Below are 144179 nucleotides of genomic sequence, written 5' to 3' on the forward strand. Positions count from 1 at the left end.
AGGTAATAGGTACTACCTCAACTACTTCCCAATACCCACAATTTAATTAGATCCTAATCATGCAATGTTTGAGGAAAACAGATCTAATGCAGTAAAACTGGGTATGAACGGGATATGATCAAAGTGTTACTTGCCTTGCTGATGATCCGCAAAACCTAACGAGTCGAAGTAACAAGCGGCACACTCCGGGTACTCTATCGCAAACAAACAAGCATACAATCAGTACTCATCTAATGCACAGGTAAAACTCGAATGAAAGATCCAACCAGAAAGTTCAACTTAAGAACTCCGGTTTGCAAAAAGAATCAACTCGAAAGAAGCAACGAAAGTCAAACGGCGAAAGAAAGAAACTTCGTTTGCTAATCTGGATCTAGGTCAAATTTTACTGTAGCAAAAACTTGTTTGAGTAGGTTAAACGGAAAGAGAATTTCGAGACGAAACTCTAGGCGCTTGAATCGCCTGATTCCGATAAACGAGCGAGAAGTTAAACAGAATCGAAGATTCGATCAGAAATCGAATCTGAGAAAATAACGAGAAAAATCCGACGAAAAAGAAAAACGGACGAACGGTTAAATAACGGACGTTCGTTAACAGAGAAAAACCGACGAACGCGTTCGTTAAAACGAACGGTTCGGTGAACGCTCGCAAAATAATAAAACCGAAAAAAACCGATCTAGGGTTTTTTTTTAAACGAAAGGTTTTTTTAACAAAAAATCGGCAACGACGAAACGGGGCAGCGGCAGTACCTCGTCGGGGCTACTCCGGCGAGGGCTCCGGCGGGGCTCCGGGCTCGGGCGCGGGGTGCGGGGCTCGGGGGTGCGGCGAGGCGAGGGCGGCGGCTCCCGGCGGCGGCGGCGCTTGGCGGTGAGGGCGGCGGCGGCGGCTGTGAGAGGAAAGAGAGAGGGGGGGTATATATAGGAGGGGGGGTCCCGGGGTGGCTTGGGGGAGGGGCGGCGAGGGGAGGCGTGCGGCGGCCGGACTCGGTCATGGCGGCGGCGGCGTCCCGTGCGGAGGAAGGAGAGGCGCGGGCGGGCCGGCGCTCGGCTGGGCTTCGGCCCAGCGGGCGTCGCTCGTCTTTTTTTTAAAAATAAGTTCCGCGGAAAATAATTCGTAGAAAAATGAATAAAAATCAGAAAAATATGAAATAAATTTTCCCCGTCTAGTTAGAAAATCTAGAATAGGGTGAACATTTTTTAAATCAAAATAAATATTTTGAAAACATGCAATATTTTTAATGCAATAAAAATTGCAAATAAATCCAAATAAATTCCAAATAATGATTTTAACATTTTTCCTCCAGTATTTCAATTGTTTTGGAGAAGTCATATTTTCTCCTCTCGTTTATTTTAAAATGAAATATTTTTCCGGAGAGAAAATACTTAAAACCAAAATCCTCGTCTTATTATTTGATAAAAATCAAATATGAAAATTTAAGAAAAATCCCCAACTCTCTCCGAGGGTCCTTGAGTTGCTTAGGATTTATCGAGGATTTGTCAAAATGCAATAAAACATGATATGCAATGATGATCTATGTATAACATACCAAATTGAAAATTTGGGATGTTACAAACCTACCCCCCTTAAGATGAATCTCGCCCTCGAGATTCGGGTTGGCTAGAAAACAGGTGGGAGTGGTCTTTCCGTAGATCTTCCTCTCGCTCCCAGGTGGCTTCATCCTCCGTGTGGTGACTCCACTGGACTTTGCAAAACTTGATAACCTTGCTGCGGGTAACTCGGCTGGCATACTCGAGAATCTTAACTGGCTTCTCCTCATAAGTCAAATCACTGTCCAACTGTATCGCTTCCAGTGGCACAGTATCTCTCAGTGGTATCTCAGCCATCTCTGCGTGGCACTTCTTCAACTGCGAAACGTGAAATACATCATGTACTCCAGACAATCCTTCGGGCAATTCCAACTTGTAGGCAACTTCTCCCATACGTTCCAACACTCTGTATGGTCCGATAAAACGGGGCGCTAACTTTCCCTTAACTCCAAAGCGCTTCACTCCTCGAAGTGGTGATACTCGAAGATACACTCTGTCTCCGACTTCGTGAACGGTCTCCTTTCGTTTAGAATCGGCATAACTCTTCTGCCTGGACTGGGCTACCTTGAGCCTATCGCGAATCAACCTCACTTTCTGTTCAGACTCCTTAATCAAATCTGGTCCAAACAACTGACGGTCTCCAACTTCGTCCCATAACAACGGTGTTCTACACCTCCTTCCGTACAAGGCTTCGAAAGGGGCCATCTTCAAACTGGTTTGATAACTGTTGTTATACGAAAACTCCGCATATGGCAAATTGTCGTCCCAACTAGATCCATAATCTAGTGCACATGCTCTCAACATGTCCTCCAAAATCTGGTTGACTCTTTCGGTCTGTCCATCTGTCTGTGGGTGGAAAGCTGTACTAAATTCCAGCCTGGTTCCCAATGTTTCATGTAACTGCTTCCAAAACTTCGAGGTAAATTGGGTTCCTCTGTCTGATACAATGGTCCTCGGAACTCCATGCAAACATACGATCCTGGTCATGTATATCTTTGCCAACTTAGCACTGGTGTAAGTGGTCTTCACTGGAATGAAATGAGCCACTTTCGTCAAACGGTCGACTACAACCCATATCGAGTCATAGCCTGAACGAGTCCTGGGTAATCCTGTGATAAAATCCATGCCTATTTTATCCCACTTCCATTCGGGTATCGGCAATGGTTGCAGCAATCCTGCTGGCTTCTGATGCTCTGCCTTCACTCTCTGACATACATCACAAACTGCTACATACTCCGCAATATCCTTCTTCATTCCGGTCCACCAGAAAGTATTCTTCAAATCCAAATACATCTTGGTATTCCCTGGGTGAATCGAGTATGGTGAATCATGGGCTTCTTGCAAAATCAACTTCCTGATCTCCGGATCATTTGGCACATATACGCGGTCCTCGAACCATAAGGTATCGTGCTCATCCTCACGAAATCCCTTGGCTTTTCCTTTGCTCATCTTCTCCTTTATCTCTTCAATCTCCTTGTCTGTCTTCTGAGCTTCTCTGATCCTTTCCATCAAGGTAGACTGAATCTCCAATGTCGCTAAATAGCCTCTAGGGACTATCTCCAAACATAGCTCGCGAAGGTCCTCGGTTAACTCCTGAGGTAACTCTCCTGTCATGAGGGTGTTGACATGACTCTTGCGGCTCAACGCGTCTGCTACTACGTTAGCCTTTCCAGGGTGATAATGCAATCTCATATCATAATCTTTAATGAGCTCCAACCATCTCCTCTGTCTGAGATTTAACTCCTTCTGCGTGAAAATATACTTCAAACTCTTGTGATCCGTGTACACCTCACAATGGTTTCCGATGAGAAAATGTCTCCATGTTTTCAATGCATGCACCACGGCTGCTAATTCCAAATCATGTGTAGCATAATTCTTCTCATGGGGTTTAAGTTGTCGTGAAGCATACGACACAACTCTTCCTTCCTGCATAAGCACTGCTCCAAGTCCTCGACGAGAAGCGTCGCAATAAACTTCATAATCCTTGCGTTGATCGGGCAGAATCAACACTGGTGAGGTAACCAATCGTTTCTTCAACTCTTGGAAACTAGCTTCACATTCCTCAGTCCAATTGAATTTGGTGTCCTTCTTCAATAGCTCAGTCATGGGCTTAGCAATCTTTGAGAAATTCTCGATAAATCTCCGATAGTATCCTGCAAGTCCAAGGAAACTCCGGATTTCTCCAACTGTCGTGGGTGATTCCCAACTTGTCACTGTGTCAACCTTGGCAGGGTCTACTGCTATTCCTTCTCCAGAAATAACATGTCCAAGGAATCCAACTTCCTTCAACCAAAACTCACATTTGCTGAACTTGGCATATAATTGATGTTCTCTGAGCTTCTCAAGTACCAATCGTAAATGCTCCTCATGCTCTTCTTCATCCTTGGAAAAGATTAAAATATCATCAATGAACACCACGACGAACTTATCCAAAAACTCCATAAACACTTTGTTCATCAGGTTCATGAAATAGGCAGGTGCGTTAGTCAGACCAAATGACATAACGGTATACTCATACAATCCATATCTGGTGGTAAATGCCGTCTTGGGTATATCCTGCTCTCGAATCTTTAACTGATGGTACCCTGATCGTAGATCGATCTTGGAAAATACTTTAGCTCCTTGTAAGCGGTCAAACAAATCATTGATCATCGGCAGTGGGTACTTGTTTTTGATGGTCACTTCATTCAATCCTCGGTAATCAACAACCATCCTCAGTGATCCATCTTTCTTCTCCACTAGAAGTACTGGGGATCCCCAAGGTGACGAACTTGGGCGAATATAGCCTTTATCCAGTAACTCCTTGATCTGCTTCTTAATTTCCTCCAAATCCTTTGCGGGCATCCTGTACGGTCTCTTAGATATTGGCCCTGTGCCTGGCAAAAGTTCAATCAAGAACTCAATGTCTCTATCTGGGGGCATGCCTGGCAACTCTTCTGGAAATACATCCGGATAATCCTTCACCACTGGTACTTCCTCCTGTACAACTCCTGATAAGGAATTTACTTGAGTCCTCTTCGGCATATGCCGGGATACATACTTGATCCTTTTTCCTTCCGGGGTGGTAAGCAAAATCGTCTTGCTGGCACAATCGATGTTTCCTCCATACAACGATAGCCAATCCATTCCCAGAATCACATCCAAACCTTGCGATTCCAAAACAATGAGGTCTGAGGGGAAAACATGCCTACCAATGGCCAATGGTATCTGAAAACATCCTTGGGTGGCCATATACTCTGCTCCTGGCGAGGTTACTAACATAGGGGTTTTGAGAACTTGGGTGGACATCTTAAACTTATTCACGAATCCCCTTGATATGTATGAATGCGATGCACCAGTATCGAAAAGAACGGTTGCAGTAAATGACTTAACCAAAAACTTACCTATTACTGCATCAGGCTGAGCTTCAACCTCCTCCACGCTCACGTGGTTCACATGTCCTTTGTTGAACGGGTTCGGCTTCTTCCCAGAGCTTCCATTGCCATTTCCATTTTGGGCTTCGGGACAATCAGTAGCATAATGTCCCGTCTTCTGGCACTTGAAACAAGTAATGTGACTTAGATCTCTCTTGGTTGGGGTAGATGGGTTGGTGCGGTTCTGTCCGTTTCCTCCTCCATTCCCATTACCATTCTTGGAGCCATTATGGTTGTGCGAACTACCTCCTCCATGGGTATGCTGAAACTGTCCTCCCGGCTTCGGGGTAAATCGTGGCTTCTGCTGGGCTCCAGAATTGTACTTCCCTTGTCCATACTTCCTCTTACGGTTTTCAATCTGCTGTTGCTTCCCTTCAATCATGAGAGCTCTATCTACCAGCTCCTGGTAGTTGTTGAAGGTTGCTACCATCAACTGCATACTCAGTTCATCATTCAGCCCTTCCAAAAATTTCTCCTGCTTGGCAGCATCTGTAGCAACGTCATCTGGTGCATAACGTGCTAACTTACTGAAATCCTCCACATACTGGCCTACGGTGCGTCCTCCTTGGCGTAGGTTACGAAACTCACGCTTCTTCATAGCCATAGCTCCTGCTGAAACATGAGCTGTACGGAAAGCTTGCTGAAACTGGTCCCATGTGACAGTGTCAATAGGGTGCGTGGCTGTATAATTCTCCCACCATGATGCTGCGGGTCCATCAAGCTGATGTGCGGCAAAACGCACTCTTTCCGCATCTGTGCATCCTGCAGTGGTCAACTCCCTTCCAACTTTGCGGAGCCAATCATCTGCTACAATCGGCTCGGTGCTACTGGAAAACACCGGCGGGTTTAGCCTTAAGAAACGGGCTAAGTGATCAACAGGTGGTGGTGGCGGTGGGTTGTTGTTGTTGTTGTTGCCTTGGTTCTGCACTAACACTTGCATCAGGGCATTCTGTTGCTGAATCAACTGGGTGATCTCTGGCGGGAAAACAAATCCGGTGTCGCGTCTCGGAGGCATCTGATAGGTTTAGAAAAGATGAGAGTTAAGAATAGAATGAGGTCTAGAGAGAAAACACTACCCATATGCTCATGAGACAAATTCAATCAATATCACTCAATCAATTCAAACAAGGCAAAACAATCGATCTAACTAGCGTTACAAAGTGCTTGAACTATACTATTAAATGGGGGAAAACTACTACTGATATGGTGGTCTACTAGAAATTCTGATCCGTTGAAGACTCCATGATGTCTGCTCCAGCTTCATCAACCCAGTCGTCTTCACTTGGTTCCGAGTCGGTGTCGTCGATGATGATGTAGTTATCCGGACAAGTGCATTCGTCGACTTCTGCTTTTGGCACTGGATTTCCCACGAATGCTCCAATCTTCTTCTCCAGGTCGTCAATCTTCCCTACTAGTGCGTTGATTTCCTCCAAATAATCTTCGCGTGTAGCCTTGAGTTCTTCTTGGAGCTCCTTGATCTTCGTTAATGCCTTCTTCAGTTCTTCCTTGTCCGTGCACATCTGGTTCTCCTGGCGACGAATATGTTGGTTCTGCTCCTGGATGAAAGCTGCAATTGATCCATCCTTCTTGGTCTTGATCATCTCCCATTGCGCGTCTCGACGTCCACAAATCTGATAAATTGTATCCTTAAGCTCCTGGTGGTAGACTTCTCCAATGCGTCCCATGGCGATGTGTGCGGCCATGCTCTTCCCTAAACTCCAAGTTGGTGCTTCGAAAACCAATCTTATGGCACTAAACATCCTTCCTGGAATGATAACTTGAATCTTCCAGCTCTCCTCTTCAGGTAATGTGGCGTTGTAGGTTCCGGTGATGCTTGGTATTCCTATGTTCAAGTACTTGGTGACTTCCTTCAAGTGTCGACCAAACGGCGTGTCTTCATCTGGTTGCATGAACTTGCTCCTTGCATTCGCCATTCCTAAAAGAGTAGAAAGTGGAGAGGGGTCAGAAATGAGAAGAGAGAAGCTTTCTAGGGCTTAAGCTTAGTGGTCGTGTCCTACAGTCAGCGTGTGCTCTGATACCAACTTTGTAGCGACCAGACCTCAAATGGCCTGTGCTGCTGTGCACCAGTGTCATCCCTGGATCAGTAATGCTGACACGCACAGTACAAATGGAGGATTTATAACAGAGTAGCAATCACACACTTATTACATCGAATATCTCCGAAGAGATTAAGTATGATAAACATGGCTTAAGGCCATCTAATAACGATAACAGCGGAAGACTTGGAAGATAAGTGAGTCCATCACTCCAGCGGCATCACTGAGTATAAGACCACGACCTAAGGCACCTTACTCGTCGTCTGAAAAGTCTGCAACATGAAACGTTGCAGCCCGAAAACGGGTCAGCACATAGAATATGCTGGCAAAGTAACACATAGAGAGCAATGAACAATAATAATGCTATACTATATGCATATATGGCTGGTGGAAAGCTCTATGGTTACAGTTTTGCGAAAAGCCAATTTTATCCTACTTCAAAGGAATAAATTTTATTTAACTATCATGGTGGTTGTGAAACATTGAGAAGGTACCTCCAACTCAATCCCAATTAAGTGTCATCATTAACCCAACAAAATTAATTATAAGTAACATGGTGATGAGATTCAAATGATAATCCAGGTACTAGATACTCAAGTTGTCCATAACCGGGGACACGGCTAACCATGATTAGTTTGTACACTCTGCAGAGGTTTGCGCACTTTTCCCCACAAGACTCGATCGCCTCCGCTTGATTCTCGCACTGCATGATGTTTGAGAAACGGATGACCGAGACACAGTCTTTCAGAAACAATCACTCTTTACTCTGGATGGACCGGTACACCTACTTTCCCCTACATCTGCTAGCCCACCTCTTCAAGAGATCTTGTAACCTACTCAACTATGCTAGAGCCCATAATAGCTTGTGGCTGCACACGGAAGTTTCTAGCATGAATAATCTTATGATCCCTTTGAGCCTGGGTGGCGGACCTTATACAAACAGACAACACTGGGTTCTCCAGGTGCCTCAATCCACCCAGATGTGAGTTTTAGTTGCCACCTTAAGTTGAACCATTATTAACAATCTCACATCTGTCGTGAATATCACTCAAACCCAAATCCACGTCTACGAGCATAGCATGGCAATATAATAAAAGCAACGTAGAAGTAACTCCCAAGGGTTTGTTAAGAAAAACAGGTAATAGGTACTACCTCAACTACTTCCCAATACCCTCAATTTAATTAGATCCTAATCATGCAATGTTTGAGGAAAACAGATCTAATGCAGTAAAACTGGGTATGAACGGGATATGATCAAAGTGTTACTTGCCTTGCTGATGATCCGCAAAACCTAACGAGTCGAAGTAACAAGCGGCACACTCCGGGTACTCTATCGCAAACAAACAAGCATACAATCAGTACTCATCTAATGCACAGGTAAAACTCGAATGAAAGATCCAACCAGAAAGTTCAACTTAAGAACTCCGGTTTGCAAAAAGAATCAACTCGAAAGAAGCAACGAAAGTCAAACGGTGAAAGAAAGAAGCTTCGTTTACTAATCGGATCTAGGTCAAATTTTACTGTAGCAAAAACTTGTTTGAGTAGGTTAAACGGAAAGAGAATTTCGAGACGAAACTCTAGGCGCTTGAATCGCCTGATTCCGATAAACGAACGAGAAGTTAAACAGAATCGAAGGTTCGATCAGAAATCGAATCTGAGATAATCGCAGAAAAAATCCGACGAAAAAGAAAAACGGACGAACGGTTAAAGAACGGACGTTCGTTAACAGAGAAAAATCGACGAACGCGTTCGTTAAAACGAACGGTTCGGTGAACGCTCGCAAAATAATAAAACCGAAAAAAACCGATCTAGGGTTTTTTTTAAACGAAAGGTTTTTTTAACAAAAAACCGGCAACGACGAAACGGGCAGTGGCAGTACCTCGTCGGGGCTACTCCGGCGGGGCTCCGGGCTCGGGCGCGGGGTGCGGGGCTCGGGGGGGGGTGCGGCGAGGCGAGGGCGGTGGCTCCCGGCGGCGGCGGCGCGGCGAGATGCGGGCGGCGGCGGCGCTCGGCGGTGAGGGCGGCGGCGGCGGCTGTGAGAGGAAAGAGAGAGGGGGGTATATATAGGAGGGGGGTCCCGGGGTGGCTTGGGGGAGGGGGCGGCGAGGGGAGGCGTGCGGCGGCCGGACTCGGTCATGGCGGCGGCGGCGTCCCGTGCGGAGGAAGGAGAGGCGCGGGCGGGCCGGCGCTCGGCTGGGCTTCGGCCCAGCGGGCGTCGCTCGTCTTTTTTTTAAATAAGTTCCGCGGAAAATAATTCATAGAAAAATGAATAAAAATCAAAAAAATATGAAATAAATTTTCCCCGTCTAGTTAGAAAATCTAGAATAGGGTGAACATTTTTTTAAATCAAATATATTTTGAAAACATGCAATATTTTTAATGCAATAAAAATTGCAAATAAAATCCAAATAAATTCCAAATAATGATTTTAACATTTTTCCTCCAGTATTTCAATTGTTTTGGAGAAGTCATATTTTCTCCTCTCGTTTATTTTAAAATGAAATATTTTTCCGGAGGGAAAATAATTAAAACCAAAATCCTCGTCTTATTATGTCATAAAAAAATCAAATATGAAAATTTAAGAAAAATCCCCAACTCTCTCCGAGGGTCCTTGGGTTGCTTAGGATTTATCGAGGATTTGTAAAAATGCAATAAAACATGATATGCAATGATGATCTATGTATAACATACCAAATTGAAAATTTGGGATGTTACAGCCTGACCACGAAGGTCTATTACTACACGCAATCAAAGAACAAGCAAGCATATGATAATGCAATCTGAATATTGCGAATATAGATGAAGTATTGATAAAGGTGGGGATCCAAAAGCGGTCTTGGTCTAGTCGTTGGACACAAACGAAGTACACAAAGTTGCAATGGCTAACTTTTAACTAAACAAATCCCAAGGAGAAAGCTACTAAATGGATCTACTTATATAGGAGCAAGGGCTGGCGGCCAAAGAGGTGGGAGGACGTCCCAAGGCAGCCTAAAACAAACCCTAGGTCGTACAAGGCTCATGGGCCCAAGTGGAGGTCATGCAACACCTTTGGACTTGTTGTTTGACTCGGATTCTGCTGCAGCGTCAGATTGTTTCGTCCATATCTCAACGCTCCGGACGTATTTAAAGGTGAATCCAATTGGGTTGGAAAGATGACAAATCTACTTTCCAACAAAAAAAGAATTACCCAATTCGGAGTCCGTATGAAAAAGTTGTTGGCGTTTTGAGTCAGGAATGTCTGTGCAGTCCGAATCTGAATCCAGAACGTGAGAGACTTGGACTCTATCTTCTCTTGGCTCAAAAGTGACGTGAGAGGACTTTTTGAACAGAACCTAAACTTCTCCTTTTCTCCTATCTTCATATGTGGATTGTACAAATTTCCCATACACCTGCAATTAGACAAAACACAAAAGTATGTGAAGTATTTTTGTTCTCGATAACATAAATAGATTATTGAATAGTTTGCACTTGAAATCACCTGACAAATATGCATGTATGCAATATTTTTGGTCGTTTCCAAGGTAGTCATGTCCTCATCAAAGATTGTGTAAAGCGATTGACAGGGGAACGTACGTATACACGGTGTAGAAATATGTGGAGCTGGGTTGGCTATATATGGTAGCAAAAGATTAGCAATAATCAATTCAGAGATGCAATGTTGAATAAACGCTCAACGACGGTACTGTGCTGGTCCTAGGCTAGACCGGACTAGAGACGCGAGCCTAGAACACTAATAAGATCACGGCGTAGCACAACTAGCATCAATAAAGGATATGAAGTAGCTCTGGACAGCAAGATATAAGTGAAGATCATAATAGCAGTAAATATAATGATGTGAAACAACTGCCAAGCAGGATATACAACAACTCTCTCTCCAACTTTCCTCTGGAAATGTTTATGCTAATGTTCTAATATTTTTTTCTCAAAATGGCACTGACTCAAGCTTTCAAACGCAAAAAGAATCACTCAATTCCGAGTTGATCTGGGGAGTAAAAAAATTCTAAAACTGGCTTGAAAAACTGGAATAAGTTGTGTCCGCGAACTTCGGAGAGCAAAAAGACCTATTTAGAAGACGATTTTGAGGTGTCAAATATTGAACTAGCCTTTGCAACTATTTAGATGCGGCTCGTCGCTAGCTTTCATTTGAGTACTCGCGGAGCCAAAACGGACTTCGTATGAGGAAGTTATGCCTGTTTTACTGAACAGTGCACAAAACAGATTCCAATCCGAATTCAACTACGAGATTGAGTCTAGATAGATCCGAATTTTGTTTTTTGTTCTTCTCTCTTTTTTTTCCTCACACTTTTTTCTTTTTCTTTCTTTTTTTTTCTCTGTCTTTTTCTTTTCTCTCTCTTTCCAAGACAAACTAGATAAGATGCAGATTGGATCAAGCGAAGATGTGAACGACATCAACTATGGTTGTGACAATTAACTATGGGTAGCACGTGGTGGAAATTAATGGATTGGTGTGGTGGACAGCGGAAGGGATGACGATGCAGCGGCGACGTGACTAATGTGAACAGAACTCGAAACTCTAAACGAACTAGACACTAAGACCAGCAACTCGACACGACGATGCAACCGATAATTCAATAATGCAAACAATGAAAAGAAAATTGCAAAGGCTCAGACTGGCTTGGACAAAAGGATGAATAGATCTAACTTTTTGTGGCTTTTTCTTGGACAATAGGTAAGAAAATAAATCTAATCTAGGGGAAACTGGAAATTCTTACCGAGCAACCTGAAAACTGATACCACTTGATAGACGCGAGGGTGTCCCGATCTTTCGATGAGATGATTACTATCGATTTGGTGGAGTCGACTTTGACGATCCGACTACAAACGTGCACAACGTTGCGCCTTAGCAATCGCTAAACCAATCTCCTGAGGTTACTGACGATGCTGGAAGCACGATCAGCCTGACCATGAAGGTCTATTCCTGCACGCAATCAAAGAACAAGCAAGAATATGATAATGCAATCTGAATATTGCGAATATAGATGAAGTATTGATAAAGGTGGGGCCCAAAAGCGGTCTTGGTCTTGTCGTTGGACACAAACGAAGTACACGAAGTTGCAATGGCTAACTTTTAACTAAACAAATCCCAAGTAAAAAGCTACTAGATGGATCTACTTATATAGGAGCAAGGGGTGGCGGCCAAGGAGGTGGGAGGATGTCCCAAGGCAGCCTAAAACAAACCCTAGGTCGTACAAGGCTCATGGGCCCAAGTGGAGGTCATGCAACACCTTTGGACTTGTTGTTTGACTCGGATTCTGGTGCAGCGTCAAATTGTTTCGTCCATATCTCAACGCTCCGGACGTATTTAAAGGTGAATCCAATTGGGTTGGAAAGAGGACAAAATCTACTTTTCAACAAAAGACGAATCACCCAATTCGGAGTCCGTATGAAAAAGTTGTTGGCGTTTTGGTTCAGGTATGTCTGTGCAGTCCGAATCTGAATCCAGAACGTGAGAGACTTGGACTCTATCTTCTCTTGGCCCAAAAGTGACGTGAGAGGACTTTTCGAACAGAACCTAAACTTCTCCTTTTCCCCTATCTTCATATGTGGATTGTACAAATGTCCCATACACCTGCAATTAGACAAAACACAAAAGTATGTGAAGTATTTTTGTTCTCAATAACATAAATAGATTATTGAATAGTTTGCACTAGAAATCACCTGACAAATATGCATGTATGCAATATTTTTGGTCGTATCCAAGGTATTCATGTCCTCATCATCATGGCTCTGTGGTAAGTCAAAGTAACCGTGTGTCTGAAACAGCAAGGGGCAAACCTGAGGAATCACCCTCGATGGAGTCCCACTCGATGTAACCATCAAGGTGGACTTGGAGGAATCACCCTCATTGGTCCACACTTGAGGGGTTGCACGACAGAGTCATTATCGGGAGTGGTCAAGGAGGAATCACCCTTGATGACCACGATCGAATAGCTACACTACAGGGTTAACATCAGAAGTGCTTATGAGGTATCACCCTCGACACTCGATAGTAACTCTGCAGAGTCATACAACTAAGGGGGTGATGTGCAGTGTCGGGGTTGGACGTCGATCACATTGATCGAGTCATCGAACATAAAGCGGGGCAACTGGGACAAGGTGGAGGTCACTGATAGATCTCTAACCAGCCTACACTAAGCAGTTTAGAATAAGTAGGTAAGGTATGAAAGCAGGTAGCAAAAACAGGCTATGCATCCGAATAGGAGCAAACAATAACAGTAGCAAAATCTAATGCAAGCATGAGAGAGAAAGGAATGGGCGATATCGGAGTGATCAAGGGGGGGCTTGCCTGGAAGCTCTGCTGAAAAGGAAGTGTAGCGACCAAACCTCAAACAGTCTGTGCTGCTGTGCACCAGTGTCATCCCTGGATCAGTAATGCTGACACGCACAATACAAATGGAGGATTTATAACAGAGTAGCAATCACACACTTATTACAACGAATATCTCAAAAGAGAATAAGTATGATAAATATGGCTTAAGGCCATCTAATACGATAACAGCGGAAGACTTGGAAGAATAGTGAGTCCATCAACTCCAACGGCATCACTGAGTATAAGACCACGGCCTAAGGCACCTTACTCGTCGTCTGAAAAGTCTACAACATGAAACGTTGCAGCCCGGAAACGGGTCAGCATATGGAATATGCTGGCAATGTAACACATAGAGAATAATGAACATAATAATGCTATACTACATGCATATATGGCTGGTAGAAAGCTCTATGGTTACAGTTTTGCGAAAAGCCAGTTTTTCCCTACTGCAAAGGAATAAATTTTATTTAACTATCATGGTGGTTGTTAAACATTGAGATGGTTGACAGCATCTCAATCCCAATTAAGTATCATCATTAACCCAACAAGATTAATTAAAGTAACATGATGAGATTCACATGATAATCCAAGTACTAGATACTCAAGATGTCCATAACCGGGGACACGGCTAACCATGATTAGATTGTACACTCTGCAGAGGTTTGCGCACTTTTCCCCACAAGACTCGATCGCCTCCGCTTGATTCTCGCACTACATGATGTTTGAGAAACGGATGACCGAGACACAGTCTTTCAGAAGCGTTAGCACCTTACGATGGGTAGACCGGTACACCTACATCCCCTACATCTGCTAGTCTACCACTGTAAGAGTTCACACAACTTAATCAACTATGCTAGAGCCCATAATAGCTTGTGGCTGCACACGGAAGTTTCTAGCATGAATAATCTCATGATCCCTTTGAACCTGGGTGGCGGTCCAAAAAGAAAAACAGGCAATCCTGGAATACCCAGGTACCTCAATCCACCCAGATGTGAGTTTTAGTTGCCACCTTAAGTAAACCATTAATTAACAATCTCACATCTGTCGTGAATATCTCTCAAACCCAATCCACGTCTACAAGCATAGCATAGCAATATAAGCAAACGTAGAAGTAACTCCCAAAGGTTTGATAATGAAACAGGTGATAGGTACTACCTCTTCTACTTCCCAATACCCACAATTTAATTAGATCCTAATCATGCAATGTTGAGGATTGATCTAATGCAATAAAACTGGGTAGTAAAAGGGGTATGATCAATGTTACTTGCCTTGCTGATGATCCGCGAAACCTAGCGATTCGAAGTAGCAAGCGGCGCACTCCGGGTACTCTATCGTAAACAAACAAGCAAACAATAAGTACTCATCTAATGCACGGGTAAAACTCAAATAAGAGAACTAACCAGAAAGTTCAACTTAAGAACTCCGGTTTGCAAAAAGAATCAAATCGAACGAAGCAACGAAAATCAAACGGCAAAAGAAACAAACTTCGTTTACTAATCTAGACCTAGGTCAAATTTTACAGAAACAGAAAACTTGTTTGAGTTGGTTAAACGGAAAGAAAATTTCGAGACGAAACTCTAGGCGCTTGAATCGCCTGATTCCGATAAACGAGCGAAAAGTTATACTAGTTGAAAATCTGATCAGAAATCGCGATCAGAAAAATCACGGAATAAATCCGAGAAAAGAAAAACGTTGAACAGATTAACGAACGAACGTTCGTTAACTGGATCTAAACGACAAACGCGTTCAATAAAACGAACGACCGAGCGAACGCTCGCTAATTAACCTAAACCAAAAAACCGATCTAAAAAAAACGGATCTAAATAAAACCGACGAAAAACCGAGGAAAAACCGGACGGTTTTTCGCGAGAAAACCGGCGGCTACCTCCGGCTCCGGCGAGGCGGCGGCTCCGGCAAAGAGGTCGGGCGGCGGCGGCGGGACGGCGAGGGGCGGCGGCGGCGGCGAGGCGGCGCGGCGGCGGCGGCTGGTGCGGCGGCGGCGGGGTCGGGCTGGGGCGGCGCGGGGCTCGAGGCGGCTAGGGTTTGGCCTCGGGCTGGGCCGGCTCGGCGCTATATAAAGCCCCGGTCAGGCGGAGTCCTGACCGGTTACGGCCCATAGTCGGTTTCTTTTTTTTTTAAATAATTACGCGCAGAAAAACGATTAAAAGAAATACCAAACGGACTCCAAAAATCCCGAAATAAATTTTCCCCGGCTTCTAAAATCAAGCCGGACAAGATGAACATTTATTTGGGGCTAAATGCAATATTGAAAAACGCATGTTTTTCCTAAATTCAAATAAAATATCCGAAAACTCCGAAATAAAATCTTATTTGATTTTTTTATTAAATCTTCAATATTCCTATATTTTGGGAAAGAAATTTTATTCCCTCTCTCATATTTTTATAATTGGAATAATTGAGGATAAAATAAATAAAACCAAATGATCCTATTTTCAAAATTTGATAAATCTCAAATACGAAAATAACGAAATCCCAAACTCTCTCCGTGGGTCCTTGAGTTGCGTAGAATTTCTAGGATCAAACCAAAATGCAATAAAATATGATATGCAATGATGATCTAATGTATAACATTCCAAATTGAAAATTTGGGATGTTACAAACCTACCCCCTTAAGATGAATCTCGCCCTCGAGATTCGGGTTGGCTAGAAAATAGGTGAGAGTGGTTCTTCCGTAGATCTTCCTCTCGCTCCCAGGTGGCTTCATCCTCAGTGTGGTGACTCCACTGAACTTTGCAGAACTTGATAACCTTGCTGCGGGTGACTCGGCTGGCATACTCAAGAATCTTAACTGGTTTCTCCTCATAGGTCAAATCACTTTCCAACTGAATCGCTTCCAGTGGCACTGTATCTCTCAGTGGTATCTCAGCCATCTCTGCGTGGCACTTCTTCAACTGGGAAACGTGAAATACATCATGAACTCCTGACAATCCTTCAGGCAATTCCAGCTTGTAAGCAACTTCTCCCATACGCTCCAAAACTCTGTATGGTCCTACAAAACGGGGCGCTAACTTTCCCTTAACTCCAAAGCGCTTCACTCCTCGAAGTGGTGATACTCGAAGATAAACTCTGTCTCCGACTTCGTGAACTGTCTCCTTACGTTTAGAATCCGCATAACTCTTCTGCCTGGACTGGGCTACCTTGAGCCTATCGCGAATCAACCTCACTTTCTGTTCAGACTCTTTAATCAAATCTGGTCCAAACAACTGACGGTCTCCAACTTCGTCCCATAACAATGGTGTTCTACACCTCCTTCCGTACAAAGCTTCGAAAGGGGCCATCTTCAAACTGGTTTGATAACTGTTGTTGTAAGAAAACTCTGCATATGGCAAATTGTCGTCCCAACTAGATCCATAATCTAGCGCACAAGCTCTCAACATGTCTTCCAAAATCTGATTGACTCTCTCGGTCTGTCCATCTGTCTGTGGGTGAAAGGCTGTACTGAATTCTAGCCTGGTTCCCAAAGTTTCATGTAACTGATTCCAAAACTTCGAGGTAAACTGGGTTCCTCTATCTGATACAATGGTCCTCGGAACTCCATGCAAACATACGATTCTGGTCATGTATATCTTTGCCAACTTAGCACTGCTGTAGGTGGTCTTCACTGGGATGAAATGAGCTACTTTCGTCAAACGATCGACTACAACCCATATTGAGTCATAGCCTGAACGAGTCCTGGGCAATCCCGTGATAAAATCCATGCCTAGTTTATCCCACTTCCATTCGGGTATCGGCAATGGTTGTAGCAATCCTGCTGGCTTCTGATGTTCTGCCTTCACTCTCTGACATACATCACAAACTGCTACATACTCCGCAATATCCTTCTTCATACCGGTCCACCAGAAAGTATCCTTCAAATCCAAATACATCTTGGTATTTCCTGGGTGAATCGAGTACGGTGAATCATGGGCCTCTTGCAAGATCAACTTCCTGATCTCCGGATCATTGGGCACATAAACGCGGTCCTCAAACCATAAGGTATCGTGCTCATCCTCACGAAATCCCTTGGCTTTTCCTTTGCTCATCTTTTCCTTTATCTCGTTAATTTCCTTGTCTGTCTTCTGAGCTTCTCTGATCTTTTCCATCAGGGTAGACTGAATCTCCAACGTTGCTAAATAGCCTCTTGGAACTATCTCCAAACATAGCTCGCGAAGATCCTCGGCTAACTCCTGGGGTAACTCTCCTGTCATGAGTGTGTTGACATGGCTCTTGCGGCTCAACGCATCTGCTACTACGTTAGCCTTCCCTGGGTGATAATGCAATCTCATATCATAATCCTTAATGAGCTCCAACCATCTCCTCTGCCTGAGATTCAACTCCTTCTGCGTGAAAATGTACTTCAAACTCTTGTGATCCGTGTACACCTCACAATGGTTTCCGATGAGAAAATGTCTCCATGTCTTCAACGCATGCACTACGGCTGCTAATTCCAAATCATGCGTGGCATAATTCTTCTCATGGGGTTTAAGTTGTCGTGAAGCATATGAAACAACTCTTCCTTCCTGCATAAGCACTGCTCCAAGTCCTCGACGTGAAGCGTCACAATAAACTTCATAATCCTTGCGTTGGTCTGGCAGAATCAACACTGGAGATGTAACCAATCGTTTCTTCAACTCTTGGAAACTAGCTTCACATTCCTCAGTCCAATTGAATTTGGTGTCCTTCTTCAATAGCTCAGTCATGGGTTTTGCAATCTTTGAGAAATTCTCAATGAACCTCCGGTAGTATCCTGCAAGTCCAAGAAAACTCCGGATCTCTCCAACTGACGTGGGTGATTCCCAACTTGTTACTGTGTCAACTTTGGCGGGGTCTACTGCTATTCCTTCTCCGGATATAACATGTCCGAGGAATCCAACTTCCTTCAGCCAAAACTCACACTTGCTGAATTTGGCGTATAACTGATGTTCTCTGAGTTTCTCAAGTACCAAACGCAAATGCTCCTTATGCTCCTCTTCATTCTTTGAGTAGACCAAAATATCATCAATGAACACCACGACGAACTTATCCAAAAACTCCATAAACACTTTGTTCATCAGGTTCATAAAATAGGCAGGTGCGTTAGTCAGACCAAATGACATAACGGTATACTCATACAGCCCATACCTGGTGGTAAAAGCCGTCTTAGGTATATCCTGCTCTCGAATCTTCAACTGGTGGTATCCTGATCGTAGATCGATCTTGGAAAATACCTTAGCTCCTTGTAAGCGGTCAAACAAATCATTGATCATCGGCAGTGGGTACTTGTTCTTGATGGTCACTTCGTTCAATCCTCGATAATCAACAACCATCCTCAACGATCCATCTTTCTTCTCCACTAGAAGTACTGGTGATCCCCAAGGTGACGAACTTGGGCGAATATAGCCTTTATCCAGTAACTCCTTAATCTGCTTCTTAATTTCCTCCAAATCTTTTGCGGGCATCCTGTACGGTCTCTTAGATATTGGTCCTGTGCCTGGCAAAAGTTCAATCAGAAACTCAATGTCTCTATCCGGTGGCATGCCTGGCAACTCTTCTGGAAAAACATCCGGGTAATCCTTCACCACTGGTACTTCCTCCTGTACAACTCCTGATAAGGAATTCACCTGAGTTCTCTTCGGCATATGCCGGGATACATACTTAATCCTTCTTCCTTCTGGGGTGGTAAGCGAAATCGTCTTACTGGCGCAATCGATGTTTCCTCCATACATCGATAGCCAATCCATACCCAAAATTACATCCAAACCTTGCGACTCCAAAACTATTAGGTCTGAGGGGAAAACATGCCTACCTATGGCCAATGGCATCTGAAAACATCCTTGGCTTGCCATATACTCTGCTCCTGGTGAACTTACTAACATAGGTGTTTTAAGAACCTTGGTGGGCAACTTATACTTATCCACAAATCCCCTTGATATGTATGAATGCGATGCACCAGTATCGAAAAGAACGAGTGCAGTAAATGACTTAACCAAAAACTTACCTATTACTGCATCAGGCTGTGCTTCAACCTCCTCCACGTAAACGTGGTTCACATGTCCTTTGTTGAAAGGGTTCGGCTTCTTCCCAGAGCTTCCATTTCCATTACCATTCTGGGCTTCAGGACATTCATTGGCATAATGTCCAGTCTTCTGGCACTTAAAGCAAGTGACTTGGCTCAGGTCTCTCTTAGCTGGGGTTGAAGGGTTGGTACGGTTCTGGCCGTTGCTTCCTCCGTTCCCATTACCATTCTTGGAGCCATTATGGTTGTGCGAACTACCTCCTCCATGGGTATGCTGAAACTGTCCTCCCGATTTCGGGGTAAAACGTGGCTTCTGCTGAGCTCCAGAATTGTACTTCCCTTGTCCATACTTCCTCTTACGGTTTTCAATCTGCTGCTGCTTCCCTTCAATCATGAGTGCTCTATCTACCAACTCCTGGTAGTTATTGAAGGTTGCTACCATTAGCTGCATGCTCAGCTCATCATTCAGTCCTTCCAGAAACTTCTCCTGCTTGGCTGCATCTGTAGCAACGTCATCTGGTGCATAACGTGCTAACTTACTGAAATCCTCCACATACTGGCCTACGGTGCGTCCTCCTTGGCGTAGGTTGCGAAACTCACGCTTCTTCATAGCCATAGCTCCTGCTGAAACATGGGCTGTACGGAAAGCTTGCTGAAACTGGTCCCATGTGACAGTGTCAATAGGGTGTGTGGCTGTGTAATTCTCCCACCATGATGCTGCGGGTCCATCAAGCTGATGTGCGGCAAAACGCACTCTCTCCGCATCTGTGCATCCTGCAGTGGTCAACTCCCTTCCAACTTTGCGGAGCCAATCATCTGCAACAATCGGCTCGGTGCTGCTGGAAAACACCGGCGGATTTAGCCTCAAGAAACGGGCTAAGTGATCAACAGGTGGTGGTGGTGGGTTGTTGTTGTTGTTGTTGCCTTGGTTCTGTACTAACACTTGCATCAGGGCATTCTGCTGCTGAATCAACTGTGTGATCTCCGGTGGGAAAACAAATCCGGTGTCGCGTCTCGGAGGCATCTGATAGGTTTAGAAAAGATGAGAGTTTAGAATAGAATGAGGTCTAGAGAGAAAACACTACCCATATGCTCATGAGACAAACACAATCAATATCACTCAATCAAATCAAACAATGCATACAATCGATCTAACTAGCGTTACAAAAGTGCTCGAACTATACTATATACATGGGGGAATACTACTACTGATATGGTGGTCTACTAGAAATTTTGATCAGTCGAAGACTCCATGATATCTGCTCCAGCTTCATCAACAAAGTCATCTTCACTTGGTTCCGAGTCGGTGTCGTCGATGATGATGTAGTTATCCGGGCAAGCGCATTCATCATCTTCTCCTTTTGATGCTGGATTTCCCATGAATACTCCAATCTTCTTCTCCAGGTCGTCATTCTTCCCTACTAGTGCGACGATTTCCTCCAAATAATCCTCGCGTGTAGCCTTGAGTTCTTCCTCCAACTCCTTGATCTTGGTCAATGCCTTCTTCAGATCTATCATGTCTGAGCACATCTGGTTCTCCTGGCGACGAATGTGTTGGTTTTGCTCCTGGATGAAAGCTGCAATTGATCCATCCTTCTTGGTGCTGATCATCTCCCATTGCTCGTCTCGGCGTCCACAAATCTGATAAATAGTATCCTTAAGCTCCCTGTGGTAGACTTCTCCAATGCGTCCCATAGAGATGTGGGCTGCCATGCTCTTCCCTAAACTCCAGGTTGGTGCTTCAAAAGAAAACTTTATAGGCTCAGTGACTGGTGTAAACGTCCTTCCTGGAATTTGAACTTGAATCTTCCAGCTCTCCTCTTCTGGTAGTGTGGCGTTGTAGGTTCCGGTGATGCTTGGTATTCCAATGTTCAAGTACTTAGTGACTTCCTTCAAGTGTCGTCCAAAAGGTGTATCTTCATCTGGTTGCATGAACTTGTTCCTTGCATTCGCCATTCCTAAAAGAGTAGAAAGTGGAGAGGAGTCAGAAATGAGAAGAGAGTAGTGTTCTAGGGTTTAAGCTTAGTGGTCGTGTCCTACAGTCAGCGTGTGCTCTGATACCACCTTTGTAGCGACCAGACCTCAAACAGTCTGTGCTGCTGTGCACCAGTGTCATCCCTGGATCAGTAATGCTGACACGCACAGTACAAATGGAGGATTTATAACAGAGTAGCAATCACACACTTATTACAACGAATATCTCAAAAGAGAATAAGTATGATAAATATGGCTTAAGGCCATCTAATACGATAACAGCGGAAGACTTGGAAGAATAGTGAGTCCATCAACTCCAACGGCATCACTGAGTATAAGACCACGACCTAAGGCACCTTACTCGTCGTCTGAAAAGTCTGCAACATGAAACGTTGCAGCCCGGAAACGGGTCAGCACATGGAATATGCTGGCAATGTAACACATAGAGAATAATGAACATAATAATGCTATACTACATGCATATATGGCTGGTAGAAAGCTCTATGGTTACAGTTTTGCGAAAAGCCAGTTTTTCCCTACTGCAAAGGAATAAATTTTATTTAACTATCATGGTGGTTGTTAAACATTGAGATGGTTGACAGCATCTCAATCCCAATTAAGTATCATCATTAACCCAACAAGATTAATTAAAGTAACATGATGAGATTCACATGATAATCCAAGTACTAGATACTCAAGATGTCCATAACCGGGGACACGGCTAACCATGATTAGATTGTACACTCTGCAGAGGTTTGCGCACTTTTCCCCACAAGACTCGATCGCCTCCGCTTGATTCTCGCACTACATGATGTTTGAGAAACGGATGACCGAGACACAGTCTTTCAGAAGCGTTAGCACCTTACGATGGGTAGACCGGTACACCTACATCCCCTACATCTGCTAGTCTACCACTGTAAGAGTTCACACAACTTAATCAACTATGCTAGAGCCCATAATAGCTTGTGGCTGCACACGGAAGTTTCTAGCATGAATAATCTCATGATCCCTTTGAACCTGGGTGGCGGTCCAAAAAGAAAAACAGGCAATCCTGGAATACCCAGGTACCTCAATCCACCCAGATGTGAGTTTTAGTTGCCACCTTAAGTAAACCATTAATTAACAATCTCACATCTGTCGTGAATATCTCTCAAACCCAATCCACGTCTACAAGCATAGCATAGCAATATAAGCAAACGTAGAAGTAACTCCCAAAGGTTTGATAATGAAACAGGTGATAGGTACTACCTCTTCTACTTCCCAATACCCACAATTTAATTAGATCCTAATCATGCAATGTTGAGGATTGATCTAATGCAATAAAACTGGGTAGTAAAAGGGGTATGATCAAAGTGTTACTTGCCTTGCTGATGATCCGCGAAACCTAGCGATTCGAAGTAGCAAGCGGCGCACTCCGGGTACTCTATCGTAAACAAACAAGCAAACAATAAGTACTCATCTAATGCACGGGTAAAACTCAAATAAGAGAACTAACCAGAAAGTTCAACTTAAGAACTCCGGTTTGCAAAAAGAACCAAATCGAACGAAGCAACGAAAATCAAACGGCAAAAGAAACAAACTTCGTTTACTAATCTGGACCTAGGTCAAATTTTACAGAAACAGAAAACTTGTTTGAGTTGGTTAAACGGAAAGAGAATTTCGAGACGAAACTCTAGGCGCTTGAATCGCCTGATTCCGATAAACGAGCGAAAAGTTATACTAGTTCGAAAATCTGATCAGAAATCGCGATCAGAAAAATCGCGGAATAAATCCGAGAAAAGAAAAAGTCGAACAGATTAACGAACGAACGTTCGTTAACTGGATCTAAACGACGAACGCGTTCAATAAAACGAACGACCGAGCGAATGCTCGCTAATTAACCTAAACCAAAAAAACCGATCTAAAAAAACGGATCTAAATAAAACCGACGAAAAACCATGGAAAAACCGAACGGTTTTTTGCGAGAAAACCGGCGGCTACCTCCGGCTCCGGCAAGGTAGCGGCTCCGGCAAAGAGGTCGGGCGGCGGCGGCGGCGAGGCGGCACAGCGGCGGCGGCTGGTGGCGGCGACGGCGGCGGGGTCGGGCTGGGGCGGCGTGGGGCTCGAGGCGGCTAGGGTTTGGCCTCGGGCTGGGCCGGCTCGGCGCTATATAAAGCCCCGGTCAGGCGGAGTCCTGACCGGTTACGGCCCATAGTCGGTTTCTTTTTTTTAAATAATTACACGCAGAAAAACGATTAAAAGAAATACCAAACGGACTCCAAAAATCCCGAAATAAAATTTCCCCGGCTTCTAAAATCAGGCCGGACAAGATGAACATTTATTTTGGGCTAAATGCAATATTGAAAAACGCATGTTTTTCCTAAATTCCAATAAAATATCCGAAAACTCCGAAATAAAATCTTATTTGATTTTTTTATTAAATCTTCAATATTCCTATATTTTGGGAAAGTCATTTTATTCCCTCTCTCATATTTTTATAATTGGAATAATTGAGGATAAAATAAATAAAACCAAATGATCCTATTTTCAAAATTTGATAAATCTCAAATACGAAAATAACGAAATCCCCAACTCTCTCCGTGGGTCCTTGAGTTGCGTAGAATTTCTGGGATCAAACCAAAATGCAATAAAATATGATATGCAATGATGATCTAATGTATAACATTCCAAATTGAAAATTTGGGATGTTACAGGAAGATGGGTCGTCGTCGACGTAGTCGATCACAGGGGCGGCATCGGTCTTGGGGTCTACCTGAGAGAAGAGGGGGAAGAAACAGTAAATACAAGCAATCAAGTGCAGTACTAAGCATGACATGATGATATGCAGAACTAGGGTCAACCTAACGTTTGTTCCAAAAATCAAGCGCCCCCCTGCCTCGTGCTCTCCTCGTTGATTGCTTTATGTAGACTCCAAGTCCTCTGGATCACGTTTGTTCCAAAAATCACGTTCCCGAAGGTTTCATTCCGTTCGGACTCCGTTTGATATCCTTTTCCTTCGAAACACTGAAATAGGCAAACAAAACAGCAATTTGGGCTGGGACTCCAGTTAATAGGTTAGTCCCAAAAATAGTATAAAAGTATATAATAAATCCCATTAAACATCCAAAACAAAATATAATATATCATGGAACAATCAAAAATTATAGATACGTTGGAGACGTATCAAGCATCCCCAAGCTTAATTCCTGCTCGTCCTCGAGTTGGTAAATGATAAAAACAGAATTTCTGATGTGGAATGCGACTTAGCATAATTTTCAATGTAATTCTCTTATTTGTGGTATGAATATTCAGATCCGAAAGATTCAAGATAAAAGTTTAATATTGACATAAAAATAATAATACTTCAAGCATACTAACTAAGCAATTATGTCTTCTCAAAATAACATGGCCAAAGAAAGTTATCCCTACAAAATCATATAGTCTGGCTATGCTCTATGTTCATCACACAAAGTATTTAATCATGCACAACCCCGATGACAAGCCAAGCAATTGTTTCATACTTTTGGTGTTCTCAAAATTTTTCAATCTTCACACAATACATGAGCGTGAGCCATGGACATAGCACTATATATGGAATAGAATGGTTGTTGTGGAGAAGACAAAAAAGGAGAAGATAGTCTCACATCAACTAGTCGTATCAACGGGCTATGGAGATGCCGATCAATAGATATCAATGTGAGTGAGTAGGGATTGCCATGCAACGGATGCACTAGAGCTATAAGTATATGAAAGCTCAACAAAAGAAACTAAGTGGGTGTGCATCCAACTCGCTTGCTCACGAAGACCTAGGGCATTTTGGGGAAGCCCATCATTGGAATATACAAGCCAAGTTCTATAATGAAAAATTCCCACTAGTATATGAAAGTGATATCATAGGAGACTCTCTATCATGAAGATCATGGTGCTACTCTGAAGCACAAGTGTGGAAAAAGGATAGTAGGATTGTCCCTTCTCTCTTTTTCTCTCATTTTTTATATTTTTTTATTTGGGCCTTTTGTCTTTTTTTATGGCCTTTTTTTTCTTTTTCGTCCGGAGTCTCATCCCGACTTGTGGGGGAATCATAGTCTCCATCATCCTTTCCTCACTTGGGACAATGCTCTAATAATGATGATCATCACACTTTTATTTACTTTACAACTCAAGAATTACAACTCAAAACTTAGAACAAAATATGACTCTATGTGGATGCCTCCGGCGGTGTACCGGGATATGCAATGAATCAAGAGTGACATGTATGAAAGAATTATGAACGATGGCTTTGCCACAAATACGATGTCAACTACATGATCATGCAAGGCAATATGACAATGATGGAGCGTGTCATAGTAAACGGAACAGTCGTAAGTTGCATGGCAATATATCTCGGAATGGCTATGAAAATGCCATGATAGGTAGGTATGGTGGCTGTTTTGAGGAAGGTATATGGTGGGTGTATGATACCGCCGAAAAGTGCGCGGTATTAGAGAGGCTAGAAATGGTGGAAGGATGAGAAGTGCGTATAATACATGGACTCAACATTAGTCATAAAGAACTCATATACTTATTGCAAAAATCTACAAGTTATCAAAGCAAAGTATTACGCGCATGCTCCTAGGGGTATAGATTGGTAGGAAAAGACCATCGCTCGTCCCCGACCGCCACTCATAAGGAAGACAATCAATAAATAAATCATGCTCCGGCTTCATCACATAACGGTTCACCATACGTGCATGCTACGGGAATCACAAACTTTAACACAAGTATTCCTCAAATTCACAACTACTCAACTACCATGACTCTAATATCACCATCTTCATATCTCAAAACAATTATCAAGCATCAAACTTCTCATAGTATTCAACACACTCATAAGAAGAAGAAAAATACTAATCTTGGATGCCTATCATAATTAAAGAAAATTACCATGCTATTTTGTAGGACTCTCAAAATAATATAAGTGAAGCATGAGAGAACAATAGTTTCCATAAAATAAATCTACCACCATGATCTAAAAGATATAAGTGAAGCCTAGAGCAAAAACTATATAGCTCAAAAGATATAAGTGAAGCACATAGAGTATTCTAATAAATTCCGAATCATGTGTGTCTCTCTCAAAAGGTGTGTAGAGCAAGGATGATTGTGGTAAACTAAAAAGCAAAGACTCAAATCATACAAGACGCTCCAAGAAAAACACATATCATGTGGTGAATAAAAATATAGCTCCAAGTAAAGTTACCGATGGACGAAGACGAAAGAGGGGATGCCTTCCGGGGCATACCCAAGCTTTGGCTTTTTGGTGTCCTTAGATTATCTTGGAGTGCCATGGGCATCCCCAAGCTTGGGCTCTTGCCACTCCTTGTTCCATAATCCATCAAATCTTATACCCAAAACTTGAAAACTTCATAACACAAAACTTAACAGAAAATCTCGTGAGCTCCGTTAGCGAAAGAAAACAAAACACCACCTCAAGGTCCTGTAATGAACTCATTCTTTATTTATATTGGTGTTAAACCTACTGTATTCCAACTTCTCTATGGTTTATAAACTCTTTTATTAGCCATAGATTCATCAAAATAAGCAAACAACACGCGAAAAACAGAATCTATCAAAAACAGAACAGTCTGTAGTAATCTGTAACTAACGCAAACTTCTGGAACTCAGAAAAATCTACCAACATAGGAAGACCTAGACAATTTGTTTATTGATCTAATACAATTGGAATCAGTATTTTATCGCGTTCTGGTGATTTTTAACAATTGTTTTCGTGAACAGAAAGTTTCTGGAATTTTCAGCAAGATCAAATACCTATCAACCAAGAAGATCCTATAGGTTTAACTTGGCACAAACACTAATTAAAACATAAAAACAAATATAACCAGAGGTTAGATCAAATATTTATTCCTAAACATAAGCAAAAATAAAAAACAACTAAAATAAAATTGGGTTGCCTCCCAACAAGCGCTATCGTTTAACGCCCCTAGCTAGGCATAAAAGCAAGGATAGATCTAGGTATTGCCATCTTTGGTAGGCAATCCATCAATAGAACACCTATAACCCTTAGGAACTTCTTTCTTCTTATTTATGATCAAACTTTTGGGCAAGAAATCAAGAAATTCATTTGTATCAAATGGTTCCTTAATGATAGCAAAAAATTGGGTTGAACACTTATTGATTTGAGATCCGCAGTTTCCTTACTAGAGGATTCACCCTTATTTTTAGGAACATACATAAGCTTGGCAATTTTGGTTGAAGGATATGGAGTATTTCTAACGGAAGAAAAAGCGGACCCCAAGTTGGTAATAATACACTCAAGCTTATCAATTCTAGTAGAATCTTGAACTATTCTTTCATTAACTATGGGTTCCTTCTCTTTAAATTTTTTCAAAGTGACTCCTACCTTAGATCCATACTGAGTAATTTGATTATGGATCTTTTTATCCAAATTCTCAATCAATTCCGTAGTGGCTACTTTATTTTCAATAATTTCAAGCCTTTGCATCACATGTTCCAAAGTTAACATAGTTCCATTAACCAAAAGAGGTGGTGAGCCAAACAAATCTATCATAGCATTATGAGAATCAAAAGTATGGCTACCCAAGAAATTTCCTCCGATAATGGTATCAAGAATATATCTATACTAAGGAGTGACGCCTACATAAAAATTGTGAAGAAGAATGGTAGTAGATTGCTTTCGGGTAGATCTATTTTGAGCATTGCAGATTCTATACCAAGCATCTTTTAGATTTTCTCCCGCCCTTTGTTTAAAATTAAGAACTTCATTCTCGGGAGATAAAGGAGTAGATAAAGGACTATCCATAATGACGAAGTAAGCGAGAAACAAGCGAACGGAAAATAGAGGGCGAATAAAACGGCAAGGGTGAAGTGGGGGAGAGGAAAACGAGAGGCAAATGGCGAATAATGTAATGCGAGGGAATAGAGTTTGTGATGGGTACTTGGTATGTCTTGACTTGACTTGACTTGGCGCGAATCTCCCCGGCAACGGCGCCAGAAATCCTTCTTGCTACCTCTGAGCACTACATTGGTTTTCCCTTGAAGAGGAAAGGGTGATGCAGTAAAGTAGCGTACGCATTTCCCTCAGTTTTTGAGAACCAAGGTAACAATCCAGTAGGAGCTCACGCACGAGTCCCTCGCACCTACACAAACAAATAAGAACCTCGCAACCAACGCGATAAAGGGGTTATCAATCCCTCCATGGTCACTTACGAGAGTGAGATCTCATAGATATGATAAGATAATATTTTTGGTATTTTTATGATAAAGATGCAAAGTAAAATAAATGGCAATGAAAATAGCTAAGTGTTGGAAGATTAATATGATGGAAAATAGACCCGAGGGCCATAGGTTTCACCAGTGGCTTCGCTCAAGAGCATAAGTATTACGGTGGGTAAACGAATTACTATCGAGCAATTGATAGAATTGAGCATAGTTATGAGAATATCTAGGTATGGTGATGTATATAGGCATCACGTCCGCGACAAGTAGACCAAAACGATTCTGCATGTACTACTATTACTCCACACATCGACCGCTATCCAACATGCATCTAGAGTATTAAGTTCATAAGAACAGAGTAATGCTTTAAGTAAGATGACATGATGTAGAGGGATAAACTCATGCAATATGATATAAACCCCATCTTTTTATCCTCGATGGCAACAATACAATACGTGCCTTGCTGCCCCTGCTGTCACTGGGAAAGGACACCGCAAGATTGAACCCAAAGCTAAGCACTTCTCCCATTGCAAGAAAGATCAATCTAGTAGGCCAAACTAAACCGAATTCAAAGAGACTTGCAAAGATAGCCAATCATACATAAAAGAATTCAGAGGAGATTCAAATATTGTTCATAGATAATCTTGATCATAAACCCACAATTCACCGGATCTCGACAAACACACCGCAAAAGAAGATTACATCGAATAGATCTCCAAGAAGATCGAGGAGAACTTTCTATTGAGATCCAAAGAGAGAGAAGAAGCCATCTAGCTAATAACTATGGACCAGAAGGTCTGACGTAAACTACTCACACATCATCGGAGAGGCTATGGTGTTGACGTAGAAGCCCTCCGTGATCAATGCCCCCACCAGCGGAGCACCGGAAAAGGCCCCAAGATGGGATCTCATGGGTACAGAAGGTTGCGGCGGTGGAAATAGGGTTTTGTCTCCGTCCCTGATGGTTTGGGGGTACGTAGGTATATATAGGAGGGCTCCGTCCCTGATGGTTTGGTGGTACGTAGGTATATATAGGAGGAAGAAGTACGTCGGTGGAGCAACATGGGCCCCACGAGGGTGGAGGGCGCGCCTGGGGGGGTAGGCGCACCCCCTGCCTCGTGCTCTCCTCGTTGATTGCTTTACGTAGACTCCAAGTCCTCTGGATCACGTTTGTTCCTAAAATCACGTTCCCGAAGGTTTCATTCCGTTTGGACTCCGTTTGGTATCCTTTTCCTTCGAAACACTGAAATAGGCTAAAAAACAACAATTTGGGCTGGGCCTCCGGTTAATAGGTTAGTCCCAAAAATAATATAAAAGTGTATAATAAAGCCCATTAAACATCCAAAATAGAATATAATATAGCATGGAACAATCAAAAATTATAGATACGTTGGAGACGTATCAGGCCACGGCGGCGAAGTGCACAGCGGTGACTAGAACCCGGCACTACGGCGAGCTTGCTACGTCGCGAGCTAGAGGAGCTAGAGGGCAGAGGAGGGAGGCAGCTCACCAGGTGGCACGCACGGTGGCCCTTGGTGGTTTAGTAGCTGCAGAGGGCGGTGCAAGAGACGAAGAAGAACGATGGCAGCCAGAGATGGGGACGAAGGGGATCCGGTGCTACCGCGCCTCCGTGCTCTAGCTGGGACCACCAGTTGATGAAGAAGATGATGGCGCATCTTGTGGGCACGGTGGTTGGGAGCGGGGAGCGCTACGGCTATGCGGTCGACGGCGGCACTGCCATGGCCTCGCTCGGGCGAGTTCGGAGAGCGAGGGAGAGAGCGGCCGAGATGGAGAGGGGAGTGGGTGGAGGTAGGTGGGGGAGGACTCGAGGAGCCGGAGGGGGGTTGTTCTTATCCACCCGCGGTGTTGCCGACGGGGTGGTCGGGCGGCGTCGAGCCTGTGTAGCGGCGCGTGAGGGAGTCCTGGATTAGGGGGTCCTCGGATGGCCGGACTATATACTTTAGCCGGACTGTTGGACTATGAAGATACAAGATTGAAGACTTCGTCCCGTGTCCGTATGGGACTCTCCTTGGCGTGGAAGGCAAGCTTGGCAATACGGATATGTAGATCTCCTCCCTTGTAACCTACTTTGTGTAACCCTAGCCCCCTCCGGTGTCTATATAAACCGGAGGGTTTAGTCCGTAGGACAACAACAATCATACCATAGGCTAGCTTCTAGGGTTTAGCCTCTACGATCTCGTGGTAGATCAACTCTTGTAATACTCATATCATCAAGATCAATCAAGCAGGAAGTAGGGTATTACCTCCATCGAGAGGGCCCGAACCTGGGTAAACATCGTGTCCCCCGCCTCCTGTTACCATCCGCCTTAGACGCACAGTTCGGGACCCCCTACCCGAGATCCGCTGGTTTTGACACCGACATTGGTGCTTTCATTGAGAGTTCCACTGTGCCGTCACCGTAAGGCTTGATGGCTCCTTCGATCATCGGCAACGATGCGATCCAGGGTGAGGTTTTCCTCCCCGGACAGATCTTCGTATTCGGCGGCTTCGTACTGCGGGCCAACTCGCTTGGCCATCTAGAGCAGATCGAGAGCTACGCCCCTGGCCATCAGGTCAGGTTTGGAAACTTGAACTATACTGCCAACATCCGCGGAGACTCGATCTTCGACGGATTCGAGCCCATGTCAGGTGCGCCGCACAATCACGACGAGCATGACTTAGCTTGTCACGACCGGTTTTCAATAAAATAATTATTGAGAGACCAATCCCTTTTACGGACCAGTAAGGAAGAATTCCTTCTTACTGGTAGACAATATCTTGGTCATAGAAGAAAAATACCAGGAGTACTGAATAAAATACAAGGTTGAGCGGAGACTGCCCAACAATTTATTACATGCACGCCGATAAAACAAGACGGCGGATAGGGTGGCATAACTACTAACTCACGATAATAACGGTGGTGGAAATATCACCGCGAAGCGAGTGATATGACTCCTGAAGACTACAGCTCTTCGAGCGTCGGAGTGAGGCTCGAGGAGACTTATTGCGGGTGGCGGAAGCGTATATAATACAAGTGACCAATATCCGGGATCGCGCAGGACTGACTGGGACTCCTCTAGGCGTCGGACGCGCTATCAAACTCTTCATCCAAGAGATCGCCTTCGTCAACATCTGGCCAAATCAACAAGCCAGGTGAGTACTATGAAAGTACTCGCAAGACAGTTCGGACATAAGATATAACAAATGTAAACATGAAGCGTATGAACAAATTAACCAGTGCGTTCAGACATAGAGATAGTAAATACTGGGTGCCAAACGAGGGTCTGAATGACTCCTCGAGAGGAAACTGCAAGAATAGTAATACTGGTGCCAAACGAGTGTCTGAATGACTCCTCGAGAGGAAACTGCAAGAATAATAATACTGGTGCCAAACGAGTGTCTGAATGACTCCTCGAGAGGAAACTGCAAGAATAATAATGCCACAGTCGGGCGTCGGGGCGACACCACATAAAGGGCTTATAACAGAAAATAAAGGCAGTGCGTGCCACAGTCGGACGTCTGAGCGACATCACATAAAGGGCTTATATTTAAAGTAAGAAACAAAAACACGCCACAGTCGGACGTCTGCGCGACGTCACATAAAGGGCTTATATTGTAGCTCAATAATTCAGTAGCTCGAGATTATAAATTATTACAAGTACGAGACAAATATAAGGTTAGTCCATCCACAGTAATAATAATTAAACTGGGTTTACCACTTGAGCTTGTTCACCGGGGACAAGTTTTCCACGCGGATAGATATGGATATACTGATTACACTACTTGATCATGGATACGATGACTTGGAAGAATTTGACTCTGCAGAGTTTGTACTTAACCACAGCCAACGGATTTCAGTAGTCACGGGGACTAGTTCCGTTTACGGTGTTTTGGAAGAAACACGTCTAACCAGTACACACCCATTCAACATTCCGAAGCCAGGGATCACCCTCGGCAACGTTCAAGAAAATCCTTGAGACGGGGAGGCTACAACCTCGCGTAGCATGGGATCAAATTTCTATACGCGCGCTCTAAGGGGGTGCCCCCCTCTCGGTCCCAACCGGAAACACCCATGCCCCCTGACCGGATGACTGGCTTTAATCCTGGGCCAAGGAACCATCATCCCGGCCCCTCTGTTTGGTGTGTACACGGAAAGAGGTTACCAACTTACTAAACCGCATCCTGGCAAATGAAACATGTGGCAGCACGGAGGGAAAAGAACGATAACGTGACTCCGTCCACGTTAACGTCGGAATTCGTCGGATGACGCAAGGCTGGTATGCTACAACAGTACCACCTTGCTGCCCTTCATGTCACCACATGATTAGGCCATCTCTCACCAGAGATCATCGCGACTTTGGAAAAAGCGGGTAGTTGCCTCACAAGCAACGAGGTACTCACTGACACTCATATGCCACGCACAAACTGTCACGCAAACATGCAAAACACCTATCATATCCAAGGTTCAAACATGCTTGCCTGGTTCGGAGAAGTCGGAGTCTAGCTCGGCGAAGTTCGCGGCTCCGTCACCTCTTCCGGAACCTACGGCATAACGAAAACGGGCACTAACGTGAAAACCAACGCGTGCATAAAAATTTCTCCAAAATTTTCCAAGTAAATCCCATAAAAAACTAGACAAAATTTTAAGACTGTCAGAAAAAGAATCACTCAAAAATCCCTTTTTATTAAAAAGTTATAAAGGTTTCTGTCCAGGGACTCATCTGTAATGAAACAGAAAAGTTCCAGGGTTTAAACTGAGAAAACAGAAAACGCTTCGGAAAGAAATGCGCCAGCTAAAAGGGAAAACGTATTTTGCCCGAAGGCGCCAACAGAAAACGGTTCGAGGGAGAATAGAACAGAGGCTGACATGGGGGTCCACATGTCAGGTTCAAAAAGCTCGCCGGCGCCCGAAGACTGCGGTGGACGCCGGCGTCGAACCACGGCGAGTCAGGAAGATCGGAGGGTACCAAGAGCTTCAGTGTGTCCTTCCGCGTCGGTGGGTGGTGGACTCGACCGACGGAGAGCACCACGTCGACGGCGACACTTTCTCCGGCGGACGGCGGTTCGGGTGATGGTGGGGAACTCCGGTGGTGAGCTGCAAACCTCGAATTGAAGCGCGGGTCAGAAGAGTGGATGCATAGGGAAGCTACTGGCAAGAGATGGGAGGCGGAGGTGCACGCACGGGGGCGAATCGAGCTGGATCCCGTGGCGGGTCGCGGCGGCCGGAGTCGAGGAAGGAGACCTCCTCGGGGCTCTTCCAGTGGCTAGGCGTGCTCTAGGTGGAGTGCAGAGGTGGTGTGGGTTCGAGTTGAAGCTCGGGGCCTCTATTTATAGGCGGATCGAGGGGGTGGCCGTGAACGGAGAATCTCCGGCGAGCGATTACGGCGAGGTAGTGGTTGAGCAGGTGGTTTGAGTGGCCAGGCAGCATCAGTGAGGTTTACTGGTGCCGTTCCACTGCTAAACTGAGTTGGTCTTGGCGTAATGGCGTCGGTCCACGGTGGGGTGGCCGCACGGGCACGTCGGCGGCAGAGAGCGCGCTCCGCGCCCAGCGGTTCACGACGAGGGTGGCAGCGCGTTCTGGGGAGTGGAAGGCCACGCGGCGAGCTCCGGTGGCTTGGGCGGCGCTGGGTGGCGCCGTCGGCGCCGCGCCTCTCTCTGGCGGCCGCAAAGCCGCCGCTGGCGTCGGTCACGGGGCGGCGCACCTCCTCCTGCTCGTCGCCGACGTCCGCAAGCGTCCAGGCGCTCGTGCGGTGCAGGAACAAGGGGGAGGGGACGGGGAGCAAGGCGACATCGAGGCACTGTCGAGATCGACAACAAGTTCTGAAGAAAACGACAGTGTACTGAAACTGTTTCTGAACTTTACTGAACTTGACATTGACAATGCACTGCAGGTGTTCGACAGAATGATTTGGCAATGAGAAAAATTTCCTGGGGCTGGGACTTGGTGAGGTGACCACTCAATGTACCCAGAGGCTGCCTGATTTTACTTGGAATATTTGGAGAAGGATTTGAATGAATTTCACCAAATTTGACAAATCTGGTCCAAACTTGCAGCAAGTGTAGTTTGAAAAATTTGAACTGAAGACCAGTGGATCTTCATGGATCTTGGTTGAGGGTTCAAAGGACTAGGAAGGGGAGTTGGTTTGGGGGCAAAAATCAAAGCAGAGATGGTAGCTCCTTTGTAAATCTCCAAGGGCTAGAATAGAAGACAGAAATTTATTTGATAAGATTTAAATGGAAAATAATTATATGGAGAGGTACAACTTGCTGGATTTGATGCAAAACATGATCCAAAGATGAGGGAAGGTTTAGGAGAGTGGATTTGCACTAAGGCCATGGCAAGAGGGAATTGTTGAAAGTGGTAAAGGATCATTCCAAAAGCCATAGTGCAAATTTCAAAGAGATTTTCAAAAGGCATTTTTCTCAAGTGAAAAGTATTTTGTCTTGAGTCAAAATAAAAAGGCAAGGACCTCCAAGACCAAAAGCAAGTCTTGGGTGAATCCAAAATAAAAAAACTCTTGCCATAAAAAAAAATATTGAAAGGGAGGTTTCTTTGGAAGAAAAATTTAAATCACCTCCCTCAAGTCAAATAAAATCTTTTGAAAAATCCAAATAAAATTTTGGGTGTCACAACACCTACCCCCTTAGGAAAAATCTCGTCCTCGAGATTTCTGCTGATCCTCAAATAGATATGGATACTCTGCCTGGAGGAAATCTTCCCTTTCCCATGTAGCTTCATCCTCGGTGTGGTTGCTCCACTGAACCCTGAAATTTTTTGTCGTTTTCTGACGGGTCCTCCGTTCAGATTCTTCCAAAATCTTTACTGGCCTCTCTCTGTAGGTGAGGTCTGGTTGCACATCAATGTTTTCATGGGGTACCTGCTTCTCTGGGTTACTTACACATTTTCTCAGTTGAGAGACGTGGAACACGTCATGGACGTCTGACAGCTCCTTGGGTAAGTCTAGTTGGTAGGCTACCGTGCCTCTTCGTGCCTTTATACAAAATGGTCCAATAAATCTCGGGGCTAGCTTCCCTTTAATTTTGAACCGTTGCAGACCCCTCATAGGAGATACTCGGAGGTATACGGAATCACCGGGTTCAAAGCTGACCTCACGATGTTTTTGATCGTAGTAGCTCTTTTGTCGGCTCTGCGCGGTCTTGAGTCTGTCCCTGATCTGCTTAACTTTCTCCTCGGCCTCTTTAAGCATGTCTGGGCCGAAGATACGACTGTCACCTGTTTCTGACCAATTCAGTGGAGTACGACACCTCCGTCCGTACAATGCTTCAAAGGGTGCCATTTGCAAGCTGGCTTGGTAACTGTTGTTGTAAGCAAATTCGGCATACGGCAAACTCTCTTCCCAACTGGATCCATAGGTGAGCACACAGGCTCTCAGCATATCCTCTAGGATTTGGTTTACACGTTCCGTTTGTCCATCAGTCTGAGGGTGGTATGCTGTGCTGAAAGCTAGTCGCGTGCCCAGAGCTTGTTGTAGGTGATCCCAAAATTTGGAGACGAATTGTGTGCCTCGGTCGGATATTATAGTCTTTGGGACTCCATGCAAACAAACTATACGGGAGAGATAAAGTTTGGCCAGTCTTTGTGTGGAGTAGGTAGTCTTCACGGGAATGAAATGAGCAACCTTGGTTAGTCGGTCTGTGATGACCCATATGGCGTCACTTCCGCGTTGAGATCGGGGTAATCCGACAATGAAGTCCATTCCTATTTCATCCCATTTCCACTCCGGTATCCTGTTTGGCTGGAGTAGCCCTGCTGGCTTTTGATGCTCGGCCTTGATGCGCTGACATGAATCGCAACAAGCAATGAATGTGGCTATATCTCTTTTCATACCGTGCCACCAAAATCTTTCCTGAATGTCCTTGTACATTTTGGTTCCTCCAGGGTGGATCGAGTATGGAGCGGTGTGGCTTTCGGTTAAGATTTGTTGCTTGAGTTCCTCAATGTTAGGTACGCAAAGTCTGTCTCCGTACCATAATGTTCCTTCACTGTCTGTGACGAACTCTGAAGTCTTTCCAAGGTTCATTTTCTTCTTTATACCTTCGATGCTGGGATGTCCCTGTTGAGCCTTCTTAATTTGTTCCACCAGGGTGGGTTGTATCTCCAGTTTTGATACGGTGCCCTCAGAGACTAACATCATGTTGAGCCTAGCGAACTCTTGCTGAAACTCAGGCCTCAAGTTTTGCGGACCGTCATTGTCCGGGCTGGGGTTTCGACTAAGGGCATCGGCCACTACATTTGCTTTCCCTGGATGGTAGTGAATACCGACATCATAGTCCTTGACCAGTTCCAACCAGCGTCGTTGGCGTAAATTTAGCTCTGGCTGTGTGAAAATATATTTGAGGCTCTTATGGTCTGTATATATTTCACAGCGATTCCCCAACAGAAAGTGCCTCCACTCCTTGAGTGCATGTATAACTGCTGCTAGCTCCAAGTCATGTGTTGGGTAATTTTCCTCATGTTTTCGCAGCTGCCTGGAGGCATATGCGACAACTTTGCCATCCTGCATTAGTACACATCCGAGACCTTTTCGGGACGCGTCACAATATACTTCAAAACTCTTGTGTATGTCTGGCACAGTTAAGACCGGTGCGGTTGTCAGTTTCTTCTTGAGTTCTTGGAAGCTTTCTCGCATGCTTCCGTCCATACAAATTTCTTGTCTTCTTGAGCAACTGTGTTATAGGTTTTGCCACAGTGGAGAATCCTTCAATAAATCTTCTGTAATATCCGGCCATTCCTAGGAAACTCCGCACATCTGTAACGTTGGCGGGTGGCTTCCAGTCAAGTATGGCTTTGACTTTTTCTGGGTCTACGGCCACGCCTTCTTGGTTCAATATATGGCCTAAGAAACCAACTTGTCTTAGCCAAAATTCGCACTTGCTAAATTTGGCGTACAACTGATGTTTCCTCAATTCTCCCAAAACAATTCGGAGATGCTCAGCATGCTCTTCTGGTGTCCTTGAGTATACCAGAATATCGTCGATGAACACCACAACAAATTTGTCCATGAATTTCATGAACACCTTGTTCATGAGGTGGACGAAATATGCGGGGGCGTTTGTTAGACCAAAAGGCATCACTGTGAACTCATATAATCCGTATCTGGAAGTGAATGCTGTCTTGGGGATATCTTCTGTCCGTACTTTCAGTTGATGATATCCCGATCTCAAATCAATTTTTGAGAATACCTTGGCTTGTGCGAGCTGGTCAAACAAATCATTTATCCGTGGCATCGGATATTTGTTTTTGATGGTGACCATATTGAGGGCTCGATAGTCTATACACAGTCTCAGTGTCCCATCCTTTTTCTTGGCGAACAACACTGGCGAACCCCAAGGTGAGGAGCTGGCTCGAATAAATCCTTTGTCCAATAATTCCTTTATCTGCTTCTTCAACTCCACCAATTCTGAGGGTGCCATTCTATAAGGCTTCTTATAGATGGGAGCGGTGCCAGGTGCTAGTTCGATGCTGAATTCTATCTCTCGGTCTGGTGGCATGCCTGGCAGTTCTTCAGGGAACACATCAGGAAACTCGCATACCACTGGAACTTTTCTCAGTTCAGAAATGTCCACTTTGTTCAGTTTTGGTTGCCGTGACCGTGGTCTTTCTTGAGCTGTAACCTTTATTGTCTTGCCATGATGGTGGGTGAGAATCACGGTCCGATTGAAACAGTCAATGAATCCTTTGTTGGTGGTCAACCAGTCCATTCCTAAAATGACATCCAGTCCTTTACTCTCCAACACGATGAGATTTGCTTGGAATTGTAGTCCTTCGAACTCAATGACCACTCCTTGGCAGTAACCCTGAGCGATTTGCTTATTTCCGGGGGACTTGATGATCATAGATTTTTCCAAGGGAAGTATCGGAAAATCATGTTGTAAAACAAAACTCTTCGAAACGAACGAATGGGAAGCTCCAGAATCAAACAAAACCGTGGCAGGTACTGTGTTGACAGGGAACGTACCGAGCACGATGTCTGGGGCATTCTGCGCCTCTTCCCTGGTCACATGGTTCAGGTGACCCTTCTTGTGGTTGTTGTTGGGATTGAAATTGTTGCGCTTGGGGGCTGGATTGTTTCCACCATTGTTTGGCTTGGGGGCCGAGTTCCTTGGTTTTGGGCACTGTTTAGCATAGTGCCCTTCTTCACCACAAGCATAGCAGGTGACCCCTGGATGGTATGTGTACTCCTTGTCTCTGGCATGAAATTGTCTGACGGGCCTTGGATCAGCAGTCGTGGATCTCCTTGCTTCTGTCCTTGGAACCCCAGTCTTGCTTCGGTTGTTGCGAGCAAGAGTCGTCTTGTCCCTCTTTCGCTTACGGAGATCTTCCAGACTACGGCGCTCATTCTCCAAGGTAATGGCCTTGTCAACCAGAGTTTTAAAATCCGGGAAAGTGTGTACAACCAGTTGGCATTTTAGTGCTGGTGCCAGGCCGTCCAGGAATTTTTCCATCTTCTTGTTTTCTGTCATATGCTCGTCGTAGGCATAACGGGATAGCTGGGTAAACTGACCATTGTATTCTGTCACTGACATGCCTCTCTGCTTCAGGTCATCAAACTCTCTCTTCTTGATTTTTATGATGCTCCTGGGGATGTGTGCCCCACGGAAGCCTTCCTTGAACTCTTCCCAGGTGATGTTGTGTTCACTGGGATGCATGTGTAGGAAGTTTTCCCACCATGCTGCAGCTGCTCCAGTAAGGTAGTGTGGTGCATAAAGCACCTTCTCATGATCTGAACACTGAGCAATAATCAGTTTCCTTTCAATGTCACGAAGCCAATCATCGGCTTCCAGCGGCCTATCGGTGTGAGCAAAAGTTGAAGGGCGAGTCTTCTGTAACTCAGATAACTTGGAATGTGGTTGATGGGGTTCGCGGTGGTTTCCCATATTGATGACATGATTCATCATCTCTTGGTGCTGTTGTTGGCTTTGTTCGAAGAGACGGCAGACTTGAGACAGGGCTGCTTCGCTGTCCTGTTGACTGGACTGACCCTGAGTGAAATTGTTGCTAGTCTGTGTCCCATAAACCTCTTCTGGCTGATTGGGCATGGAGCGAGTCCACGGACGAGACATTTTTCCAGTCTGGGGTATTATTTTGCAAAACCCATGAGAAAAACTGTGTAGCACAAGGAAAAACTTGCAAGGCAACAATTTAAAAGACCTCAAGGTTTTCAAGGAAACATAAGCGATTTTGCACGGAGAGGAACTGCTTAGCATATATCTTACACGCGAAAAGCAAACACACGATACAGCACTCAGGATGCGCGTACACATTCCTGACATGTTATTTAGGCTAGCGTACTCCTCCGGAAGGCAGCAAACACACCAATACAAACTAGCGCACAGATAAAACAACACATCATACAAGCAGACATAACGCGCGGCTATTCGGCGCTCTCAGTCGGAGATGGTGAAGATTTCCTTCCCCTTGCCGATGGCAAGACTTAGCGGTCCAGGAGAATCAACCTCCACCTCCTCTCTAGCTGGCTCCTGGCGCGTAACGCTGCGCTGCGGTGATGGCGCGGGAGCGACAGGTGGTAGAGCGGGTGCGGCAGGCGGTGCAGCTCTGACTGGAGTAGGAGCGATGACTCGGTCGAACTCCTCAGTGGTAGGCAGACGGCGAGCAGTGGCCAAAACGGCCGGTGCATAAGAGGCTGAAGACGAGACGAAAGTCAGAGGCGGTGCCGTGTGGAGAAGCTCCTTCCTGCTGGCAGGACCGCCCCGGACTAAGTCCATGCGGGCAGCCACAAGATCGTCTACGAGGTTGTCGAAAGACTCCTCCAGAGCCTTGAGATACTCCACAACCATCTCGATGGCTTCATCTCGCTCTCCCCGATGGCAGGCGAATGCATAGTGACTGGTGTATGGCACATGGCATGGGAGGTAGCGGTAGCGACGAGTCTTCATCGTAGGAAGGATGTCCCGAAGACGAGCTATCGCCTCACGGGCAGCCATCTGCATGGCATGCCTCTCCGTAGGCATGGCCCTTCCCACAAAACGGAAGTGGCGAGCTGCAGAACGTCCTCCCTTGAATTGCACCACAGCTTGGTGCATAGACACGTCGTCGCTGAGCTTGTGCTGATAGAGCGTGAACTCCGGGCGAGCTGCTGGCCCGATCGCGAGCTTGGTGATGGAGACGAGGAGCTTGACAAACCCCTCGGGCACGTTCGTGAACACTCGATTCTCACAGCTGCTGCCAGCCATCTACAAAAGTAGGCAAAAATTCTGAGTAGTCATGTCATAAATTTATGATGACCAACAGAAAATAGCTACAATTGCAAAATGCTGAAAAGCACAAAAGACGCTAATAACCGATTAGCGATCGCACCTAGTGGCTTCCTACAGTCAGCCTGGCTCTGATACCAAGCTTGTCACGACCGGTTTTCAATAAAATAATTATTGAGAGACCAATCCCTTTTACGGACCAGTAAGGAAGAATTCCTTCTCACTGGTAGACAATATCTTGGTCACAGAAGAAAAATACCAGGAGTACTGAATATAATACAAGGTTGAGCGGAGACTGCCCAACAATTTATTACATGCACGCCGATAAAACAAGACGGCGGATAGGGTGGCATAACTACTAACTCACGATAATAACGGTGGTGGAAATATCACCGCGAAGCGAGTGATATGACTCCTGAAGACTACAGCTCTTCGAGCGTCGGAGTGAGGCTCGAGGAGACTTATTGCGGGTGGCGGAAGCGTATATAATACAAGTGACCAATATCCGGGATCGCGCAGGACTGACTGGGACTCCTCTAGGCGTCGGACGCGCTATCAAACTCTTCATCCAAGAGATCGCCTTCGTCAACATCTGGCCAAATCAACAAGCCAGGTGAGTACTATGAAAGTACTCGCAAGACAGTTCGGACATAAGATATAACAAATGTAAACATGAAGCGTATGAACAAATTAACCAGTGCGTTCAGACATAGAGATAGTACATACTGGGTGCCAAACGAGGGTCTGAATGACTCCTCGAGAGGAAACTGCAAGAATAGTAATACTGGTGCCAAACGAGTGTCTGAATGACTCCTCGAGAGGAAACTGCAAGAATAATAATACTGGTGCCAAACGAGTGTCTGAATGACTCCTCGAGAGGAAACTGCAAGAATAATAATGCCACAGTCGGGCGTCGGGGCGACACCACATAAAGGGCTTATAACAGAAAATAAAGGCAGTGCGTGCCACAGTCGGACGTCTGAGCGACGTCACATAAAGGGCTTATATTTAAAGTAAGAAACAAAAACACGCCACAGTCGGACGTCTGCGCGACGTCACATAAAGGGCTTATATTGTAGCTCAATAATTCAGTAGCTCGAGATTATAAATTATTACAAGTACGAGACAAATATAAGGTTAGTCCATCCACAGTAATAATAATTAAACTGGGTTTACCACTTGAGCTTGTTCACCGGGGACAAGTTTTCCACGCGGATAGATATGGATATACTGATTACACTACTTGATCATGGATACGATGACTTGGAAGAATTTGACTCTGCAGAGTTTGTACTTAACCACAGCCAACGGATTTCAGTAGTCACGGGGACTAGTTCCGTTTACGGTGTTTTGGAAGAAACACGTCTAACCAGTACACACCCATTCAACATTCCGAAGCCAGGGATCACCCTCGGCAACGTTCAAGAAAATCCTTGAGACGGGGAGGCTACAACCTCGCGTAGCATGGGATCAAATTTCTATACGCGCGCTCTAAGGGGGTGCCCCCCCTCTCGGTCCCAACCGGAAACACCCATGCCCCCTGACCGGATGACTGGCTTTAATCCTGGGCCAAGGAACCATCATCCCGGCCCCTCTGTTTGGTGTGTACACGGAAAGAGGTTACCAACTTACTAAACCGCACCCTGGCAAATGAAACATGTGGCAGCACGGAGGGGAAAAGAACGATAACGTGACTCCGTCCACGTTAACGTCGGAATTCGTCGGATGACGCAAGGCTGGTATGCTACAACAGTACCACCTTGCTGCCCTTCATGTCACCACATGATTAGGCCATCTCTCACCAGAGATCATCGCGACTTTGGAAAAAGCGGGTAGTTGCCTCACAAGCAACGAGGTACTCACTGACACTCATATGCCACGCACAAACTGTCACGCAAACATGCAAAACACCTATCATATCCAAGGTTCAAACATGCTTGCCTGGTTCGGAGAAGTCGGAGTCTAGCTCGGCGAAGTTCGCGGCTCCGTCACCTCTTCCGGAACCTACGGCATAACGAAAACGGGCACTAACGTGAAAACCAACGCGTGCATAAAAATTTCTCCAAAATTTTCCAAGTAAATCCCATAAAAAACTAGACAAAATTTTAAGACTGTCAGAAAAAGAATCACTCAAAAATCCCTTTTTATTAAAAAGTTATAAAGGTTTCTGTCCAGGGACTCATCTGTAATGAAACAGAAAAGTTCCAGGGTTTAAACTGAGAAAACAGAAAATGCTTCGGAAAGAAATGCGCCAGCTAAAAAGGGAAAACGTATTTTGCCCGAAGGCGCCAACAGAAAACGGTTCGAGGGAGAATAGAACAGAGGCTGACATGGGGGTCCACATGTCAGGTTCAAAAAGCTCGCCGGCGCCCGAAGACTGCGGTGGACGCCGGCGTCGAACCACGGCGAGTCAGGAAGATCGGGGGGTACCAAGAGCTTCAGTGTGTCCTTCCGCGTCGGTGGGTGGTGGACTCGACCGACGGAGAGCACCACGTCGACGGTGACACTTTCTCCGGCAAGAGATGGGAGGCGGAGGTGCACGCACGGGGGCGAATCGAGCTGGATCCCGTGGCGGGTCGCGGCGGCCGGAGTCGAGGAAGGAGACCTCCTCGGGGCTCTTCCAGTGGCTAGGCGTGCTCTAGGTGGAGTGCAGAGGTGGTGTCGGTTCGAGTTGAAGCTCGGGGCCTCTATTTATAGGCGGATCGAGGGGGTGGCCGTGAACGGAGAATCTCCGGCGAGCGATTACGGCGAGGTAGTGGTTGAGCAGGTGGTTTGAGTGGCCAGGCAGCATCAGTGAGGTTTACTAGTGTCGTTCCACTGCTAAACTGAGTTGGTCTTGGCGTAATGGCGTCGGTCCACGGTGGGGTGGCCGCACGGGCACGTCGGCGGTAGAGAGCGCGCTCCGCGCCCAGCGGTTCACGACGAGGGTGGCAGCGCGTTCTGGGGAGTGGAAGGCCACGCGGCGAGCTCCGGTGGCTTGGGCGGCGCTGGGTGGCGCCGTCGGCGCCGCGCCTCTCTCTGGCGGCCGCAAAGCCGCCGCTGGCGTCGGTCACGGGGCGGCGCACCTCCTCCTGCTCGTCGCCGACGTCCGCAAGCGTCCAGGCGCTCGTGCGGTGCAGGAACAAGGGGGAGGGGACGGGGAGCAAGGCGACATCGAGGCACTGTCGAGATCGACAACAAGTTCTGAAGAAAACGACAGTGTACTGAAACTGTTTCTGAACTTTACTGAACTTGACATTGACAATGCACTGCAGGTGTTCGACAGAATGATTTGGCAATGAGAAAAAATTTCCTGGGGCTGGGACTTGGTGAGGTGACCACTCAATGTACCCAGAGGCTGCCTGATTTTACTTGGAATATTTGGAGAAGGATTTGAATGAATTTCACCAAATTTGACAAATCTGGTCCAAACTTGCAGCAAGTGTAGTTTGAAAAATTTGAACTGAAGACCAGTGGATCTTCATGGATCTTGGTTGAGGGTTCAAAGGACTAGGAAGGGGAGTTGGTTTGGGGGCAAAAATCAAAGCAGAGATGGTAGCTCCTTTGTAAATCTCCAAGGGCTAGAATAGAAGACAGAAATTTATTTGATAAGATTTAAATGGAAAATAATTATATGGAGAGGTACAACTTGCTGGATTTGATGCAAAACATGATCCAAAGATGAGGGAAGGTTTAGGAGAGTGGATTTGCACTAAGGCCATGGCAAGAGGGAATTTGTTGAAAGTGGTAAAGGATCATTCCAAAAGCCATAGTGCAAATTTCAAAGAGATTTTCAAAGGGCATTTTTCTCAAGTGAAAAGTATTTTGTCTTGAGTCAAAATAAAAAGGCAAGGACCTCCAAGACCAAAAGCAAGTCTTGGGTGAATCCAAAATAAAAAAACTCTTGCCATAAAAATATATATTGAAAGGGAGGTTTCTTTGGAAGAAAAATTTAAATCACCTCCCTCAAGTCAAATAAAATCTTTTGAAAATCCAAATAAAATTTTGGGTGTCACATAACTCTGCTGTCGGACAGTGTTCGGGAGATCACACCTGCAACTACTTCGGCCCTCAATCCAGAACAGATTGCGCCATCTGAGGACGGGTGGATAGACCCCGCCACGGAGGCCACACTCTCAGTGGCGATAGTGCCGAATACTGACTTCACCTCCTACGAGAGCCGTGTTGCCGAACCGTTGGATTCGTCCCCGGCCACGAGCTCCGAGCCGCTTACGTCCGTGCCTATCGAATCTGATTGGGCACCGATCATGGAGTTTACCTCCGCGGATATCTTTCAGCACTCGCCTTTCGGCGATGTGCTAAATTCATTAAGGTCTCTCTCCTTGTCAGGAGAACCTTGGCCAAACTATGTCCGGCTAGAATGGGATGCGGATGACGAAGAAATTCGCTCCCCACCCACCACCCACTTAGTAGCCACTGTCGACGATTTAACCGACATGCTCGACTTCGACTCCGAAGACATCGACGGTATAGACGACGATGCAGGAGAGGAACAAGAACTACCGCCCACAGGGCGCTGGACAGCCGCCTCATCACACGGTATATACATGGTGGATACACTCAAAGAAAACAATGACGAGGAACGGAAGGATGCAGCGAAGGCGCCGCTCCAAATCCCGCCTCGGCAAAAACAGCGATAACAGCACAAGAGAAAATAACACCCCGGTCGACTCCAGAGGAAACGAGACAACATTGACCCAGCGATTGATAGAGGCGAGGGTGTCCCGATCTTTCGATGAGATGATAACTATCAATTTGGTGGAGTCGCCTTTGACGATCCGACTACAAACGTGCACGATGTTGCGCCTTAGCAATCGCTAAACTAACTTCGAGATGTTATTGACCACGCCGGAGCACGATCAACCTAACCACGAAGGTCTATTCCTGCACGCAATCGAAGAACAAGCAAGAATATGATAATGCAATCTGAATATTGCGAATATAGATGAAGTATTGATAAAGGTGGGGATCCGTAAGCGGTCTTGGTCTGGTCGTTGGACACAAACGAAGTACACAAAGTTGCAATGGCTAACTTCTAACTAAACAAATTCCAAGGAAAAAGCTACTAGATGGATCTACTTATATAGGAGCAAGGGGTGGCGGCCAAGGAGGTGGGAGGACGTCCCAAGGCAGCCTAAAACAGCAAGAATATGATAATGCAATCTGAATATTGCGAATATAGATGAAGTATTGATAAAGGTGGGGATCCGTAAGCGGTCTTGGTCTGGTCATTGGACACAAACGAAGTACACGAAGTTGCAATGGCTAACTTTTAACTAAACAAATTCCAAGGAAAAAGCTACTAGATGGATCTACTTATATAGGATCATGGGGTGGCGGCCAAGGAGGTGGGAGGACGTTCCAAGGCAGCCTAAAACCAACCCTAGGTCGTACAAGGCTCATGGGCCCAAGTGGAGGTGATGCAACACCTTTGGACTTGTTGTTTGACTCGGATTCTGCTGCAGCGTCAGATTGTTTCGTCCATATCTCGACGCTCCAGACGAATTTAAAGGTGAATCCAATTGGGTTAGAAAGAGGACGAAATATACTTTCCAACAAAAAAAGAATCACCCAATTCTGGGTCTGTATGAAAAAGTTGTTGGCGTTTTGAGTCAGGTATGTCTGTGAAGTCCGAATCTGAATCCAGAACGTGAGAGACTTGGACTCTATCTTCTCTTGGCCCAAAAGTGACGTGAGAGGACTTTTTGAACAGAACCTAAACTTCTCCTTTTCCCCTATCTTCATATGTGGATTGTACAAATATCCCATACACCTGCAATTAGACAAAACACAAAAGTGTGTGAAGTATTTTTGTTCTGGATAACATAAATAGATTATTGAATAGTTTGCACAAGAAATCACCTGACAATTATGCATGTATACAATATTTTTGGTCGTATCCAAGGTAGTCATGTCCTCATCATCCTCCCCTTCTTGAAAATAAAGCCGTCCTTGGCGTTGCTTAATCTGAAATGTGGCTAACAAAATAGGCAAGGTGTACATGTTGTATATGTATATGTCATCCATTTTTACTTCCCGTGGATTTTGCACATATGACACATGTATAGATGAGTAACTTTCATAGTTAATAAAATATAAACCAAAATATTATTACAAGAAGTAGAAGGCATGAAAGTATTGCAACTCAGTTTGCACATATAAGTGAAGCTCTTATTCATATGAAAAGATTGATAATATTCATCATTAAACCATCCCAACATTGGTGAATAAACCTTACTTGCATCAAATTTACATGCTACAACATGCTTAAATAAGAAAACATGCAATAAGTCATTTGACACAGAATCATCACCAAGATTAGAGGTCATATCAAAATGATTAAACATTGGTTCTTTTGCATCAACAGTTAATTCATTGGGTCCACTCAAAATTGTTGGTATTTCAGATGTTTGATCACATGACAGTAACATGATTCTCTAAAATAGGTGATGCACTCAAATCAATAGGTAACTCAACACATGATGTATTCAAGTTAACTAGGCATGCATCATTCTCATGTGAAGTTATATCATCAATACCTTTACAGTTACCTTGTTGCAAAGATGTAGCTGATGTAGGTACGGATGATGGCAATGTACCATACTCTTGAGATGATGTCGCGCTCACAATCTGAGGTGTGGCTGCTCTAGTAGGTGCAACGGTGGAGGAACCAAGTGGTGGTGGTGAGCATGAACTAGAATAGTAGTTGTTGTAGTCATCCAATGCATCCTCCTGTAACAGTCTCTCAAAGGTACAAGCACGAACATACATACCAGTAATGCAACGAGGAATATACTGAAATCGTGCCTGAATATCATGGTTCAAACCACCAAAAAATCTATTCATTGTATCATCCTCAGATTCTTCTATGTCACAATGATGCATATAAGATTTGAACTCTTGGTAGTAAGCATGAATAGTGTTGTTGCCTTGTTTAAATTGTTCAAATTTGCGAAGCAATTCACGACGATAGTAAGGAGGGAAAAATTGTTGTCTCATTACATCTTTCAAATCTTTCCAAGTTGTGGGTTGGTTATCAATTTTTTTCTTACAATGCACACTCCACCAAACAGAAGCAAAACCAGTAAATTCTCTAGTGGCAGCTCGTACTCGCTCAAGTTCAGATAAGTCATGGTGACTAAAAAGTTGTTCTACTTCAAGCTCCCAAGCTAGATAAATAGCAGGATTAAATCTACCCTCAAATGACGGTAAAGAGATAACCTGACCATGTGCTTGTGTGTGTTGTCCCAACTCTCGTGATGATAATGATGTGTCCGTCGTCCAAGGACTTCTATCTCCGGAACCTGTCATGATTAGTAGAAACAAGAAACAAAATTCGAGAATAATGTTCCGATGAACTACTAGGATGTGGTTGTAAAGTGCTCACAGTAAAGCAAATATCAATATCTTACAAGTTCTTACCAAGCAGCAGGTGGTGACAGGCAACCAGCGGTGTCAAATAACTCCAAAGATTGAGTAAAGCGATTGCCAGGGGAACGTACGTATACACGGTGTAGAAATATGTGGAGCTTGGATGGCTTGAATATATGGTAGCAAAAGATTAGCAATAATCAATTCAGAGATGCAATGTTGAATAAACGTTCAATGACGGTACTGTGCTGGTCCTAGGCTAGACCGGACTAGAGACGCGAGCCTAGAACACTAATAAGGTCACGGCGTAGCACAACTAGTATCAATGAAGGATACTAAGTAGCTCTGGACAGCAAGATATAAGTGAAGATCACAACGCAGTAAAGATAATGATGAAAAACAACGGCCAAGCAGGATATACAACAACTCTCTCTCCAACTTTCCATTTGAAAAGTTTGAGCCAATTTTCTGATAACTTTTCTCAAGAATGGCACTGACTCAAGCTTTCAAACGTAAAAAGAATCACTCAATTCCGAGTTGATATGTCGAGTCAAAAAATTCTAAAACTGGCTTGAAAAACTGGAATAAGCTGTGTCGCGAACTTCGGAGGGCAAAAAGACCTATTTAGAAGCCGATTTTGAGGTGCCAAATGATGAACTAGCCTCTGCAACTATTTAGACGCGGCTCATCGCTAGCTTTCATTTGAGTACTCATGGAGCCAAAACTGACTTCGTATGAGGAAGTTATGCCTGTTTTACTGAACAATGTACAAAACAGATTCCAATCCAAATTCAACTACGAGATTGAGTCTAGATAGATCTGAATTTTGTTTTTTTTCTCTATTTTTTTTCTCACACTTTTTTCTTTTTCTGATTTTTTTTCTTTTTTCTCTTTTTTTTCTCTGTCTCTTTTTTTTTCTCTCTCCCTCTTTCCAAAACAAACTAGATAAGATGCAGATTGGATCAAGCAAAGATGTGAATGATCTGAACTATGATTATGGCAATGAACGATGGGTAGCACGTGGTGGAAATTGATGTATGGGTGGTGGACAGCGGAAGGGATAACGATGTAGCGACGACATGACTTATGTGAACAGAACTCGAAACTCTAAACGAACTAGACGCTAAGACCAGCAACTCGACACGACGATGCAACCGATAATTCAATAATGCAAACAATGAAAAGAAAATTGCAAAGGCTCAGACTCGCTAGGACAAAGGATGAATAGATCTAACTTTTTTGTGGCTTTTTCTTGGACAATAGGTAAGAAAATAAATCTAATCTAGGAATAACTGGAAATTCTCACCGAGCAACATGAAAACGGATACCACTTAATAGAGGCGAGGGTGTCCCGATCTTTCGATGAGATGATAACTATCGATTTGGTGGAGTCAACTTTGACGATCCGACTACAAACGTGCACGACGTTGCGCCTTAGCAATCGCTAAGCCAACTTCGAGAGGTTATTGACCACGCCGGAGCACGATCAACCTGACCACGAAGGTCTATTCCTGCACGCAATCGAAGAACAAGCAAGAATATGATAATGCAATCTGAATATTGCGAATATAGATGAAGTATTGATAAAGGTGGGGATCCGTAAGCGGTCTTGGTCTGGTCGTTGGACACAAACGAAGTACACGAAGTTGCAATGGCTAACTTTTAACTAAACAAATCCAAAGGAAAAAAGCTACTAGATGGATCTACTTATATAGGAGCAAGTGGTGGCGGCCAAGGAGGTGGGAGGACGTCCCAAGGCAGCCTAAAACAAACCCTAGGTCGTACAAGGCTCATGGGCCCAAGTGGAGGTGATGCAACACCTTTGGACTTGTTGTTTGACTCGGATTCTGCTGCAGCGTCAGATTGTTTCGTCCATATCTCAACACTCCGGACGAATTTAAAGGTGAATCCAATTAGGTTGGAAAGAGGACGAAATATACTTTCCAACAAAAAAAGAATCACCCAATTTGGAGTCTGTATGAAAAAGTTATTGGCATTTTGAGTCAGGTATGTCTGTGCAGTCCGAATCTGAATCCAGAACGTGAGAGACTTGGACTCTATTTTCTCTTGGCCCAAAAGTGACGTGAGAGGACTTTTTGAATAGAACCTAAACTTCTCCTTTTCCCCTATCTTCATATGTGGATTGTACAAATATCCCATACACCTGCAATTAGACAAAACACAAAAGTGTTTGAAGTATTTTTGTTTTAGATAACATAAATAGATTATTGAATAGTTTGCACTAGGAATCACATGACAAATATGCATGTATGCAATATTTTTGGTCGTATCCAAGGTAGTCATGTCCTCATCAGCGATAGAGCAGGATGAACCAGCGAACGGCGAACATAGTACGGAGCAGCTGTCCGAACACGTCGACGCCGAGGATAAAGCTCATCAACCTCTCTCTGGAGAGGAAAACAGTCCGGACGACGACGCACACGTCATCTCGGAAAGGCACTTGGAACAAGAGAACCTCTGTAGAAGGCTTATTGCCACCGCGAGGAGTCTGAAGAAGCAGAAGCAAAGGCTTAAGGCCGCGCAGAATACGCTCAACAGTAGATGGAACAAAGTGCTCGACACTGAAGAAAAATATGGTGGTAGTTGCCACACAAAGAGCTATCCAAAGCGCAAGTTGTTGCCTAAGTTCGATGATGAGGCCTTAGAGCCCACACAACCGAATAATAAAACGGCCGATCAGCCGGATCGACCACCTCGTGGCCGCGATAGGGCGGCTAACGAGGCCGCAGATAAGTCAACACACGATTTACGTGAGGACTTGCGCCAAAAATCCGGTATGACCAGGTCCATCTATGGATCTAGGAAGCGCGCTCCGGCAAAAAATCAAAACCGAACACTACAACCGTCTGAACGCCACGATACATCCAAATACAGGGGTGCCGCACACCCCCTATGCTTCACCGATGAGGTACTGGATCATGAATTTCCAGAGGGATTCAAGCCCGTGAACATAGAGGCGTACGACGGAACGACAGACCCTGGGGTCTGGATTGAGGACGTCATCCTCCATATCCATATGGCTCGCGGAGACGACCTCCACGCCATTAAATACTTACCCCTCAAGTTGAAAGGACCAGCTCGGCATTGGCTGAAGAGCCTCCCCAAAAATTCAATTGGAAGTTGGGAGGAGCTTGAGAATGCTTTTAGGGCTAATTTTCAAGGGACTTATGTACGACCTCCGGACGCAGACGATTTAAGTCATATAATTCAACAACTCGGAGAGTCAGCCCGAAAGCTTTGGAACAGATTTCTCACTAAGAAGAACCAAATCATCGACTGCCCGGACGCCGAAGCCTTAGCAGCTTTCAAACACAGCGTCCGCGACGAATGGCTCCCTAGACACCTCGGCCAAGAAAAACCAAGGACAATGGCAGCCCTAACAAGCCTTATGACCTGCTTTTGCACGGGCGAAGATAGCTGGCTGGCCCGTAGTAGCACCAGCGACCCAGGCACATCTGAAGTCAGGGATGGTAATGGAAAACCACGACGCAGTAAAAGCAAGCGTCGAAATAACGAAGACAGCCCAGACAACACGGCGGTAAACGCCGGATTTAGGGGCTCTCGACCCGGTCAGCGGAAGAAGCCTTTCAAAGGCAACTGAGATGGACCGTCCAGCCTCAACAAGATTCTAGACAAATTATGTCAGATTCACGGCACCTCCGATAAACCTGCAAATCACACCCACAGAGAATGCTGGGTCTTCAAGCAGGCCGACAAGCTAAACGCCGAACACAAGGGGAGGGAGACACCAAGTGAAGACGAGGATGAGCCTCGTCAGCAAAGCACTGGGGGACAGAAAAAATTCCCACCAGAGGTCAAAACAGTGAACATGATTCACGTAACAGAAAGAAAGAGCAAACATGCACTCCAAGACACATGCGCTGTAGAGCCCGTCACCCCTAAGTTCAACCCTTGGTCGGCCCGCCCAATCACCTTTGATCGCAGGGATCACCTGACAAGTATCCAGCACGGAGGATTGGCTGCCTTGGTGCTAGACCCAATTATTGACGGATACCATCTCACCCAAGTCCTCATGGACGGCGGCAGTAGTCTTAATCTGATATATCAGGACACAGTCCGCAAAATGGGGATAGACCGGACAAGAATCTGCCAAAGTACTACTACCTTTGAAGGGGTAATACCAGGCCCAGAGGCCCGCTGTACGGGCTCTCTAGTCCTAGAGGTTGTATTCGGTTCTCCCGACAACCTCCGAAGTGAAAAGTTAACCTTCGACATCGCTCCATTCCGAAGCGGCTATCAAGCACTACTCGGAAGAACATCTTTCGCTCGTTTTAATGCAGTACCGCATTACGCTTCTCTTAAGCTTAAGATGCCCGGTCCACGTGGCATCATCACAGTTAGCAGAAATGTTGAGCATTCCTTACGCGCGGAAGTAAGTGTGGCGGCTTTAGCAGCCGAACACTAAACGGCCTCTCCAAGCAGAATAAATGATCAGTCGTCACGACCGCGGACACGGCTAGACGAGTCCGGCGCATCACTAGCTGTAACAGCTTACATAAACCTGAGATTGGCTTGATGGTTATAACCCCATAGGCGGTACCAGGGGCTTCCCGCATGTAAAAAGGACTACAGTTCGGCTCGACCTTACTTATCTTAAATTTTAATGGTTTATTGAGAATAACCAATTTTTCGCACGACAAGTTTCACCTAAATTTTTCTCTTTTACAGATGATAATCGTGCTACACCCTTCTAGGACACGGCACAATGGAGATACAGGCGCAGACGTGCAGCAGGGCCCCGTTCAAAGGTTTATTTTTAGATTAAGACCCTGTGTAAACCTTTTTTTACTGTCTCTTGTTGCTTCACATCCTCCGAGAGGAATGCTGACGTTATTGGCATTTCGCCACGTCAGAATAATGCACGTACCTGGACACTCGGGGTTCATTATCAAGGGTGTTACTCAGCCCGGTATATGTTGTAAAGATCGAATACCTTAGGGAGTGTTCGGCGTCGCGAGTTTGGCCTTATATGCATCAGCTCCGAATCATGTCTTTGGTCAAATGTTGGGTTTGCCCGGCTCCCGCATTTTGCTACCTTACGTTCCGCTCTATCGGCTAAGGTGGCACCAGGAGAACTACTGCGATTGTGCCCTGGTTCATCCGGATGAGCACCTCAGTAGAGAAAGCTGAAAACTGACTGTCATGATAAAGCGCGAGACTGGTCAACCACTCGGTGACTTAGCGGAATCTTCGGGATTCCTCCGCATTAACGAAGGGCCAGTTTTCCCGGTCATGTACGTACGCGCCCCGTACTCGGATGAGCGCGGAAATACCAGGGGCTATATAGTAGCCCCACTGTCAAACTCCTATGGTCAAGTGAAAGTGTTAAAGCAATATAGTCTGATTGCCTCGTTCGCCGCGCTACCACCTCCTTAATGGACCAAGACGTTGGATCAAGTGTGAAGACGCGCTTTTGCGAACACCCCCACATTATATGCGTGGGGGCTGAAGCCGACGACTGCAAACTTTCAGGTTATATATATATATATACATATACATAAACGACCGCACAGGACGCATAATAATACTTTCAGGCAAAAGTATAAACACAGCCTTTGTAATTTAAATAACATTGTTCTTACAAATTAGATACATGTCATTAGAACATGATACTCTTCGAGCACTGAGCCTCTATTAAACGAGCGGCTTCGAGGACTTCTTCAAAATAGTGCTCGGCCGATACTCGGCCTACGGCCGAACTCTGGGTTGCAATAGCGGTGGCCTCCATCTCTGCCTAGTATGTCTTGACACGGGCAAGAGCCATCCACGCACCCTCTGTGCATGCCGACCTCTTGATAGCGTCGATATGCGGCACAACACCAAGGAATCGTTGCACTAAGCCAAAATGATGAGGACATCAATACCATTGTTACACCCACAACCCCTGCTGCTATACATACTGGACCAATTACTAGAGCTCGCGCACGCCAATTAAATTACCAGGTACTTTCGTTTCTTGGTAATGATTCTAATGTTCATGAGAATATGATGTTGCCTAAATTGGATACATTTGTTTTGCTTACAAATGAAGGGCCTAGCTTGGAGAAGGATGAACATTGGAGCAAGAACAAGCATGGAGATGATGGCATGCGCAAGGGGAACAAGAACGGAGTTACAAGTGATGATTTCAGGACGTTGAAGCCACCCTAATGCGTGCATGAAGCCTCAGACGAAATATACAAGATGCTACTTCATAACTTTCGTCCAGAGGCTATTCTAGGTGCTGCGTCACCTTATTATTGGGCCAGGCCCATGTAATTTCGAAATACTTGAGTATAGGTTGTTTTTAGAGTCCGTATGTGTGGGGAAACAAGAGATAGGGTTGGTTTCGGACCCCTTCCCCAAGGGCCACGAAATCCCCCCCTCTTCCTCCATATATACAGCCCTTAGGGCGTCGTTTAGACTTTGGGTTTTGTTTAGATTAAAGTTCGCCATAGCTGCAACTTCACGTACTTCGTTTGTGTTCAACGACCAGACAAAGGCATCACAGAACCCCACCTTGATCAATAAAGCTTTCATCTTATATTCGCAATATCTAGATTGCAATCTCAGTTTCTTGCTTGTTCTTCGTTTGCTCGCAGGAAATAGACCCTCGTGGTCAGGTTGATCGTGCTCCGGTGTGGTCAATAACCTCTCGGAGTTGGTTTAGCGGTTGCTAAGGCGCGACGTCCTCGCACGTTCGTAGTCGGATCGTCAAAGTCGACTTCCACCAAAGCGATATCCATCATCTCATCGAAAGACGGGACACCTTGGCCTATATCAAGTGGTATCAGATTTCCAGGTTGCTCGGTGAGATTTTATAGTTTTTCGTAGTTTAGATCGAGTCTGTTCGTCATACCTATAGTCCACGAAAAAGCCAAAAAAATTAGGGTTAGTTCATCCTATCCGAACCAATCTGAGCCTTTGCATAATCTTTTCTGTATTTGCTTTGTTGACTTTGCGGTTGCATCATCGTGTCAAGTTGCTGGTCTTAGCGTCTAGTCCTTTAGAGTTTTGAGTTTTGTTCACAGGTTGTCACGTCGCCGCTGCCATATACCACCACCGCATCATCATCATCGCTGCTACCATATACCACCACCGCACCAACTTCATCGCCGCTGCCATATACCACCACCACATATTCACCGCCAATCCGAGTCCATCTACGCCACCACATATCCGCCGCCATCACGCCAATCCGAGTCCACCTGCAACATATATCCGCCACCAGTCCGAGTTCCACCAGATTCATCTCCGCCACCAGTCCGAGTTCCACCAGATTTATCTCCGCCACCAGTCCTAGTGTGAGTCCAATATTTTGTTACTCTGTTTTGGATTTCCAGATCACGCCATACTCTGAGTCGTGACAGAGAAGCACTCCCAAACTTTTGTGTTACCCGCAGTAGAAAAATAGTTCCAGTTTCAGAAAAAACTAAGTCTGGAAAATTCTGGCTAGGCAGTTTTTAGGCCATTTGTAGACTTTTTCAAAAAAAATTGTTGCAGAGCAAAAAAAAGAGGAAAAAAAGTGCAAAAAAAGTGAAAAAAGAGAAAAAAAATTCAGAGCGTGCTCCTCCCTTGTTTACGTGCAGCGCCGTGATTTTGTTAGTGTTCTAGGCTTGCGTCTCTAGCACGGTCTAGCCTAGGACCAACACAGTACCGTCATTGAGCGTTTATTCAACTTTGCATCTCTGAATTGATTATTGCTGACCCTTTTTGCTACCACATTATAAGCCTTCCCAGCTCCACATACATCTACGTCGTGCGTTTGACTCTCCCTGGTAATCGCTCTATCCAAGCTTTGAGAGTTTTGACTACAACGGTTGCCGATCGCCGCCTGCTGCTGGGTAAGAACTGGTAAGAATTTGAGATTCGCTTGAAGGATTTGTGACACACCACCATCACCACCACTTCCTAGTAGTCTGTAGGATCATATTCTTGTGTGTTTCTATTGCTCCTAACCATGGCAGGATCACAAGCCGATGAGACTGATTGGGAGAACATGACGAACAAGGAGTTGCATGATAAATTTCAGCAAATGATGAGTGGCCAGGTGGGAGATGAGCTAAACAGATTTGAAGAGGCTATGGAGAAGATAGATGCCGTGGAGAAGTCGTTCGAGACAAAGCTGGATAACAAGTTTAATGAATTGCTCAAGCGTCTTCCCCAGCCACCACCGGCTGCACCTGTCGCACCTCTACAACAACAACAACAACAACATCTCCAACGCCGCCTTCCAAATCAAGTGGGACGAGCACAGCGCGTTCCAATTGAGACTGGTCAAAATTCGGGTGCCGCTGCACCTACTGTTGATGCTTCTTTGGCTCCTGCTGCTGCGGCGGCTGAGGAGGATGACGATTATGTGGGCGATTATGAGGATGAGGTTGATCAAAATCAGAACTACGTGCAGCCACCAGCACCACCACCAGCAGGTCGACCTCAGGTATATATTCGCAACGGTAGGCCTGCACCACCACCTCAGGTACGAGACAATGACCATATTCCTAAACTGAAAATGAATATTCCACCATTTGAGGGTAGATATGTTCCTGATATATATCTTACTTGGGAGTTAGAAACTGAGCAACGTTTTACATGTTTACAATATCCCGAGGAGAGACGGGTTGTTGCTGTTGTTTGTGCTTTCACTAGTTTTGCATGTGTATGGTGGTCTGAACATTGTAGATTATATCCGATTCCAGCTACTTGGGATGCTTTGAAAACTGCTATGCATACTCGTTGGGTTCCACCATATTATCAACGTGAATTGCTTCAAAAATTGCAGCGTTTACGACAAGGGAAAATTTATGTAGAAGAATATTATCAGGAATTACAAACTGGCATGATTAGATGTGGTATTGTTGAGGATAATGAAGCTATGCTTGCACGTTTTATGGGTGGATTAAATAGAGAGATTCAGACCATTCTAGAGTATAAAGAGTATACTAATATCGCTCGTTTATTCCATCTTGCTTGTAAAGCTGAACGTGAAGTGCAGGATCGACAAGCATTGGCACGAACTAACTTTTCTCCAGGTCGACCTTCATCATGGACACAACGTGCATCCTCTACTTCCACTGCACCAGCACCTCCATCAGGTGCCACCTCCAGCCGTGATACAAGAAAGCAGGCACAACCACCACTATCTGCCAAGAGCACACCTGCTGGGCCTGCACAGAGCTCTTCTTCGTCCATGGCATCAACAAGGCACACAAGTGATATTATTTGTCGTCGCTGTAAGGGAAGAGGACATTATGCGCGAGAATGCAAATCTCAGCGTGTGATGATTGCTACTGAGGATGGTGGGTATGAGTCCGCTAGTGACTATGATGAGGAGACTTTGGCTCTTATCACACGTGAAGAACACGATGGAGATGATTCTGATCATGAGACGCAATACATGGCTCCTGAAGACGCTGACAGGTATGAATGTTTAGTTGCTCAACGTGTTTTGAGTGTGCAAGTCACACAAGCTGAGCAAAATCAGAGGCATAATTTGTTCCATACAAAGGGAGTTGTGAAGGAACGTTCTGTGCGCGTCATCATAGATGGAGGGAGCTGCAACAACTTGGCTAGCATGGAGATGGTGGAGAAGCTATCTCTCACCACAAGACCACATCCACATCCTTACTACATCCAATGGTTCAACAACAGCGGCAAGGTTAAGGTAACACGTACTGTTCGTGTGCATTTTAGTATCTCTACATATGCTGATTATGTTGATTGTGATGTGGTACCTATGCAAGCATGTTCCTTATTACTTGGTCGACCATGGCAATTTGATAAAAATTCTGTACACCATGGTAGAAACAATCAGTATACTCTTGTTCATAAGGATAAAAATATTACTTTGCTTCCTATGACTCCTGATTCCATTTTGAAAGATGATATTAATAGAGCTAATAAAGCAAAACAGGAGAAGAATAAGAGTGAAAATCAGATTGTGGCAAAAGAATTTGAGCAACAAATGAAGCCCAATAATAAACCATCTAGTGTTGCTTCTGAAATTAAATTGAAAAGTGCATGTTTATTTGCCACCAAATCTGATATTGATGAGCTAGATTTCAGCAAATCTGTTTGCTATGCTTTTGTGTGCAAAGAGGTGTTATTTTCATTCGAGGACGTGCCTTCCTCTTTGCCTCCTGCTGTCACTAACATTTTGCAGGAGTTCACCGACGTCTTTCCACAAGACGTGCCACCGGGATTACCTCCCATTCGAGGGATTGAGCATCAGATTGACTTAATTCCCGGTGCATCATTACCCAACCGTGCACCATACCGTACCAATCCAGAGGAGACGAAGGAGATTATGCGTCAAGTACTGGAGCTGCTCGACAAAGGTTATATACGCGAATCCCTTAGTCCTTGTGCTGTTCCTATCATTTTAGTACCAAAAAAGGATGGTACTTCGCGTATGTGCGTAGATTGTAGAGGCATTAATAATATTACTATTCGTTATCGTCATCCTATTCCTAGGCTAGATGATATGCTTGATGAATTGAGTGGCTCTACAATATTCTCCAAAGTTGATTTGCGTAGTGGATACCATCAAATTCGTATGAAATTGGGAGATGAATGGAAAACAGCATTTAAAACTAAGTTTGGATTATATGAGTGGTTAGTCATGCCTTTTGGGTTAACTAATGCACCTAGTACTTTCATGAGATTAATGAACGAAGTTTTACGTGCTTTCATTGGACGATTTTTGGTAGTTTACTTTGATGACATATTGATTTATAGCAAATCTTTGGAGGAACATTTGGAACATTTACGTGATGTTTTTATTGCTCTACGTGATGCACGTTTGTTTGGTAACCTTGGGAAGTGCACCTTTTGCACCGACCGAGTGTCTTTTCTTGGCTATGTTGTTACTCCACAGGGAATTGAAGTTGATAAAGCCAAGATTGAAGCTATTGAGAGTTGGCCGCAGCCCAAAACGGTCACACAAGTGAGGAGTTTTCTAGGCCTCGCAGGATTCTATAGGCGTTTTGTGAGAGATTTCAGCACCATTGCTGCACCTCTCAATGAGCTTACAAAGAAGGATGTGCCTTTTGTTTGGGGTACCGCACAGGAAGAAGCCTTCACGGTATTGAAAGATAAGTTGACACATGCTCCTTTACTCCAACTTCCCGATTTTAATAAGACTTTTGAACTTGAATGCGATGCTAGTGGAATTGGATTAGGAGGTGTGTTATTACAAGATGGCAAACCTGTTGCATACTTTTCTGAAAAATTGAGTGGGCCTAGTCTGAATTATTCTACTTATGATAAAGAATTATATGCTCTTGTTCGGACTTTAGAAACATGGCAGCATTATTTATGGCCCAAAGAATTTGTTATACATTCTGATCACGAATCTTTGAAACATATTAAAAGTCAAGCTAAACTGAATCGTAGACATGCTAAATGGGTTGAATTCATTGAGACTTTCCCTTATGTCATTAAACACTAGAAGGGTAAAGAAAATGTTATTGCTGATGCATTGTCTCGTCGCTATACTATGCTTTCACAACTTGACTTCAAAATATTTGGTTTGGAGACCATCAAAGATCAATATGTGCATGATGCTGATTTTAAAGATGTATTGCAGAAATATAAAGAAGGACGAACATGGAACAAGTTCGTCGTTAATGATGGATTTGTGTTCCGTGCTAACAAGCTATGCATTCCCGCTAGCTCCATTTGTCTTTTGTTGTTGTAGGAGGCGCATGGAGGAGGATTAATGGGACACTTTGGCATGAAGAAGACGGAGGACGTACTTACTACACATTTCTTTTGGCCAAAGATGAGACGGGATGTTGAGCGCTTTGTTGCTCGCTGCACTACATGCCAAAAGGCTAAGTCACGACTCAATCCTCATGGTTTATATATGCCTTTGCCTGTACCTAGTGTTCCTTGGGAGGATATATCTATGGACTTTGTTTTAGGTTTACCTCGAACAAAGAAGGGGAGGGATAGCATATTTGTTGTCGTGGATAGATTCTCGAAAATGGCACGCTTTATACCATGTCATAAAAGCGATGATGTTGTTAATGTTGCTGATTTGTTCTTTCGTGAAATTATTCGCTTGCATGGTGTACCAAATACTATTGTTTTAGATCGCAATACTAAATTTCTTAGCCACTTTTGGAGATGTTTATGGGCTAAGTTGGGGACTAAACTGCTTTTCAGTACTACTTGTCACCCCCAAACTGATGGACAAACTGAAGTACTCAATAGAACATTGTCTACTATGCTTAGGGTTGTTTTGAAGAATAATAAGAAAATGTGGGAAGAATGCTTGCCTCATATTGAATTTGCTTATAATCGTTCATTGCATTCTACTACTAAGATGTGCCCTTTTGAAATTCTGTATGGTTTCCTACCTCGTGCACCTATTGATTTGTTGCCTCTTCCATCTTCAGAGAAGGTTAATTTTGATGCTAAACAACGTGCTGAATTGATTTTAAAAATGCATGAGTTAACTAAGGAAAACATTGAGCGTATGAATGCTAAATATAAACTTGTTGGAGATAAGGGTAGAAAACATGTAGTGTTTGCACCTGGAGATCTTGTTTGGTTACATTTGCGTAAGGATAGATTTCCTGATTTGCGCAAATCAAAGCTAATGCCACGTGCTGATGGTCCTTTTAAGGTGTTAGAGAAAATAAATGATAATGCATATAAACTTGAGCTGCCTGCAGATTTTGGGGTTAGTCCCACTTTTAACATTGCAGATTTGAAGCCTTATTTGGGTGAGGAAGATGAGCTTCCGTCGAGGACGACTTAATTTCAAGAAGGGGAGAATGATGAGGACATCAATACCATTGTTACACCCACAACCACTGCTGCTATACATACTGGACAAATTACTAGAGCTCGCGCACGCCAATTAAATTACCAGGTACTTTCGTTTCTTGGTAATGATTCTAATGTTCATGAGAATATGATGCTGCCTAAATTGGATACATTTGTTTTGCTTACAAATGAAGGGCCTAGCTTGGAGAAGGATGAACATTGGAGCAAGAACAAGCATGGAGATGATGGCATGCGCAAGGGGAACAAGAACGGAGTTACAAGTGATGATTTCATGACGTTGAAGCCACCATAATGCGTGCATGAAGCCTCGGACGAAATATACAAGATGCTACTTCATAACTTTCGTCCAGAGGCTATTCTAGGTGCTGCGTCACCTTATTATTGGGCCAGGCCCATGTAATTTCGAAATACTTGAGTATAGGCTGTTTTTAGAGTCCGTATGTGTGGGGAAACAAGAGATAGGGTTGGTTTCGGACGCCTTCCCCAAGGGCCATGAAATCCCCCCCTCTTCCTCCATATATACAGCCCTTTGGGTTTTTTTAGATTAAAGTTCGCCATAGCTGCAACTTCGCGTACTTCGTTTGTGTTCAACGACCAGACAAAGGCGTCACAGAACCCCACCTTGATCAATAAAGCTTTCATCTTATATTCGCAATATCTAGATTGCAATCTCAGTTTCTTTCTTGTTCTTCGTTTGCTCGCAGGAAATAGACCCTCGTGGTCAGGTTGATCGTGCTCCGGTGTGGTCAATAACCTCTCGGAGTTGGTTTAGCGATTGCTAAGGCGCGATGTCCTCGCACGTTCATAGTCGGATCGTGAAAGTCGACTTCCACCAAAGCGATATCCATCATCTCATCGAAAGACGGGACACCTTGGCCTATATCAGTTTATCAATAGAATGAATATGGCAATGGATGCTCAATATGATTATGTTATCATGCAATTGATGGTAGGAAATGTGATCATTATGTATGAATATGCCATCAAGAAAGATCAGAACAAATTTGCTAAGGAAATGCACAAGCTCATATATCATGGATGACATGGAAATAGATGCAACAAGACAAGCATAATGTGAGTCAATCCATGCATAGGGTGCAAACTTGTGGTGACTATGATATGTCCATCGAGCATGACATGTGTGAGCACAATCAACAAATATGGAGGTGTTGATGCAATGTGTCAAAGGAGTGTTGATGTACCAATGCTCGATGTCGTGGCATGAGTGGAGGTTGGAAGGTGCATCCAATAAGTGCGAGTGCTCCTCAATGTGAAGGTCCATAGAGCCAATCTCCAATGTCGCTCCTCCATTCGCGAGATGTATCATGTAGACAACAAGAAGGAAACAACAATGAAAGAATGACCCATCCAATATGCGTATTTGAGGATGGCTCAAAGGGAAGGAGTTCACCTTTAGTAGTTTCTCAAGGGTGATGGAGTTGCACATCTTGTATGCCTTCACATAACCAATATGTCTCGTGATGGTACCTCCTTTTGAATCCTTGAAAATGAAAGAACATGACAAACACTCGGAAAAACAAATGAGATTAGCGTAAATGCAAAACCTATCATTCGAGTGGTAAGATACCCAACAAGTGTATGCATCATGCTCATCATAAGAAAGGACAAGGGAGCATTTCATAGTATGAAGGCATATGATGCGAGAACAACCAAATACAATAGGCTCAATCAACCAAGCATGCATCACAAGTGAAGTGTCCAAGTCTCCAAGATCATTAAGCATAGAGGCAACTATTGGAGGCAAGCGACAATAAACAAGATATATCATGTGAGAGGCATGAGCATATATGTCATCAACCCAAGAAAGCGAGTAATGGAACATGGGTGATGCAACCAAGAAAATAATCATAGTGATCAAGTCAAGCAAGCTAGTAGGGCGAAGATGCAACGTACTAGAAGGAATCATGGCAAGCATGTCATGTGTGCAAATAGTGGTCATGAATAATGCACAAGACATATCACAAGCATGAAAGCAAGATATGAGCAATATATCATCAATGTATTGGCGAGAGGCCGTATGTAAATAGCAATAGGACATCATGACTCTCCCAACACAACAATCAACAATAGCATGAGGCACATGATAAACATGGCAATAGCAACAAGGATCTCCACCAAGCATGCAAATACACATAGGAGTATCATAATGGTGCATCATCGGTAAATGCAAGCAATGGTCACAATTGCATGGCAAAGGCATAGAAGCAAACATAACATGCAAAGTGAACACGATAGAATGGGCATAAGGTAACAATTGATATATAGCCCATAGCCGTGTGAGAGCCAAGTAAAAGAGATGCGCGTAGTGCTTGCGCGAAGGGAATGGTGGTAAGGATAGTCCACGGGATCCCAAGTCATCTTTGCTCTCAAGAGCTCGTTTTGTCAACTCTTGGGATTGAGAGGTTGACGAGTATACGTGAGTACCTACACAAAACAAAGGCAAAGGAAAAATTGTGTGTGCGTGGTAGATGTACACATCATCCATGATGATGCGCACGTGCATGTGTTGGTTAGCACAAAGTAGCCAATGCTCATATAAATGAGATGCGTGATATAGAAACATGTCATCCATCATGATAGGTTTGTTATTATGTATAGCATAATGGAGACTCAAATTATGTAATGCATCATGAGAAATATGTAGAGCATTGTTATTCATGGAATGCATATGGTGCACGCAATTATGGGAATCATGCAAAGTATGGAATGCATCAAAATGTCCTAATATGTATGAGGAAACTATGGGGGTCTCCTCATGAGCATTAGTGGAAACATCCCATGGAGAATATTGACAACATCTAAAACAATGCATATTTGGAACAATGTGATCATGGCATGGCATAGTAGATGAATTGCGCAAATCATGTAAAGGAAGCATAGCAATATCATCACATGAAAAGCAAAAGCCAATGACCATCATCTCGCCATATATGCCATAAGTGCAAATGGGATTTATTTTAATGGGGCATGCATAGTTACTCTGTTGAGATTGAAATGATGTAATATGGGAGATCTCACTCATAGCATATGACAAGTTCAATGGATTGTCAAACATGAAGTGACCAATAGAATTTTCACATGGTATCCTATGGAGCATAGCATCACAACTAGGCAACTCAACATGCTCATCATCCTATTCATCATAAATTGGTAAGTCATGACATGAAGAAGTCGCACTAGCATGAAGCATGGCAATAGGTGGATCAACATCATGCAAGCAATCATTGGTAAGATAGTCCACTAGTGGGACAACAGAAGCACTATCACATATGTTACCTTTGTAGCATCGCTCATGTGTTGTAGGTGAGGTGTCGAAGAACAAGTCGTTGTCATCTTCATCTTGATGGAACCATGTGGGGGGTACATCATCGTCCACCATGGCCATCGGTTTTCCCATTGGAGGTATGGACTCGTCGAGGATAGGCGTGTCGTCATGTAGGAGACCTAGCACCAAAGAACAAAACACACTAGGAATAGAGGTTAAGTCATTAGAAATCGTAGTGGCCTCACATGCCCTATCAACTACCTCACTCACTCCCGGTATGATGCTCTCACTCATATGGTTGGTGGAGTCACTCAAATTGCTCTCAACTTCACATAGGATGTGTGGCATGCTCTCAAGTGTGGGGCTAGTGGTGGTCACACTCATCCTCTCATAGGAAATGCTCTCAATGTCACATATGGTGGAGTCACTCATGTCACCCATGTGGCAGCGGCTCTCCTCACATGGCAATTGGGGCATCTCTTCATATGTGGGTGTCGGAGAGATGTTGGTGCAAATGTCTCCATGCTAAACTATGTCGTAGTCGTAGCCGTGGATGAAGGCCGAAGATGGCACATCATCACTCTCCTCCAAGACCAAAGATAAGGTCTCATGTGCGGTCTCGTAGCTTGACTCGGAGTATGAGTCCAATATGGGCGCCGTCTTCATGTTGTTGAAGAGGTTCATGCTTGTCGCCGTAGTCGAAGGGGATGGCCCTTGCTCGACCTTGTTGTCGCCGTCTTGTTGTTGGAGGCCCATATGATGTGGCACCTCGTAGCTCGTCTCCATGACCGAAGGGAAATTCCCATGCTCGGCCATCTTCCTTGAGGGGCTTCCGAAGATGGAAGTGTCGCCCTCGCTTGTAGGTGGTCGCCTTGTACTTAATGAAGTCGTTGTAGGCGTACTCGTGGGAAGTAGGTGAAGATGCCGTACGTCCAAAGGCGAAGATGCGTTGATAGCACTTGGCGAAGATGCCGAAGTAGTTGGTGCAGCCGTAGCTCCGTCTTGGTGGTGCTTGTCTCGCGATCTTCTCTTGTGCTCATGAAGCTTCGACTTGGCGTGAAGTAGGGCTTGTTGGGACTTGTACGTTTGCACTTGGCGAGCATCTTCATGATGATGGTGTCGTTGTCGTGCTTGAGCTCGTAGTAGATGTCGTTCGTCGTCGTCGTGCACATGTTGCTTGGAGGTGACTTTCCCTTCATGACGATGTGGATCACGAATGTGATGGTGGTCGCCATGGAGATGTGGACGTGGACGAATTGCGCGTGCATCGCGTGGGCGCTTCGAAGATGATCGACTTGCTCCCCGCCGCCTTGAGGATGATGAAGGGGAAGAAGGCTTGTAGTCGGCCACCATGTCTCGTAGTTGATCCTTTAGCTCGCCCAACTTGGTGTCGATGTAGTCCCTTTTCCTTGCTTCGGAGTGGTGTATGTCGATGGCGAGGTTGTCGAGGCGCTCTCGCAAGGTAGATTGTGCGCCTTGCATTTCGTGTTGTAGTCCGAAGATGGACATTTTTGTGATGTAGTTGTTCACGCCGTCGTTGTTGTCGAAGACCGGAGATGAAATGCCTTGGCTATCCATCACAAGACTCGAGCAAATATGAGTGGGAGAAAGAGAAGAACTATACCAAATGTACCTTGACCGATGTTGAAGATGGATCAATGATCACTCAATGTGTAACAAGGAAATAACACAATTGGTACCAATTCTTGTCGGTTTCTCACACCTACACAAGTAAGGCTTATGGTGCAGCTCGGTGAGGATAGTGGCACAAAAATTTGATGCAAATTTTTAGCAAGAGTCAATAATGTTGAAAGAGATTCACAAATTCGCAAGTGAAACAAGTAGACCGATAGCAAAGAATGGCACACGGAAACACACACACGGATAGATAAATGGGGTCGTGCAACTAAGAAATGAGCACAAAATGTGGAGTCCACGGAAAACGCTCATGTTGCACAACTCAAGAGAGACGCTAGCACAATTGCTCAATAGGCGGATACGACACTTGTGCACAACATATGATATGCAAAATGGATAAACTTTCTATCCCATGTATGCTATGTATGTATGGTTCCCGGTGTTCGCACAAGATGATCCAAGATGATCGGATATGACAATCTTATATGCAATGTGGTATGATGCTATGGCACTTGCTTACAAGCTCTTTGCTCTTTCTCTTTTGCTTAAAAGCTTATTCTTTTTTTGTATGTATGGCCACTTTGCGAAATGCACAAACCAAGATAGCAATTGTGTATATGCGGGAACAAACTTGTGACACAAGGGATGATATGATACCAATATGATATGGTATGTATGCAATGGGAGGTATAGATCACTAATGTGCACAAGTAACGTTGCCGGCAATACTCAAATGGCTAGTCTCGATAGGCAAGTGATGCAAAATGGGCTAGGGGTTAACAATGCAATGGCAAGGGTATATACAATGGAGGGATACCACGATACCAAGATGATATGGAGGTTACCGTCCGGGGCGATGATGAGTGGCGGTGTTCTTGATGTAGATACCAAGATGATGGAGACTCGTCCCTAAGTAGCCGAAACACCTTAGGAAACGGAAAAACCGCGAACTCAAAATCTCAAATGTCAAATGTCAGATGGTGGTAGCGGGAATGCGGTGGTGGTTTTGCGGAAACTCAAAGGGATTGCGGAAATGCAATGATGGGGTTTTTGCGAGTAGGCAATGCGGAAGTGGAGGGTATGGTGGTGAACTATACATGGTGCCGGGGTTGGAAGCACGGTCCCTAAGTAGCCGAAACACCTTAGGAGACACAACTCACAACACAAACAAAATTGGGTTAAGTTGGGTTGGTGGAAGTGTATGTGGGTAAGCCTATACGGAAGTTATGGTGGCGGTTGATGAATAAGCAATCGTCCCTAAGTATCCTAAACACCTTAGGAGACTCGAATCACAACTCAAACAACCACTAATGCTATAGGGAACAAATTGGGTTAGGTTGCGGAAGTCGGTGGTGGTTATGCGGAAGTTATGGTGGAAGCCCTAGGCAAAGATGCCAAAATGCCAAAACTTTGATGGAGTCAAATGGTTATGTAACCTATCTAGAGGGATAGAGGATGTCAATAGCTACTCAACGAGCTAAAGAACGCGAAAATCGGACTCCGGATGTGAAAGTTACGGTCAAAACGGTGAAACGGGACAGGCTGAATGCCCAGGGACTGGACATCTGGGGGTTTGGCCGGATTTCCGGGACCTGATGTCCAGAACCGCGCGCGAAAATGCGCTCCAGGAGCCGGATGTCCGGGGCACGGGCCGGATGTCCGGGGGCCAGATGTCCGGGGCTACGGGCCGGATGTCCGGACTCCAAATCCGAGGATGAACTCGAGGAACTCGATTTTGGGGGCGGAAATTGATGATTTCGGGGGCAAAATTGCGGAGATTTCGTGGATGGAAAGTGGGGAAAATTGGGGGAAAGCTAGATCCACTAGTAACAAAGCAAATCCATGGATCAAATCCAACAAAACTTCATCACACCAACAAATCACAAAAAAATTGGGGCTATTTTTGGTGGGGATTTTTCGAATTTGGGACAAAATCAACAAAACTAGGCTAGAAAACACAACGGGGAGGCTCCAAATTCGTGATAAACCTGAGCTCTGATCCAAGATGATGTAGGGTAGAACCCTAGCGGCCCGATCTTTCACGAAAGGAGTGTATCCCAACGAGGAACACGAAGAACACGAGGGGAAAACGAGGGGAAACACGAGAGAATCACTCAACCAATAAGAATATATCACACATGCGCTAGATCGATGAACACAAAGGTGAGATACAAGATCCAAATCCAACAAACGACGATACAAGAGTAACCGGTTCTTCTCCGTAAGGAGGTCTTGATGGGGGCCACCCAAGAGGGGGTCTTGAATCCAAGGTGATCTTCTCCAAAGAGGGGCCGTAGTCTCTCTCGAGGAGGAGATCCGTAATGGATGAGAAAAGCTCTATCTCACATATGAGCTAATCCTTTGCTAACCCTAAAATGTAGGTGGAGGGGGAGTATATATAGTCTAAGGGGCAAAGGGGTACATGGGCTTTCGGCCCGGATACACTGCACGCAGGCAGGAGGGGCCGGATGTCCGGGCGACGGGCCGGATGTCCGGGCTTTCCCGAGACGCCGGATGTCCGGGCGCTGGGCCGGATGTCCGGGCGCTGGGCCGGATGTCCGGGCTGGCGAGATCCAGCTTCTGGACATTTTGTGATGGACGCCGGATTTCCGGGCTGGTGCCGGATGTCCAGGCTTGCGGGAGGGGCCGGACGTCCGGGCCGTGTAGCACTTCTGTTGCTGGGCTGCTGCTGTTGTTGACATCTTCAGGGGCCGGATGTCCGGGGCCTGTAGACATTCTCCGGTTCCTCTCGTCGTGCTCCTTCATCCTTGTACTTGGGGACTTGTCCATCATTCCGAGCATCTCCGAGAGGGTCTCCTTGGTACCTAGGCATGTGTAGTGTCCTTGCATTAGGTAGCAACCATGTCTCACATGAATGGAAAGGAGAAGCATTTAGGAGCGGGTTCACCTTAGGTCCAATGGCGTAGGCTCGAGTGTACATGGGGATGATCGTAGGATGCTCCGCATCAGTCATGGCATGGCATATGAGATAAATGATGCAAAGGAATCATATCAATATCATCACAAGAAAAACAAATGCCAATAACCATGGGCTTGTCATCTATGCCATAAGTGCAAATTGGGTTAATTTTAATGGCATATGCATAGTCACTACGATGAGATTGCAAATATGACATATGGTTTATCTCATGCATAGCATATGACAAGTCAAGCGGATTGTCAAACGTGATGTGACCTAGAGAATTGTCACAAGAAATCCTATGTAACATGGCATCACAACTAATAGAATCCACATGAGAATCATCATACTCATCATAAATGGGCAAGAAATCATCACATAAGGAAGTCGCACTAGCATGAAGCATGTCAATAGGGGGATCAACATCATGCAAGCAATCATTGTCAAGAATGTCCACTAGTGGGACTAGAGCATCACCTTCACCTATGTTACCGTTCTCATTCCACTCAAGTGGTGTTGGTGAGGTGGCAAAGACCAAAGGGTGGTCATCTTCATCTTGATGGAACCATGTGGGGGTGCATCATATTCCACCATGGCCACCGTCATGTCCATAGGAAGGACGAAGTCGTCGCGAATCGGCGTGTCATCATATATGGGACCTAGCACCAAATGAGAAGACACAATAGAGGTAGAGGTTAAGTTGTTAGAAATCGAAGTGGCCTCACCCTCTCTATGTGGTGGTTCACTCACTCCCTCATGGTAGGTGCACTCAAAGTCACATATGGTGGAGTCACTCATCTCACTCAAGTGGTGCGGGTGTGGCTCTCCTCACATGGGAATTGGGGAAACTCGTCATATATGGGGCTAGTGGTGAAGACACTCTCACTCTCAATATGGTGGCACAAGTCACTCAAGTCATCATACGTCACCATGGTCGAAGGGAAAATCCCATGCTCAACCATCTCATCGTTGTCACCGTGGATGAAGGCCGAAGATGGCACATCATCACTCTCGCCTCCTAAGATGGAAGCATCATCCTTGCTCGTCACCAAGTCACTCGCCTCCAAAGCGTGGTCCTTGAAGGTCTCCGTAGTCGTACTCGTCGCCGCACCATCTTGAAAAAGAGTCGTGGAGGACTCGGCATCATCAATGCCACAAAGAGGGATGGCGGTGAAGTCGAACTTGGGAGCATCGTCTTGGAGCTCGTCGGGCTTGGACATCTTGGTGGTACTAGCCTTATTCTCGTCGTCTTTGAGTTTGGTCTTCGAGAAGTGTGCTTGGGGTGGAGGAGCCTTGGCCTTCATGAGTTCTTGTTCCGCCTTGAGAGCACCAATGTAGTTGTCGTCGAGGGACTTGTAGTTCTCGAGGAAGATATTCTTGGAGATGTCGTTGTTCAATCCCATCATGAAGTGGAACTTCATTGACATGGGGTCGTCCACGCCGGCTCGTCGCAAGGCATTCTTCATCTCCTTGAAGTACGCGTCGATGGACTTGGATCCTTGGATGGTGTTCTCCAATTGGCATAGAAGTTGTTCCGTGTAGGTTGGAGGCACAAACTCTCGCCACAAAGCTCTCTTCGTCTTGGGCCAACTCATGTCGTAGCTCTCCGAAGGTGTGTGAAGCCACCATGTCGAGGCGTAGTCGTGGAAGTTTCTTGTGGCGCACTTCACTTGATCTTTGGGAGGAACTTGATGTAGCTTGAGGTAGTCGTCCATTAGGTGCTCCCACTCGAGATACTCTTCGGGTTCTTGAGTCCCATAGAAAGGAATCTCATGGTCGGTGTCGAGGTCGTAGTAGCTCGTGGAAGTCGCGGACTTGAGCTTGGGGAGCTTCTCTTGAGCGTAGTTTTGAGGTGTTTGTTGGCGAAGATGCCGTATATCCGAAGGCGAAGATGCCTTGAAGTCACTTGGCGAAGATGCCAAGGGAGATGGTGAAGTCGTTGAGCGGTTGTTGGTGTGGAGCTCTTGACCTTCACATTCATGGTGGTGATGGTGTCGATGCCGATGTGAACTTGCCGGAGATGGTAGCTCGGAAGCATGTGCTCTTGAGTGCCTTCTTGAAGATGAGGAAGATCGCTTGTAGGACTTGATGAGTGCTTTGATCTCCTCCATTTGAGCGTTCATCTTGGCGTCGTTGGAGTTGTTCGTGGCATCGAACTCGTTGTTGTTGTTGTAGATCGAGGGTGAAATACCTTGCCTATCCATCACAAGACTCGAGTAGAGGTGAGTAGGAAATGAGATAAACAATACCAAGTTACCTTTTCCCAAAGTTGAGGATGTATCCCGTTTCACTCAATGTTAGATGAAAGAATAGTGGAATTGGTACCAGACTTGTTCACACACGCCTACAAACTAAAGCTTATGGAGTAGCTTGGTGAGGATAGTGGCACAAAAATTTAATGCAAAATGTTAGCAAGAGTCAATAATGTTGAAAGAGATTCACAAATTCGCAAGTGAAACAAGTAGACCAATAGCAATGAATGGCACACGGAAACACACACACACAGATAGATAAATGAGGTCGTGCAACCAAGGAATGAGCACAAAATGTGGAGTCCACGGAAAATGCTCGTGTTGCACAACTCAAGAGAGACGCTAGCACGATTGCTCTATAGGCGGATACGACACTTGTGCACAACCTATAAGATGCAAAATGGATAAACTTTCTATCCCAAGTATGCTATGTATGTAAGGTTCCCGGTGTTTCTCACACGATGATCCAAGATGATCAAGTATGATACCATATGATATATTGTGATGCTATGCCTATTGCTTACAAGCTCTTTGTTCAATCTTTTTCTTTGCTTAAAAGCTTATTCTTTCTCTCTCTCTCTCTCTCTCTTTTTTGGATAGCCACTATGCGAAATGCCAAACCAAGATAGCAATTGTGTATATGCGGGAACAATCTTGTGACACAAGAGATGATATGATGATACCAATATGATATGGTATGTATTAAATGGAAGGTGTAGATCACTAATGTGCACAAGTAACATTGCCGGCAATACTCAAATGGCTAGTCTTGATAGGCAAGTGACGCAAAATGGGCTAGGGGTTATCAATGCAATTGCAAGGGGAATATACAATGGTGTCATCGAGGTTACCTTCTGTGTAGTTGATGAGAGGCGGTGTTGTCGATGTCAACCCGTTCCTAATTAGCCGAAACACCTTATGTCGGAGGAAATGGCCACGGGTAGCCTAACCGACTACCCCTGGCTCTTCAGAAAATTTATCAGGCCTTTAGGCCTTCAAGCACTCCAAGCATTTGGGCCGCCTTCCCCGGCCGGCTACCATCAAAGCCGACTCCCGGAAGGCGACCCAGCCTCACCGACTCCTCCCCAGGACGACCACGGGGTGGCCGACTCCAAGAAGCCGGCCAAGAAGGACGCCGACTCCTAGGAGCCGGCCAAGACCACAACCACTCCTACATAACGGCGACCTGACGGGGTATGGCCACAGTGCGGCCCACGACCCCCGAAGCCCGAGGCGGGCATGGCTACACGAGGCCGTACGGGAGGGATGTCTCCCGTGCGGCTCGGCACTGTAGCCACGTTAGCTTCGACGTCATCCACGACCCACTCCTGTACGGCCAAGGACTGCGGGCCCCTTCAGCCAGAGAGAGGCGTGAAGGCGGCCCGGCTCTTCCTAGTCGGCCAAGAGCATAGCCGGCCTCCAGAAGCCGGCCACTCCCTTCCTCGAAGCAGGAGCCCCATTAAGGAGACAAGACGAGGTGAGGCTACAGTGATAGCCCCCGAGGCGGCCCATTGTAGCCACGCTCACCTCGACAAAGCCCTCATCATCAGAGGCGCGGCTACAGTAAGCAGCCGCCGACAAAACCCTAGGCGGTGGGACCGGCCTGTCGACCAAGTAGCCGGCGGGACCCAGCAGCCGGCGGAGAAGCCGGCGAGCGTAGACACTGACGGCTGGGACCAGATCCCAGTCGGATTACCATTGTACCCCCGGGGGGTAGGCCTATATAAACCCCCCGGAGCACCCATGCAAAGGGTTCGCACCTCAGCAGAGTTCGCTTCTGAGCATAGCACACACACACACCATAGATAGAGAGAAGCAAGTGCTAGCCTCGTTCTTCTTCTCCCTTGAACCCAACAGCTCTAGGAGCGATTGTAGCTCCCCTTTATCGATCTAGTGATCATGCGGAGACCCCGTAGAGCAGGACTAGGGGTGTTATCTCCTCGGAGAGCCCCGAACCTGGGTAAGATTCGCCGGCGTGCATGTCTTCGTCTCATCCCGTTTCCAGGCACCGGCGACGTTTTATTGGCTCCCACAATGATAAGCCATCCCTTGGCATATGTCGCACCAACCACCCGACATTTGGCGCCCACCGTGGGGCCAGGTGCACCGTCGTCCGGAGACCTGTTCTGGACGGGAACCCTCTTCCTTCCCCGCGAGCGCAGCCAGCCTGCTGCGCCCGATGGCGTTTGCCCCGACGCGCTGCAAGGCGTCGACGACGCCTGCGCAGCGAGCCGCCTCGCCGATCTGCTCGGCGAGACTCGCATCTCCGACGAGCCTGCGTCCGACGCAGGCACCGACTACCCCGAGAGCCGCCTCGTCAGCCTCCTCGACCAACTTCACGTCTCCAGCGAGCCCGCTGCGGACATGGAGTCGGTCGGCTCCACCGACCCGATGCTCATCGACTCCGACACCGCGTCGCTCGACGCCTACCCCTCCGACGTGGTGGTCTTCGACGACCCCCTCCCTCGAGCTGACAGCGGCAGCAGCGCTGTCACCGAAGTGCTGGTCATCAGCCACGTCTCCAACTCGGGCGAGAACGCCCGCGACGCTCAGCAAGCGGCGATGCACGACCTCTCCGTCCCCATCCCGGCCGACGCCGACGCCGAGACCCTGGAGGCACGCCGCCTTGCCCTCATCGCGGAGGGCAAGAAGATAGCCTCGATGAGACGCCTCACCGAGGCCCACCAGCGCGAAGTCGACCGCGCCGCCTTCGGGACGCCGCCGCCTAGCGGCCCGAGCCGAGCCGGCTTCGTCCAGAAGCGCGGCGCAGCCGTTGCCAGCATGCTGGGCGCAGATCGCCCCGTCTACGCCACCCCGCTCGAGAATCTGCGAGCCGCTCAGGCGGCTGCAGAGGAGCTCAATGGGCTGGGAGCCGATGAGCTCCCCTACATGACAAGACGGATCCAGCAGCTGATCGACGCGGCTGCAGAACGGCACGAAGCCGGCGCCCGAGCTGATAGCCATCCCCCGCGCCGGGAGCACGCCGCGACGTCCCGCTCGCCGACTGCGAGCGGTGCGCGCCAGAAGAAAGACAAGGAGCCGGCTGCCAGCCGCAGCCGGACTCGCATTACCATCGAGCGCGACGCGGATGGCCGCCCTCGAGCTGTAGAGCACCAGGGAAACCTGCCTCCTCCCCCGCCTCGAAGAGAAAGACGCCTCACTCCACCGCCTGTCACCCATCCGACTCTTGGCGACCGACTCGGCCGCCGAGAAGGAGTCGGCGAAAACGACGCCCGCCACAGGATCGACCGCCTTGCTCGATCCTTGGCGCTAGAAGAAGAAGACGATGTCGGCCCGCCATGCTTTGGCCCCCGCATCCGCGACGAGCCCTTCCCCAAAGGGTTCTCGCTCCCCAGAGACACGCCCAAGTACAACGGCTCGGTGAAGCCGGAAGATTGGCTCATCGACTACTCCACAGCCGTCAGCATCGCCAACGGCAATCGGCGCGTCGCCGTGAAGTACGTCCCCTTGATGCTGCAAGGCACGGCGCGCACATGGCTCAACAGCCTCAAGCCCTACAGCATCAACAGCTGGCTGGACTTCACCGAAGTTTTCGTCCGCAACTTCACCAGCACCTACAAGCGGCCTCCCAAGCCTCGCCAGCTCTCCCTCTGCGTCCAGGGGCCCAACGAGTCGACCCGCGACTACCTCACGCGATGGGCCGAGCTCCGCAACTCCTGCGAGGGAGTGCACGAGGTCCAGGCCATCGAGTACTTCACTGCCGGGTGCCGAGAGGGCACCCTCCTCAAGCACCGACTCCTCTGCGACGAGCCGGCTACCCTCGATGAGTTACTGATCACCGCCGACAAGTATGCCACTGCCGACTCCTCCATGAAGACCGAGCTCCGAGTGGACGCCTCGGGGAAAGTAGTTGCTCCGGCTCCCAAGACGCCGGCTGGCGACCCTAACCGGCGCCCCTACCAGAACGACCACAAGCGCAAGGGCCCCATGCCGACTTCCTCCAGTCGGCAGGTGGCCACAATTGAAGACGAGCAGCCCGAAGAGCGGCCCGCTCCCAAGAAGAAGGGTGGCCGGCCGCCCTGGCAGCCGTCTTTCTCCTACGAACAAGCACTCGATGCTCCCTGCAAGTTCCACAGCGGCGCGAAGCCGTCCAACCATACAACACGGAAATGCCACTGGCTCACCCGCATCACCAAGGGCGAAGGGATGGTGCCGCCTCCGCCTCCCGGCCCGCCGCCTCCAGCTCCCCAGCAGCCGGCGGCCCGGCCGGCAGTCGGCGCCATCCAAGACGAGTTCCCCGAAGCGCACGACGCCTACGTCGTCTTCACAAGTCAAGTCGACGACAAGCGCAGCCGACGCCGGCAGCACCAAGAAGTAAACGCAGTCGCCTCTAGCACCGCCGAGTTCATGCACTGGTCGGAAAAGCCCATCAGCTGGAGCCAGGCCGACCACCCAGAGGTGATGCCTTCGCCTGGCTCCTATGCTATGGTCTTGGACGTCACCCTTGCGACGGAGAGGCGAGCTGCCAGATTTTCCCGCGTCCTGATAGACGGCGGAAGCAGTATCAACATACTGTACCGCGATACCATGGACAAGCTGAACATCAAAGCAAAGCAGCTCATGCCGAGCCGCACCGTCTTCCATGGTATCGTACCCGGCCTATCTTGCTCTCCAATCGGCAAGATCAAAATGGATGTTCTCTTCGGAGACAAAGATCACTTTCGCCGGGAAGCAATATGGTTCGAGGTGGTGGATTTGGAGAGCCCCTATCATGCACTACTTGGCCGACCTGCTTTGGCCAAGTTCATGGCTGTGCCCCACTATGCCTACCTGAAGATGAAGATGCCGAGCTCGAAGGGGATCATCACGGTAGCCGGCGACTACAAGAAGTCCATCGAGTGTGCCATGGCCAGCAGCCGGCTGGCCGAGTCCCTCGTGGTGGCAGAAGAGAAGAAGATGTTGGAACGGGTTGTGGCCATGGCCGGCAAGCAGCCGGCCTTGTCCCCCAACCCCAAGGACTGTGATGCGCAGGGCTCCTTCCAGCCTGCCAAAGAGACGAAGAAGATACCTCTAGACCCGGAGCACCCGGAGAGGTTCGCCGTGATTGGGGCGAACTTGGACAGTAAATAGGAAGGCGAGCTCGCCGACTTCCTCCGTGAGAATCGAGACATCTTTGCATGGTCCCCAAAGGACATGCCGGGTGTCCCGAAGGATTTCGCCGAGCACAAATTACATGTCCGAGCTGATGCGAAGCCGGTCAAGCAACCCCTCCGCCGACTATCAGAAGAGAAGCGAAGAATCGTGGGAGAAGAGATAGCCCGGCTCCTTGCAGCCGGCTTCATCATGGAAGTGTTCTTTCCAGAATGGCTTGCCAATCCAGTTCTGGTTTTGAAGAAGAATAACAAGTGGCGCATGTGTATAGACTACACAAGTTTGAACAAGGCCTGCCCAAAGGATCCGTTTGCTTTGCCACGGATTGACCAAGTGATAGACTCCACAGCCGGATGCGAGCTGTTAAGTTTTTTGGATGCATACTCAGGGTATCATCAGATCAAGTTGGACCCGGCTGACCGCCTGAAGACTGCCTTCATCACACCCTTTGGAGCTTTCTGCTACCTGACAATGACATTCGGCTTGAGAAACGCCGGTGCCACTTTTCAGCGTTGCATGCAGAAATGTCTCTTGAAACAACTCGGCAGAAATGCCCACGTCTACGTAGACGACATTGTGGTGAAGACAGAGAAGCGCGGTACCTTGCTGGAAGACCTGAAGGAAACATTTGCCAACTTGCGCCGATTCCAGATCAAGCTCAACCCCGAGAAGTGCGTGTTCGGAGTGCCAGCCGGCCAGCTGCTAGGCTTCCTGGTCTCCGAACGCGGCATTGAGTGCAACCCTGTCAAGATCAAGGCCATCGAGAGGATGGAGATTCCCACCAAGCTGCGAGATGTGCAGAAGTTCACTGGCTGCTTAGCCTCCCTGAACCGTTTTATCAGCCGACTAGGAGAGAAGGCTCTCCCCCTGTACCGACTCATGAAGAAGTCCACTCACTTTGAGTGGAATGATCAAGCCGACCAAGCCTTCCATGAGTTGAAGAAAATGTTGACCACTCCGCCTGTCCTGGCTGCGCCGACTGAGAAGGAGCCCATGCTCCTCTACATCGCCGCGACAAGCCGAGTCGTCAGCACTGTTGTTGTGGTCCAGCGCCCGGAGGAAGGCCGAGCCCAGCTGGTCCAGAGGCCGGTCTACTATCTCAGCGAAGTACTGTCCAGCTCAAAGCAAAACTACCCGCACTACCAGAAGATGTGCTATGGGGTGTACTTCGCTGCCAAGAAATTGAAGCCCTACTTCCAAGAGCACCCCATCACGGTCGTGTGCACTGCCCCGCTCGCCGAGATCATAGGCAGCCGGGATGCATCCGGCCGGGTGGCCAAATGGGCCATTGCCTTGGCGCCCTACACGATTTTCTATCAACCCCGCACCGCCATCAAGTCGCAAGCATTGGCCGACTTCCTCGTCGACTGGGCCGAGACCCAGTACTTACCGCCGGCTCCCGACTCTACCCATTGGCGGATGCACTTTGACGGGTCCAAGATGCGCACCGGCTTGGGAGCCGGCATCGTCCTCACCTCTCCCAAAGGCGACAAGCTCAAGTACACGCTGCAGATCCACTTCGCCGCCTCCAACAACGTGGCCGAGTACGAGGCGCTCGTACATGGGCTCCGGCTAGCCAAAGAACTCGGCATACGCCGGATCCTGTGCTACGGCGACTCAGACTTGGTGGTCCAGCAATCATCTGGCGACTGGGACGCCAAGGACGCAAACATGGCAAGCTACCGTTTCCTCGTCCAGCAGATGAGCGGATACTTCGAAGGGTGCGAGTTCCTTCACGTGCCAAGGGCCGACAACGACCAAGCAGATGCCCTAGCACGGATCGGCTCCACCCGACAAGCCATACCGACTGGCGTCTCCCTCCAGCGCCTCCTCAAGCCGTCCATCAAGCCGTCTCCAGAGTCGGATTCCATCTTCGTACCGCCTGCGCCAGAAACAGCCGGATCCGGCTCAAGAAATCCCGCAGGCGGCACGGGGACTTCGACGACTGCCCCGGGGACTGACGTAGTCGCACCCGGCCCAGGGACTTCAGAACCCGGCCCGGGGACTGCAGCAGTCGGCCCGGGGACTGCAACGACACAAGAAGCGGTGGTCGACTCCAATGCAACACCCAACCCACCCACCCGAGTCATGGTGGCCACATTAACAGCAGAAGAAGTCACAGCTCCCTCATGGGCCCAGCCCATCCTCAAGTTCCTAGTCAGCAGAGAGCTGCCGGCTGATGAGATCGCAGCAAGACTAGTGCAACGACGAGCCGCAGCATACACAATAATCAACAGGGAGCTTGTGAAGCGCAGCGTCACTGGAGTCTTCCAGCGTTGCGTCGAGCCAGAAAAAGGAGTGGCAATCCTCAAAGACATCCACCAAGGCGAATGCGGCCATCACGCCGCCTCAAGATCCCTCGTGGCCAAGGCTTTCCGCCATGGGTTCTTCTGGCCGACTGCCTTGGAGGATGCTAAAGAAATAGTCAAGAGCTGCAGAGGATGTCAAGTCTTCAGTTCCAAACAACACCTGCCGGCTTCTGCCCTCAAGACCATTCCCCTCACCTGGCCTTTTGCCGTCTGGGGACTGGACATGGTGGGCCCTTTCAAGACAGCCCGCGGTGGCTTGACACATCTACTCGTTGCTGTGGACAAGTTCACAAAGTGGATTGAAGCCAAGCCAATTAAGAAGCTGAACGGGCCGACTGCCGTGACATTCATCACCGACATCACTACTCGGTACGGCGTGCCGCACAGCATCATCACCGACAACGGCACGAACTTCGCCAAAGGCGCACTGGCACGTTTCTGCGCGACACAGGGCATCCGACTGGACTTAGCGTCCGTTGCCCACCCGCAGTCAAACGGCCAGGTCGAGCGAGCAAATGGACTTATCCTCTCCGGCATCAAGCCCCGACTGGTTGTACCACTGGAGCGATCGGCCGGCTGCTGGCTCGAAGAGCTGCCGGCTGTCCTCTGGAGTCTGCGCACTACACCCAACAAGTCAACCGGCTTCACTCCATTCTTCCTTGTGTACGGTGCCGAGGCTGTCATCCCAACAGACATCGAGTTCGACTCGCCTCGGATCACCATGTACACGGAGGAGGAAGCCAAAGAAGCAAGAGAAGACGGCGTCGACCTACTGGAAGAAGGCCGGCTGTTAGCCCTCAGCCGGTCCGCCATCTACCAGCAAGGCCTGCGCCGCTACTACAACCGCAAGGTCAAGCCAAGATCCTTCCAAGAGGGCGACCTTGTGCTCCGGCTGATCCAGCGAACAGCCGGCCAGCACAAGCTCTCGGCCCCTTGGGAAGGCCCCTTCGTCGTCAGCAAGGCACTCGGCAACGACTCCTACTACTTGATCGACGCGCAAAAGCCAAGAGCACGCAAGAGAGACGACTCCGGCAAGGAGTCGGAGCGACCATGGAACGCAAACCTCCTAAGACGATTTTACAGCTGAAAAGCAGTATGTATCACGCTACCCCTTTTGTATTAAGTTACAAACCAACAGGCCCCCCGAACAGTACTCGGGGACTGCCTTTTATTTATCTATGAATGACGAGTGTCATATCCATGAATGTATTATTACATTTTGAATTCTTGTCCGGCACCGGGTCCGACTAGTCGGCCCGGGGACTGGCCGCCTTGAGCTATATTCTAAGTTCTTCCCGAAGTCAGCAAAGTAGTGCGCCGGCTCCCAAGTCCTCTCTTGTTGAAAGTCGCAGCTCAAAGAACTGACTGTCCGACTAGCAAGAGAGAAGACAGAAAGGACGCCCACACGAAAAACGGCTAAGGAACAACTAACCTATATAGCAAAAAGACGGCCTCCATATATGCCTGCCGGCTGTCACAGCAGCCGGCTGGCCGGCTTCCTAAAAAACTTAGCTTAAGTCCGGCAGAGCTAAAAGTACTTCCCCCTCCCCAATCGGCCAGGCACTCCCCGGCTACAGATTGCAGAGCAACTGTTTGACTAGGGAGGCGGCAACCAAGGGAGGGCGGCAAAGGAAAAAAGCAGAAGGACAAAAAGCGAAAGTACAAGGAAAGACCGATTGCATAACTTATATACATAAAGCCGCCCACAGGCCGGCAACAGACTTAAGTTTGAATACACCCAGTGGGTGGAATTGTGCAGACTTAACCAAACATTGTTCAAAAGTAACAAGACAGGAAAACAAAAGAAAGAAGACTAAGGCGCGACTTGGAGGCCGAGCTGGTCGGTGAAGGCAGCTCGCCGGCTGAAGGAGTGGCCGCCTAGCTGGTCCCGGCTTGACCACCTCCCGCGGCAGGAGACGCACTCGCACGCGACGTAGTGCTGGAGGCGCGGTCAGGCTGGCCGGCTACTCCACCAGCCGGCTCGGCGTCTTCACCCTCCTCCTCCTCCTCTTCGCCCTCGTCGCTGGAGTCGATCTCCTCCGCCGAGTCCTCGCCGTACGCCGGGTCCAGCCCGAACCAATCTTCCGGCTGGGCGACTCCATTGTCGTCCACCTCGGGGGCGAAGACGTTGGTGTCGGTGTAGTCGGCGATCGCTGAAGCCCGCCGAATGATGGCCGGCCGCGCCGGCTCCAGCTCCGTGTCGGCTTGCTGCCGCCAGGTCGCCAGCTGGTCCAGGTTCAGGCCGGGATACCAGGCCTTGACGAACTCCAGCGCCCGCCTGGCGCCGGAGCGAGCCGCTGACGCCTTCCAAGCCTCGAAGCGGCCGACTGCCACCTCCAGCCAGTCGGCGGTCCGACTGGGGGTGCGAGGGACCACTTGGCCGGGCCAGAGGGCGGCCAAGACCTGCGATCCCGCGCGCTGAAGCCGGCGGAGCAGCCTGTGAGCCGGCTGGATGCGAGCCTGGATCGCCAGGAGCTGTTCCTCCAGCGAGCGGCCGGCGGTTGGCGAGATCTCGAAGCCGGCTTGCCTCTTCGCCTGGCGACGGGCTTCGATGGCCTGGTTGGCGGCAGTGGAATAGCCGGGGAAGTACTCTGCGCGAAGAAGAAAGAAAAGAAGAACACCAAAATCAGAAAAACAAGTCAAATGGCAGATGGCAAGAAAGGACGAAGGGGTAGACGACTTACCGTCAACCAGGTCCTCAATCTGGCCATAGCCGGAGACCAGAGTCTGCCTGGCCTCTGCCCAGCCGGCCGCCTCCGTCTCGAACTCGGCCTGGAGGGTGGCTTCGCGATCCTGCGCAGCCTTCAGCGCAGCCTTGTGGCCTTCCTCCTGGTCGGCCAGCTTCTTGACCAGGCGGTCGCGCTCCTGCACCAAGGCGGCGAGCTCCGCGTCCTTGGCACGAAGAGCAGTCTGGGACTCCCCCAGCTGTGCCCTCAGACTGGCGTTGGCCGCTGCAGAGATAGAAGAAGAAGAAGAAGAACAATGAGAAATCATCAAGGAAGATCCGAGCCGACTGCTCAGCAGTCGGCCCGAATCTCGGGGACTACACCCAGTGGGTGCGCTGACGCGCCCCCACATGAGATAAAGATCAAGTCACATACCTCGGCTTTCAGTGAGATCGGCGGTCTTCTGAGTCAGCTCCCGAGCCTGGGAGTTGAAGGCGGCCGCTCGGAGGTTGTGGTAGTCCTGCAAGACGGACAGAAGACCGAAGTGAGAACAAAAGCAGCAAAAACAAAATCTCCAAGAAGTTCCAAGCCGCCTGCTCAGCAGCCGACTCGGAACTCGGGGACTACACCCAGTGGGTGCGCTGACGCGCCCCCACGAGAGAAATCAAGTTCAAGAAAGAACAAGATGAGAATACTAACCCGGATGGCTGCCCGCGTGGCGAGGAATTCGTCGGTGAACTGCCTCAGCGCCGCGGCTTGGCTTTGCAGCCGGGTCCGGACGTCTTGTGCAGCGACGTTCACCACGGCTGTCCCTCCGCCCGGCGTCCACCCCGAGGTAGCGCTGGCCGCCTCCGCGTCTCGGGCCGACGAGCTGGAGCCCACGGCCGGCTGTGGCTCCGACGCAGCCTTCTGCGGTTCAGACGCGGCCTTCCCTGCACGCCGGCTTGGCGGAACCCGGACCGCCACCTCAGCCCCCGCGGCCGGCTCGCCCTCCGCCGACTGTGCGGGCGCAGGCTCAGGCTGGCGGCCTTGGGTCGCCCTAGTCGGAGGAGTCGGCCCCGGCGCCTCCCCCAAGATGACGACGTCGTCGCCGCTTCCTCCCAGCCCCGGCTGGGAACCGCTGGCTCCCCCTGGCGAGGGATCCACGTCCCCGGGCGCCATGGTGCGCAGGGGGGTGACCATCAAAGCCTCCCCTGCCGCCGCTTCGGCCTCGGCCTCTGCCTGGGCCTTGGCTGCGGCCTCGGCGAGCGCCTTCGCCGCCTCCTCCTCCCGAGCTGCCTGGGCGGCGGCTGCCCTCCGTGCCTCCGCCTCCCGCGCTTCCTGCTCCTCCCGCGCCTCCCGCGCGTTCCTTTCCGTCGCCTCCAGGAGGGCGGCGCGGGGATATACGCGGCGGAGGGTGCTCCCAGAGCCCCCTGGCGACTCGACGACGGAGCCGGCGGCCGCCCGCTCAAGTGATAGCGGAGCTCTGACCATTGAAAAAGAAGACGAAGATTCAAGAACCACCAAAGGAAAGAAAGAAGGACAGTACATAGAAAGAGAGAACTTACGCCGACACAGTCTGCGGCTGCTTCACCACTTTGCGGAAGCGAGCCGCCTTCGCGGCCGCCTCTTCCCGCCTGGTGGCCGCCGCCCCACCCCTGGGCTTCTTCGTCCGGCTATCGAACATGCCCTGGGTGGCGCGACGTTTCTGGCCTCTACCCCGAGCAGGCTGCGCGCCGGAGGAGCCCGCGCCGCGTCCGGATGCCGGCTGGCGATGCGGGACGGCTTCGGCTTCGTCCTCGTCCGGCCAGTCGTCGAAGGTAGCGGTGAACCCGGAGCCGCCTGCTTCGCCGCCGGCTTGGCCGCCGGCCGGCTCGGCGGCATCCTCCATATGGACCGCCCCCAGGTCGGGGTCCTCCTGGTCGTGTTCGGTCCGGTCGGGACGAAGCGGCGCTCCACGTCTGCCCCGCCGGCCGGCCGGAGCAGAGGACTCTGTCAAAAGAGCAAGCCGACTGAGTTAGAGTCGGCCCAGAGGAACTCGGCGACAAAGCTGAGAGAAAGAGAAAGAAAAAGAGACGAGGGGAGCGTACCGTAGGCGGAGGATTGGCGCGGCTGTATGGCTCCTTGCCGAATTGCCAGTCTTCGGAAAGCTGGCAGTTGGCGAGGTAATTCACCATGTCGGCGGCGTCGGGCTGCGGCATCTCCTTGGTGCACATCCGGCTCGGATCGAGCTGGCCGCTCATCTGACAGATCAGATGAGGCCGGCTCTGGAGCGGAAGGACCCGGCGCGTGACGAACGCGGCCAGGAGGTCGGGCCCCGTCAGGCCCTCCGACTGGACCATCACCCGCAGGCGGGCGATGGCGGCGTTTCCTCCCTGCGACAGCGTCACGGCCCGGAAGGACCACTGGGGCAGCCTGCCCGCCGGTGGGCCGGCCACGTAGGCCGGCAGGTTGAGGTAGTCGCCCCGGGGAGCGATGCTCCGCACGTAGAAGTATGACTTCTGCCACTTCTTCACCGATTGGATCAGCGTGATGATGGGGAAGGGGTTGTCGGCGCCTGATCTCCGCGACGCGATGAAGGCGCCGGTCTGAGCCGGCACGCCCCGCACGCGCGTGCCCAGCTTCGACTGGAAGAACTCCCCCAGAGCTCGAGGGTGGGGAGGACGCCAAGATAGCCCTCGCACAGGGTGACGAAGGCCGACAGCAGCACCACCGCGTTGGGGGTGAGGTGGTGCGGCTGGAGCTGATAGAATTCCAGCCAGGAGCGGAAGAAGGCGCTCACTGGCAGGCCGAAGCCGCGCAGGAAGTGCGAGCGGAAGACCACCCGCTCGCCCTCCCGCGGCGCCGGCCTGACTTCCTTCTCCGGCGCGAGGCGGACCTCCACTTTGTCCGCGCTGGGCAGACGCCGGGTGTCGCGGAGGAAGTCGATGTGGTCGTTATGGACGATGGAGCCATCCCAATCCCCGCCAAGCTGCTCTACGTGGGGAGGCATAGCGGAAGCTAGCACGGCGGCGGAGGAGCGTGCGGAGGAAGAGCGCGGCGGCGAGGCGCTGTCGCGAGAACGAGCAAGGCAAGAAGACGGTGGAAGTAGGAGGAGCGTGCGAGGGCCTGCCGCCCTCCACCTCCCCCTACTTATAGCCTCACGCGGCCGAAGAGGCCGGACGTGGGGGGGGAGACGTGGGATTAACTGCGCCCACTCCCCCCACGTCTCGCGTTTATTACGCATAAGTGCGAGCCGAAACTGCCGCACGGAACGTGCGGGCGGTTTCGGGATACAAAGGATCCGCGCCTGGGCCGGGGCGCGGACGTGGCGGGCCCCCTCCCTGCGGCGACGTCCCGTCACGCGCGTGGGCTGGCAGGCTTTCCGGCCACGTGGCACGCCAACGGCCCGAGGCCGGCCCGCGGCCCGGTGCACGTCCCTGCGGGTTCCCGCCCCCCGACTCCAGAAGAATTCGACTAAGGCGGCGCGCCTGACCAAGGCCGGCTCCCAGCTGCCGGCTCGTCACGATAGGAAGCTGATCGAGCTTCTTGAACCCCACTCCACCTCGAAGCCCAATCAGCTTCGGGGACTACTGTCGGAGGTAAATGGCCACGGGTAGCCTAACCGACTACCCCTGGCTCTTCAGAAAATTTATCAGGCCTTTGGGCCTTCAAGCACTCCAAGCATTTGGGCCGCCTTCCCCGGCCGGCTACCACTAAAGCCGACTCCCGGAAGGCGACCCAGCCTCACCGACTCCTCCCCAGGACGACCACGGGGTGGCCGACTCCAAGAAGCCGGCCAAGAAGGACGCCGACTCCTAGGAGCCGGCCAAGACCGCAACCACTCCTACATAACGACGACCTGACGGGGTATGGCCACAGTGCAGCCCACGACCCCCGAAGCCCGAGGCGGGCATGGCTACACGAGGCCGTACGGGAGGGATGTCTCCCGTGCGGCTCGGCACTGTAGCCACGTTAGCTTCGACGTCATCCACGACCCACTCCTGCACGGCCCAGGGACTGCGGGCCCCTTCGGCCAGAGAGAGGCGTGAAGGCGGCCCGGCTCTTCCTAGTCGGCCAAGAGCATAGCGGGCTTCCAGAAGCCGGCCACTCCCTTCCTCGAAGCAGGAGCCCCATTAAGGAGACAAGACGAGGTGAGGCTACAGTGATAGCCCCCGAGGCGGCCCACTGTAGCCACGCACACCTCGACAAAGCCCTCATCATCAGAGGCGCGGCTACAGTAAGCAGCCGCCGACAAAACCCTAGGCGGTGGGACCGGCCTATCGACCAAGTAGCCGGCAGCCGGCGGGACCCACCAGCCGGCGGGACCCAGCAGCCGGCGGAGAAGCCGGCGAGCGTAGACACTGAAGACTGGGACCAGATCCTAGTCGGATTACCATTGTACCCCCGGGGGGTAGGCCTATATAAACCCCCCGGAGCACCCATGCAAAGGGGTCGCACCTCAGCAGAGTTCACTTCTGAGCATAACACACACGCACACCATAGATAGAGAGAAACAAGAGCTAGCCTCGTTCTTCTTCTCCCTTGAACCCAACAGCTCTAGGAGCGATTGTAGCTCCCCTTTATCAATCTAGTGATCATGCGGAGACCTCGTAGAGCAGGACTAGGGGTGTTATCTCCTCGGAGAGCCCCGAACCTGGGTAAGATTCGCCGGCGTGCATGTCTTCGTCTCATCCCGTTTCCAGGCACCGGCGATGTTTTATTGGCTCCCACAATGATAAGCCATCCCTTGGCATATGTCGCACCAACCACCCGACACCTTAGGAAACGGAAAAACCACAACTCAAAATCTCAAGGACAAAAGTCAAATGGTGGTAGCGGGAATGCGGTGGTGGTTTTGCGGAAGCTCAATGGGATTGCGGAAATGCAATGATGGGTTTAAGAGTACGCCATGCGGAAGTCGAGGGTGACTATAAACGGTGTCGGAGTTGGAGCACGGTCCCTAAGTAGCCGAAACACCTTAGGAGACACAACTCACAACACAAACAAAATTGGGTTAAGTTGGGATGGCGGAAGTGTATGGTGGGCAAGCCTATGCGGAAGTTATGGTGGTGGTTGATGAAGAAGCAACCATCCCTGAGTAGCCGAAACACCTTAGGAGACTCGAATCGCAACTCAAACAACCACTAAAGCTATAAGGAACAAAATTGGTTAGGTTGCGGAAGGCTATGGTGGTTTTGCGGAAGTTATGGTGGAAGCCCTAGGCAAAGATGCCAAAGTGCCAAAACATTTATGAAGTCAAATGGTTATGTAACCTATCTAGATGGATGGGGGATGTCAATAGCTACTCAACGAGCTAAAGAACGCAAAAATCAGACTCCGGATGTGAAAGTTATGGACAAAACAGTGAAACACGGGAGGCTGAAATCTACAGGGGTCGGACATCCGGGGGTAGGGTCCGGATTTCCGGGGGTCAGTGTCCAGAACCGTGCAGATTTGGTGCTCCAGGAGCCGGATGTCCGGCTTGGGGCCCGGATGTCCGGCCTGACGCCCGGATGTCCGGCTTGGGGCCCGGATGTCCGGCCTGGGGCCCGGATGTCCGGCCCGACGATTCCAGATCGGGATTTGGACTTTGAAACTCGATTTGGGGCGGAAATAGATGATTTCCGGGGCAAAATTTGACAGATTTCGTGGATGGAAACTGGGGAAACTTGGGGAAATGCTAGATCCACTCGAAACCAAGCAAATCCATGGATCAAATTCAACAAAACATCATCACACCAACAAATCACAAAAAAAATTGGGGGCTATTTTTGGTGGGGATTTTCGAATTTAGGACGAAAACAAACAAAACAAGGCTAGAAAGCGGTGGGAGGGACTCCAAATACGTGATCAACATGGCTCATGATACCATATGATACGGGGCTAACCCGGTGTAGGCCGATCTTTCACGATTGGAGTGGGTTCCCTCGAAGAACACGATGAACACGGGGAAGAACGGAGAGAAATCACAAGGGGAAACACTCAAGAACAAGTCCAATCACACATCCACTAGACAATCAAACACACAAGATCCACAAGGTACATGAACAACAAAGGGAAAGATACAAGGTAAAGTTCATCTCCATGAGGAGGTCGAAGGGGGGCGCCCAAGAGGGGGTCTTGATGATATATCCCGCAAGATCTTCTCCTAGATGGAGGTCTTGGCCTCCATAAGGAGTAGTAGTCTCTCTCTCTCTCTCAAGAGTAGAGTGGTACAAGGAGCAAAGCTCTCTATCAAATGAGCTATCACTTTGCTAACCCTAACTAGGAGGAGGGGGAGTAGTATATATAGTCTAAGCCACGAAGGGGTAAGTGGGAAAGAGAGATACATGGGCCTCTGGCCCGTGGCTGCGCGCAGGCAGGCGCCGGATGTCTGGGCTGGGGGCTGAATGTCCGGGGCTCGGGCCGGATGTCCGGGCTGAAGTGGCCAAACTTCGGGTGCGTTCTGTCGTCGATGCCGGATTTCCGGGGGAAGGGCCGGATGTCCGGGCTTTGGCGAGGTGCCGGATGTCCGGGGCTGGCGCCGGATGTCCAGCCGCTGATGCTGTTGGCCGTCTGTTGGTGCAGCTCCTTGGTGGCTGCACAGGCGCCGGATGTCCGGCCGCTGTAGCTTCAGCAGCTCCGTCTTCTTCCATCGTCGCTTCCAGGCTTCCCTCGCGAATCGTGTAGTTGTTCCTTGGCGCTTGCACTCCTCCTCAACATTCGTGAAGCTCCGACAATACCTATGCATGCACACAAGAGAAGTGTCAAGTAGTATACCATCCTCGAAGGAGTCAAGTGAACACGTGTAAAGGAGATGATTCACCTTTGCGTATGTGAAGTAGATGTCGCACGTGTCACTTGCCAAACAAACTCTTGACATGGTGATGTCCATAGGATGCTCCGCATCACACTTCCCCAGCAGTGTCCGCGTCTTCGTGCACCTCCGCACCCCCCACAGCGTTGGAGGCCGCGGGCGGCGGAGCCTTAGAAGTGGATGGTGGAGCTGCAGGACCAGACTTCTTCTTGGGCGCCATGGTCGAGGGCGTCGTCGAAGATGGCAATGGTGATGAAGATGACGCATTGCATACGCCTTCGGGTTCGCACAAGCGAGCCCCCTACCTGGCGCGCCAAAGATGTCGGGGTAAAACCACGACCACCTATGGGACCAGGAGGTCCCTTGCTGGTTCGGCACGGAGGCAACGCGTTGCACAAAGAGCGGAGGGGCGTGGGGAAGAACGGCAGAGATCACATAGGCAATTTACCCAGGTTCGGGCCGTCGTGAGGCGTAAAACCCTACTCCTGGTTTGGTGGATTGATGGTGGAAAAGGTGGTGGCGAGCGTAGTACACTTGCCTGGCAGGGGTTGCCTTGGTAGCGGCGACTATGCGCGTATGGGGGTGTGAGTTATGCAACCTTCTAACCCTTTCTACGGTTGCCATGGGCCTCCTTTTATAGATCAAGGGGTCACCACAATGGCAAAGTAGTCACTATGCATTGATATGATAGCAAACAGTGCTATCATACTTAACTCTGCGGGGTGACAGGGTGCATTAAATGCACCGCTTAGTGTCACATCACTGCTTGCCCGGCAAGGCATGCCGGGCTATCTTGCCAGCTCCGCGCCTGTTGTCTTGACACGTCCCAAGACGGGTGTCATCTGTGGGTTTCTTCTGTAAGGAGAGGCAGCCATGTGGCGAATGACTGCCACTCAGTAACTTTGTGGCTTGACACCGCACTGATCGACTACGTGGGTTGTGGCTGAGTGGGTGGTGAGCTGTTTTTGCCTCCGCGAGCCCCGGCAGGCCCTGCCGGGGTGCCTCGGCTATCTGCTTCTGGGGGTGGCCTCGCCCCTTGCCGGGCTCGCCTGCCCGGCCAGGGAGGCCTTTCTCTTGGCGATATCCTGCTTCTGTGGCTCAATCTTGGTCTCTCTGATATGCGTGCTGGTCCTTTCAATCTCTTGATTCCTTGCACTCTAACTTGGGCAGGTGCTTCAATCTTGTTCCCGTGCATGTGCATAGTCTGGGCAACAGACCCAGGGTTTGTTGCACCGACAGTGATGAATTCAGTTTTTACCTTTGAGATTTCGTTGTTATCGGATTGAATACTTTTATGGATTTGAGAGCACTTGATATATGTCTTGCATATGAACACTCGTGGTGACAATGGGGTATCATATTGATTCACTTGATATATGTTTTGGCATTCAACTTGCGGATTTCCGAGGTGACATTGGGGTAATCTATGCATAGGGGTTGATGCATGTTCTTGTCTTTGTTTGTCCGGTAGAAATCTTGGGGCACTCTTTGAAGTTCTTTGTGTTGGATTGAATATTATGAATCTGAATTTGCTTTGGTGTTCTTTTAGTACGAACTCTTGGTTAGATCGATCGAAAAGAATAGCTTGGTGTTATTTTAGTACGAACTCTTGGATAGATTGATCGGAAAGAATAGCTTTGAGGTGGTTTCGTACCCTACAAACAATTCCGTCTTATGTTCTCCGCTAGATAGGAACTTTGGAGTGATTCTTCATCGCACTTTGAGGGGTGTGGTTATATGATCCAATTATATTAGCACTTTTGAGATATTGCACTAGCGAGAGTACAGACCCTAGGCCTCATTTTCAAGCATTGCAATACCATTTTTGCCCGTTTACTATTTGCTACCTTGCTATTTTTATTTATTCAGATTATAAAAATATATTTCTACCATCAATATTACACTTTTATCACCATCTGTTCGCCGAACTAGTGCACCTATACAATTTGCCATTGTATTGGGTGTGTTGGGACACAAGAGGTTTCTTGTATTTGATTGCAGGTTGTTTGAGAGAGATCATCATCATCCTACGCCTCCCATGGATTGATAAACCTTAGGTCATCCACTTGAGGGAAAATTGCTACTGTCCTACAAAACTCTGCGCTTGGAGGCCCAACAAGTGTCTACAAGAATAAAGTTGCGTAGTAGACATCAAGCAGTTTTCTGGCGCCGTTGCCGGGGAGGTGAGTGCTTGAAGGTATATCTTTAGATCTTGCAACTGAATCTTTTAGTTTCTTGTTTTATCACTAGTTTGGTTTATAAAAATAAAACTACAAAAAATGGAATTGAGGTTGCATCATATTATTCATCTTTATAATATCTTTCGTGAAAATGATGGTTTGGAAAATTCTGCTCAATTGATAGAAGAAGAATTCAATAGAATGTTTAGTATAAATGATGAGCATGATTGCAATGTTGTTAGTATGAATTCTTTGAATATCCATGATGCTAATGATATGCAAAGCCATAAGCTTGGGGATGCTATGTTTGATGAAGATGATATTTTTAGTCCCCCAAGATTTGATGTGCAAATTTTTTATAATGATTGCATGCCTCCTGTTTATGATGATTATAATGGTGAAAGTGGATTTGGAGAGGCCATGACTTTATTTAATGATGAATCCACTACTTTGGAAGAGGTTTCAATTGACTATGATAAAAAAGTTGCTAGCTATGATGATTATGGTGATGACATGTATGCTTTAAAGAATAATGATAACCATGAAACTTGTCATCATGCTTTTAATTTTCAATCACATGATAGTTATTTTGTCGAGTTTGCTCCCACTACTATTGATGAGAATAAATTTGCTTATGTGGAGAGTAACAAAATTTCTATGATTATGCATCATGAAAAGAGTGCCTTATGTGATGGTTATATTGTTGAATTTCTTCATGATGCTACTGAAAATTATTACGAGGGAGGAACTTATGCTTGTAGGAACTGCAATAATATCAAGTTTCCTCTCTTTGTGTTGAAAATCTTGAACTTATGTTTGTTTTGCCTTCCTGTGCTAGTTGATTCTTGCTCTCATAAATTGTTTGCTCACAAAATCCCTATGCATAGGAAGTGGGTTACTTAAATGTGCTTCATGATGCTCTCTTTATGTTTCAATTCTTATCTTTTATGCGAGCATCATTGAAATCATCATGCCTAGCTAAAAGGCATTAAACAAAAGCGCTTTTTGGGAGACAACCCAACACTTTTACCTACTGTTTTTGTGTATTCACATGATTATGCTACTGAAGTAATCATTTTTTATTGCTTTTGTTTTAATAAAGTGCCAAGTAAAGCCTTTGGGATAGTGTGGATGATAGTTGACTTGAATCTGTGCAAAAACAAATACTTTTTCTTCCAGAAACAGAATTGTTTAAATTCACTGGAGCGTCGAAAAAATCTGAATTTTTTTACAGATGATTGATATACAAATTTTCTACGTGGTCCTAATTTTTAAGCATTGTTGGAGTTGCAGAAGTATGACTAATATTCAGATCTTTATAGACTGTTCTGTTTTTGATAGATTCTGTTTTCAATGCATAGTTTGCTTGCTAGTTTCTATGGGTTACATTGCTCAATATAAATTGTGGAAATGATATGCTACAGTAGGCATTGTGTGGAAACAATTATGAATCTTGTCTTTGACAGTACCAAAGTGAATGGTTTGTCTTTATCATACTAACCTATCTCACGAAGTTCCGTTAAGTTTTGTGTGATTGTAGTTTTTAGGTTTTGGGTGAGATATCGATATGAGGAGAATAAGGAGTGACAAGACCCTAAGCTTGGGGATTCCCAAGGCACCCCAAGGTAATATTCAAGGAAGATCCAAGCAACTAAGCTTGGGGATGCCCCGGAAGGCATCCCCTCTTTCGTCTCCAACATTATCGGTAACCTCACTTGGAGCTATGTTTTCTTTCGTCACATGATATGAGTTTTACTTGGAGCGTCATTTTATTTTATTTTTATTTTCTTTCTGCTATTTAGAATAATGTTTTGCATCTTTTATTTCAATAAAAATGTCAAGGATAGCCTTTACCATGCTTATTTTACAAGTCTACATGTTGTTGTTTGAAAACAAAAAGTTTATCGATGTTGCAAAAATTCCCTAGGAAATTCAGAATGTGATAAAATTCTGAAACTTCTTGCAAAATAAGATTTGATAAATTTTCTGAAGTGTAGGAATTGTTTCAGAATTTTTTGAGTTAGGGAAGTTTGATGAATATTGCATTTTTTATAGACTGTACTATTTTAGCAGATTGCTATTATGTTTGCATTGTTTGCATATGTTTGCTTGTTTAATGATTCTGTTTGAGGATAGGAGTGTTAAATATGTAGAGGCATTTAGTGTGCAATGTTGAATAATAATTTTAGTGATTTGCTACAGTAGAGAGTGGTAAGGTTTTGCATTGATTTATACTAACTTATCTCATGAGTTTTTGTTGAGTTTTGGTGGATGAAGCTTTTGAGATTTAGGAAAACCGTGATATGAGAGGAATTAAGGAGACACAAAAGCTCAAGCTTAGGGATGCCCAAGGCACCCCAAGATAATATTTCAAGAAGTCTCAAGCATCTAAGCTTGGTGATGAGGACAAGACTACCTTGGATACGACCAATAATATTGCATACATGCATATTTGTCAGATGATTTCTAGTGCAAACTATTCAATAATATATTTATGTTATCCAGAACAAAAATACTTCACACACTTTTGTGTTCTGTCTAATTGCAAGTGTATGGGACATTTTTACAATCCACATATAAAGATAAGGCAAAAGGAGAAGTTTAGGTTCTGTTCAAAAAGTCCTCTCACGTCACTTTTGGGCCAAGAGAAGATAGAGTCCAAGTCTCTCACGTTCTGGATTCAGATTCGGACTTCACAGACATACCTGACTCAAAACGCCAACAACTTTTTCATACGGACTCCGAATTGGGTGATTCTTTTTTCTTGGAAAGTAGATTTCGTCCTCTTTCCAACCCAATTGGACTCACCTTTAAATTCGTCTGGAGCATTGAGATATGGACGAAACAATCTGACGCTGCAGCAGAATCCGAGTCAAACAACAAGTCCAAAGGTGTTGCATCACCTCCACTTGGGCCCATGAGCCTTGTACGACCTAGGGTTGGTTTTAGGCTGCCTTGGGACGTCCTCCCACCTCCTTGGCTGCCACCCATTGCTCCTATATAAGTAGATCCATCTAGTAGTTTTTTCCTTGGGATTTGTTTAGTTAAAAGTTAGCCATTGCAACTTCGTGTATTTCGTTTGTGTCCAACGACCAGACCAAGACCGCTTATGGATCCCCACCATTATCAATACTTAATATATATTCGCAATATTCAGATTGTTTTATCATATTCTTGCTTGTTCTTCGATTGCTTGCAGGAATAGACCTTCTTGGTCAGGTTGATCGTGCTCCGGCGTGGTCAATAACCTCTCGGAGTTGGTTTAGCGATTGCTAAGGCACAACGTCATGCATGTTTGTAGTCGGATCGTCAAAGTCGTCTCCACCAAATTGATAGTTATCATCTCATCGAAAGATCGGAACACCCTCGCCTCTATCAAGTGGTATCAGTTTTCAGGTTGCTCGGTGAGAATTTCCAGTTTCCCCTAGATTGGATTTATTTTCTTACCTATTATCCAAGAAAAAGCCACAAAAAAGTTAGATCTATTCATCCTTTTATCCAAGCCAGTCCGAGCCTTTGCAATTTTCTTTTCATTGTTTGCATTATTGATTATCGGTTGCATCATCGTGTCGAGTTGCTGGTCTTAGTGTCTAGTTCATTTAGAGTTTCGTGTTCTGTTCACATTAGTCACGTCGCCGCTGCATCATTATCCCTTCCGTTGTCCACCACCCATCCATCAATTTCCTGTACATGCTACCCACTGTTCATTGTCATAATCATAGTTGAGATCGTTCACATCTTCGCTTGATCCAATCTGCATCTTATCTAGTTTGTTTTGGAAAAAGGGAGAGAGAGAAAAAAGACAGAGAAAAAAAAGAGAGAAAAAAAAGTCAAAAAAAAAGAGAGAAAGAAAAAAAAGCGTGAGGAAAAAAAAGAGAGAAGAAAAAAAATTCGGATCTATCTAGACTCAATCTCGTAGTTGAATTCGGATTGGAATCTGTTTTGTGCAATGTTCAGTAGAACAGGCATAACTTCCTCATACGAAGTAAGTTTTGGCTCCACGAGTACTCAAATGAAAGCTAGCGACGAGCCGCATCTAAATAGTTACAGAGGCTAGTTCACTATTTGACACCTCAAAATCGGCTTCTAAATAGTTCTTTTTGCCCTCCGAAGTTCGCGGACACAGCTTATTCCAGTTTTTCAGGCCAGTTTTAGAATTCTTTGACTCCTCATATAAATTCGGAATTGAGTGATTATTTTTGCATTGGACAGCTTGAGTTAGTAGCATTCTTTGAAAAAAGTTATCAGAAAATTGGCTCAAACTTTTCAAGAGGAAAGTTGGAGAGAGAGTTGTTGGATATCCTGCTTGGCAGTTGTTTTTCATCATGATCTTTACTGCCGTTGTGATCTTCACTAATATCTTGCTGTCCAGAGCTACTTAGTATCCTTCATTGATGCTAGTTGTGCTACGCCGTGACCTCATTAGTGTTCTAGGCTCGCGTCTCTAGTCCGGTCTAGCCTAGGACCAGCATAGTACCGTCGTTGAGCGTTTATTCAACATTGCATGTCTGAATAGATTATTGCTAATATTTTGCTACCATATATAGCCAACCCAGCTCCACATATTTCTGCACCGTGTATACGTACGTTCCCCTGGCAATCGCTTTACACAATCTTCAGAGTTATTTGACACCGTTGGTTGCCTGTCACCACCTGCTGCTTGGTAAGAACTTGTAAGATATTGATATTTGATTTACTATGAGCGCTTTACCACCACATCCTAGTAGTTCATAGGAACATTATTCTTGAATTTTATTTCTTGTTTCTACTAATCATGACAGGATCTAGAGTCAATTCATGGGGTTTGTCGATCGTGGGAGACGTGCCATCACCTATGCAAATACCACAACCGTCACGAGAGGTGCATAAACATCCAAATGCACATGATCAGGTTAATGTTTCTATACCACCATTTAATCGCCGTTTTAGACCTGCTTTATATATTGAATGGGAGTTTGACATAAATAATATATTTGCTTCCAATAATTTTGATGTACATAAAAATGTTAAGGTTGCGGTTGGTTCTTTCACTGGTTATGCTGTAGTTTCACTACTAGGAAATGGCCTACTAGTGGCGCACCAGTTTTGCCTACTAATGGCGCACTACTGGTGCGCCACTAGTACCACGCCACTAGTATTTTTTTACTAATGGCGCTGGTGCGCCATTAGTATAGGCCACGGTGCGCCATTAGTATTTTGAATTTTGAAGGCGGGAAAATAGTATTGGCGCACCGTCTAACCCCCACCGTGCGCCATTGCTATTTTTGAATTTTGAATTTGGATCTGGATCGCGATTTTTTTGCCCATTTTTTGCTCTTTTTTTTCAAATTTTGTTCTCGTTTTTGGATCTTGTACGTTATTTTGCCGTGTTCTTTTGCCGGAGAGGAGTTCGCCGGAGAGGAGGGCCGAGGTCACCGGAGAGGCGCTCGCCTACATCGCCGGAGAGGAGGAGGAGGTCACCGGAGAGGAGTTAACCGGAGCATCGGAGAGGAGGAAGGAGAAACCATGAGGGGAGGGGAGGAGAGGAGGGAGGATGAGCTCACCGGAGAGGAGGGAGGAGGAGCTCACCGGAGAGGAGGGAGGAGGAGCTCACCGGAGAGGAGGGAGGGAGGAGCTCACCGGAGAGGAGGGTGCAGAAACCGTGAGGGGAGGGGAGGAGAGGAGGGAGGAGGAGGTCGCCGGAGAGGAGGAGGAGTAGGAGGTCGCCGGAGAGGAGGCGGGTAGTATGGTGGAGGAGAGAAGGGGAGATGTAGTGGAGGAGAGGAGGAGATGGAGTGGAGGAGAGGTGGAGTGGAGGAGAAGAATGAAGAGGTAAGGAGGAGAGGACCACGCCCAGCCATATATACGGCATAGTAATGGCGCACCGTGGGCAGGTGCGCCATTACTAACTTTTATTTTTATTTTTTTGATTTATTTTGAATTTTGAAGGCGGGAAGATAGTAATGGCGCACCATGGGCAGGTGCGCCATTAGTAAGTTTGAATTTTTTTGCCTCTCCAGATCTTAAAAGCCCCGTATCTTTTTTTCTGTTAGGTTTTTGAGGATTTTGAAAATGTTTAACATGGTTCCCCCATTAAATTCGGATGTATCTTTTCGAGTAGATGATTTTTCATATAAAAAACTTTTTCATCCGAGTTCGTATGCAAAAGTTATGCCCATTTTACAAATTCTCGAGAGATTTTGCAAAAAAGTCAAAAATTCATGTTTGTAAATTTTGCTAACAACTAGACCACATATCACATGGGAATCTTATTTTCTTTTATTTTTTTGACATTTCTATCATTTTCTTTTATTTTTTTGAAACTGAAAAGGCGGTCCACAGGGGGGGTGCATTCGGGGGAATGTTTGGGCCAAATTACTAATGGCGCACCGTGGGAGTGGTGCGCCAATACTAGTTGAACTAGTAATGGCGCACCACTCCCACGGTGCGCCATTAGTAGTTTAAAAAATAAAATAAAATAAAATTGAATTTTTTTTGAAACATAATTACTAATGGCGCACTGTGGGAGTGGTGCGCCATTACTAGTTTAACTAGTAATGGCGCACTATCCCCTGGTGCGCCATTACTAGTTTTGAAAAACAAAATTACTAATGGCGCACCAACACATGGTGCGCCATTACTAAATAGTAATGGCGCACCACATGCACAGTGCGCCATTAGTGTCCATATTGGCTATAGCTGTTTTTGTAGTAGTGTTTGGTGGAGTGAATATTGTCGGTTACACCCTAATGATATACCTACTACTTGGGATGGTTTGAAACTTGCCATGCGACATACATTCCTTCGCGCTTATTAAACTCGTGAGATGATTACAAAGTTGCAACATTTAAAACAAGGTAGTGACACCGTAACGAAATATTATGATGCTTTACAAACTATCTTGTTGCATTCCTCTTTAGAAGAAAGTGAAGAAGATTTTATGGATAGATTTTGGGGAGGATTAAACCGTGATATTCAGGAGATACTAATTCATGAAGAGTGTTATCCTATGGATCGTTTGTTTCGTCTTTCTTGTAAAGCTGAACAGGAAATAAAACGATGTTTGCCCTCAAGGAGAACAAGCACAAAGTGCACATTCCAAGAGATGATACGACTGTTCCTTCAACTAATTGGCATACTATGACAATTACATCCGTTGTTGTGAGGACTACATCACCTACACCATGTGACACATCATCACCGAGAGTGCCTACATCATCTGAGTTGATCATAAGAGGTAATGACAAAGGTACTAATCTTCCACCTCCACATGAGTATGATGAATGTCTTGTCAATTTAAATGCACCATGCGGTGAGCTACCCACTACTTTGATCACAGCAGCTATTTTAGAGGACCAGGTTGATGATTTGACTTTGCCATGTGATCAAACAATTTTGAGTGAACCCATTGAATTAACTATCGATGCAAAAAAATCAAGTGAATCAGGGAATAAATCAGATTTGGATCAAATATGTTTGAAAATAATTGCACCAATGTTTAATCATTTTGATATGACCTCTAATATTGGTGATGGTTCATCAATGTTGGGATGGTTTAATTATAAGCATTGTCAATCTTTTGATATGAATAAGAGCTTCACTTATATGTGCAAACTGAGTTGCAATATTTTCATGCCTTTGACTTCTTGTGATAATATATTGGCTTTACATTTCACGACTTTTGAAGGGTGCTCTTGTATAACTGTGTCACATGTGCACCAAATGAGATCAGTAAAAACGGATGACATATACATATACAACGTGTACACCTTGTCTCTTTTGTTAGCCAGATTTCAGATTAAGCAACGCCGAGGACGGCTTTGTTTTTAAGAAGGGGAGGATGATGAGGACATGACTACCTTGGATACGACCAAAAATATTGCATACATGCATATTTGTCAGGTGATTTCTAGTGCAAACTATTCAATAATCTATTTATGTTATCCAGAACAAAAATACTTCACACACTTTTGTGTTTTGTCTAATTGCAGGTGTATGGGACATTTGTACAATCCACATATAAAGATAAGGCAAAAGGAGAAGTTTAGGTTCTGTTCAAAAAGTCCTCTCACGTCACTTTTGGGCCAAGAGAAGATAGAGTCCAAGTCTCTCACGTTCTGGATTCAGATTCGGACAACACAGACATATCTGACTCAAAACGCCAACAACTTTTTCATACGGACTCCGAATTGGGTGATTCTTTTTTTGTTGGAAAGTAGATTTCGTCCTCTTTCCAACCCAATTGGATTCACCTTTAAATTCGTCTGGAGCGTTGAGATATGGATGAAACAATCTGACGCTGCAACAGAATCCGAGTCAAACAACAAGTCCAAAGATGTTGCATCACCTCCACTTGGGCCCATGAGCCTTGTACGACCTAGGGTTGGTTTTAGGCTGCCTTGGGACGTCCTCCCACCTCCTTGGCCGCCACCCCTTGCTCCTATATAAGTAGATCCATCTAGTAGCTTTTTCCTTGGGATTTGTTTAGTTAAAAGTTAGCCATTGCAACTTCGTGTATTTCGTTTGTGTCCAACGACCAGACCAAGACCGCTTACGGATCCCCACCATTATCAATACTTCATATATATTCGCAATATTCAGATTGCTTTATCATATTCTTGCTTGTTCTTGGATTGCTTGCGGGAATAGACCTTCGTGGTCAGGTTGATCGTGCTCCGGCGTGGTCAATAACCTCTCGGAGTTGGTTTAGCGATTGCTAAGGCACAACATCGTGCACGTTTGTAGTCGGATCGTCAAAGTCGTCTCCACCAAATCGATAGTTATCATCTCATCGAAAGATCGGGACACCCTCGCCTCTATCACTTGGGGATGCCCCGGAAGGCATCCCACCTTTCTACTTCAACAATTATCGGTTAGTATCGGTTGAGCCTAAGTTTTTGCTTCTTCACATGATGTGTGCTATTCTTGAAATGTCATTTTATTTTCATTTTGCTTGCTATTTTAATGAAATACTTAGATCTTAAAGTTTTAAAATAAAATAGAGTCCTCAAATAGTTGCCTGGGAGGCTAGGTAAGCGGCACTCACATCCCGTCAACGAAGCTCTTATCTATGGAATTGCTCTATTGCTTCACTTATATCTTTTTGAGCATGGTGTGCTTTAGTATTTTTGAACAAATCCTCTCTTGCTTCACTTAAATTAATTTGAGAGAAAGAAATATTATGCTCATGATCTTCACTTAAATATGTTTGAGCTTATCAAAAGCAACTTATGAAAATTAGTTCCAAAGTGATAGATATCCAAGAACGATATAATAAAAACTTTCATGAAGATCATTGGACAAAATAAACTTGATTCCTTGTAATAGTTTTGAGATATGATGATGAGATATGTGAGTCATGTTGATGAGTAATTATGCTTTAGTAAGAATATTGGTGTTAAGGTTTGTGATTCCCTATGCAAGCACGAAAGTCAATAGTTATGCAATGAAATTACATCCTACTTGTGGTGCATTATTCGGTGTTAATTATGCTCAATGTGCTCGCTTATGAGATTAGTCGTTTCTTGGTTGGTTGCTTCTCAATATTTTGCTAGCCTTCATTTGCACTAAGTATGATCACTACTTGTGCATCCAAAATCCTTTAAACCAGTTTTGCCACATGAGTCCACTATGCCTACCTATATGCGGTATTCTTTTGCCGTTCTAAACAAATTTGTATGCGCCATCTCTAATTTTCAAAATACATTTCTCTTTTGTGTGGTCATACCGCTCGCGATGATAGAGGCGAGGGTCCCGATCTTTCGATGAGATGATAACTATCGATTTGGTGGAGACGACTTTGACGGTCCGACTACAAACGTGCAAGACGTTGCGCCTTAGCAATCGCTAAACCAATCTCCTGAGGTTACTGACGATGTCGGAAGCACAGTCAGCCTGACCACGAAGGTCTATTCCTGCAAGCAATCGAAGAACGAGGAAGAATATGATAAAGCAATCTGAATATTGTGAATATATATGAAGTATTGATAATGGTGGGGATCCGTAAGCGGTCTTGGTCTAGTCGTTGGACACAAACGAAGTACACGAAGTTGCAATGGCTAACTTTTAACTAAACAAATCCCGAGCAAAAAGCTACTAGATGGATCTACTTATGTAGGAGCAAGGGGTGGCGGCCAAGGAGGTGGGAGGATGTCCCAAGGCAGCCTAAAACCAACCCTAGGTCATACAAGGCTCATGGGCCCAAGTGGAGGTGATGCAACACCTTTGGACTTGTTGTTTGACTCGGATTTTGCTGCAGCGTCAGATTGTTTCGTCCATATCTCAACGCTCCGGACGAATTTAAAGGTGAATCCAGTTGGGTTGGAAAGAGGACGAAATCTACTTTCCAACAAAAAAAGAATCACCCAATTCGGAGTCCATATGAAAAAGTTGTTGGCATTTCGAGTCAGGTATGTCTGTGCAGTCCGAATCTGAATCAGAATGTGAGAGACTTGGACTCTATCTTCTCTTGTCCCAAAAGTGACGTGAGAGGACTTTTTGAACAGAACCTAAACTTCTCATTTTCACCTATCTTCATATGTGGATTGTACAAATGTCCCATACACCTGCAATTAGACAAAACACAAAAGTGTGTAAAGTATTTTTGTTCTGGATAACATAAATAGATTATTGAATAGTTTGCACTAGAAATCACCTGACAAATATGCATGTATGCAATATTTTTGGTCGTATCCAAGGTAGTCATGTCCTCGTCATCCTCCCCTTCTTGAAAATAAAGCCGTCCTCTGCGTTGCTTAATCTGAAATGTGGCTAACAAAAGAAACAAGGTGTACATGTTGTATATGTATATGTCATCCATTTTTACTTCCCATGGATTTTGCACATATGACACATGTATACATGAGTAACTTTCATAGTTAATAAAATATAAATCCAAAATATTATCACAAGAAGTAGAAGGCATGAAAGTATTGCAACTCAGTTTGCACATATAAGTGAAGCTCTTATTCATATGAAAAGATTGACAATATTCATCATGAAACCATCCCAACATTGGTGAATAAACCTTACTTGCATCAAATTTACATGCTACAACATGCTTAAATAAGCAAACATGCAATAAGTCATTTGACACAGAATCATCACCAAGATTAGAGGTCATATCAAAATGATTAAACATTGGTTCTGTTGCATCAACAGTTAATTCATTGGGTGCACTCAAAATTGTTGGTATTTCAGTTGTTTGATCACATGACGCATTCATGACAGTAACATGATTCTCTAAAATAGGTGATGCGCTCAAATCAATAGGTAACTCAACACATGATGTATTCAAGTTAACTAGGCATGCATCATTCTCATGTGAAGTTATATCATCAATACTTTTACAGTTACCTTGTCACAAAGATGTAGCTGATGTAGGTACGGATGATGGCAATGTACCATACTCTTGAGATGATGTCGCGCTCACAATCTGAGGTGTGGCTGCTCTAGTAGGTGCAACGGTGGAGGAACCAAGCAGTGGTGGTGAGCATGAACTAGAATAGTAGTTGTTGTAGTCACCCAATGCATCCTCCTGTAACTGTCTCTCAAAGGTACAAGCACGAACATACATACCAGGAATGCAACGAGGAATATACTGAAATCGTGCCTGAATATCATGGTTCAAACCACCAAAAAAATTATTCATTGTATCATCCTCAGAATCTTCTATGTCACAATGATGCATATAAGATTTGAACTCTTGGTAGTAAGCATGAACAATGTTGTTGCCTTGTTTAAATTGTTCAAATTTGCGAAGCAATTCATGACGATAGTAAGGAGGGAAAAATTGTTGTCTCGTTACATCTTTTAAATCTTTCCAAGTTGTGGGTTGGTTATCAATGTTTTTCTTACAATGCACACTCCATGATGCGGAGCATCCTATGGACATCACCATGTCAAGAGTCCGTTCGGCAAGTGACACGTGCGACATCTACTTCTCATACATAAAGGTGAATCTTCTCCTTTACACGTGTTCACTTCACCCCTTCGAGGATGGTATACTACTTGAAACTTCTCCCGTGTGCATGCATAGGTATTGTCGGAGCTTCACGGATGTCGAGGAGGAGTGCAAGCGCCAAGGAACGACTACACCGTCCGCGAGGGAAGCATGGAAGAGAAGGAGGAAGAGAACCTGGCCGCTCCAGAACGAGCGGTACTACCGCCCACTCCAAGCGGCACTACCGCCCAGCATCCGCCCTACTACCGCTCAACCCGACAAACTCCAGTGATCGAGCGGTATAAGTCCGGTACTACCGCCCATGAGTCCGGTACTACCGCCCTGCCTGTGCGCAGCCGCGGGCCTTTCGCCTTGTATCCCTCTCCCACTTACCCCTTCTTGGCTTAGACTATAAATAGACCACCTCCACCTCCTTTCTAGGGTTAGCATTGGTTTAGCTCATATGTGAGATAGAGCATTGCTCATCCATTACGGATCTACTCCGCGAGAGAGACTGCGGCCCCTCTTCGGAGAAGATCCACCTTGGATTCAAGACCTCCTCACGGAGAAGATCCACCTTGGATTCAAGACCTCCTCACGGAGAAGAACCGGTTACCTTTGTATCGTCCTTTGTTGGATTTGGATCTTGTATCTTACCTTTGTGTTCATCGATCTAGCGCATGTGTGGTCTATTCTTGTTGGTTGAGTGATTTCTCTCGTGTTCCCCTCGTGTTTCCCCTCGCGTTCATCACGTTCTTCGTAGGGATCCGCTCCTTTTGTGAAAGATCGGCCACCTAGGGTTCCACCCTACAACACTCCACCAAACAGAAGCAAAACCAGTAAATGCTCTAGTGGCAACTCGTACTCGCTCAAGTTCAGAAAAGTCATGGTGACTAAAAACTTGTTCTACTTCAAGCTCCCAAGCTAGATAAATAGCAGGATTAAATCTACCCTCAAATGACGGTAAAGAGATAACCTGACCATGTGCTTGTGTGTGTTGTCCCACCTCTTGTGATGGTAAAGATGTATCCGTCGTCCAAGAACTTATATCTCCGGAACCTATCATGATTAGTAGAAAAAGAAACAAAATTCAAGGATAATGTTCCTATGAACTACTAGGATGTGGTGGTAAAGCGCTCACAGCAAAGCAAATATCAATATCTTACAAGTTCTTACCAAGCAGCAGGTGATGACAGGCAACCAGCGGTGTCAAATAACTCCAAAGATTGAGTAAAGCAATTGCCAGGGGAACGTACGTATACACGGTGTAGAAATATGTGGAGCTTGGAAGGCTTGAATATATGGTAGCAAAAGATTAGCAATAATCAATTCAGAGATGCAATGTTGAATAAACGCTCAATGACGGTACTGTGCTGGTCCTAGGCTAGACCGGACTAGAGACATGAGCCTAGAACACTAATGAGGTGACGGCGTAGCACAACTAGTATCAATGAAGGATACTAAGTAGCTCTGGACAGCAAGATATAAGTGAAGATCACAACGGCAGTAAAGATAATGATGAAAAACAACTGCCAAGCAGGATATACAACACAACTCTCTCCAACTGTAAAGTTTGAGCCAATTTTCTGATAACTTTTCTCAAGAATGGCACTGACTCAAGCTTTCAAACGCAAAAAAAATCACTCAATTCCGAGTTGATATGTGGAGTCAAAAAATTCTAAAACTGGCTTGAAAAACTGGAATAAACTGTGTCACGAACTTCGGAGGGAAAAAAGACCTATTTAGAAGCCGATTTTGAGGTGCCAAATAGTGAACTAGCCTCTGCAACTATTTAGCTGCGGCTCGTCGCTAGCTTTCATTTGTGTACTCATGGAGCCAAAACTGACTTCGTATGAGGAAATTATGCCTATTTTACTGAACAGTGCACAAAACAGATTCAATCCGAATTCAACTACGAGATTGAGTCTAGATAGATCCGAATTTTGTTTTTTTTCTCTCTCTTTTTTTTCCTCACACTTTTTTTTCTTTTTCTTTTCTGATTTGTTTTACTTTTTTCTCTTTTTTTTTCTTTGTCTCTTTTTTTTTCTCTCTCCCTCTTTCCAAAACAAACTAGATAAGATGCAGATTGGATCAAGCAAAGATGTGAACGATCTGAACTATGATTATGACTATAAACGATGGGTAGCACGTGGTGGAAATTGATGGATGGGTGGTGGACAGCGGAAGGGATAATGATGCAGCGGCGACGTGACTTATGTGAACAGAACTTGAAACTCTAAATGCACTAGACACTAAGACTAGCAACTCGACACGACGATGCAACCAATAATTCAATAATGCAAACAATGAAAAGAAAATGGCAAAGGCTCAGACTGGCTAGGACAAAGGATGAATATATCTAACTTTTTTATGGCTTTTCTTGGACAATAGGTAAGAAAATAAATGTAATCTAGGGATAACTTGAAATTCTCACCGAGCAACCTGAAAACTGATACCACATGATAGAGGTGAGGGTCCCGATCTTTCGATGGGATGATAACTATCAATTTGGTGGAGACGACTTTGACGGTCCAACTACAAACGTGAAGACGTTGCGCCTTAGCAATCGCTAAACCAATCTCATGAGGTTACTGACGATGCCGGAAGCACGGTCAGCCTGACCACGAAGGTCTATTCTTGCAAGCAATCGAAGAACGAGGAAGAATATGATAAAGCAATCTGAATATTGTGAATATATATCAAGTATTGATAATGGTGGGGATCCGTAAGCGGTCTTGGTCTGGTCGTTGGACACAAACGAAGTACACGAAGTTGCAATGGCTAACTTTTAACTAAACAAATCCCAAGCAAAAAGCTACTAGATGGATCTACTTATATAGGAGCAAGGGGTGGCGGCCAAGGAGGTGGGAGGATGTCCCAAGGCAGCCTAAAACCAACCCTAGGTCGTACAAGGCTCATGGGCCCAAGTGGAGGTGATGCAACACCTTTGGACTTGTTGTTTGACTCAGATTCTGCTTCAGCGTTAGATTGTTTTGTGCATATCTCAATGCTCCGGACGAATTTAAAGGTGAATCTAGTTGTGTTGGAAAGAGGACGAAATCTACTTTCCAACAAAAAAAGAATCAGCCAATTCGGAGTCCGTTTGAAAAAGTTGTTGGCGTTTTGAGTCAGGTATGTCTGTGCAGTCCGAATCTGAATCTAGAACGTGAGAGACTTGGACTCTATCTTCTCTTGGCCCAAAAGTGACGTGAGAGGACTTTTTGAACAGAACCTAAACTTCTCCTTTTCCCCTATCTTCATATGTGGATTGTACAAATGTCCCATACACCTGCAATTAGACAAAATACAAAAGTGTGTAAAGTATTTTTGTTCTGGATAACATAAATTGATTATTGAATAGTTTGCACTAGAAATCACCTGACAAATATGCATGTATGCAATATTTTTGGTCGTATCCCAGGTAGTTATGTCCTCATCACACGAGGCGGTGAGAGGTGGCCAATATTTTCCATGCTAGATGTGTTATTCTCACGATGAGTGTTTATTCACTTGTCATTGCACGAGAGTAAGGCAAAGGTATTAGGGATGCCCAGTCCCGAAATGAAAAATGAATTTACTTTATGTTTTCAAATAATAAATTCCTTGGAAAGTGTTGGTATGGAGGGCACTCGTGTATACGGTTAGCCCTGGAAAGTGAAAGTATGGTTGAAAAAGGAATAAACTTTATTTTCTGTTTGGGAACCGCCTATGATATATCTAGCATGGAAAGTGTTGGGAGCTCTAAGTCGTTTTCGTTGGTGGGAAAAGTATGCCTCTCAAAATGTTGTTATCTCTCAATTTTCGCTTTGAGCTCTGGCACATCTACAAATCTCTACTTCCCTCTGCGAAGGGCCTTTCTTTTACTTTATGCAATTTTTAATTTGAGTCTCCATCTTCTCTTATAAAGCACCAGCTAGGAGGCACTATGATCGTACTTGAGCATTGGGTGTAACTTACAATGGTGCGCGTCGGTCCTAAACAAACGGTTTAAACCCCCTTTCCGCGCCGGCATTTGGAACCGTCGCCAAGTGAGTGTGGGCAATAGGGGGGTCCTTCCCACACGACCCAGAAACCGTCGGAGATAGGGCCCCTATAGTACTCCTACTCGTTTCTGCTTGCATTGCCATCGCAGTCGGTATTCTGTGGTGCTACGTTTATGATGCGCGGCCCATCACAAACGGTTCACTATTTTAGAACGTGTATGATGCGCGGCCCATCACAAACGGTTCACCGTTAAGAAGATTAGCTAATCGTCGTACGAGTGTCGGACAGGATTATGAAACGTCGGACCGTCGTAACATCGTCGTACACGACAACTATCGCACACGCTATTCTGTGGTGCAATGTTTACGATGCATAATTCATCAGAAACAGTTCATGGTTGCGAATCATGTAGGCAACTAACACAAACGTTTAGTTTGCCCGCGCCGTTTGTGATATTGTCTGACATCGCACATGCTTTGCAAACGGCAACTGTGTGCATGCTTGCACACGTTTCCTCTCTATGAACCGTCTCGGATTATGGTGCATATCACAAACGTTTGTGTTTTACCAACCGTGTGTGCCGTAACAACCCGGAGAGCATAATTTCACCGTAATTTAATTGCTGCTTTTCCAAATTGTACATATTTGGATTTGAATTTGAATGTATGCTACAGCTTTATTCATATCCATCAGGTTCAAACAACCAATGCATTATTCGATTCATAGGTGCATATGTTCAAGAATTACATAAGAACCAAATAAAGAATGATGAACCACAGTTGTATACTTGTACTATTAAAGACGGTAAAGAAAGAGGCGAAATATATTCTGGTTGCTGAACAAGGTGAAGCAGAATGCCCATATTGTGCCCTCCTCCATGCAGAAGGCATGCACGACTCTAGTCCAACCCCTTGTGATGGCCGACTGCCCATCCTTCACGGTCTTCATGAAAACATCTAGATAATCATCGTGTTCTGGTAGAAATACTTTAACCTTTGCATGCCCACCAATCATGTAGTTCAAGAGGTAATCTTGAGTAAACTGCTTTGGCAACCACTGCAAAGGAATAAGATATCAGACATTTTCATCTAACACAACTCATTATGGGTAGTAAAAAGAAGGCTACAGAGTTCTTACTTACCATCCTGCAGTTCGTTGTTGTCTTGGATAAAGTGTAAACAAATAGTTTAATTGCCATCTTTGGACCCATTTTACTAACAATCTTTATCAGCTTCCTCACTTGATGCTGGTTCATCTATATCTCATTGCCCCATACGCAGAAAGGGTCGAAACGCGGATCTTTACCAGTGACATATGTACCTAAAAGCACCAGGTTAATATTAGAAGCTAAATAGCAATGGCACAATGATGTAGTACAACACTCTTTTATAATATGTCTATATACATCCGTATGTGGTAGTCCATTTGAAATCTCTAAAAAGACAAATATTTAGGAACGGAGGGAGTATCTTATAACATCCAATATACTCAAATATTAGATGAATTAACATCTTATATTAAGGGCCGGAAGGAGTTTAGTTCGTTCTTAAAAATTATCTGCCGCTGTATCCACGGGTTACAGTTAGTTTGAGCTAGTTCGGGCTCAAATAGCCTTAAAGTATATCTAAACACGAGGGCTAGTTTGAGCTAGTTGCATCTATAACCCACCTAAAAAACTAGTATCCAACCCAAGAGGTGCTAATTGGAGCTAGTTCTCCTAGTGCATTTATTGTCAATCTAACCCTGCCATCCAAACAACTCTTTGGATGGAGTTAGTTCAGGGTTAGTAATGAGCTAGAAACTAACTCTAACCTCTAGCTAAGTTGAGTATCCAAACAGGGCTGTGTTGTTGCTGTTGCTGCTGCTGCTCTTCTACGTGTATCTAGACATCATTAGAACATTAATGTAACACTCTTCCTTGTTGCTATATAGCCTAGGATTGCATATTTAGACATTAAGTACAGTGCATGTTGCTATGTAGCCTCAGATATATTACATATGGCCCTAGTTAACCTAAGGAAACATGGGTTGCAGATATATTCAGTTAAAAGTCTGATTCACCGATTAGTTCCTTATCAGCTGCCGGCCTATATGGTACCGGCTACGGATATCCTGAACAGTGAGCAGACATAAGCCATGGGATGAAACTAACCTCGATGGAAAACAGTAGTCGTTCCCAAAATTGTCATGTGTAGGTACATCAAGAAGCATGTTAAACACAACATGCTAAACATCAACCAAAATTACACATGGCAGACAAAATAATCTCCAAAAGATAGCTTCAATGTGCAGGTCTAAGCACACTAGTAAAGCAAAACAAGTGGAAAGGTGTGCTAACTGCAACAGGCCTAACATTTAACAACAAGCAAACATGGTCATTCAAACTAGTATTGTGCCGGTCTAAGTACACTGGTTATGGTTAAATAAAAATGGAAAGGCGTGTTAACTACAAGATGCAACAACCAAATGTAGTCATTCATAGTGGTATTGTTGAAACTGGTACTGATGAAATTGAACTGCACAGTTCATACTTGCACATATAGAACATCGCGTTGTGAATAACTGGAATAAACAAGGCATACTAAGAAAAACCAAAGATAGCATTTGAAACTGAACATATGCTAACTACAAACAACCGAACAATCAGAAAACTTTAAAAGAGGCATATTGTGACGCCCCCGATTTGACCGTACACTAATCATGCACGCAAATGTGTACGATCACGATCAGGGACTCACGGGAAGATATCACAACACAACTCTAAAACATAAATAAGTCATACAAGCATTATAATACAAGCCAGGGGCCTCGAGGGCTCGAATACAAGTGCTCGATCATAGACGAGTCAGCGGAAGCAACAATATCTGAGTACAGACATAAGTTAAACAAGTTTTGCCTTAAGAAGGCTAGCACAAAAGTAGCAACGATCGAAGAGGCAAGGCCTCCTGCCTGGGACCTCCTAACTACTCCTGGTCGTCGTCAGCGGCCTGCACGTAGTAGTAGGCACCTCCAGTGCCGTGGGAGTCGTCGTCGACGGTGGCGTCTGGCTCCTGGACTCCAACATCTGGTTGCGACAACCAGATAGAAAGGAAAGGGGGAAAAGAGGGAGAGAAGCAACCGTGAGTACTCATCCAAAGTACTCGCAAGCAAGGAGCTACACTACATATGCATGGGTATATGTGTAAAGAGGCATATCAGTGGACTGAACTGCAGAATGCCGGAATAAGAGGGGGATAGCTAGTCCTGTCGAAGACTACGCTTCTGGACATCTCCATCTTGCAGCATGTAGAAGAGAGAAGATTGAAGTCCTCCAAGTAGCATCGCATAGCATAAACCTACCCGGCAATCCCCTCCTCGTCGCCCTGTTAGAGAGCGATCACCGGGTTGTATCTGGCACTTGGAAGGGTGTATTTTATTCAGTATCCAGTTCTAGTTGTCATAAGCTCAAGGTACAACTCCGGGTCGTCCTTTTACCGAGGGACACGGCTATTCGAATAGATAAACTTCCCTGCAGGGGTGCACCACATAACCCAACACGCTCGATCCCAATTGGCCGGACACACTTTTCTGGGTCATGCCCGGCCTCGTAAGATCAACACGTCGCAGCCCCACCTAGGCTCAACAGAGAGGTCAGCACGCCGGTCTAAACCTATGCGCGCAGGGGTCTGGGCCCATCGCCCTATGCACACCTGCACGTTGCGAACGCGGCCGCGAGCAGACCTAGCAACCCACACGATCACGGCGGTTACGTCAAAGCGGTCCAACACGGCGCGCGCCACTCAGTCGCTGACGTCAAAAGAGCTTCGGCTGATACCACGACGTCGGGATACCCATAACTACTCCCACGTAGATGGTTAGTGCGTATAGACCAAATGGCCAGACTCAGATCAAATACCAAGATCTCGTTAAGCGTGTTAAGTATCCGCGAACGCCGACCAGGGCCAGGCCCACCTCTTACCTAGGCGGTCTCAACCTGCCCTGTCGCTCCGCCACAAAGATCCACTTGCGGGTACTCCTACGAGCCGACCCGACTTTAGTCATCACATGTGTCATGTATATAGTATATAAGTATATGCCCGTGATCACCGCCCAGGTGATCACGGCCCGATAGTGTAGCACAGCAGACGGACAAGAATGTAGGGCCACTGATGGAAATCTAGCATCCTATACTAAGCATGTAGGATTGCAGGTAAAGGTATCAACAGTAGTAGCAAGGATAGGCTATGCATCAGAATAGGATATCGAAAAGCAGTAACATGCTACACTACTCTAATGCAAGCAGTATAGAGGAGAGTAGGCGATATCTGGTGATCAAGGGGGGGGCTTGCCTGGTTGCTCTGGCAAGTAGGAGGGGTCGTCGACTCCGTAGTCGAACTGGGCAGCAGCAGTGTCGGTCTCGTAGTCTACCGGAGAGAAGAGGGGGAAGAAACAGTAAATACAATGCAAACATAAGCATGACGATGCGTGACATGACAATGAGCGGTGCTAGGGGTGTCCTAACGCGACAGTAGGTGGTACCGGTGAAGGGGGGGAACATCCGGGAGGTATTCCCGATGTTTCACGTTTTCGGACAGACGGACCGGAGGGGGAAAGTTGCTAGTTCGATAGGTTAGGGAGGTGTGGTGGACGAACGGACTGCGTATTCGGATTCGTCTCGTCGTTCTGAGCAACTTTCATATAGAAAACATTTTCATCCGAGTTACGGTTTAAAAGATATGAATTTTCAAAGTTTATTTGAATTTCTGGAATTATTTAATTAACAGAAAAAGGGATATGACGTCAGCATGACGTAGGAGTGACGTCAGCGGTCAACAGTCCGGGTTGACTGGTCAAACTGACAAGGGGGACCCACCTGTCATAGACAGTGGGTTAACAGAGGATTAACTAATTAGTTTTTAGTTAATTAACTACTGGGCCCACCTGTCAGTGAGAGATTAATTAAACTAATTATTTTTATTTATAAAACATTTTCTTTTCTTTTCTTTTAATTTTTGCGGCGGGGCCCGCATGTCAGTGACTGGGCCTGCCCAGTCAGCAGTTGACTGGGTCAACCCAGTCAACTGGGCCCGTGGGGGCCACTGGCAGTGACCCAGGGGTGGGCCCAGGCCAGCCACGTCGGCGGCCGGCGCCGGAGTATCGCCGGCGACCAAAACGCACGGCGGCGCGCGCGGGAGGGGCACGGGTTTCACCCACTGTGGGTTTGCGGGGGCGGGGCTGGGCGCGTTCGACGCGGCTCGACGTCGCGCGTCCAACGGCGGTGGTCGGAGGGGCTGGAACGGACGGGGTCGACCGCTACGGGCTCGCCGGCGGCGAGGAGCTACGGGTGCCCGACGGAAGCTACGCTAGAGCGCGCGAACGGCCGAACTAGCTAGCTAGGCGGGTGCGGCATGGTGCGGTCGGGCTAGCGGGCCAACGCCCGTGACCATTTGGTCACCGGAGACACGCCGGCGGCGAGCTCCGCGGCGTGGCGTTCGGGCGCGCGCGGGGAAGAAGCTAGGGAGCGCGGGCGAGCTAGCGGAGAGGGGGAGGAGGTAGAGGAGCTCACAGCGGAGCCGTAGGGAGTGGCAGCGAGCTCGGGGAGGGCGCGGGGTAGCCGGAGTCGGCGACGATCGACGGCGGCCGTGCGGGGAAGACGAGCTCGGGGAGGTCGATGTAGTGGCGCTCGGCTCGTTCCCGATGGCGCAGTCGGCGTAGTCGACGGCGGGGAGTCGTTCGGGCACGTCGTCGGGGCGATCTGGGCACGGTGGCCGCGGGAACTACGGTGAACGGCGGCGAGCGCGCTCGGGCAGAGGGGAACGGAGGGGAGAGGGAGGGGGATCTGGCGGGGGAGAAGGCGCAGAGGCCGAGGGAGAGCGGGGGCGAGTGGGAGAGAGGCCCGAGGGAGCGGGGGGCCGCTGGCGCCCTTATCCTCTCGCGGGGTTCACCGCCGGCGAGGGGGTTCGGCGGCGACGCTCCCCTGTTCCGACCCGGTCGGGGGAACAGGAAGGGGACGCGGGGGAAGGTGGGCTGGGCCGGGGCGCGGGTGGCGGCCCAGCTTGGGCCGGGGGGGGGGGGGTTTGGGCCGCGGGTCCAGTGGGGGGGGAGGCCTGCTCTTTTTTTCTTTTGACTGTTTTGTTTTCTGTTTTCTCTTATTTGTTTATTTCCTTTTTTGTTTTATTTCATTTAAAAGTATTTAGACATTTTATAAAAATGTGATTTCTCCACCATAATTACCAGTGTATTATTTAGAACCCACTGAACATTTTTGTTTGAATTTTTGAAAACTTTTATTTTCCACTTTTAAATTTAATTGAAGTTTGAACTAGGAGTTTGACAAGGGTGTGGTTCAAATGTGATCTAGCCCTGTTTAGCAATATGATTAGCTTAATCACAGGGGGTTACTGTAGCATGATTCTCAGGGTGTTACACATATGCTAGCTATAACAAGCTTAACAACAAGCAAATATATGATTTCCTATCGATATGTTTAAAACTGGATTGATGAAATGTACTGCACAGTAAATAATTGCACATATAGAGCATCACATTGTGAACAACTGAAATAAACAAATCATGGGTTTCCTCACTTGTCATAGATGGGCTCGTTCCCGTGGGAAGAGCACGGAACCTGGATGGGCTCCATGTTGTCGCAGATGGGCTCCTTCCCCTTGGAAGAGCACGACTGTAGGGTGCCCTCCCCGATGTCGCAGACGGGCGCTTTCCCCTTGGAAGAGCAGATGTGCTCTTTCCCCTTGGAAGAGCTGTAGAGGGTGCCCTCCTCGTGGTCGCCGTCGATGAGGTCTGACTTGGAAGCTGTGGATCCCAAGCCAATGTCGCAAAACGTGTCCTTCAGAAATGACAAAAGGGGCTCGATGGCGATGTAGAATGGCAAATTGTTGACAGCGAGCCAGAGGAGATCACCGGCGGGGCCATGGATGAGATCGACGGCGGTTGAACCCGAGGGGTTGGGGGTGGGCCACTTAACCTGTGACACAGCTCACCTCAGGGCGTCGCTGTCGATGACCTCGATATCGTAGCCGGCGGACAAGACATGCCCGCATACTCTAGCCCGCTGCTTGAGTGCCTGTCGCCAGTAATGGTCATCAGCTTCCTCGGCGACGTCGGGCGAAGAGACCGCTATACACCTCTTTTGGGCCAGTCGCTCCTCGAGCTCCACGGGAAGCGTAGCCGGGCTTAGGCTGCGACGCTCTGGAGTTGGGGATGGGGATGGGGATCTGTGGGAAAGGGGGCGTTTGGCAGGCGTCATCTAAGAAACTCACGGCGGCCTGGGTATGGAGATCGGTGGGTAAGCTGCACGGGCAAACCGCAGATGTTGACAATGGAGGCCTTGCGGCGGTGGTGGCGGGGACTTTGCTAGGGTTTCAAGCAAGGGAGGGGTGTGGGTGTGTGCGCGCACGCGCACGCCCGAAGAGGTTTTGGTGTATGTGTGTGTGGAGGGGGGCGCGGGGTGTTTGAGGAAATGACGCGGGTACTGAAAATTTTACTACGCGGCAGTCAAACGTGGGAGTGAAATGCCGGCTATTGAAAATTTTGATGATAGTGCATTGCACACGGTCCGGAGATAACAACCGTGTGTTATGAAAAAGAAAAACCCTAGAGGCGGGCAGATATTTTCGATGCAGGCGGGATTGAGAACAAGAAACATCGCACACGGTCTGGAGATAACAACTGTGTTCTATGAAACAGAAAAACCCTCAAAGCGGGCAGATATTTTTGAGAGGGAGCCTCGTGGAGCCCAATGTACTGTGCGGATGTGTGCGTGACAGGTGCACCGGCGTGGCACCCGGTTAGTTTGAGTGAACCGTGTCTGTTGCGTCATCCGACTTTTCTAATGTTCATAAATTTGGCGAAAAATGACGCGGGAGAGGGTCAGAACACGAACACACTTGCATGTGGACCAAATTTATGTATCAAAAGGGTGGTTTGATTTTCATAAAACCAAATGCAACTTCGATGTGGCACCTCTCTCGCAAAGCGCACGGTATTGCTTGCTCCCACCCTCTCGTGTCGGCAAGAAGGGAATCCTAAGCTATGAATGCATGCCCCCTCCCCCTCAACCGATGTTCACCTAGCAAAGTGCAAAGTAGCTAGAAGCCCCCCCTCCCTCGTGTCGGCACGAAAGGAATCCTAAGCTATATATGAATGCATGCCCCCTCCCCCTCAACCGAGGTTCACCTAGCAAAGTGCGAAGTAGCTAGCAACCCCCCTCCTCCCTCGTGTCGGCACGAAGGGAATCCTAAGCTATATATGAATGCATGCCCCCCCAACCGAGGTTCACCGTAGCAAAGGGCGAAGTAGCTAGCAGCCCCCTCCCTCGTGTCGGCACAAAGGGAATCCTAAGCTATGAATGCATGCCCCCCAACCGAGGTTCACCTAGCAAAGTGTGAAGTAGCGCTAGCAGCCCCCCTCCCTCGTGTCGTAACGAAGGGATTCATAAGCTATGAATGCATGCCCCCCAACCGAGGTTCACCTAGCAAAGTGCGAAGTAGCTAGCAGCCCCCCTCCCTCGTGTCGGCACGCAGGGAATCCTAGCTAAGCTATGAATGCATGCCCTCCCCCCCCAACCGAGGTTCAACCTAGCAAAGTGTAAAGTAGCTAGCAGCCACCCCTCCCTCGTGTCGGCACGAAGGGAATCCTAAGGTATGAATGCACATGCCCCCCAACCGAGGTTCACCTAGCAAAGTGCGAAGTAGCTAGCAGCCCCCCTCGTGTCGGCACAAAGGGAATCCTAAGCTATGAGCATGCCCCCTCCCCCCCAACCGAGGTTCACCTAGCAAAGTGCGAAGTAGCTAGCAGCCCCCACCCCCCCCTCGTGTGATGTAGGGTGGAACCCTAGATGGCCGATCTTTCACGAAAGGAGCGGATCCCTACGAAGAACGCGATGAACACGAGGGGAAACACGAGGGAAAACACGAGAGAAGTCACTCAACCAACAAGAATAGATCACACATGCGCTAGATCGATGAACACAAAGGTGAGATACAAGATCCAAAGTCAACAAAGGACGATACAAAGGTAACCGGTTCTTCTCCGTGAGGAGGTCTTGATGGGGGCCACCCAAGAGGGGGTCTTGAATCCAAGGTGATCTTCTCCGAAGAGGGGCCGCAGTCTCTCTCGAGGAGGAGATCCGTAATGGATGAGCAAAGCTCTTGATGAGGACATGACTACCTTGGATACGACCAAAAATATTGCATACATGCATATTTGTCAGGTGATTTCTAGTGCAAACTATTCAATAATCTATTTATGTTATCCAAAACAAAAATACTTCACACACTTTTGTGTTTTGTCTAATTGCAGGTGTATGGGACATTTGTACAATCCACATATGAAGATAGGGGAAAAGGAGAAGTTTAGGTTCTGTTCAAAAAGTCCTCTCACGTCACTTTTGGGCCAAGAGAAGATAGAGTCCAAGTCTCTCATATTCTGAATTTAGATTCGGACTGCACAGACATACCTGAATCAAAACGCCAACAACTTTTTCATACGGACTCCGAATTGGGTGATTCTTTTTTTGTTGGAAAGTAGATTTCGTCCTCTTTCCAACCCAATTGGATTCACCTTTAAATTCGTCCAGAGCATTGAGATATGGACGAAACAATCTGATGCTGCAATAGAATCCGAGTCAAACAACAAGTCCAAAGGTGTTGCATCACCTCCACTTGGGCCCATGAGCCTTGTATGACCTAGGGTTGGTTTTAGGCTGCCTTGAGACGTCCTCCCACCTCCTTGGCCGCCACCCCTTGCTCCTATATAAGTAGATCCATCTAGTAGCTGGGATTTCTTTAGTTAAAAGTTAGCCAACGCAACTTTGTGTACTTCATTGTGTCCAACGACCAGACCAAGACCGCTTTCGGATCCCCACCATTCTCAATACTTCATCCATATTCGCAATATCCAGAATGCTTTATCATATTCTTGCATGTTCTTCGATTGCTTGCAGGAATAGTCCTTCGTGGTCTGGCTGATCGTGCTTCCAGCATCGTCAGTAACCTTGGGAGATTGGTTTAGCGATTGCTAAGGCGCAACATCGTGCACGTTTGTAGTCGGATCGTCAAAGTCGTCTCCACCAAATTGATAGTTATCATCTCATCGAAAGATCGGGACACCCCCGCCTCTATCAAGGGAGGAACCAAGCGGTGGTGGTGAGCATGAACTAGAATAGTAGTTGTTGTAGTCACCCAATGCATCCTTCTGTAACTGTCTCTCAAAAGTACAAGCACGAACATACATACCTGTTGTTTGACTTGTTGTTTGACTCGGATTCTGCTGCAGCGTCAGATTGTTTCGTCCATATCTCAACGCTCCGGACGAATTTAAAGGTGAATCCAATTGGGTTGGAAAGAGGACGAAATCTACTTTCCAACAAAGAAAGAATCACCCAATTCGGAATCCGTATGAAAAAGTTGTTGGCGTTTTGAGTCAGGTATGTCTGTGCAGTCCGAATCTGAATCCAGAACGTGAGAGACTTGGACTCTATCTTCTCTTGGCCCAAAAGTGACGTGAGAGGACTTTTTGAACATAACCTAAACTTCTCCTTTTCCCCTATCTTCATATGTGGATTGTACAAATGTCCCATACACCTGCAATTAGACAAAACACAAAAGTGTGTGAAGTATTTTTGTTCTAGATAACATAAATAGATTATTAAATAGTTTGTACTAGAAATCACCTGACAAATATGCATGTATGCAATATTTTTGGTCGTATCCAAGGTAGTCATGTCCTCATCAGCTCTATCTCTAAATGAGCTAATCCTTTGCTAACCCTAAAACGTAGGTGGAGGGGGATTATATATAGTCTAAGGGGCGAAGGGGTACATGGGCTTTCGGCCCGGATACACTGCACGCAGGCAGGAGGGGCCGGATGTCCGGGCGACGGGCCGGATGTCCGGGGCTTCCCGACGGGCCGGATGTCCAGGCAGGGAGGCCAGATGTCTGGGCTAACGCGGTTCAGCTTCCGGACGTTCTGTGATGGGCGCCGGATTTCCGGGAGCTGGGCCGGATGTCCGGTGGCTCGCGACGGGCCGGATGTCCGGGCCTGGGGACGGGATATCCGGGCTAACGTGGCCAACTCTGGTGCTCGCTGGATAGCCGATGCCGGATTTCCGGGGCAGGGGCCGGATGTCCGGGACATGTCCGGATGTCCGGCTGCTGGGGCAGCTGGCTCTTCTTCCTTCTCCTTCCTTCGCTCCCGCGCACACTTGGCCTTGGTCCTTGGGCTCTCCATGGTCTCCTCGGGTGTACCTGAGTATGCACAAGGTCCGCGCTTGAAGTAGCATCCATGTCTTACATGCGGAAAGGGAAGATTCAGAAAGGAGCGAATTCACCTTAGGTCCAATGGCGTAGGCTCGAGTGTACATGGGGATGATTGCCGGATGCTCCGCATCATCTCCCCTCCCTTGGGAAAGATCCGACCTCGGATCGAAATCCTCATCACCATGGAAACGGTTGTCGTGGACGGACTTGTAATTGGATGGAGTGGAAGTCATGGCGCAATCCAAGTACTCCAAGGTGTTTCCGGAGTGGTACACATGCAAAAAGAGCAAACACAAACGACACTTGGAAATACAATGGTTAGCGCATGCAAGGTGTCCATCATGTAAGAATGAGTCTGTGAGGCAAGATTGTTCATGACAAAGCACATGAAGCTTCGCAAGATGATATGGAATGAGATGTAAGGCATTCATGGGAGCAAAAACATTCATTATGCACACAAATGTGTTGTGAATATGATGAATGCAACCATGGTGCAAAATGATGTCATAGTGAGACGGTTTATCAATAGCATGAATATGGCAATGGATGCTCAATGTGAGTATGTGATCATGCAATTGATGGTAGGCAATGTGATCATTATGTATGAATATGCCATCAAGAAAGATCACAACAAATTTGCTAAGGAAATGCACAAGCTCATATATCATGGATGACATAGTAATGGGAGATGCAACAAGGCAATCATAATGTGAGTCAATCCATGCATAAGATGCAAATTTGTCATGGGTGGTGTTGTACCATAGCTCGATGTCGTGGTAGAAGTGTTGGTCCGGTGGTGCATCCACTAAGTCCGGGCACTCCTCAACTTCAAGGTCCAAAGGGTCCATCTCCAATGCCGGTCCTCCGTTCACGAGATGTATCATGTAGAAAACAAGAAGGAAACAACAATGAAAGAATGACCCATCCAACATGCGTATTTGAGAATGGCTCAAAGGGAATGAGTTCACCTTTAGTAGGTCCTCGAAAATGTTGGTGTTGCACATCGTGTACGCCTTCACATGCCCAATATGTCTCGTGATGGAAATGCCTTGTGAATCCTTCAAAACGAAAGAACATGACAAACACTCGGAAAAACAAATGAGGTTAGTGCAAATGTAGCACCTATCATTCGAGTGGTGAGATACCCAACAAGTGTTCTCATCATTCTTATCATAAGAAAGGGCAAGGGAGTATTGCATAGTATGGAGGCATAAGATGCGATAAGAACCAAAGGCATTAGGCTCAAACAAACAAGCATGCTTCACAAGGAATATGCCCAAGTCTCCAAGATAGATAAGCATAGCATGGGTGCACTCACTATAATGGCATATGAGAGGTGCAACTAACAGAGACAAGTGACAGAGATCAAGATATATCACGTGAGAGGCATGAACATATATGTCATCAACCCAAGAAAGCAAGTAAGAGTGGAACATGGGTGATGCAACAAAGCAAGCAATCATAGCGATCAAGTCAAGCAAGCTAGTAGTGCGAAGATGCAACATACTAGAAGGAATCATGGCAAGCATGTCATGTGTGCAAATAGTGGGCATGAATAAAGCACATGACATATCACAAGCATGAAAGAAAGATATGAGGAAAGTATCATCATTGTATTGGCAAGAAGTCCTATGTAAATAGCAATGGAACATCATGACTCTCCCAACACAAGAATCAACAATAGCATGAGGTGATGAGGACATCAATACCATTGTTACACCCACAACCCCTGCTACTATACATACTGGACCGATTACTAGAGCTTGCGCACACCAATTAAATTACCAGGTACTTTCGTTTCTTGGTAATGATTCTAATGTTCATAAGAATATGATGCTGCCTAGATTGGATACATTTGTTTTGCTTACAAATGAAGGGCCTAGCTTGGAGAAGGATGAACATTGGAGCAAGAGCAAGCATGGAGTTGATGGCATGCGCAAGGGAGACAAGAACAGAGTTTCAAGTGATGATTTCAGGACTTTGAAGCCACCATAATGAGTGCATGAAGCCTTGGACGAAATATACAAGATGCCACTTCATAATTTTCGTCCAGAGGCTATTCTAGGTGCTGCGTCACCTTATTTTGGGCCAGGCCCATGTAATTTCGAAATACTTCAATATAGGCTGTTTTTAGAGTCCGTATGTGTGGGGAAACAAGAGTTAGGGTGGGTTTCGGACCCCTCCACCAAGGGCCATGAAATTCCCCCCCTCTTCCTCCATATATACAGCCCCTAGGGCATCGTTTAGACTTTGGGTTTTGTTTAGATTAAAAGTTCGCCATAGCCGCAACTTCGCGTACTTCGTTTGTGTTCAACGACCAGACAAAGGCGTCACAGAACCCCACCTTGATCAATAAAGCTTTCCTCTTATATTCACAATATCCAGATTGCAATCTTAGTTTCTTGCTTGTTCTTCGTTTGCCTGCAGGAAATAGACCTTCGTGGTCAGGTTGATCGTTCTCCGGCGTGGTCAATAACCTCTCGGAGTTGGTTTAGCGATTGCTAAGGCGCGACGTCCTTGCACGTTCGTAGTCGGATCGTCAAAGTCGACTTCCTCCAAAACGATAGCCACCATCTCATCGATAGACGGGACACCTTTGCCTCTATCAAGTGGTATCAGATTTCCAGGTTGCTTGGTGAGATTTTACAGTTTTTCGTAGTTTAAATCGAGTCTGTTCTTCATACCTATAGTCCACGAAAAAGCCAAAGAAAATATTAGGGTTAGTTCATCTTATCCGAACCAATCTGAGCCTTTGCATAATCTTTTCTGTATTTGCTTTGTTGAATTTGCGGTTGCATCGTCGTGTCAAGTTGCTGGTCCTGGCGTCTAGTACTTTAGAGTTTCGAGTTTTGTTCACAAGTTGTCACGCCGCCGCCGCACCATCATCATCACTGCTGCCATATACCACCATCGTCATCACCGCTGCCATATACCACCATCGTCATCGCCGCTACCATATACCACATATCCACCGCCATCACGCTAATCCGAGTCCACCTCCATCATAGATTCGCCACCAGTCCGTGTTCCATTGCCCTGCAAATATCCGCCACCAGTCCGAGTTTCCACCAGATTCATCTCCGCCACCAGTCCTAGTCCGAGTCCAGTAATTATTGCTTTGTTCTCGATTTCCAGATCACGCGATACTCCGAGTCGTGACAGAGTAGGACTCCCCAACTTCCGAGCCATCCGCAGAAGAAAAATAGTTCCAGTTTCAAAAATAAACTAAGTCTGGAAAATTCTGGCTAGGCAGTTTTTAGGACATTTGTAGACTTTTTCGAAAAAAAACTGTTGCGGAGCAAAAAAGAGAGGAAAAAAGTGCAAAAAAAAAGTGAAGAAGAAAAAAAAATCAGAGTGTGCTCCTCCCTTGTTTACGTGCAACACCGTGATTTTGTTAGTGTTCTAGGCTCGCGTCTCTAGTACGGTCTAGCCTAGGACCAGCACAGTACCGTAGTTGAGCGTTTATTTAACTTTGCATCTCTGAATGGATTATTGCTGACCGTTTTTGCTACCATATTATAAGCCTTCCCAGCTCCACATACATCTACATCATGCGTTTGACTCTCCCTGGTAATCGCTCTATCCAAGCTTTAAGAGTTTTGACTACATCGGTTGCCGATCACCGCCTGCTGCTGGGTAAGAACTGGTAAGAATTTGAGATTTTCTTGATGGACTTGTGACACCCACCACCACCACCACTTGTTAGTAGTCTATAGGATCATATTCTTGTGTGTTTCTATTGCTGCTAACCATGCCAGGATCACAAGCCCACGAGATTGACTGGGAGAACTTAACGAACAAGGAGCTTCATGATAAGTTTCAGCAAATGATGACTGAACAGGTGCAAGATGTGCTGAACAATTTTGAAGAGGCCATGGAGAAGATCACTGGCCGTGAGAAGACGTTCGAAACAAAGCTTGATAACAGATTTAATGAACTGCTTGCGCGTCTTCCACCACCGGCTGCACCTGCCGCACCTCTGCAACAACAACAACGACTACCTCCACGTCGGGAAACAGCCCTCCGCCGAGCGAGTCGTGTCCCTCTTCAGCCTGGCCAAACTGCTGGTGCAGCTGTTGATACTTCTGTGGCTCCTACTGCTGATGTGGAGGAGGATGATTATGCAGGAGATTACGAGGATGAGGTTGATCAAAATCAGAACTACGTGCAACCACCAGCACCACAACCACCAGGTCGTCCACATGCAAATAATGGCAATGTTAGGGCTCCCCCTCAGGTACGAGATCATGACCATCTCCCTAAACTGAAATTGAATATTCCACGATTTGAGGGTAGATATGTTCCTGATATATATCTTACTTGGGAGTTAGAAACTGAACAACGATTTACATGTTTACAATATCCTGAGGAGAGACGTGTTCCTGCTGCTGTTTGTGCTTTCACTAGGTTTGCATGTGTTTGGTGGTCTGAACATTGTAGATTATATCCTGTTCCAGCTACTTGGGCTGCTTTGAAAACTTCTATGCGTACTCGTTGGGTTCCACCATATTATCAACGTGAATTACTTCAAAAATTGCAGCGCTTAAGACAAGGAAAAAATTCAGTAGAAGAATATTATCAGGAATTACAAACTGGCTTGATTAGATGTGGTATTGTTGAGGAGAATGAAGCTATGCTTGCACATTTTATGGGTGGATTAAATAGAGAGATTCAGACCATTCTAGAGTATAAGGATTATAATAATATCACTCGTTTATTCCATCTTGCTTGTAAAGCTGAATGTGAAGTGCAGGATCGACAGGCATTGGCGCGAACTAACTTTTCTGCAGGTCGACCTTCATCATGGACACCACGTGCATCATCGAATTCCACTGCACCATCACCTCCTTCAGGTGCCACCTCCAACCGTGATACAAGAAAGCGGGCACAACCACCACTATCTGCCAAGAGCACACCTGCCGGGCCTGCACATAGCTCTTCTTCTTCCATGGCATCAACAGGGCACACAAGTGATATAATTTGTCGTCGTTGTAAGGGAAGAGGACATTTTGCGAGAGAATGCAAATCTTTAGCGTGTGATGATTGGTACTGAGGATGGTGGGTATGAGTCCGCTAGTGACTATGATGAGGAGACTTTGGCTCTTATTACACATGAAGAACATGGTGGAGATGATTCTGATCCTGAGACGCAATACATGGCTGCTGAAGATGCTGACAGGTTTGAATGTTTAGTTGCTCAACGTGTTTTGAGTGTGCAGGTTACACAACCTGAGCAAAATCAGAGGCATAATTTGTTCCATACAATGCGAGTTGTGAAGGAACGTTCTATTCGCGTCATCATAGATGGAGCGAGCTGCAACAACTTGGCTAGCATGGAGATGGTGGAAAAGCTATCTCTCACCACAAGACCACATCCACATCCTTACTACATCCAATGGTTCAACAACAGCGGCAAGGTTAAGGTAACACGTACTGTTCGGGTGCATTTTTGTATCTCTACATATGCTGATTATGTTGATTGTGATACGGTACCTATGCAAGCATGTTCCTTATTACTTGGTAGACCATGGCAATTTGATAAAAATTCTGTACACCATGGTAGAAACAATCAGTATACTCTTGTTCATAAGGATACAAATATTAATTTGCTTCCTATGACTCCTGATTCCATTTTGAAAGATAATATTCATAGAGCTAATAAAGCAAAACAGGAGAAAATAAGAGTGAAAATCAGATTGTGGCAAAAGAATTTGAGCAACAAATGAAGCCTAATAATAAACCATCTAGTGTTGCTTCTGAAATTAAATTGAAAAGTGCATGTTTACTTGCCACCAAATCTGATATTGATGAGCTAGTTTTTAGCAAATTTGTTTGCTATGCTTTTGTGTGCAAAGAGGCATTATTTTCATTCGAGGACGTGCCTTCCTCTTTGCCCCCTGCAGTCACTAACATTTTGTAGGAGTTCGCTGACGTCTTCCCACAAGACGTGCCACCGGGATTACCACCTATTCGAGGGATTGAGCATCAAATTGACTTAATTCCCAGTGCATCGCTACCCAACCGTGCACCATACCGTACCAATCCAGAGGAGACGAAGGAGATTATGCGTCAAGTACAGGAGCTGCTCGACAAAGGTTATATACACGAATCTCTTAGTCCTTGTGTTGTTCCTATTATACTAGTACCTAAAAAGGATGGTACGTCGCGTATGTGTGTTGATTGTAGAGGCATTAATAATATTACTATTCGTTATCGTCATCCTATTCCTAGGCTAGATGATATGCTTGATGAATTGAGTGGCTCTACAATATTCTCCAAAGTTGATTTGCGTAGTGGATACCATCAAATTCGTATGAAATTGGGAGATGAATGGAAACAGCATTTAAAACTAAGTTTGGTTTATATGAGTGGTTAGTCATGCCTTTTGGGTTAACTAATGCACCAAGTACTTTCATGAGACTAATGAACGAAGTTTTACGTGCTTTCATTGGACGATTTGTGGTAGTCTATTTTGATGATATATTGATTTATAGCAAATCTTTGGAAGAACATTTGGAACATTTACGTGCTGTTTTTATTGCTCTACGTGATGCACGTTTGTTTGGTAACCTTGGGAAGTGCACCTTTTGCACCGACCGAGTATCTTTTCTTGGCTATGTTGTTACTCCACAGGGAATTGAAGTTGATAAAGCCAAGATTGAAGCTATTGAGAGTTGGCCGCAGCCCAAAACGGTCACACAAGTGCGGAGTTTTCTTGGACTCGCTGGTTTCTATAGGCATTTTGTGAGAGATTTTAGCACCATTGCTGCACCTCTCAACGAGCTTACAAAGAAGGATGTACCTTTTGTTTGGGGTACTGCACAGGAAGAAGCCTTCACGGTATTGAAAGATAAGCTGACACATGCTCCTTTACTCCAACTTCCTGATTTTAATAAGACTTTTGAGCTTGAATGTGATGCTAGTGGAATTGGATTAGGAGGTGTGTTATTACAAGATGGCAAACCTGTTGCATACTTTTCTGAAAAATTGAGTGGGCCTAGTCAGATCTATTCTACTTATGATAAAGAATTATATGCTCTTGTTCGGACTTTAGAAACATGGCAACATTATTTATGGCCCAAAGAATTTGTTATACATTCTGATCATGAATCTTTGAAACACATTAAACGTCAAGCAAAACTGAACCATAGACATGCTAAATGGGTTGAATTCATTGAGACTTTCCCTTATGTCATTAAACACAAGAAGGGTAAAGAAAATGTTATTGTTGATGCATTGTCTCGTCGTTATCTATGCTTTCACAACTTGACTTTAAAATATTTGGTTTGGAGACCATCAAAGATCAATATGTGCATGATGCTGAATTTAAAGATGTATTGCAGAATTGTAAAGAAGGTAGAACATGGAACAAGTTCGTCGTTAACGATGGATTTGTGTTTCGTGCTAACAAGCTATGCATTCTAGCTAGCTCCGTTCGTCTTTTGTTGTTGCAGGAGGCACATGGAGGAGGACTAATGGGATACTTTAGCGTGAAGAAGACGGAGGACATACTTGCTACACATTTCTTTTGGCCAAAGATGAGACGGGATGTTGAGCGTTTTGTTGCTCGCTGCACTACATGTCAAAAAGCTAAGTCATGACTCAATCCTCATGGTTTATATATGCCTTTGCCTGTACCTAGTGTTCCTTGGGAGGATATATCTATGGACTTTGTTTTAGGTTTACCTCGAACAAAGAAGGGGAGGGATAGCATATTTGTTGTCGTGGATAGGTTCTCGAAAATGGCACACTTTATACCATGTCATAAAAGCGATGATGCTGTTAATGTTGCTGATTTGTTCTTTGGTGAAATTATTCGCTTGCATGGTGTGCCAAATACTATTGTTTCATATCGTGATACTAAATTTCTTAGTCACTTTTGGAGATGTTTATGTGCTAAGTTGGGGACTAAACTGCTTTTTAGTACTACTTGTCACCCCCAAACTGATGGTCAAACTGAAGTAGTCAATAGAACATTGTCTACTATGCTTAGGGCTGTTTTGAAGAATAATAAGAAAATGTGGGAAGAATGCTTGCCTCATATTGAATTTTCTTATAATCGTTCGTTGCATTCTACTACTAAGATGTGCCCTTTTGAAATTGTGCATGGTTTCCTACCTCGTGCACCCATTGATTTGTTGCCTCTTCCATCTTCGGAGAAGGTTAATTTTGATGCTAAACAACATGCCGAATTGATCTTAAAAATGCATGAGTTAACTAAGGAAAACATTGAGCGTATGAATGTTAAATATAAACTTGCTGAAGATAAGGGTAGAAAACATGTTGTCTTTGCACCTAGAGATCTTGTTTGGTTACATTTGCGTAAGGATAGGTTTCCTAATTTGTGCAAATCAAAGCTAATGCCACGTGCTGATGGTCCTTTTAAGGTGTTAGAGAAAATAAATGATAATGCATATAAACTTGAGCTGCCTGCAGATTTTGGGGTTAGTCCCACTTTTAACATCGCAGATTTGAAGCCTTATTTGGGTGAGGAAGATGAGCTTCCGTCGAGGACGACTTCATTTCAAGAAGGGGAGGATGATGAGGACATCAATACCATTGTTACACCCATAACCCCTGCTACTATACATACTGGACCGATTACTAGAGCTCGCGCACGCCAATTAAATTACCAGGTACTTCCGTTTCTTGGTAATGATTCTAATGTTCATGAGAATATGATGCTGCCTAAATTGGATACGTTTGTTTTGCTTACAAATGAAGGGCCTAGCTTGGAGAAGGATGAACATTGGACCAAGAACAAGCATGGAGTTGATGGCATGCGCAAGGGAGACAAGAACAGAGTTTCAAGTGATGATTTCAGGACTTTGAAGCCACCATAATAAGTGCATGAAGCCTTGGACGAAATACACAAGATGCCACTTCATAATTTTCGTCCAGAGGCTATTCTAGGTGCTGCGTCACCTTATTTTGGGCCAGGCCCATGTAATTTCGAAATACTTCAATATAGGCTGTTTTTAGAGTCCGTATGTGTGGGGAAACAAGAGTTAGGGTGGGTTTCGGACCCCTCCTCAAAGGGCCACGAAATCCCCCCCCCTCTTCCTCCATATATACAGCCCCTAGGGCATCGTTTAGACTTTGGGTTTTGTTTAGATTAAAAGTTCGCCATAGCCGCAACTTCGTGTACTTCATTTGTGTTCAACGACTAGACGAAGGCGTCACAGAACCCCACCTTGATCAATAAAGCTTTCCTCTTATATTCGCAATATCCAGATTGCAATCTTAGTTTCTTGCTTCTTCTTCGTTTGCCTGCATGAAACAGACCTTCGTGGTCAGGTTGATCGTGCTCCGGCGTGGTCAATAACCTCTCGGAGTTGGTTTAGCGATTGCTAAGGCGCGACGTCCTCGCACGTTCGTAGTCAGATCGTCAAAGTCGACTTCCTCCAAAACGATAGCCACCATCTCATCGAAAGACGGGACACCTTTGCCTCTATCATGAGGCACATGATAAACATGGCAATAGCAATAAGGATCTCCACCAAGCATGCAAATACACATAGGAGTAGCATAATGGTGAATCATGGGTAGATGCAACACAAGGGTCACAATTGCATGGCAAAGGCATAGAAGCAAGCATAACATGCAAAGTGAACACGATAGAATGGGCATAAGGTGATAAGTGGTAAATAGCCCATAGCCGTGTGAGAGACAAGTAAAAGGAATGCGTGAAGTCGTTGCACGAAGGGAATGGTGGTAAGGATAGTCCACGGGATCCCAAGCCATCTTTGCTCTCAAGAGCTCGTTTCGTCAACTCTTGGGATTGAGAGGTTGACGAGTATACATGAGTACCTACACAAAACAAAGACAAAGGGAAAATTGTGTGTGCGTGGTAGATGTACACATCATCCATCATGATGCGCACGTGCATCTGTTGGTTAGCACAAAGTAGCCAATGCTCAAATAAATGATGATGAGGACATCAATACCATTGTTACACCCACATCCCCTGCTGCTATACATACTGGACCAATTACTAGAGCTCGCGCACGCCAATTAAATTACCAGGTACTTTCGTTTCTTGGTAATGATTCTAATGTTCATGAGAATATGATGCTGCCTAAATTGGATACATTTTTTTTGCTTACAAATGAAGGGCCTAGCTTGGAGAAGGATGAACATTCGAGCAAGAACAAGCATGGAGATGATGGCATGCGCAAGGGGAACAAGAACGGAGTTACAAGTGATGATTTCAGGATGTTGAAGCCACCATAATGCGTGCATAAAGCCTCGGACGAAATATACAAGATGCTACTTCATAACTTTCGTCCAGAGGCTATTCTAGGTGCTGCGTCACCTTATTATTGGGCCAGGTCCATGTAATTTCGAAATACTTGAGTATAGACTGTTTTTAGAGTCTGTATGTGTGGGGAAACAAGAGATAGGGTTGGTTTCGGACCCCTTGCCCAAGGGCCACGAAATTCCCCCCTCTTCCTCCATATATACAGCCCTTAGGGCGTAGTTTAGACTTTGGGGATTTGTTTAGTTAAAAGTTAGCCATTGCAACTTCGTGTACTTCGTTTGTGTCCAACGACCAGACCAAGACCTCTTACGGATCCCCACCTTTATCAATACTTCATCGTTGGTTAGGGCCCACTCAAAAGAAACACCGTTGAAATGATTTAAAAGAGAGATTGCGCTAGTTGAATTAAATGAGTTGAATGAGATAACAACCTCGAAATAACTAGAACGGATCGAGAATGGAAACGCGAATCTTCGGCCACCGGAACAAATGGAAGGCGAGAGGTGAATGATTAAGAGATATACCGGCATAAGAAAGAACTTGAAATAAAAGGAATACGATCAACACTGAAATCTTGACTTGAGTCCACCGGAGAAGAAAAGAGAATGATGAACTTGAAGCTTCGTGAGCATCTCCATGAGAAATCACCGGTTAAGAACATGGAGGAAAAGAATGAAGAGACTTCACATCCATAAGATGGATACTTGATTAAGAAATCTGAGTGTTAAAGAAAAGGGTGGGAGGGCGGGAAAAACAAAGGCAACTTGGGATGGATGAAACAAACATCATTGAGAGAACTTAGAATTGATCTCGCGAATGTTGAAATGATCGGATCCACTTGAAAAGAGCACGTCGGTTGGAAAGAATTGGCATGACAATCTCGATGATCAAGAAGGATTAGTATTCACATAGAAATATGAGAACACCGCTTAGGAAAGGTATGGAATCAACACTTGACTTCGAAGCAACTCGAATACCACAAAACAAAACAAAAAACAAAGGATTTGGCTTGCAAAATAAGCCGGAACAAACATATGATAGAGATTTCGTCCGAAGTTTTCGTGGTGGGGCCCACACGGGCTCGATCGTACATCACCATCATGTACAAGGCAGTGCACATGACATACGAAGCGTCCCTGAGTCGGCATAGCCAAGGACTCTTTAAGACACTACGAGACCATTGTAAAACCAACCGTGGAAAGGCGGACCACTAGACGTCGAACCCCAATATCATATCATGCATCTGTCGGAAAGATATCCTAGGAGCTACTTGAATTCCCACTTATAAACTCCCGAAACTTTCTGGTTATGCAATCAGGTGTTGGGGATACAGGGGACACAAAATATATCACCCAAACTAACAATACCTAGATCCAGTTGTATCCATCCTTCAACACATAACCAAGAAACCTTCGGAAATCATTTACCTCAACCTTCGAAAAGCATCCGTTATACGAGTTATGGCAATACTCCCGAACTCCCACCCCAGTACTGGGTGGCGTCGAGGTGATCTCACCAACAACTGCATAAAAGAGATTTTCGATGTCGGCGAAACTCAGGTATTCCAGAACTGCAACGATAAAATTGTGACGACAACACCTCAGAGCTCAACTCCCCGGGACACTGCCACAACCCCTAAATGTCAGGAGGCACCAAGAACAATGTTCTCGTCACAAATCCATCGGAACGATTCCAAGATACCCGCGTGATCCTAAATTTTTTTTGTGAAATTTGAGGAGAGAAAAGTCAAAACTTCTACGTCAGGAGACCTCACCAGAGCGACGAAAAGACTGAGGAGTAAAAAGAATCCTACTCTCCGATATATATAATCCTAAGACTCAAAACATTTTTGTTCTAGACTCAACAACGACAATGATTCGATCAAGCAGGGGGCTCCTAAGTCGGGGATGGCTCTGATTACCAACTTGTAACGCCCACGATGCGGCTATATCTCCCACGTGTCGAGGCACGACTTAGAGGCATAACCGCATTGTGGTTTGTCGCAAGAAGGGTCATCTTCACACAATCCCATGTAATGAACAAGAATGGCATAAAGAGTTGGCTTACAACCGCCACTTCACACAATACATAAATAAATCATACATCAATCAGAGTACAGACATAGGCCAACTACGGTCAAAGCCAAAAGAAAAGAAGATAACCCAACTGCTAGATCCCTGATCGTCCCAACTGGGCTCCACTACTGATCAATAGGAAACGAAACAACACAACGAACAAGATCTTCATCGAGCTCCCACTTGAGCTCAGTTGCGTCACCTGCACTAGTATCCTTGACACTTGCAACTGTTTGGAAGTATCTGGTGAGTCACGAGGACTCAGCAATCTCACACCCGCGAGATCAAGACTATTTAAGCTTAAGGGTAGGAAAGGGGTAGTGAGGTGGAGCTGCAGCAAGCACTAAGCATTTATGGTGGCTAACATACGCAAATAAGAGCGAGAAGAGGAGCAACAGAACGGTTGTCAACTAGTAATGATCAAGAAGTGATCCTGAACTCCTACTTACGTCAAACATAACCCAAAAGCCGTGTTCACTTCCCGGACACCGCCGAAAAGAAATCATCACGGCTACACACGCGGTTGATGCGTTTTAATTAAGTCGAGTGTCAAGTTCTCTACAACCGGATATTAACAAATTCCCATCTGCCACATAACCGCGGGCACGGCTCTCGAAAGTTTATACCCTGCAGGGGTGTCCCAACTTAGCCCATTATAAGCTCTTACGGTCAACGAAGGATAAACCTTCTCCCGGGAAGACCCGATCAGTCTCGGAATCCCGGTTACAAGACATTTCGACAAATGGTAAAACAAGACCAGCAAAGCCGCCCGATGTGCCGACAAATCCCGATAGGAGCTGCACATATCTCGTTCTCAGGGCACACTTGATAAGTCAAGCTACGAGTAAAACCAGACCTCGAGTTTCCCCGAGGTGGCCCCGCAGGCTGCTCGGTTCGGACCAACACTCGAAGGAGCACTGGCCCGGGGCGGAAAATCAAGGAACATAACATCGGTATGACGGAAACTAGGGCGGCAAGAGTGGAACAAAACACCAGGCATAAAGCCGAGCCTTCCACCCTTTACCAAGTATATAGATGCATTAATTAAGATAAGAGATATTGTGATATCCCAACATAAACATAATCCAACATGGAGCAATCTTCATCTTCACCTGCAACTAGCAACGCTATAAGAGGGGCTGAGCAAAAGCGGTAACATAGCCAAACAACGGTTTGCTAGGAAAAAGGTGGGTTAGAGGCTTGACATGGCAATATGGGAGGCATGATATAGCAATTGGTAGGTAGCATGACATAGCAATAGAGCGAACAACTAGCAAGCAAAGATAGAAGTGATTTTGAGGGTATGGTCATCTTGCCTGAGATCCCGCAAGGAAGAAGAACGAGTCCATGAAGAATACAAACGGATGTAGTCGAACGAATCCTCACAACTCCGGAATGAAACCGAAGCTAACGCGAGAAGCAACCCAGAAAGAGACAAACAACATAGTAAACAACCACCACATACACATGGCATGATGCACAAACAAGTATGATGCATGTCCGGTTTAAAGAGGCATGGCATGGCAAAGTGCACAAACGAAACTACAAGTTAAGTGGAGCTCAATATGCAACGAGTTGCATATTGACGAAACACCACATCAATTGTTTAGTTCTCTCCCGTTTATGTACCCAACAATATTAAATGTTGATTAACATGGCAAGAGGTGAAACATAAGTAAACTAACTATTTAGGCAAGTTTAAATGAGGCCGGAACAACAAACAACAATTCCGGAAAATCCCCATATCCATATTTTAGATTTGGTACTGTTCTGCCTAAAACCATATTTTATTGTTGTTAAACAGTAAAACAAGGTGCACCATGTTAATCTATGCATTTTTCCACCCCATTTGCATATGAAGTTTATTTAAATCCGAGCTACGGTTATTTAGTTATGAAATAAATCATTTTAGCATGGCATTTAGCAAATTAATACAAACAGCAATTTAAACGTTTTAAACATGGATGAGAGTGGCATAATGTGAAACTAGATAAAATTCTAAGCATTTTACATATATAAATCATTTTAATCCGATGCACGGTTAATTAGTTATTACATGCATGAACATGAGGGGTTTTTCTGCAAAACTGGAATACTCTGGATAATGGACAAAATCGCAGACGAAAAAAAAACAGGATCCGGGCCGCATCTGGAGGGGGCTGGAGTTATCACCATGGGCCATGGCCCAGATCGGTGGAGGTGGGCTCGCGGGTAGCAGCTGGGCTGGAGGCCGATCGGTGGAGGAGGCAGGCCGAAGCGGGCGAGCTGGAGACGCGCTGGGCCTTGGCGCCCTTGCAGCCCACGCACGCGACGAGGAGGCACGAGGCAGCAGGCGTCGCCCTTCTCTGCTCGATGCAAAGACTGAAGCCGACCGCGGTGGCTTCAGGTGAGACAGGGGAAGTCAGCGGCGGCGCGGGATGCAGCCGACGTGAGGTCCAGGACGGCAGCAGGCGGTGGATTCGGGCGGCGGCTACGCGACGCGCTCCTGCAGGACACGGGCGTGAGAAAGGGTCTGGGAGGAAGAGGGGAAAAGAGAAGGAGGAGCAGGGGCACACGGCGACCTGCGGGGCTTCACCGGCGACTGGGCTCGCCGGCTGAGCGACCGGAGGCGGGCAAGGCATGGAGGACGACTCGCAGCGACGGCTTGTGCAGGACTCCGGCGAGGAGGAGGTCAAGGCGGCGGCGGCTCTTCTCGTTGTAGGGGAAGCAGAGGAGGACCGGAGGACGGAAGAAAGGGTCGGCGACCTGCGGGGAGGTCCGACCGCGGTGACGCGCCGGCGTCAATGCGCGGCGGCGACGGCGAGATCTGGCGAGGACGCGACTTGGACGAGGCAGCGGCTGTGCTGCTGCCGTTGCGCGGACGCGGGCAAGGCAGGGAGATGGCGAGGCGTCCGTGCTCAGGCATGAGCAGAGGCGCACGGGAGGCGGCGAAGGGCATGGGACTCGGGGCTCCGAGGGACGAATCCATGGCGGCGGAGCTCCATCCGGTGGCCATGGCGAGGCTTTGTTCGTCCTGAAGAACAAGAGATGGAGAGGTGAGGTGGAGAAGAGGGTAAACAGAGGGAAAAAGGCAGGTGAGGGCACGGCGGTCCTGCTCGTGGACGAGCTCCGGCGAGGTACGGTTGCCGGTGGTGGCGCCCGAGGGGCAGCGTTAGTCGGGCACGAGGTGCTCGAGGAGGGATCGAGCGGGAGGAGCTCGGGGCCCCGGTTGCGGGATTGGGTGGATCGAGGGAAGGAGGTCGTTGGCCCGATCGAGAAATCGAGGGAGAGAGGGTGGATCTGGAGGGATCCCAAGGTGGGATTTGAGTGTGGCGGCGGCGGAGGAGGAATTTTAGGGAGTTGGTCTAGGGTTTGTCCAAATAGGCATGTGGGTGGACTAGATGTAGACTATATATATGGAAAAGGAGGGGATTTGGATCATCCGATCAAAATTCGACGGTCGAGAATAGATAGGCTAGGAAAGTCTAAATAAGAAAACGGAGATGTTTTATAGATGTTAGGGGATGATCCGGACCCAATGGTGATGACTGAGCGGGTCGGGTTCGGGACAGGTTTCGGACGCACGCGAGAAGGGGTTTTGTGCATTGTGCAGAGAGGCTCAGATGGTCGGACAACAAAAGAACGGTTGGACTGAGAAAGGTCAACGGAGGCAAGCGAGGAGCGGCAACTATGAACGATTGCAGTTTTAAAAATAATGACGGCAACGAGTACCGATGCAATGCGGATGATGCCATGATGAAATGCAACAAACAAATAAAACACACGGCGAACACGAAATATATGGAAGTCTTCTGAAGCGTCGGTCTTGGGGCGTTACAACACTCCACCACTACAAGAGGATCTCGTCCCGAGATCTAGGATGGCACCGGAGAAAAGCGGAAGAGGAAGAGAAGAGGTAAAACTAAGTTGCTTCTTTGACAAAAGAGTGAAACCAAAGAACCTTGAGAGATTGAACGAACGAAAAGAGAAAAATACAAGGGAGATGAACCAAGTTGAAAACAATCCATTAGAAAAGAGGAACAAGGAACATTACGGGAACCTTGTAGGTTGAAAGACAAACAAAATGGTTACGATGGACAAGAAGTACATGCAAGCACTCCGGTTGAAACGAGATGTATAAGGAACGATAAAGATCAATTACGACAACACTCCGGTTAAAACAAGATAGAGAAGGAATAAGAGTGATATAATTTGGACAGCACTCCGACTGTAAATGGAAGGAATTGAACATGATCTTGACAAGATGAGAGGATACTCGATGAAATTAACAACACATTGCCTCCGGAACTAATGAAAGAATGGCACAAGGGGTAAGAAAGATTTCAGACAGCACTCCAGTTGAGGAAGGGGACAAAACTTGATAAGATGAGAGAACTTGAATGGAGGACATGGCACTCCTGTTAATTGGCCAGAAATGAAAAGAAAACATGATCTTGATATGAAAATATGATGGCTCGAAGAGAGCAATATCAGAAAGCCTCCGGAATGAATAATGGAGTGAAAAGAACGAAGAAGAAGAACATCTTCTACTAGAAATGAATTTTAAAGAGCATCCTTATGAAGTAGGATTGAACGGAGTTGTTGGAAAACCAACAACGAAAAGAAAAAGCTTGTAGTGGGCTTATGGAAACATCTCAACATTATGAGGTGACAAACGGCCACTAAAGGAAGCCATTGGTTTGAGTGAGAGCACCAAGGCGATGAAAAACTTCTTTCACCAAGAGGATAGGAGAAAACTTGGATCATTGATAAGCACCATAATAGCAACATTCCTTAGGGAAGGCTTTAGGTGAAACATGACACAAGATAAATCCAACGAAGAGATTGGTGGATTTAAAATATCTCATTCTTGACAACATGTGAATCATGAAACGTGAACTCAAATTGTCAAGAATGACATAACACCACCTCAAATGATAAGGTAGAACGAATTGCACTTTAGAATGCAAGATGAAGAATGCTTGGACTCCACAAAACAAAACATATGTTGAGCACCATGTTTATCTTTGAGTATAGCTTGGCGGATCATAACTTTGAGAGAAATCTTGAAGAACAATTGAAGAATGAAAGGAATCCTTGATGAGCCACCATGTTGATCCTCCATGCAGAACTCCAATAATAAAAGAATGATCAAAACGAAAGGGAAAATTGAAAAGAACTCCGGGAGAAGCCTTGCAATGATTAGATAAAGCTTTGAAATGATGTAATTGAAATAACTTGGAGCTCCGGAAAGAAAATGAACAATTGAGATCAAGAATTTTGATGAACCTCCGGAATAATGAATTAATCACTTGGATGAAACAAGAATAAGAATTACATTATGCTTAGCCTTCACCAATTTAGATTGATGACAAGCAACGGATTTTGCATACTACTTATTCTCATACAAAGGATTAAGATAGATATTGCTCAAACTTGGGAAGGTCTTCCACGAACCATCGGTAGGATTGAAACAACGAATAAATTGATATGATAACTAAGGAAGAGAAATCTTGAACGAACCACCGTAAGAATTTGAAAATGTACGAAGAAAAGATGAAGAAACACCGGGAAGAATTAGAAAATGAACGAAGAAACTTGAGAGAATTTAGACACAAGTGAACAAAGAGATCACGAGCTGATTAGAGAATACTTGAACGATGCACCGGAAGAATAAGGAGATGAACGAAGAGACATCAATTTAGAATAATTGGAGAACGAGGCTGAAAACTTAGAACGAAGAAATCTTTTGAAAAGATGGCCTTTGGATGATCAAGAAATGAAAACAACTCCGAAATGCTCCGGATAGGTGTAAAGAATTCTCACAATCGAAAACAATTATGAGAGGATGGCATCAAGCTAGAACCATGAATCTTGAAGAGAATGGAGCAAGATTTAAGAGAAACTCTTCTTCAGTCTTCAAATGTTGAGAATGATGACGAGAAACACCACCATGAATTGTTGAGATACTCCGGGATGAAAATAAGAAATGTTGTACCAACAATGAAAAGAGTTTGAAAGATCTTGGAGAAAGACATATGACAGATGATAACCCATTCTTACGTCAAACTTTGCAATGAATTTTAGAAGCTCTGGGAAAATTAGAAGAGTCAGGTAAGATCCTGGGAAAAGACCTGTTGGTTAGGGCCCACTCAAAAGAAACACCGTTGAAATGATTTAAAAGAGAGATTGCGCTAGTTGAATTAAATGAGTTGAATGAGATAACAACCTCGAAATAACTTGAACGGATCGAGAATGGAAACGCGAATCTTCTGAGATATCTTCGGCCACCGGAACAAATGGAAAGCGAGAGGTGAATGATTAAGAGATATACCGGCATAAGAAAGCACTTGAAATAAAAGGAATACGATCAACACTGAAAGCTTGACTTGAGTCCACCGGAGAAGAAAAGAGAATGATGAACTTGAAGCTTCGTGAGCATCTCCATGAGAAATCACCGGTTAAGAACATGGAGGAAAAGAATGAAGAGACTTCACATCCATAAGATGGATACTTGAATAAGAAATCTGAGTGTTGAAGAAAAGGGTGGGAGGGCGGGAAAAACAAAGGCAACTTGGGATGGATGAAACAAACATCATTGAGAGAACTTAGAATTGATCTCGCGAATGTTGAAATGATCGTATCCACTTGAAAAGAGCACGTCGGTTGGAAAGAATTGGCATGACAATCTCGATGATCAAGAAGGATTAGTATTCACATAAAAATATGAGAACACCGCTTAGGAAAGGTATGGTATCAACACTTGACTTCGAAGCAACTCGAATACCACAAAACAAAACAAAAAACAAAGGATTTGGCTTGCAAAATAAGCCGGAACAAACATATGATAGAGATTTCGTCCGAAGTTTTCGTGGTGGGGCCCACACGGGCTCGATCGTACATCACCATCATGTACAAGGCAGTGCACATGACATACGAAGCGTCCCTGAGTCGGCATAGCCAAGGACTCTTTAAGACACTACGAGACCATTGTAAAACCAACCGTGGAAAGGCGGACCACTAGACGTCGAACCCCAATATCATATCATGCATCTGTCGGAAAGATATCCTAGGAGCTACTTGAATTCCCACTTATAAACTCCCGAAACTTTCTGGTTATGCAATCAGGTGTTGGGGATACAGGGGACACAAAATATATCACCCAAACTAACAATACCTAGATCCAGCTGTATCCATCCTTCAACACATAACCAAGAAACCTTCGGAAATCATTTACCTCAACCTTCGAAAAGCATCCGTTATACGAGTTATGGCAATACTCCCGAACTCCCGCCCCAGTACTGGGTGGCGTCGAGGTGATCTCACCAACAACTGCATAAAAGAGATTTTCGATGTCGGCGAAACTCAGGTATTCCAGAACTGCAACGATAAAATTGTGACGACAACACCTCGGAGCTCAACTCCCCGGGACACTGCCACAACCCCTAAATGTCAGGAGGCACCAAGAACAATGTTCTCGTCACAAAACCATCGGAACGATTCCAAGATACCCGCGTGATCCTAAATTTTTTTTAGTGAAATTTGAGGAGAGAAAAGTCAAAACTTCTACGTCAGGAGACCTCACCAGAGCGACGAAGGGACTGAGGAGTAAAAAGAATCCTACTCTCCGATATATATAATCCTAAGACTCAAAACATTTTTGTTCTAGACTCAACAACGACAGCGATTCGATCAAGCAGGGGGCTCCTAAGTCGGGGATGGCTCTGATTACCAACTTGTAACGCCCATGATGCGGCTATATCTCCCACGTGTCGAGGCATGACTTAGAGGCATAACCGCATTGTGGTTTGTCGCTAGAAGGGTCATCTTCACACAATCCCATGTAATGAACAAGAATGGGATAAAGAGTTGGCTTACAATCGCCACTTCACACAATACATAAATAAATCATACATCAATCAGAGTACAGACATAGGCCGACTACGGTCAAAGCCAAAAGAAAAGAAGATAACCCAACTGCTAGATCCCTGATCGTCCCAACTGGGCTCCACTACTGATCAACAGGAAACGAAACAACACAACGAACAAGATCTTCGTCGAGCTCCCACTTGAGCTCAGTTGCGTCACCTGCACTAGTATCCCTGACACCTGCAACTGTTTGGAAGTATCTGGTGAGTCACGAGGACTCAGCAATCTCACACCTGCGAGATCAAGACTATTTAAGCTTAAGGGTAGGAAAGGGGTAGTGAGGTGGAGCTGCAGCAAGCACTAAGCATATATGGTGGCTAACATACGCAAATAAGAGCGAGAAGAGGAGCAACGGAACGTTCGTCAACTAGTAATGATCAAGAAGTGATCCTGAACTCCTACTTACGTCAAACATAACCCAAAAGCCGTGTTCACTTCCCGGACTCCGCCGAAAAGAGACCATCACGGCTACACACGCGGTTGATGCGTTTTAATTAAGTCGAGTGTCAAGTTCTCTACAACCGGATATTAACAAATTCCCATCTGCCACATAACCGCGGGCACGGCTTTCGAAAGATAATACCCTGCAGGGGTGTCCCAACTTAGCCCATTATAAGCTCTCACGGTCAACGAAGGATAAACCTTCTCCCGGGAAGACCCGATCAGTCTCGGAATCCCGGTTTACAAGACATTTCGTCAATGGTAAAACAAGACCAGCAAAGCCGCCCGAATGTGCCGACAAATCCTGATAGGAGCTGCACATATCTCGTTCTCAGGGCACACCGGATTGTCCAAGCTTCCGATAGGCGAGCCTAGAGTTGCCCCTGGTGGCCACCGGCGACTGACAGGTTGGACCAACACTCAGAGGAGCACTGGCCCGGGGGTTTAAAATAAAGATGACCCTTGAGTCTGCAGAACCCAAGGGAAAAAGGCTTAGGTAGGCAAATGGTAAAACCAAGGTTGGGCCTTGCTGGAGGAGTTTTATTCAAAGCGAACTGTCAAGGGGGTCCCATAAATCACCCAACCGCGTAAGGAACGCAAAATCAAGGAACATAACACCGGTATGACGGAAACTAGGGCGGCAAGAGTGGAACAAAACACCAGGCATAAGGCCGAGCCTTCCACCCTTTACCAAGTATATAGATGCATTAATTAAGATAAGAGATATTGTGATATCCCAACATAACATGTTCCAACATGGAGCAATCTTCAACTTCACCTGCAACAAACACGCTATAAGAGGGGCTGAGCAAAAGCGGTAACATAGCCAAACAACGGTTTGCTAGGAAGGGTGAAAAAAGGTTAGAGGTTCATGGCAATATGGGAGGCATGATATAACAAGTGGTAGGTAGCGCGCATAGCAATAGAGCGAACAACTAGCAAGCAAAGATAGAAGTGATTTCGAGGGTATGGTCATCTTGCCTGAGATCCCGCAAGGAAGAAGAACGAGTCCATGAAGAAACAAACGGATGTAGTCGAACGAATCCTCACAACTCCGGAACGAAACCGAAGCTAACGAGAGAAGCAACCCGGAAAGAAACAAACAACATAGTAAACAACCACCACATACACATGGCATGATGCACAAACAAGTATGATGCATGTCCGGTTTAAAGAGGCATGGCATGGCAAAGTGCACAAACAAACTACAAGTTAAGTGGAGCTCAATATGCAACGAGTTGCATATTGACGAAACACCACATCAATTATTTAGTTCTCTCTCGTTTATGTACCCAACAATATTAAATGTTGATTAACATGGCAAGAGGTGAAGCATAAGTAAACTAACTATTTAGGCAAGTTTAAATGAGGCCGGAACAACAAACAACAATTCCGGAAAATCCCCATATCCATATTTTAGATTTGGTACTGTTCTGCCTAAAACCATATTTTATTGTTGTTAAACAGTAAAACAAGGTGCACCATGTTAATCTATGCATTTTTCCACCCCATTTGCATATGAAGTTTATTTAAATCCGAGCTACGGTTATTTAGTTATGAAATAAATCATTTTAGCATGGCATTTAGCAAATTAATACAAACAGCAATTTAAAACGTTTTAAAACATGGATGAGAGTGGCATAATGTGAAACTAGATAAAATTCTAAGCATTTTACATATATAAATCATTTAAATCCGATGCACGGTTAATTAGTTATTACATGCATGAACATGAGGGGTTTTTCTGCAAAACTGGAATACTCTGGATAATGGACAAAATCGCAGACGAAAAAAAAACAGGATCCGGGCCGCATCTGGAGGGGGCTGGAGTTATCACCATGGGCCATGGCCCAGATCGGTGGAGGTGGGCTCGCGGGTAGCAGCTGGGCTGGAGGCCGATCGGTGGAGGAGGCAGGCCGAAGCGGGCGAGCTGGAGACGCGCTGGGCCTTGGCGCCCTTGCAGCCCACGCACGCGACGAGGAGGCACGAGGCAGCAGGCGTCGCCCTTCTCTGCTCGATGCAAAGACTGAAGCCGACCGCGGTGGCTTCAGGTGAGACAGGGGAAGTCAGCGGCGGCGCGGGATGCAGCCGACGTGAGGTCCAGGACGGCAGCAGGCGGTGGATTCGGGCGGCGGCTACGCGACGCGCTCCTGCAGGACACGGGCGTGAGAAAGGGTCTGGGAGGAAGAGGGGAAAAGAGAAGGAGGAGCAGGGGCACACGGCGACCTGCGGGGCTTCACCGGCGACTGGGCTCGCCGGCTGAGCGACCGGAGGCGGGCAAGGCATGGAGGACGACTCGCAGCGACGGCTTGTGCAGGACTCCGGCGAGGAGGAGGTCAGGCGGCGGCGGCTCTTCTCGTTGTAGGGGAAGCAGAGGAGGACCGGAGGACGGAAGAAAGGGTCGGCGACCTGCGGGGAGGTCCGACCGCGGTGACGCGCCGGCGTCAATGCGCGGCGGCGACGGCGAGATCTGGCGAGGACGCGACTTGGACGAGGCAGCGGCTGTGCTGCTGCCGTTGCGCGGACGCGGGCAAGGCAGGGAGATGGCGAGGCGTCCGTGCTCAGGCATGAGCAGAGGCGCACGGGAGGCGGCGAAGGGCATGGGACTCGGGGCTCCGAGGGACGAATCCATGGCGGCGGAGCTCCATCCGGTGGCCATGGCGAGGCTTTGTTCGTCCTGAAGAACAAGAGACGGAGAGGTGAGGTGGAGAAGAGGGTAAACAGAGGGAAAAAGGCAGGTGAGGGCACGGCGGTCCTGCTCGTGGACGAGCTCCGGCGAGGTACGGTTGCCGGTGGTGGCGCCCGAGGGCAGCGTTAGTCGGGCACGAGGTGCTCGAGGAGGGATCGAGCGGAGGAGCTCGGGGCCCCGGTTGCGGGATTGGGTGGATCGAGGGAAGGAGGTCGTTGGCCCGATCGAGAAATCGAGGGAGAGAGGGTGGATCTGGAGGGATCCCAAGGTGGGATTTGAGTGTGGCGGCGGCGGAGGAGGAATTTTAGGGAGTTGGTCTAGGGTTTGTCCAAATAGGCATGTGGGTGGACTAGATGTAGACTATATATATGGAAAAGGAGGGGAGTTGGATCATCCGATCAAAATTCGACGGTCGAGAATAGATAGGCTAGGAAAGTCTAAATAAGAAAACGGAGATGTTTTATAGATGTTAGGGGATGATCCGGACCCAACGGTGATGACTGAGCGGGTCGGGTTCGGGACAGGTTTCGGACGCGCGCGAGAAGGGGTTTTGTGCATTGTGCAGAGAGGCTCAGATGGTCGGACAACAAAAGAACGGTTGGACTGAGAAAGGTCAACGGAGGCAAGCGAGGAGCGGCAACTATGAACGATTGCAGTTTTAAAAATAATGACGGCAACGAGTACCGATGCAATGCGGATGATGCCATGATGAAATGCAACAAACAAATAAAACACACGGCGAACACGAAATATATGGAAGTCTTCTGAAGCGTTGGTCTTGGGGCGTTACAACACTCCACCACTACAAGAGGATCTCGTCCCGAGATCTAGGATGGCACCGGAGAAAAGCGGAAGAGGAAGAGAAGAGGTAAAACTAAGTTGCTTCTTTGACAAAAGAGTGAAACCAAAGAACCTTGAGAGATTGAACGAACGAAAAGAGAAAAATACAAGGGAGATGAATCAAGTTGAAAACAATCCATTAGAAAAGAGGAACAAGGAACATTACGGGAACCTTGTAGGTTGAAAGACAAACAAAATGGTTACGATGGACAAGAAGTACATGCAAGCACTCCGGTTGAAACGAGATGTATAAGGAACGATAAAGATCAATTACGACAACACTCCGGTTAAAACAAGATAGAGAAGGAATAAGAGTGATATAATTTGGACAGCACTCCGACTGTAAATGGAAGGAATTGAACATGATCTTGACAAGATGAGAGGATACTCGATGAAATTAACAACACATTGCCTCCGGAACTAATGAAAGAATGGCACAAGGGGTAAGAAAGATTTCAGACAGCACTCCAGTTGAGGAAGGGGACAAAACTTGATAAGATGAGAGAGCTTGAATGGAGGACATGGCACTCCTGTTAATTGGCCAGAAATGAAAAGAAAACATGATCTTGATATGAAAATATGATGGTTCGAAGAGAGCAATATCAGAAAGCCTCCGGAATGAATAATGGAGTGAAAAGAACGAAGAAGAAGAACATCTTCTACTAGAAATGAATTTTAAAGAGCATCCTTATGAAGTAGGATTGAACGGAGTTGTTGGAAAACCAACAACGAAAAGGAAAAGCTTGTAGTGGGCTTATGGAAACATCTCAACATTATGAGGTGACAAACGGCCACTAAAGGAAGCCATTGGTTTGAGTGAGAGCACCAAGGCGATGAAAAACTTCTTTCACCAAGAGGATAGGAGAAAACTTGGATCATTGATAAGCACCATAATAGCAACATTCCTTAGGGAAGGCTTTAGGTGAAACATGACACAAGATAAATCCAACGAAGAGATTGGTGGATTTAAAATATCTCATTCTTGACAACATGTGAATCATGAAACGTGAACTCAAATTGTCAAGAATGACATAACACCACCTCAAATGATAAGGTAGAACGAATTGCACTTTAGAATGCAAGATGAAGAATGCTTGGACTCCACAAAACAAAACATATGTTGAGCACCATGTTTATCTTTGAGTATAGCTTGGCGGATCATAACTTTGAGAGAAATCTTGAAGAACAATTGAAGAATGAAAGGAATCCTTGATGAGCCACCATGTTGATCCTCCATGCAGAACTCCAATAATAAAAGAATGATCAAAACGAAAGGGAAAATTGAAAAGAACTCCGGGAGAAGCCTTGCAATGATTAGATAAGCTTTGAAATGATGTAATTGAAATAACTTGGAGCTCCGGAAAGAAAATGAACAATTGAGATCAAGAATTTTGATGAACCTCCGGAATAATGAATTAATCACTTGGATGAAACAAGAATAAGAATTACATTATGCTTAGCCTTCACCAATTTAGATTGATGACAAGCAACGGATTTTGCATACTACTTATTCTCGTACAAAGGATTAAAATAGATATTGCTCAAACTTGGGAAGGTCTTCCATGAACCACCGGTAGGATTGAAACAACGAATAAATTGATATGATAACTAAGGAAGAGAAATCTTGAACGAACCACCGTAAGAATTTGAAAATGTACGAAGAAAAGATAAAGAAACACCGGGAAGAATTAGAAAATGAACGAAGAAACTTGAGAGAATTTAGACACAAGTGAACGAAGAGATCACGAGCTGATTAGAGAATACTTGAACGATGCACCGGAAGAATAAGGAGATGAACGAAGAGACATCAATTTAGAATAATTGGAGAACGAGGCTGAAAACTTAGAACGAAGAAATCTTTTGAAAAGATGGCCTTTGGATGATCAAGAAATGAAAACAACTCCGAAATGCTCCGGATAGGTGTAAAGAATTCTCACAATCGAAAACAATTATGAGAGGATGGCATCAAGCTAGAACCATGAATCTTGAAGAGAATGGAGCAAGATTTAAGAGAAACTCTTCTTCAGTCTTCAAATGTTGAGAATGATGATGAGAAACACCACCATGAATTGTTGAGATACTCCGGGATGAAAATAAGAAATGTTGTACCAACAATGAAAAGAGTTTGAAAGATCTTGGAGAAAGACATATGACAGATGATAACCCATTCTTACGTCAAACTTTGCAATGAATTTTAGAAGCTCTGGGAAAATTAGAAGAGTCAGGTAAGATCCAGGGAAAAGACCTGTGGGTTAGGGCCCACTCAAAAGAAACACCGTTGAAATGATTTAAAAGAGAGATTACGCTAGTTGAATTAAATGAGTTGAATGAGATAACAACCTCGAAATAACTTGAACGGATCGAGAATGGAAACGCGAATCTTCTGAGATATCTTCGGCCACCGGAACAAATGGAAAGCGAGAGGTGAATGATTAAGAGATATACCGGCATAAGAAAGCACTTGAAATAAAAGGAATACGATCAACACTGAAAGCTTGACTTGAGTCCACCGGAGAAGAAAAGAGAATGTTGAACTTGAAGCTTCGTGAGCATCTCCATGAGAAATCACCGGTTAAGAACATGGAGGAAAAGAATGAAGAGACTTCACATCCATAAGATGGATACTTGATTAAGAAATCTGAGTGTTGAAGAAAAGGGTGGGAGGGCGGGAAAAACAAAGGCAACTTGGGATGGATGAAACAAACATCATTGAGAGAACTTAGAATTGATCTC

The sequence above is a fragment of the Triticum aestivum genome, chromosome 7D (genome assembly GCF_018294505.1).
Source record: "Triticum aestivum cultivar Chinese Spring chromosome 7D, IWGSC CS RefSeq v2.1, whole genome shotgun sequence".
NCBI lineage: Eukaryota > Viridiplantae > Streptophyta > Magnoliopsida > Poales > Poaceae > Triticum > Triticum aestivum.